The sequence below is a fragment of the Bos grunniens genome, chromosome 19 (assembly GCF_055505025.1).
Source record: "Bos grunniens cultivar Pamir isolate PY7600 chromosome 19, Bosgru_T2T1.0, whole genome shotgun sequence".
Classification (NCBI taxonomy): Eukaryota; Metazoa; Chordata; class Mammalia; order Artiodactyla; family Bovidae; genus Bos; species Bos grunniens.
The window spans coordinates 42,683,679-42,827,857 of record NC_141183.1 but is presented as its reverse complement, the minus strand read 5'-3'; the positions used below and the strand labels follow the sequence as shown (position 1 = coordinate 42,827,857).

Here is a 144,179-nt window from a genome sequence, read left to right as displayed (position 1 = left end):
CAGTAGCTAAGACTCTGAGCTCCCAGTGCAGGAAACCCAGGTTCAGTCCCTGGTCAGGGAACTAGATCCCACATGCCCAACTAAGAAAAACAAATTGCAGTTTTACTTAAGAATAAATGATGAAGCAGGGAAAATTATCAATTTTATGAAATCTTGACCCCTCGGTACATGTCTCTTTATTTTGTAGGACAAAATGGAAAGTGTGAAAGTGTGCATGAAGCCTTTTGTGTTGCATGTGTAAGAAGGATCGATGGCTGTTTTGAGGAAAGACATTTATGTAATTCTTTGAGTTGTGATCCAAGTTAGCTGCTTTTCTCATTGATTAGCATTTTTACTCGGAAGACTGAGTAACAGACAAACTATGGCTATTTAGACTTGTGTATTGGGCTCAAATTTTCTCAAAAATGAGCAAAATGACCTTGTGTGTAGAGAAAACCAATTGATAGGGTTTCCTGCCATTGATAAAATTTGAGTTTTCAAACAAAAATTAGAATTTTGGGCCACTTGTTTTTATCACCATGAGCTCAACAGCTTCCCAATACTTGAAAGATTTTTCTGATGATGATACACGTGTCTTTAAAAAGATGGTACAATAAAGGATGTCAACATTTGGAAGATCTTCTTAACTTAATGAACCAATATTTTCAAATGACCAATGCATATTTAATCATGCATAGGTAAAAGATCCATTCAAATAAAAAAACAAGGTCTACTGTATAACACAGAGAACTATATTCAATATCCTATGGTAGCAGAATTCCATGGTGGTCCAGTGGTTGCTGCTGCTGCTGCTAAGTTGCTTCAGTTGTGTCCGACTCTGTGCGACCCCATAGACAGGGCTCCCCTGTCCCTGGGATTCTCCAGGCAAGAACACTGGAGTAGGTTGCCATTTCCTTCTCCAGTGCATAAAAGTGAAAGGTGAAAGTGAAGTCGCTCAGTCGTGTCCAACTCTTCTCGACCCCATGGACTGAAGCCCACCAGGCTCCCCTGTCCCTAGGATTCTCCAAGCAAGAACATGGGAGCGGGTTGCCATTTCCTTCTCCAATGCATGAAAGTGAAAAGTAAAAGTGAAGTCGCTCAGTCGTGTCTGACTCTTAGCGACCCCATGGATTGCAGCCCACCAAGCTCCTCCATCCATGGAATTTTCCAGGCAAGAGAACTGGAGTGGGTTGCCATTGCCTTCTCCAGGTCCAGTGGTTAGGACTCTACACTTCAACTGCATGGGGCATGGGTTCGATCCCTGGTCAGGGAACTAAGACCCTGCATGCTGCATGGCAAGGCCAAAAAATTTTTTAAATCCTATGCTAAACCATAATGGAAAAGAATATTTAAAAAAGAGAATATTATATATGTGTGTGTGTGTATAACTGAATCACTTTGCTGTACAGCAGAAATTAACATGACATTGTAAATCAACTATACTTCAATTAAAAATATTGATTAAAAAATTCAAAATAATAAAACTCAAAAAAGATCCATTCAAAGAGCAAGAAAGACCAATGGATTTTAATGAAACAGAGAATAAAAGGTTCACTGATACGGTTTCAAATTCTACACTGCAGCTAAGCTTTAAAAAATTATTACGTGTTTAGTTTCCATGTAATATCAAAGAATAACCACAATTACCTGAGAAGGCTATTAAAGGACATCTCCTTTTTCCATCTACACAGCAGTGTGAGGTCCAATATTCTTTTTATTTGTTTCTGTGTCCCATGATCCAATATTCTTCATATACTACACCTAAAACAATGTATTGTAACAGTCACTGTGTATGTAGACGGAAATCTAGCTAAAGAAAACATTAATGATAATTGTAGAAATGTAAAACATTAACACTTTTATTACATTTTTTGGAAAATATAATTACTTGTCACAAAGATACATTATTTATCTTAACATGTACCAATAAGTTTACCACTATTTTAAAAATTAAATAATTATTTCTTCATTTTAATTTCTAATACAGTAATTATTGGTAGATATAGCCTACACATGCACATAAATTAAAGCTCATTAATTAAAAAAAATTTTTGGTTTGAGAACTGCTGCTCTACTTTTATTAAACTACGAAGAGCTCCAAGACCTCAAAGTGATTAAGAAGCTCAGACATTTAAAAAGGAATGAATGGGTTTCTCTGGTGGTCTAGTGGTTAAGAATCTGCCTGCCAGTGCAGGGGATGGAGTTCCATCCCTGGTCTGGGAAGATCCCACATGCTAAAGCTGGTACGTGGTGAAGCCCACGCACCGCAGAGTAGCCCTGGCTCTCCACAACTAGAGAAAGCCCACACATGCAGCAAGGAAGACCTAGCGCAGCCAAAAATAAAAGTAACTGAATAAATCTTTAAAAAAAGAAAAAGGGATAGATGAACTGATTGCATATTCTCCACAAAGATGATTTTTCTCAGTTAAGCTTTCGAAAAGTATGGAGTTGCAGTGAATTCTAGAATATATTTCTGATAAGCACTTGGAGTACAACAGTTCTAAGCTGCCAGTTATCCACTCAGTCTTAATATTAAAGGGTTGAAAACAGCTCTTGAAGCGCAAATCCAGTTCCATTTCCTAGTATGGTATACAAAGCACCTTTTTGAACTGTGCTTTACAAGAAATAACCAGTTTAATTCATGACCACTCTGTTTGGTAAAAACTTGTTATCTCTGATTTGTACATGCGTGAGTGACAACACAAGTAAATAAAACTAAATTTTTCACCTCTATGCAAGTCTAATTTAGTAAAGGTTCTCTATATAGCTCTACTCAATCAGTAGTGATCACTTCCTATCTTTTTTTTTCTCTTCATTTGCCTATCTGAAGTTTCCTTCTGTGTTTTGATTACCACTTGTCTCTTTTTAAAGTTGTATTCATTTTTTATTGATGTATAGTTGTTTTACAATGTTGCGCCAGTCTCTGCTATACAGCAAAGTGACTCAGTTATACATATATAGACATTCTTTTTTTATATTTGTATATTTTTTATATCCTTTTCCATTATGGTTTATCCCAGGATATGGAATATAGTTCCCTGTACTATGAAGTAGGATCTTGTCATTTATCATTACTACTTGCCTCTTTGTTTTATCTCCACAGTTAATCTCTTTCCTTCTCAGCTTGGTATCTCTTGTCTCAATATCTCCATGCACCTTTTAAAAATACATACATTTATACATGTATATATTTATTCTTAGTTGAAGAATAATTGCTTTACAATATTGTGTTGGTTTCTGCCATACATCAACATGAATCAATCATAGGTATATATACATCCCCTCCCCCTTGTTGTTATGGAGCCCCGGTTGGATAAAGAAACTGGTATATACATACAATGGAATATTACTAAGCCATAAAAAGGAAAACATTTGAGTCGGTTCTAATTGGGTGGATGAACCTAGAGCTTACTATACAGGCTGAAGTAAGCCAGAAAGAGAAAAATAAGTATCATATGTTAATGCATATATATGGAATCTAGAAAGATGGTACTGATGAACATATTTGCAAGGCCCCAGTGGAGACACAGGCATAGAGCACCTTTTGAAAATAAGTACCAATATCATCGTCTCAACACCCTCTTCCAACAACACAAGAGAAGACTCTATACATGGACATCACCAGATGGTCAACACCAAAATCAGATTGATTATATTCTTTGCAGCCAAAGATGGAGAAGCTCTATAAAGTCAGCAAAAACAAGACCAGGAGCTGACTGTGGCTCAGACCATGAACTCCTTATTGCCAAATTCAGACTGAAATTGAAGAAAGTAGGGAAAACCACTAGACCATTCAGGCATGACCTAAATCAAATCCCTTATGATTATACAGTGGAAGTGAGAAATAGATTTAAGGGCCTAGATCTGATAGAGTGCCTGATGAACTATGGAATGAGGTTCGTGACATTGTACAGGAGACAGGGATCAAGACCATCCGCATGGAAAAGAAATGCAAAAAACAAAATGGCTGTCTGGGGAGGCCTTACAAATAGCTGTGAAAAGAAGAGAAGTGAAAAGCAAAGGAGAAAAGGAAAGATATAAGCATCTGAATGCAGAGTTCCAAAGAATAGCAAGAAGAGATAAGAAAGCCTTCTTCAGCGTTCAATGCAAAGAAATAGAGGAAAACAACAGAATGGGAAAGACTAGAGATCTCTTCAAGAAAATCAGAGATACCAAAGGAACATTTCATGCAAAGATGGGCTCGATAAAGGACAGAAACGGTATGGACCTAACAGAAGCAGAAGATATTAAGAAGAGATGGCAAGAATACACAGAAGAACGGTACAAAGAAGAGCTTCATGACCCAGATAATCACAATGGTGTGATCACTGACCTAGAGCCAGACATCCTGGAATGTGAAGTCAAGTGGGCCTTTGAAAGCATCACTATGAACAAAGCTAGTGGAGGTGATAGAATTCCAGTTGAGCTATTCCAAATCCTGAAAGATGATGCTGTGAAAGTGCTGCACTCAATATGCCAGCAAATTTGGAAAACTCAGCAGTGGCCACAGGACTGGAAAAGGTCAGTTTTCATTCCAATCCCAAAGAAAGGCAATGCCAAAGAATGCTCAAACTACCGCACAACTGCACACATCTCACACGCTAGTAAAGTAATGCTCAAAATTCTCCAAGCCAGGCTTCAGCAATATGTGAACCATGAACTTCCAGATGTTCAAGCTGGTTTTAGAAAAGGCAGAGGAACCAGAGATCAAATTGCCAACATCTGCTGGATCATGGAAAAAGCAAGAGAGTTCCAGAAAAACATCTATTTCTGCTTTATTGACTATGCCAAAGCCTTTGACTGTGTGGATCACAATCAACTGTGGAAAATTCTGAAAGAGATGGGCATACCAGACCACCTGATCTGCCTCTTGAGAAATTTGTATGCAGGTCAGGAAGCAACAGTTAGAACTGGACATGGAACACAGACTGGTTCCAAATAGGAAAAGGAGTACGTCAAGGCTGTATATTGTCACCCTGTTTATTTTATTTATATGCAGAGTACATCATGAGAAACGCTGGACTGGAAGAAGCACAAGCTGGAATCAAGATTGCCGGGAGAAATATCAATAACCTCAGATATTCAGATGACACCACCCTTATGGCAGAAAGTGAAGAGCAACTCAAAAGCCTCTTGATGAAAGTGAAAGTGGAGAGTGAAAAAGTTGGCTTAAAGCTCAACATTCAGAAAACTAAGATCATGGCATCTGGTCCCATCACTTCATGGGAAATAGATGGGGAAACAGTGTCAGACTTTATTTTTCTGGACTCCAAAATCACTGCAGATGGTGATTGCAGCCATGAAATTAAAAGGCGCTTACTCCTTGGAAGGAAAGCTATGACCAACCTAGATAGCATATTCAAAAGCAGAGACATTACTTTGCCAACAAAGGTCCGTCTAGTCAAGGCTATGGTTTTTCCTGTGGTCATGTATGAATGTGAGAGTTGGACTGCGAAGAGGGCTGAGCGCTGAAGAATTGATGCTTTTGAACTGTGGTGTTGGAGAAGACTCTTGAGAGTCCCTTGGACTGCAAGGAGACCCAACCAGTCCATTCTGAAGGAGATCAGCCCTGGGATTTCTTTGGAAGGAATGATGCTAAAGCTGAAACTGTAGTACTTTGGCCACCTCATGCAAAGAGTTGACTCATTGGAAAAGACTCTGATGCTGGGAGGGATTGGGGGCAGGAGGAGAAGGGGACAACAGAGGATGAGATGGCTGGATGGCATCACTGACTCGATGGACGTGAGTCTGAGTGAACTCCGGGAGTTGGTGATGGACAGGGAGGCCTGGCGTGCTGCGATTCATGGGGTCTCAAAGAGTCAGACACGACTGAGCAACTGATCTGATCTGATCATCTTCTCCATCAACTAGTCCTGCCTGACTTACTGCACCCCAGTACTCATGCGCCCTCTATGGGCCATGTGCTCATCCTATCAAGTGGAGTTCCTCACCATCTTCTGATAACACTAATAATAACAAACACTGATATTCACTGAATAATTACTGTGTGCTATGTGCTTTACTGAATGACCTTAGTCTTCATTGGGTAGCTACAGTACTATTTTTATCATTCCTATTTTACAGATTAAAAAATACAGGTGCAAGGAGTAAAATAACTTATCCAAGTCTCATAGCTAGCTAGGATTTGATTTAAACCTTTTTCTTTTCACAGCTCTATTGAGGTATAATTTATGTATTATAAAACTAACCTATTGTAAATGTGCAATTCAATGATTTTTAGTTTATTTGTGACCATCACCACAATCTAGTTTTGGTATATTTCCCTCACCCCCAAAAGTTCCTTTGAGGTCATTTGCAGTCAATTCCTGCTCCCACTCCTAGCTCCAGAAAATTACTTATCAGCTTTCTCTCTATAAAGTTACATTTTACGGAATTCATATAGGTGGAATCCTACATTGCATTTAAGTGGACTCTTTTGTGTCTGGCTTTTTTCACTTAGCATGATGTTTTTGAAGTTCATCCATGCTGGATAGTTTATCGGTAATGCATTCCTTCTGCTTATCTATTTGGCTGCGCTGGGTCTTAGTTGCAGCCTATGGGATCTCGTTCTCTGACCAGTGATCGAACCCCAGCCCCTGGCACTGGGAGCATGAATCTTAGTCACTGCATCACCAGGGAAGTCCCATTTCATTCCTTCTTATTGCTGAACAGTATCTGTCAGATGGATAAACCATGTTTTGTTTTGTATCCATTCACCAGCTGATGTACATTTAGGTGATTTCCATTTTGGGCCTACTATGAATAATGCTGTTATGAACATTCATGTACAAATTTCTGAGTGGACATATATATGGGTGGTTCTTCAGAATGAAATTTCTGACTCATAGACTAAGTTTACATTGAACATTTTAGGAAACTCAAACTATTTTCCAAAGTGACCACTTTATATTCATTTTATATTCCCACCAATGACATATGAGGGTTCCAATTTCTCCACATCCTCATCAACACTTGACATTGTCAGTCTTTTTGATTATCACCATCCTAGTGGATGTGACGGAGAAGGCAATGGCACCCTACTCCAGTACTCTTGCCTGGAAAATCCCATGGACGCAGGAGCCATGGGGTGCATTCATGCAGCTAAAGCTGCAGTCCATGGGGTTGCTAAGAGTCGGACACGACTGAGCGACTTCACTTCCCCTTTTCACTTTTATGCATTGGAGAAGGAAATGGCACCCCACTCCAGTACTCTTGCCTGGAAAATCCAATGGACGCAGGAGCCATGGGTGCATTCATGCAGCTAGGGGTGCATTCATGCAGCTAAGGCTGCAGTCCATGGGGTCGCTAAGAGTCGGACACGACTGAGCGACTTCACTTTCCCTTTTCACTTTTATGCATTGGAGAAGGAAATGGCAACCCACTCCAGTGTTCTTGCCTGGAGAATCCCAGGGATGGGGGAGCCTGGTGGGCTGCCGTCTATGGGGTCGCACAGAGTCGGACACGACTGAAGAGACTTAGCAGCAGCAGCAGCAGCAGTGGATGTGAAGTGGTATCTCATTGTGATTTTAATTGGCATTTCCTTAGTGACTAATAATATTGAATATCTTTGCCTGCACTTTTCAGCCATTTACATATCTTCTTTGGTGAGAACCCATGACTACAAAGTTAATGCCTCTCAAATAGACCATATTCATTTTTGCCTCTCTGCTTTTGATAGTCTTCCTATAACCTAAAAGGCCCTGGTATTTTATGATCTCAAATTTACAGTTTATTTTATTTATTTATTTATTCTTTGGCTGTATAGCACAGCTCTCAGGATTTTAGTTCCCCAACTGGGGATCAAACCAAGGCTGCCTGCAGTGGGAGCATGGAACCCTAACCATTTGACCACCAGGGAATTTCCTGCAATTTTAAAAAATCTAGTTCCAAATTTGCATCCTCTATGAGACTAATCCTGGCCCAAACTTCTATACATCCTATCTCCTATCATATTTTGCATATAGCAAGAATCCAATAAATGTTTAAGTTTACAGATGGACTTTGTCCCATTAAAACATATGAATTCTATTCAATTTCTGAGCAGAACAATCAATATATAGTTCCTGAGAACTGATACTGTAGAAGATACCAAGATGAATATAGCAAAATAAAATTTATCATCTAGTTAGTCAACTCTCATGAGGCACAGATACAGGCCCAAATAATGCAAAAAGTACATCGTCTGCAATTGTGACATCACCTCAGGCATAAATGAGACCCCCAAAGCCTATTATCTATTCGTGCATCAGTTTGTTTGACTATATCATTTACTGAGTATCTCCAATGTATCCGCTACTGTGTAATTGCTATTGTTAGATAAAAGAAATAAATAAGATCCTTCTATTTGTTCATAGCAAGATAAAGAGAAGTGATAGGTAATTAATCCTAATACAATGATAAGTGCTATAAAGGTATCAGTAGTTCCAGCGGGGACCACAGAGGAAACTGTGATCATGCTGTCACAAAACAGATGACTTTGATTTGGTTCTTTAGCAAAGAGTATTAGCCAAGTAAAATATGGGCTTCCTGGTAGGAATCTGGCCCATCTCTGGGTTTTTCTCTCACCTCAAGGAAGTCAGACTGTTGAAAACCATATCCAATTTTGGATTCAGTGAAATAATCAGGGCACAAAATTGTCCTGGATTGACCTGAGTTCCTAGGGATATTGGGATAATGTCAACAACATCACTTCTCTTCACCTTTTACCTCTCTGGGCTCATTTCCGGGCACTATCCTCTGAGCTTTTAGGAAATGAACAATTGTAGAAATCAACAAGGGACAAGGGCATGGATACTAAATAAGAAATGAACCTCTAGAAAAAGGCCATCTTTAGCAATCTGATCTCTTCAAGCCTGGAGGATAGCCTAAGAGCTGGAGCCCCTGAATTGTAAATAAAGTTAAATGTTCCAAAGTGAAACTGTTAGGTTTTTAGGTTCAAAAATTGTGTCCACTTGTGTTGGGTTTTAGCTCATACTGAGTATTATTTAAACCTTTCTTGGAGGACTTAATCTGGAAAACAAAAGTGGATGATGGCCAAGAAAACAGAGGAAGTATAAATAGTGATATCAGTCTTGGGAATTGTTATTCTGAGTAAATCTAAACAAGAAGGTGTTTCTCCAGCCATTAATCTTGTGTAATTAAAGACATAATTTCAGTCCTGACTCTGAAACCTTGTTCAAACCACTTAAATCTCCTAAGTCATAATCTCTTTATCAGAAAAATACTCTACCTTTCACTCATTATTGAAAGTTAAAGGAAGTATTTCTGTAAAAACCCTACTGGTTACCTACTTGATGATGGTGATGACGATTCTGATACAAATAGCGAACATTTATTGAGGATTTTCTAAGTGCCAGTGTTCCAAAGTGCTTTGTATGATAATAATTATTTGTTGAATCACTGCTCAGGACTATACCTATATGAAAGACCAGTGAATTATCAATTGTCTTAGCCAGGTTGGGCTGTTATAAGTATGTATACTGGGTGGCTTAAACAACAGATACTGATTTCTCATAGTTCTGGGGGGTGGGAAGTCCAAGGTCAGCATGGTTAGGTTCTTGGTGAGGGCTCTCTTCCTGGCTTGCAGATAACACCTTTCTTACTGTATCCTTACACAGACGTTAAGGGGAAAACTCAGGTCCCTTTCTCTTCTTACAAAGACACTAATCCCACCATGTGGGCTGTACCCTCACAACTTTATCTAACGTAATTATTTCCCAAAGATCACACTTTCAAATATTATCACTTTCGAGGTTAGGGCTTCAACACGTGAATTTTGAGGGGGATATACATTAAGCCATAACACCATTCTAGGAATTGGTTCTGCATCCTGGCTGCACACCTAATGTGTGTGTGTGTTCAGTTGCTAAGTCGTGTTTGACTCTCTGTGACCCCATGGATGGTAGCCCGCCAGGCTCCTCTGTCCATGGCATTCTCCAGGCAAGAATATTGCAGTGGGTAACCATTCCCTTCTCCAGCAGATCTTCCTGACCAGGGATTGAACCTGCATCTCCTGTATTGGCAAGTGGATACTTTACCTCTGAACTACTGGGAAGCCCTTGATCATCTAGGGAGCTTTCAAAAAATTTTAATGTCTATATGCTAGACAAATTAAGTCAGAATATTAGGGGAGAGGCATATTCTTTATTAAGGACAGTTAGAAAGAGGCAGAATTCACGTTTTTCCCAAGTAATGAGTACCGAATTTCATAAAGCCCTAGTGGTCAGCCCAAGGAACTCTGATTTCACCCAATTTTCATTTTATTTATGGATTTTTTGTTTATCCATATAGGAAGAAAATCCAAAGAGAGATTTCTTTAAGGATTTCTGTGGCTTCTGAAGAAAAGACATATTTGAGGCTTGATTAACACACCTATCAGGTCTGTTACTAGTTTTGGGGACAAGCTTTGAATTTCTTGTAAAGATGTTCTGTTATAGATTTATTTATTCATTTATTTTTTTGGCCACGCTGCGTATGGAATCTTAGTTCCCTGATCAGGGATCGAACTTAGATGTGTGCAGTGAAAGTACAGATTCTTAACCACTGGACAGCCAGGGATGTCCCTGGATTTATTAATTTGATTACTATATATTGACTGCATACTATGCATCAAGAGTTGTGCTCAAAAAAGAAGAAAACAAATACTTCCTCCCTAAAGAATTTGCCTTCCAGGGTAGGAGACCCACACAGATAACACAGATAAAAAGCAGAAACTTTCATGTAAACATATTGTGAAACATTTTGAGAATACTTAAAAGGGAGCAGTTCATTGTAGGTTATTAGGAAAAACTGGAGAAGGAATATGCCATTTGCATTGGGTTTTAAGGACAAGATGATAACAAGGGATGTGAGTGGGTTGAGAGGGTATTTCTGGCAGAGAGGCAATGTGAGCAATGGGCTGGAATGTGATAGAATGTTGAGTGGTCCAGTGTCACTCAAACGTAGGACATTTAAAGAAATCACAGAAAATGAGAATAGGATGGCAATTTCTATTTAGTGGCTCAGCGGTTAAAGCTTCTGCCTGGAATGCAGGAGACCCGGGTTCGATCCCTGGGTCGGGAAGATCCCATGGAGAAGGAAATGGCAACGCACTCCAGTATTCTTGCCTGGAGAATCCCATGGAGGGAGGAGCCTGGTAGGCTACAGTCCATGGGGTCACAAAGAGTCAGACACGACTGAGCGACTTCACTTTCAAGGACTTTCTTTCAAAAGGTTAGAAGACATAGTTCAAAGAGAGTGGGAAAGCTTTGAAATGGTCATTTTACAGAATGGGAAAGGGAGTTCACTAAGAATAAAGATTGCTGTTGTTCAGTCGCTCAGTTGTGTCTGATTCTTTGCAACCCCATGGACTGCAGTGCACCAGGCTTCCCTGCCCTTCACAATCTCCCAGAGTTTGCTCAAATTCATGTCCATTGAGTCAGTGATGCCATCCAACCATCTCATCCTCTGTCACCCCCTCTCTTCCTGCTCTCAATCTTTCTCAGCATCAAGGTCTTTTCCAATGAGTTGGCTTTTCCATTGGGTGGCCAAAGTATTGGAGCTTCAGCTTCAGTCCTTCCAACGAATATTCAGGGTTGGTTTCCTTTAGGATTGAGTGGTTTGCTCTTGCTGTCCAAGGGAGTCTCAAGAATCATCTCCAACACCACAGTTCAAAAACAACAATTCTTCGTCACTCAGCCTTCTTCATGGTTCAACTCTCACATCTGTACATGACTACTAGAAAAACCATAGCTTGACTATACAGACCTTTGTTGGCCAAGTGATATCTCTGGTTTTTAATATGCTGTTTAGGTTTATCATAGCTTTTATTCGAAGGAGCGAGTGTCTTTTAATTTTATAAATAAAGATAGTAGCCACCATTTATGAGCACTTACTATGTGCCAGGCAATATGCTAAGTGCAGCATATGCATTGAAGAAGTAAGTGGACTTGACCCCTGCCCTCATGGAGCCTCCAATCTAGAAGGGGAGGCAGACAACAAATAGGTGTATTCTAAAAATATGTAACATTTGAAATAAATGTTATGAAGAAATAAATGATATCATGAAAAGGAATGGTTAGGGATGAAGGCCAGTTTGGACCAGGGTAAGAGCCTTGGACCAAGACTCAAAGGCTGAGAAACAGACCATGACAAGAGCAGACAGAAGAGAGCTTTTTGCTAAAGCCTAGGCCCAGAGAGAGTTTTGCCTGTTCCAGGAATTGAAAGAAGGCCAGTGTGGCTGGAGCACAGTAGGAGAGAGTGGCAAGAAGTGAGAGGAGATAGGTGGGTAGAGGCCAGATCATTCAGAGTTTCTTCTAGGCCCTAGTAAGGAATCTGAATTATACTCTTAGTGCATGGGAATTTGTAGACTAGTTTTAAGCAGGGGAATAATATGACTGGATTTGTGTTTTAACATTAGTTACTAAAGGGACTTCCCTGGTGGTCCAGTGGCTAAGACTTCAACACTCCCAAGGCAAGGGCCCAGGTTCAATCCCTGGTCAGGGAACTAGATCCCACATGCCACAACCAAAGATCCAGCATGCTGTAATGAAGAACAAAGACCCTGAATGCTGCAGCTAAGACCCAGCGGAGCCAAATAAATAAATAAAATAAATATCTTTTAAAAATTAGTTACTATACTAAAGGGGAGTGGTTTGTGTCAGAGCAATCAGGAGGCCTCGAGAAACTTTTGGAGGACTAATGCCTCTATCAGATGAAATCCTGAAGGAAATTAAGAGCACAGAGTGGTTTGGTGGAAAAGGTGATGATGTAGGTCTTATTGACTTCGGGTTGATATATATTAGTTATTTTTAGCAGAGCTCCAAGTGGAACTGAGATAAGAAGATTTGTAGAGTCAGCATGGACAGCTAATGTAAAGATAAGAAGGGTGGGAGAAGTGATGCCAAGATTGGAATCCAGAGAAGTCAAGGCATTTTCTTACCCAGAGCTACTTTTACATGGTTGTCAAATACCTCACATTATCCTGTTGAAGATGTTCCACAAACAACTGGACTGGACCAGTGAGATTCAGGTTGTAGCACATAGCAAGAAGTTAATTAATATTTATTGAATGAATAAGGTTGATGTGGTAGTTCTCCATCTAGCAGGAATAGTTGAAGGTAGAGGAATGGACAAAACCACTGAGGGATAAAAGAGAGAGAAAGAAAAGGGAACAGCCGAGAACAACTAAGCTCTGATTGGAATTGATCTGATAGAAACTGAATGATGTGACCACAAGAGAAATTTGAGTTACACTCTGGAAGATCCTAAAACTGATATTTTTAATAAGAATAGGAGAATATCTATTAAAGAAAGATGTTTAATTTCTATCTCTTACGCCCAAAGAGATCTTTAAGAATAGACAGCCTACTACATAAGTAGGATCTCAAGCATTTGGGGACACGATTTCAATTAGATTGGTATTTTTTACATAGGTCTTACCAGGACAAACTAGGAGTTTTTAAAACATTAGAATATTGAATAAAATGGCATTCAGTCATGGAGAAATTGTCTCACACAAAATGGCTAAGTAGGGTCTCTTAAAGAGCTGTAATTAAAGGGGAGTGAAAACAAATTCTTTGCTTACAGTTTCAGTGGGTTTAATTAAAATGTATTTATATGGATGAGGCAGCCCATTCCACATGTAATTATGTATCTACTGTATCTAGATTTAGAGTTCTAGGAAACAAAGTCAAAGACACTAGAATAGACCAGTTGATTTTCTGCTTTTGTGTAGGAGATGTGGTGGTGGTATAGTCGCTAAGCGGAGTCCAACTCTTTTGTAACCCTGTAGGCTGAAGTCCACAGGCTCCTCTGTCCACGGGATTCTCCAGGCAAGAATACAGGAATGGGTTGCCATTTCCTTCTCCAGGGGATCTTCCCGACCCGGGGATCAAACCTGGGTCTCCTGTGTTGCAGGCAGATTCCTTACCGACTAAGCCACTAGGGAAGACAGTAGAATAATCTAATTACTAAGATTGAGGGCATTAATGTCAGACAGACCTGGTTTTGATTCTTACTCGGCCATTTCCTAGCCCTGTGACTGTTTGCAAGTTACTCAACCTCTCTAGGCCTAGTTTTTTCATCAGTGCTACATAGAAAATGGAACAACCTACTTCAAAGGGTTATTGTGAAAATTAAATGAAAAAAATTAAAGCATTTAACCCAGTGCCTTAAAGACAATCCCTGACATGTTCCATTATAGAAAGACATAATAGAAGCAATCTAATATCCAGTACTTAATCTATGCCAGCTACTGTGCTTAAGTACTTTAAATACCTAATCTCTTTTAATCCTTTGAGATAGGTACTATTTCTTTTCTGAATTTCACTCATGAGGAAACTGAGGTTTGAGGAATTCCAAGAATCAGAGAGCTCTACAGATACCTAGTTAGCTCAGTCACACACAGGTGTGCATATGTAATTCAATGCAGACATATGCAAGGGTATTTACACGTTCATCATTGCCATTCCTTTATTTCCTTGCACTTATATCTGAAATTGGTGGTGCTGGAATAGCACAGTGACAGTAGTGGAACTGGGTGGAGGAGCACCTACTCAACCAGCATGAGTGTCCTCATGAAAAGGGTGTTGTAATATTGCAAAGAGTCAGGACTTCCCTGATGGTCCAGTGGTTCAGACTTCACCTCCCAAAGAGGATGGGGAAGGTTTGATCCCTGGTTGGGGAACTGGGATCCCACATGCCTTGCAGTAAAAAAACAAACAAAACAAAACAGAAGCAATATTGTAACAAATGCAGTGAAAGTGAAAGTCCTGCCAACTCTTCGCAACCCTATGGTCCATGGAATTCTCCAGGCCAGAATACTGGAGTGGGTAGCCTTTCCCTTCTCCAGGGGATCTTCCCAACCCAGGGATCAAACCCAGGTCTCCCGCATTGCAGGCAGATTCTTTACCAGCTGAGCCACCAGGGAAGCCCAAGAATATTGGAGTGATAGTCATCTCTTCTCCAGCCGATCTTCTTGACCCAGGAATTGAACCGGGGTCTCCTGCATTGCAGGCGAATTCTTTACCAGCTGAGCTATGAGGGAAGCCCACAAATGCAGTAAAGAATTTTAAAAAACAGTCCACATAAAAAAAAAAAAAAACTTAAAAAAAAAAGTATTGCAAAGAGCACAACTCTATTTCTAACTTGCCCTAGGACCCTGAATGAATCATCGAACTGACTCTATGGGCCTCAATTTCCTCATCTGTAAACTGAGGGTGCTGGCTCAGTTCTAGAATCCTCCAAACCTAAGCAGCCCTCAAGCCTACCACCTTGTATAGACAGTTCTATACAAACACTCTCGCCCCCATGGCAACGGCCACTCAGCTCTGAGCAGCACTGGTATGCCTCACCACTCTAGCCAGCAGGACTATTTCCATCACAAATTCCTGGGTGAATAGAGGGTTTGAATGGGGGAGGGATCTGTCGGTCAGAAATCTTAAAGCCTCTGGCTTTAAAAGAAATTCTGGAATAAATTGCCTGTGGGTGGCATGTATGTGCTAAATTAGAAAAAACAGCATCCCTGTTTAATTCACAAAAATCACCCTCTTAGCAGGGAGAGGAGCTGTCTTCGCTGAGATGAGATTTGAAGGGTCACTTTGCCACTAAGTGCTGAGTCAAGGAGTGGAGGAGATTGCGGCCCAGGTTCATTAGCATTGGCAAGGAGGCCAAAGGAACGTTGCCAGAGGGTGTTTAAATCAATCTAAATTTTTGAGAAGTGATTCCAGTATTTACTTTCAAGATCCATACACTTGGATGTGACTCTTTTGTTATAATCAGAGCTCCGTTTTAGAAGCATGGAGATTCTGGGGCAAAAGGACACGGATTAAGTTTTGAGAAAAGAATAATTTTTCTCGAGGAAAATAAGGGATGTCTTTGAGGAGGCTATACTCTATCTGCCTTACTCTCTATTTTCAAACCTTTGAAAAGCTCTTTTCCCTGCTGGTAATGGTGATGATGAAAATGCTGAATTCATGGGGAGGAGGTCCTGCTTTTTCCTCCTCCACATTGCTTCCTTAAATCTGAGCCCGAGAGTGGAAAGGGGTACTGTCTGTTTATAACTCGGATGCAAAAAGAAAAGAAGGCTCAATAAGATACCAAGTTGTTAAAGATTTAACTTTCAGAGAGGGAGAGGTTCCAGGGAAAATGCAACATGCACTTCCCTAGGTTCCCACTTGAGGGCAGCAGTGCCAGCTTTTATGACCTCCTTAGGGCTGCCTACTGCCAGGTCTGCATTGCAAGGGCATTGAGGAGAGGAAGAGTGTAGGGTGAGGAGCAACTGCGAACCAGGCTGGGGAAGAGTTCTCAGAAGAGCGTTTTCTGTAATAGGAGACAGGGCTGTGTCTATGGAACTGGAGGAATTCTGGAATAAATGCGTGGTCTCTGCTGAAGACTGAGCAACACAACGTGCTCAGAGGTACCGGAGCTGTGACATTCAGGGCTAATCAAAGCTGGCGGCTCCTCGTAAACCTGTAGAGCTGGAACATGCTGATTTTCGTCTTGCCACTAGAGGGCAGAATACGAAAAGAAGACTTAAACTGGCTCCACACCCCTGGAGGAATTTTAGTTTCAGAAAGGATAAATCTTGATCTTGCTAACATATGTATCTGGTCAAGTCATTTCCCTGATTACACATTTTCACTGGCTCCCTAAAGTTTCCAGAGTAAAGTCTGAGCTGATGAGCTGCTGCTGCTAAGTCGCTTCAGTCGTGTCCGACTCTGTGCGACCCCATAGACGGCAGCCCACCATGCTCCCCAGTCCCTGGGATTCTCCAGGCAAGAACACTGGAGTGGGTTGCCATTTAAGTATACAAAACCGTTTCCTAATTGTCCTTGGTCCTCCTAACTACCTTACTTATCAGTTGGCCCCCTGCTCCCCACTGAACATACACAACCTTAGGGGGAGTAATGAGGTAGAAAGGGTGAGGGTTTGGAGCCAAGCACAAGCCAGGAAACCACCGCAGACTCCCTCTTCTCCTTCACTCTCACATTCAACTCCACTGCTGCTGCTGCTGCTGCTAAGTCGCTTCAGTCGTGTCCGACTCTGTGCGACCCCATAGACGGCAGTCCACCAGGCTCCCCCGTCCCTGGGAGTCTCCAGGCAAGAACACTGGCGTGGGTTGCCATTTCCTTCTCCAATGCATGAAAGTGAAAAGTGAAAGTGAAGTCGCTCAGTCGTGTCCGACTCTTCGCGACCCCATGGACTGCAGCCCACCAGGCTCCTCCGTCCGTGGGATTTTCCAGGCAAGAGTACTGGAGTGGGGTGCCACTGCCTTCTCCGCCAACTCCACTAACTCCTGTCTATTCTATCCCTTAGATGAACTCCATGAGGGCAAGACTCTCATTTGCCTTGTTTAACTTTATACCCTTGTTTAATTTTATATCCTCATACTAAGAGTAGGAGCTTATTAAATATGTATTGGACAGAGGAATGAATGAATGAATACATCCGTGGCATTTTTATCATCCTGGTCCACTTTACTACTGCCTTTTACCTGGTCTGCAATAAGAACCCAAAGTGTCTCCCATGTCCCCCTTTGTTCTCTGTAATCCACTGTATACTCTGCAACCAGAGTGATCTTTCTGAAACACAAATTTGCCTAAAACCCTTTGATGGCTTCCCGCAGCTCTTGCAATAAAGACAATAATCCATAGAGTAAGTATAATCTAGCAGTTTGGGCACTTGCTAGTTAAGTGATCATAAGAAAGTTACTAAACCTCACTGAGTCTTGATTTCCTCATCTTAAAAAAAAAATGTAAGGAATAATTATTCCCACCTGATAGGGTTGGTGGGAGAATTAAACAAGCCATACATACACATAAAAGGTTTAGCATAGTGTTCAGTTCTGTGTTCATTAAATGGTCATTACAATTGTTAGGTCCTGAATGAGGTAGTCCCAGCCTATCCCTTATTATTCCCTCTCATTTCTGGCAGCCTCATTAAGCTACTTTCAGATCTTGGAATACGCTATGCTCTTTTTTATTCCTATTCCTCTTTCTGGTCCAGATGTAAAGTTTACTTCCTCTAAGAAGGCTTTGTTGACACTCTCCTGTCTGGTTCAGGTGACGCTGCAATGGCTTCCCTTAACATCCTATATACCATTTATCATGGCATTTGTATCCACTCCCAGCACAGTGACTGATATTTAGTGATGAATTAGAAAAAGGAGAGAACGTGGCTATTAATAGCAGGAACAAGACCTAAAATCATATATAAAGAAAAGTCATGAGAGGGGACTTGCCTGGTGGTCCAGCGGCTGAGAATCCACGCTTCCAATACAGAGAGCATGAGTTCAGTCCCTAGTTGGGGAACTAGGCTCCCTTATGCCCCGTGGCATGGCCAAAAATAAAAGAGAGAGAAAGAAAGACCCCTCAGGGTCATGAGGGGTCAAGGCAGGCTCTAGCTGTGGAAATACAGAAATGACAGGGAAGAGAGCATAATACAAAGCAGAGACCAAGGAACCAGTTGGAAAGGAGGCCAGGAAAAACAGCTAAGTCATGCTAATGACTGAGCATCAGGATTAAAATACCCAAGATGCTCTCTCTCGCTCTTCTGGGCTGTTACTTTTCCTGGTTTTCTAGACTTCTATCTTTCAAATAACCTTGTTGAGCTAAATGAAGTGACCCAGAGTGCCTAATTGATAAGCTGTTTCTGTTTAGGAAAACCCAGGCATCCTTCAAGGCTGAATTTCTGGCTCTGTCTCTGTTCTCTCTCTCCATTCAGAGAAGTACTTGTCACATTACCTGGAATTACTGGGTTTTCTATTTCCACCATGTGGATATCAGCCTTTAAACTCTTTGAGGATAGGGCAACTTCTCTGTGTTTCTCAGCTACATACTCTGTCCAGAGGCATCCTTGATATATAAAACCGGGGTCTAATCAAAGTTCTTTACATGTTTCAATTTATGTAAGCCTCATGACGGAGAAGGCAATGGCACCCCACTCCAGTACTCTTGCCTGGAAAATCCCATGGACGGAGGAGCCTGGTGGGCTGCAGTCCATGGGGTCACAAAGAATTGGACACAACTGAAGCAACTTAGCACACATGCACACAAGCCTCATGAAAGCCCTCTAAGCAGGGTACTATTATCTTTCCCATTTTACAGATGGGGAAAATGAAGCACAGAGAAACCTTGCCAAAAGTACAAAGTAAAGGGTAGAGAAGGAATTCAAACCAGGACATTTGGCACTAGAGTCCTATGCAATATGACCTTGAACTAAAGGGGAAGAGTGGGCAGAGTAGTTCAAATGAATATTTGAATTTCACAAAATGTTATGCTAGTGTCTGTTATTTGTTTCCATAATTTATTCAAGATTCTACATTGTATTTAGTTGCATTGAGCAACTTCAGCCCTGTGCAAAAAGTTCTGGTAAATTCTCTTTTCATTTGCACTCTGTTACAAATACAGGGGTGTGTTAAAGTATCCTTGATATTATTTTTCTCATTTAAATATTTTCTTCTCTGTAATCACCCTCTGTGTTTTTTCAGTCTTCTAACTTTATTGAGGCTTTCAATGGCTAAGTCAAAGACCTCTCTTGATAAATGTCCCATTGCACTTGAAAATTTGTGGGTTATTTTCAAATATCACTGGATATGGATTTCTAACACAATTCTACAGTGACAAGAGGACAGACACTGTATGTTTTTAGTATCTTTAGATCAAGAAATTTTTTTTACCTTGTTTTATGTCCCTGGATATGTTCCAGTGTCTCCTAGTTTATAGTCTCTGGGCACTTATATATAATTTGTATCCTACTGTTGTGTAAAAATTGTCTAAATCTTAATTATGTTGATGTGGTTCATGGTGCTTTTCAGGTCTGCTTCTACTTTTCTGTATATCTGTTCTATTAATTTTTGAGAGTTAGACATTAAAACTCCAACTAAAAATCTTAATTTATCTACTTAAAAAATAATTGTAATATATAGTAGAGCTATATGTGACTTTGTTCTGTATTTTTCAAGGCTCCTGTCAATGTGTTATCGTACTTTCATAATTTAAAAAATAAAAAAGAAAGAGAAACAAACTGAATATTTGAACACTCTTCTACAGGGTATGAAGCACTTTCATATGTATTTTATGAGGACTTCAGGAGTCCCCTCCCCCTCTGTGGGAAACCAACTAGCACTTCTAGCCCTGAAATGCCAACTACCTGGATTCTTTCTACCAGCACAGAAAAAAAAAATGAAGTATAAGTAAAGGATACATACAGATGTATTTTTTAAATTCCATGGAGTCCTAGAGATGTTGATACTTTGTAGATTGGTCAGATTTCTAGGCTAGTGTCTAAGGAAAGAATTGTATTTTTTTTTGGATGTGAACCATTTTAAAAGTCTTTATCAAATTTGTTACAGTATTGTTTCTGTTGTTTATGTTCTGTTTCTCTTGCCTAGGAGGCATATGGATCTTAGCTCCCTGACCAGGGATCCAGCCCTCGCATTCTTAACCACTGGACCACCACAGAAGTCCCTGGAATTTAGAAACCTTTCATCTGGGGCAAAACAGCCAGTTTCTCAGCTGTTCCAAGAACTGAGTCTCTCCATAAAATCAGCAATTGAAAGTATGTGTTCGGTGTGGTGGAGAAGGTGGATGGAGGGGTGATTCCACATTATGCTATTGTTTTTAAAGGAGTCTGAGTTTGGGGACTGATGCCTGTATTGGCAGCTTCAATCATTGTGTTTGAGTTACCATGACAACAAGCCAAACTTCAGGGGCTATTTATTGGTGAGTGGTAAGGAGCCAACTGAAAGGGAAGCTCTTTGAGGAAGCCTGGGGTTGTTTGGGGGTGGTAGTGGAACAGGGTAAGTGGTTCAGGGTAAATCCAGATACTTGCTGGCCAGGTATACCAGTAACCTCCTCCCGATTGCCTGTATCTCAGAGATCTGAGTGAGTAACCAGAGGAGAGGTCTGACAGTAGCCACTGTTCAGCATGAGAATGTTCTTAAATATTAATGGTGTTGTGGAAGAACAGGAAGAGTCTTTGGGTTCCTCAGAAAGTGAGGGAGTGCACAGGGAGCTTTATTCAGTGCTCTGTGGTGACCTAAATGGGAAGGAAATCCAAAAAAGAGGGGATGTATGTATACAGATAGCTGATTCACTTAGTTGTACAGCAGAAAATATCACAACATTGTAAAGCAACTATATTCTGATAAAAATATTTTTAAATAATAAAAATAAAAGACAATTAACATTTTTTACAAAAGCGAGGGAACAGCAGGAGATGCCTATACCTGAGTAAAATTTACCCAGGAAGTGAATGCAATTTGTGTTGGGGCTGAATTCCTGGTGACACAGCCATATGGCTTTTGCTGACTGCTATCCTCCAGACAGTATATTCCTTTTGCAGAGTGGCTAACGTGTACATACCATGGTGCTTTCCTCATGGTCACCTTTACCCCTTCCCCCAGCATCAGCTGGTACTCTTAAATGAGGGTGCTCCTACCTGTCCTTCCAGCCTGAATTCCTACCCAAGATGAAGGGTCTGGATCTTTTCCCCAAGCCACTTCCCCACATCTCTGATTTCCTCCTGAGAGTAGGAGGCTCCAGGGGACCACAGCTGACTCTGCCAGGCACAGAGGGTTGAGTCATCCCGCAGGCGTCAGAGCTGTTAGCAAAAGCTCTGCTGATCTGTATGCAGCTCCAACTCCCTCTCCGGTTCAGAGTTTTGGAGCCGTCTTGTTCAAAAGTAAAGAACGGAACACAGATGGCTGGTAACAGGATCCCACAGGAGCCTCCTCTCCCACTGAGCCCATCCTGCTAATCCTTTTATAGGAGAAGAGAAAATAAATGGTGAATGAAGAAAGAAAAAAAAAAAAAGGAGTGTCAGTTTTGCTCTGTTCTTTGGGTTTTGGTGGAAGGCCTCTGAGAACAACCTCCTGCCCCTCATTACATTTCCCAAACATTTCCCCTTCCTGGTCCTCGTTTCTTCTCCTCCGCTTCTTTCCCCTCCCAGTTCTCTATTCTCTGTAGCATCTTTGAATTTGATGGAGTATTTTGCTGAATGTCTGCTATTTAACCAGGCAATTGTAATCCATACAAACAAAAGAAAATCAAATGCACTAGAAGTGCATGTATCAGGTTTATCTCTTGGCAGTTTCTTTAGTTTCTCCTCTTCTACTGAAGCAGCATAATGCATTACAAAGAGTACGGGCTTTGGAGCCAGAAAGAAGTGGGTTCTAAGCCCTGTCCCAGGAAATATATAAATATGTTAAAAAAAATCTGCTCTGTCACTTACTAGCTGGGTCATTTTGAGCAATTTACCTAACCTCTCTGAGCTCCAGATATGGCATTGGAATATGTATATCAGTTCACTTCATTCGCTCAGTCATGTCTGACTCTTTGCAACCCCACAGACTGCAGCACGCCAAGCTTCCCTGTTTATCACAAACTCCCAGAACTTGCTCAAACTCATGTCCATCGAGTCGGTGATGCCATCCAACCATCTCATCCTCTGTCATCCCGTTCTCCTCCTGCCTTTTATATGTGTATAATAGTATCTATGTTGTCAGTTGAGTCATAGATTAAATTAGATAGAGGTAAAATACAGTACCCAGGGACTGTCCTGGTGATCCAGGGGTGAATAATCCACCTTGCGGTGCAGGAGACACGGGTTTGATCCTTGGTCAGGGAACTAAGATTCGATATGCTGTGGACCTACTACGCCCACACACCACACTTAGAGAGCCCACGTGCCACAACCAGACAGTCCCTGTGCTGCAACAAATGATCTTGCATGACGCAAGGAAGATCCCTTATGCAACAACTATGCAGCCAATTAAATTAATTAATTTAAAAAGCATAGTATCTGGAACATCATAGATATATGCCCAGTAAATATTAACTTTCTCTTTCTTCTCATCTCCTGTTGCAATAAATACCAGGCCCCTGATTTTCAAGTATCTGAAATTTTTTTTTTCCATTTTTTTTCTTCCATTGAGAAAGTTAGCATCCATGATCAGGTGCTACTGATGCAACTAAAGAAAGAAAGGCGAATGGGAAGTGTGTGTGAGTGTTTTTGCAAGACCAGAAGACCAGGACTTTGTAAAAACTAGCGTGCGAATATGATAAGGTTGCTTTCCCTCAGTTTAGAGATTCTTGGCCAAGACTGCTGGTTTCCTCATGTTGCTGCTGTAGCATGGTTGATACTAATTTATTTTCCTTGGAAGATAAGATGCTAGGTTGCTGATTAGGTAAGTTATTACCTGTCTCTACGCTTCTCTGGAACAAAGGATCACTGCTCCTCTTCAGTTCAGGAAAGGAGGAGGATTGGTTGAACTCTGTGTAAATTCCAGGAGGAAAGTTAAGTATGGTTTGGTATTATCCTTGGCACTAAGAATACCGGAAGTGTTTGTACAGTCAGGTCAAATGCCACTGTTCAATTTATGTGATTATCAAAGACTCAGCTGACACAGGGCTGTGGTTTGACATGGTTCCTTTGTTCCAGATAACAAACACGTGTGATGTCAGTTGTATTAATGTGCCGTGCTCTAGGGAAGCAAGAAGGAGGCTGATGACGGGGCCAGGATACTGTACCTCATTCTCTCTGACAACACGTTTTTCCTGTCTCTCTTTGTAACTGGTAATTAGGTTCTCAGCTGAGCTGCCAGGAATCTTGACAAGTTTCACAGGCAATCACCATTAGACAATTTACAACTGTAGGCTTTTCATAACTGGCATAGTCCCTCCCCAGGAAGCAAAGTTTCTCAATCCTAATCTCCTCCTATCATTCCAAGAGTCTGATCTGAGTGGAAGGCTAGCTCAGTGCATTATCCAATTCCAAAGCAGACTATTGCTTCCAGTGGAGGTGATGGGCAAACCTCTGTATTCACGTATGCCCTCAATAATAAGGGGATATGGTTGGGTAATAGAGTGGAAGTTTTCCAAGCCAGAGGTGGCATGCGCCTATGAGAATTTAACAGAGCCTATCAAAAAGAGAAAAAAATCAGTTAATAAAGTGGCTTTTTCTTTTGTTCTTAGAAAGCTCAACCCCTGTACATTCAAAAAATTGAAAGCAAGGACTCAGATATTTGTGCATCATGTTCATAGCAGCGTTATTCCCACTAGCCAAAAGCTGGAAACAACCCAAATGTCCATCGACAGATGAATGCCCAAATGAAATGTGATACCTACATCATACATGGAATATTATTTAGCCTTCAAAAGGAATGAAATTCTTTTTTTTAGCCACCTATGAGGTTTTGGGGATCTTAGTTCCCTGACCAGGGATAGAACCCATGTCTCCTGCACTGACAGGTGGATTCTTTACCACTGAGCCACCAGGGAAGCCCTGAATTGCCTATTTTTAAATGGTTAAAGTGGTAAATTTTTTAATGTATATTTTACCACAATCCTTTTGGATTAGGGAACTTAGGTAGTGGATAAAAAGAAATCAGTTCTTGGGGAGTTCCCTGGTGGTCTAGTGGTTAGGATTCTGGACTTTCACTGCATAGACTGGATTCAAATCACTAACTGGGGAGCAGAGGTTCCACAAGCTGTGCCAAAATAAAACAAAACCAAAAAAAACACACCAAAAACTCAGTTCTTCCCAGAAACTCCTCAGATGAGCTTGAATACTTACCTTGATCGCAGCATTGGCTGGACTGTACCACCAAGACTACGATGCTGCTCATCTCTTGCTTTTTGCATCCATCCTTTCTCTTTCTCTTGCTGGGAACGAGCCTGTCCTCTAATCATAGTCTATGTGGTTCCTGTGACATTGCCTCTACTCTGCACTCCAGGGATGGAGCAGGTTTACCAGGCCTAAACCCCCAGTGTGTGCAGCGTGTGACACTCCCTTGGCTCTGGGTCAGGGATGGGCACACGATCCAATTAGAGCCAATGAGAGGCAAGAAGATTTTCTCTGGCATTTGGGGGAAAGAAATTCTCTTCTTTTTTCCCCCCAAATTGGATGACAGTAATGATAACAAGAATAATGAAAATAAGTTATTGTATTAATAACTTAATGATTATTAATTAATAATAATTTGTTAATAAGATAAGCACTTATTGAGTGCTTATCCTATGCCAGGGAGAGTTCTGAACACAAGTTACCTTCTTTAGCCCTCATGATAACTCTACTCAGTAGGGGACTTACTTCCCTGGTGCTCCAAAGGCTGAGACTCCCAATGCAGGAGGCCTGGGTTCGATCCTTGATCAGGGAACTAGATCCCATATGCTGCAACAAAGACTGAACATCTTATGTGCCACAACTAAGACCCAATACAGTCAAATAAATAAATAAAAAGAAATATAAAAAGAAAAGAAAAACGCCAATTATATATATATATATGTATGTATGTATGTATTTTGAACTATATTGGATAGGTACAATTATTATTCCCTTTTTACAAATGATAGAAATGAGGCACAGAGTGTTTCAATCAACCTTTGAAAGCTCTCATAGCCAGCATGTGGTGAGGCCCGATGTCAAACCAGCTTTCACTCTGAACCACTACACTCTGTTGCCTTGAAAGGATGTAAGAACTGGAATTGCTGATGCCTCTTTCTGTGAAGCTTCAGACCACACGCAGCATGGGAGGAGTACTAGAGATGAAACCAGAGTATTTAGCCTGGAACCAACTCTGCCTGAAGCCAGCCTGTGGACTTCTTAACATGTGTGAGCCAAAATATTCCCCCCCTTTTTTTTTTCCTTAAACTACTTTGGGTCCTGTTTCTATGTCAGCCAAAGGACTTTGGATTGTTTATTTGTTGACTTTTCCCATTAGGCTGTGACTTGAGAATAGGAATGGTATTCATCTCTATATTCATAGAGCCTAGCATAATTCACATAACTGACATTCAGTAATGATTGCTGTCTCTCAATGCATCATTCCATAAACACTTATTGTGGTTTATGTGTAAACTGGGTTAGATGTGGGAGACAGAAATAAAATGTGTGAATGAAAGTTGTTATCCTGGAGTATATGGAAGAATACCAACTATAAAGATTAATGTGATAGAGAACTCTAGGGATGCACATGTGTGCTAGAGTTTGAGGAAGTTGCAGTCATCTTGATAATATGTACCTGGATGCTGGGCAGGGCATTTTCTGGGTTCCTGCAGATGCCAGATACTTTCAGGACTGTCTAATGTCCTGAGAATGTCTGGAAGGCACCTGCCTCCCAAACTGATGTACAAACCAGATTTACAGCTGGCACTGTCATATGAACCGTGCGTTTTCCGCTGTGCTTCCCTGTGTTGCTTGACTTTCAAAAGCACGTTCTGTAAAATAAGCGTGTCCTGCCCAATTCCCATCATTATGGTGACAATCAGAAGAGGTAATAGATAAGAACATTCTACAATGTAACGTTCCAGATGACTGTTGCTTTCTTTTACCTGGCCACAGTGAACACTTACATACTGTACTCTAAGAAGCATCCCCACAAAACCGTGTCGTTTGGCCTCGCCAGCAGTTCTATTCTTCTTGTAGTGAACATCTGTTGTTTTCGTCTGTCCAGAATTTCTCCCTCATCTTCTGGCAAAAAGTACCCTACATTCTTTTAAGGAATTTCCTCTCCATCACTCCATGTAATTTTGTGGAGCTGTTACTCTGAGCCTCTTGCCACAGGGTGAACACACAGTCCCAGCTAGGGCCATCAGAATGTCTCACCCCTTGGAGAAGAGACTAGCCCACTGAGCAACATATGACACAGCGTCCAAGCTGGGCTACTCAGCGATGCTCCTTTGGATTTTTTTAAAAGATTTATTTATTTGTTCATTTATTTATATTTGGCTGCACTGGGTCCTCATTGCTGCATGAGGGCTTTCTTTAGTTGTGGTGAGCACAGGCTACTCTTCGTTGCAGCGCATAGGCTTCTGGCAGTGGCTTCTCTTGTTGCGAAGCACACACAGGTTCTAGGTGTGTGGGCTCAGTAGTTGTGGCATGGTGCACTGGCTCAATTGCTCCAAGGCATGTGGAATCTTCCCAGACAAGGGATCGAACTCATGTCCCCTGACATTGGCAGGCAGATTCTTATCCACTAGATCACCAGGGAAGCCCTCCTTTGGCTTTTATTACTGTTAAGTGAGAGGGAGAATCTTTCCTTTACCTTTAGGGTCACTAAACTGGGATGATGTCAGTCTGGACTTATGTGGTCAGTCCTTTCACTGCCCTCTGCTCCCTTGTCCCATCCCTCTGCCACATGAATCAACTACAAAGATGGAAGTTCATCTAATATGATCTATGTGAAGCCTGCTTACATGTCTCCTGGAAACACTATCTATGGTCCATATGCCCTAAATTCTGATCTGCTCATTCTCACAAAGTCCCAAATGACTTCAATTTCGTATATTTACAATATTGTAACATTTTTGTGTTGAGAACATTTGTGAAGAGGAGAAATAAAGGATGAGTTTCATGATAACCATTTGTATGGTACCATTTGATCACTTGGACTTCCCTGGTGGCTCAGACAGTAAAGCATCTGTCTACAATGCGGGAGACCTGGGTTCGGTCCCTGGGTTGGGAAGATCTGCTGGAGAAGGAAATGGCAATCCACTCCAGTAATATTGCCTGGAAAATGCCATGGACAGAGGAGCCCGGTAGGCTACAGTCCATGGGGTCGCAAAGAGTCGGACATGACTGAGCGACTTCACTCGCTCACTTCACTTATTTGATCACTAGACTAGACGTCTAGTGTTTTTGGACAACAGGTGAGAAAGAGCAGGTTATGCAAGAAAGACCACATAGCATGCGAGCTTAAGTGGTTGTATAAACCTCGATTTTGGAACAGGAACTCCTGTTACTAGTGATCACAATACAGTGTCATGTCAGCAAGGGAAGTATCTGGTTAAAATTGACTAGAAAACTCCTTGATGGACTTCCCTGGTGGTCCAGTGGCTAAGACTCCACTCTCCCAATGCAGGGGGCCTGGGTTCAATCCTTGGTTGGGGAACTAGATCTCACAGTCTGCACCTAAAGATCCCATGTCCTGCAACCAAGACTCAGTGTAGCCAAACTAAAGAGAAGAAAGAAAGAAAGAAGTCTCCTTGATTCATTTCCTGTGTATAGACAGTATTAACGGCAGTATTTAGTGCTGGGGTATACTAAATTAGATGATAGCAGTGGGAAGCACCTGGATCCCCTAGTTGCATTCCCCCCTCCCCAATACAACACAAACAAATTTATAACAAAAATCCAATCTATAGACAAAAATAGCCAAGCATTTGGAAGCTGGGTATGGCGTGTGGAGAGGAGGAAAGGAGAGACAAAAAGGGGCAGACATCTGACAAAATTCTTTAAATTCCTGAGGCACTGGACTTTTCAGTTACAGGGTTTAATGCATTTCCTCCCCCTCACCCCCTCCAAGCTAATTTGAATTGTCACTTTCAACCAAAGTCTTCTTGCTAGTATTGTACTACTGCCCAGCAAAGAGAAGGCTCAGAGGAAGCCCAAAGATAATCTTAGGCCAATAAAATGTCAACTTATTTGATATTTTGATTGCCAGCTGTTTGTTTCATATCTTATGTAGCACAACTCCCGTAGGACTTTGTGTTTTTGTTTTTAATCCTGGCAGATGTCAGCCAAAGACGAGGGCATGACAAAATCACCAGTTGATCCAGAAGTGCATTCCAAAAACCTCTCAGTCCGCAACCATGCAGCCCAACCCTTGCCACATTCACGGATGTCCCAGACAATTGTGATGTACTGATCACGGGCACCTGCCAGACAGTAGCATCAGAGAAGTGTGATGAATATTTACCTCCTGACACACACACACACACACACACACACACACACACACACATCTACCATTTGAAAACATTTCCCATGGGTTAGGCACTTTACATGTTACGTTAGTATTATTTTTTTTAATAATTTTTAAAATTTATATATTTTTGGCTGTCCTGGGTCTTTGTTGCTGCACAGGTTTTTCTCTGGTTGGAGTGAGCGGGGGCTGCTTGTCATTGCATTGCACAGGATTCTTATTGCAGTGGCTTGTTTTGTTGCATAGCACGGGCTCAAGGGCACCCAGCTTCAGTAGTTGTGGCACAACTCCCTGGCTCTAGAGTATAGGCTCAATAGTTGTGGCATATGGGCTTGGTGGCTCTAAGGCATGTGGGATTTTCCTGGATCAGGGATTGAACTCGAGTCTACTGTTTTGGTGGGTGGATTCCTTACCATTGAGCCACCAGGGAAGCCCCATGTTACCTTATTTAAATCCTCACACAACCCTGTGAGGGGGGTAATGTCAACCCCGTTTTATAGAAAAGGAAAGCAAAACTCAGCCTGGTTATGAAGTCAGCACAAAGTAACATACTCACCGACAGGAGTAAGAGGGGGAGACGGAACTCCACAGTCAATTTTTTTTTTGTTAGACACTTTAATTTTCTTCGTTAATATACACGCATTGTTTTTGGTTGTTAAAAATAATTTTATTTTACATTTTTAGTTATATTAATATATACGGTTTATTGGCAACATTGATTATAACATATTGTATCAAGTGCACCACATGGAACATTTAACAAGATAGACAATATCCTAATTATATTCTCACAATACAATGAAAAGGATTCAACTCAAGCCAGGGCCTGTAAGAAATTATTTGCACATCATGTACATCTGATAAAGGACCTCTACAGTCCATGTTTTTCACTCTGGCCGTACTGCCTTCACATCCACTGCCTGATATCTTCAGGGCTGGCTTTCTTTAAGACTCCGGTGCAGCTGCTTTAATTTATTCATGGCTTCTGCTACAGATGCGTATCTGATAGATACCCGAGACTGAAAGTTTTCTAGGGCAGGACTTTCTTGAACTAAATTGTATTCTACCATCCTTAGGGACCTTGGCCCAGCGTTTATTTCTGTGTGTTAAAATGGGACAATCTGGGACTTCCCTGGTGGTCCAGTGGCTGAGACTCTACAACCCCAGTACAGGGGGACCTCAAGTACCTCAAGTGAGAAACAGGTATGAACCATCACAGCAGAGGCCATGGGGAAGAGGAACCAGGCCAATTCAAGAACTGTTCAGGAGTTAAATCCACAGAAAGCACAGTCCCTGCAACCATTCTAAGCACTGACTACCACTGATGAGTGTAAATTTCTTTTCTTTCTTGGATAAATTCTAAGAATTGAATAGCTTATATGTTTTACAGTATCTACTAAAAATACCTTCATGTTGAACAAATCTGACTTTGGGATATGCCCCTGTAGGTGTGTGTGTGTGTGAAATTTGAAGAATTTGAGGAAAGAGGCCTATTAGCACAAGATCATAGGCACAGATCTGGGATAATAATAATAATATTAAGACAGCCAGAGTCTCTTAAGATGCCCTATGTGTTGAGGAAACAGAGTGGGGTGTGGGGGAGCTGTAATTTAGACAGAGGTAAGTGTGAGAACAAGGTCATGGCTGATACAAAATACTATAAAAACACTCCCTATACAACAACAAACCTTTATTAGTCTTAAAAAATTTTTTTAGGCTATGCCATAGGTCATGCAGGATCTTAGCTCCCCAACCAGGCACAGTCATATCCACTGGACTGCCAGGAAAGTTCCCAACATCAAACCTTTAGATTTCACTCCCAGTTTACAAGAAAAATAGTGATTGAAGCAAATGTGAAACGACATCATAAGGATGCAACTGGCCAAGTCCAGAATGTGGAAAGTTCTTAAGATATATAATCTGGTTTCTTCAACAAATAATCTGTGTATGAAAAAGGAAGAAAAAAGGAAAGGAGAAGAAAAAAAGGAAGGGAAAATGTTATACATGAAAAGAAACTTGAGAGACATATTTATCAATCAAGTGCAAAGTGCAGATCCCGATTCAGATAAATGGGGTATGAAATAATATTTTGGAAACTATTGGGGAAAAAACTGAACATGAGCTGTGTATTAAATCATATTAAGGACATATTTTAAAGGTGTGATAAAGAAATCATGGTTATGTTAAAAGTATTTATTAGAGATACATATTCAGTTCAGTTGCTCAGTTGTGTCCGACTCTCTGTGACCCCATGGACTGCAGCATGCTAGGCTTCCCTGTCCATCACCAACTCCCAGAGCCTGCTCAAACTCATGTCCTTTGAGTGAGTGATGCCATCCAGCCATCTCCTCCTCTGTCATCCCCTTTTCCTCCTGCCTTCAATCTTTCCCAGCACCAGGGTCTTTTCCAATGAGTTCGTTCTTCTCATCAGGTGCCCAAAGTATTAGAAGTTCAGCTTTGTTACCAGTCCTTCCAATGAATATTCAGGACTGATTTCCTTTAGGATTGACCGGTTTGATCTCCTTGCAGTCCAAGGGACTCTCAAGAGTCTTCTCCAACACCACAGTTCAAAAGCATCAATTCTTTGGCACTCAGATACCAGAGATATCAGAAATCAGAGATACATATTAAAGTAAATATTTACAGGTGAAATGTTATCATGGTTTGTTGGAGATTTACTTAAAAGTGCGTGAGGGTGGACTTCCCTAGTGGTACTGGATAAGAATCGGCCTGCCAATGCAGGGGACAGGAGTTCCATCCCTGGTCCAGGAAGATTCACGTGCCACAGAGTAACTGAGTCCATGCGCCACAACTATCGAGCCCGCATGCTACAACTACTGAAACCTGTGCCCCTAGAGCCTGAGCTCTGCAACAAGAGAGACACCACTGCAATGAGAAGCCCATGCACAAGAAGAGTAGCCCCTGCTCACCTCAACTAGAGAAAGCCTGTATGCAGCAAGGAAAACCCAGCACAGGCAAACAAACAAACCCCCATGGGGTGAGGGAAAAGGTTGTGGGAGAATAGGTGAAACAAGAATGATGAAGTGTGATAACCAGTGAAGTTGGGATAACGGTCATGAGGTTTACTATTCTGACTCCTTTTTTGTTTGTTTGAAATTTTCTATAAAAAATTAAGAACAAATACTACAGGAAAGCATGAATCTCTTTCCATTCCCAAATGTATAAAGTAACCAGAAGAGAACATTCTTGCTGTAACACTCTCAGAAAATGGGATCAGGATTGGACGGGCATTATTTAAGGAGTATGTGGCGGGAGAGGGGCTCCAGGGACAGGACGGTACAAGAAAAACTGTTTCTGAGCAGAGCTGAAAAAGCCATAGAGGAACACAAATTTCAAGATGAAAGGAGTATCAACTATGCCAACTATTGTAGATGTCAAGAAGGAAAGGATTAAAATGAATACTCCACTAGATATAACTAGGAAGTCACTCTTGACCTTGGCAGGATCAGTTTTCATTTTCAGTGGAGGTGGGATGATACACAACTTTTCCAAGAACTTGTCTATGAAGGAGAGGTACGGTGAAGATTGTAATCTCTCCTTCAACTTCAAAGAAGAAGAAGTTAGGGCATTTTTTGGTTTTTCATGCTGAGGGGAAGTTGCCCCTTTGAGAATGATTGATGACATAGATGAAAAGAGTAATGACCGACTGATTTGCAAAGCAAGGACTCTTACTAGGAGAGGGAACATTGAGAACAAATTATACATTCATTCCGCTGAAGCAGAGAGCTAGTTTTTTTCTGATCACAGCCAACGTACTTGCCTAGTTTATTTTAACTTCCAATTATTGTTCTGGTGTACATATTCACTCACAAGTCCCACACGACACATCTATTTATCTCAGTTTTATACACTGAAGAAAAAAGATTTTTTTATGACTGCACTTTAGGCATACCTTTTGGTTCTTGAATAAAATTGCTCTCTTTGTGGCCCACTGAAGAGGTTTTCCCCTTTAAAAGGTTTTCATTACAAAAAATGAGAAGCACTACCTCTTCTCTTAGAACTCTTCAGTTTGTTTACTGCTCTTATTACTCAGCCTACTCACTCCACAAAAACTTTTCAAGACTTTGTCCTTTTTCTACCATCGCTAACATATAGGATGGTGTAGATCTGTATTTCTCTTATTACCGTTCCAAAAATTACTATAAACTTTTCGAATCTGAAAAACTCAATTATATACTGATTACGCTGACCAGCTTATCTCTGAATTCCAAGGAGGGATTGAAATAAAGTGTGTAAGAAGGGGATTATTCAACACGTCAGGGAAAACTTCATTCTCAGGGTTATGGGTGGGGGGTGCAGATACTTTGGGAATGGGAAAAGCAGAGGCGGAGGACAGCAGATAAGCTCTTCTTTCTTAGGTTTCAGGGTGAAATAAATGCACCTGACGCCCGCGTGGCAGAAGAGCTCCGCCAGCTGAGCGAGCCGGGGCTGGACAGAGGCTGTAAACTCCGGGACACTCGTGAGACTCCGCCCAGTGTTAGCACTCGCGCGTTCCCGTGAGGGCGTGCACGCGTACGCAGTCTTGTCTCGCGCAGGGTCGAGCCTGTCAGGCGGGAAATCTCGCGAGATCGGAGACTGGGATGACTGTCGGGAGGAGGGGAGTGGTGTCGGGGAAGGGGGGGAATCTGGGCAGCGGCCGGGCTCTGTGGCTTCAGGGCTCGGAGAGAGAGAGGGAGGGTGGCAAAGAGAGTGAGTCGGTGCCTCCGCCTGCCTAAGGAGAGAGAAGGGGTCCCGCTTGCCTGCGCCCTTCGCGGGGCGAGAGCGCGAGGCACCCGCAACCTCTGAGGCCTCCGGCCCCTGGGGACCCCGCCCCGCCGCCGGCCGGCCGGCCCGGGGCCTCTCTTCCCTTTGTGAGCGCCCCCTTCCCAGGGGTGGTGGTGGTGGCGGAGGGCTGTGCGTGGGCCCGCCCGCCGAGGGGCCGCGGCGGGGGACCGAGAGGGCCTCGGCTGTGTGAGGACAGGAGGCGGCCGAGGCCCGGGCCGGTTCCCCCGAGGCGGCGGCGGCGGCGGCGGCGGCTCCCGGCACTTCCCCGCGCCATCTTAGCTGAGCCCAAGCGCTGAGGGCGCCTCCTCGACCCCGGTCGTCCCCTCGCCCCCCCCCCCCCCCCCGCCCCTTGTCGCAGAGCTTGGGCTGGGCGGCTTGCTGGGGCTCCGGGGGGGGGGGCGGCGGTCTGTCGCCTGGCCCCCTCCTCCTCACTCCTCGCCCTCCAGCATAGCGGCTCCCTCGGCGCTGCAGGGGGCTGCGCCTGCCTACTCCGCCCCAGACCTGTCGGCGAAAGGGTAAGGGCACCTCTGCTTTGGGAAAGGGAGACATGGAGGGGGCGGGGAAATTCGGCCCACTCTGGCCGCTGCGCGGAAGCTGGGATGTGGGGGTGGGGTGGGGGAGGGAGACAAGGAGGGTCTGTGATTCTGTGGGTGGGGTGAGGAAGCTGGTGAGCTAGGCGCCCTCCTGTTTTGAGGGGCAAGAGCAATTGCATTCCTCTTTCCTGAGGGTCACCGGAAGGGGTGGTGGAAGGGGATGTCTCGAGGAAGGTGTGGCCCTCCTAGGGAGACAGGGTTGATGTGCACCCCGACTTAAAGGCGCGAGGTCCCCTTCCCTTCTGATCCCTCTGCTCCTCCCTCTTCTCCTTTGTAGTGTCTGTGTATTCTTGAGAAGGGAGACTGCTCTGGGTAGTCTACTGGGTAGATTCCTCCCGCTCCCCAGGAAGTCTGTACCCCACTTCTGTAGGGGTGATGGAAGCGTTTCTTTCCCCCTACCCTTCCCCATCCTTTAGTCTGCTGCAGTGCTGCAGAAGTCCAAGGCAGTTTCTTCATACACAGGCCCGTGTATACACTGAAGGGAGGGGGAGCGGGAGAGGGAAGTAATGGCGATTCCCTTAGAAAGGTTACCCCTTTTCCTTTGGTTTTAAATCGATAACAGTACCGGTTTAATACTCTTCCTCTTGAGATCTGTCCGTGGGAAGTATATCTGTTCCTGTTGTTATTGCGGGGATATGGCCACTCAAGAGGGACCCTGCCATGTTAGGAACAGTTTTGATGGTCTCTCTTGCTCTCTCATTTGAACACTAGATTGACTTTGTGTGAGCATATTGGGTTTTCGTTAAGATTCAAGTAAAATAATTTTGTTTTCTCTGGTTTCCCACTTTTTTTTTTCCCTCTTCCTATGACTTTTACTTGAAGAATTATTCAAGATTATTCTGTACAGACAGGATGTCTGATGGACATTGCTTCTCCCTGAGCTGTGAATTTTTAGGGTTAATACTATTTTGTATACATCGAAATGGAATTTTCCCAAAATGATTAGGCCACACACCTTTCTATTGCAAATGCTTTGTTTCTTAGTGTAAGGGAAAAATAAACGTTAATTTGCCTGATTATGCTGTAATAGAATATTCTGTAGTCAAAAAGTCATTTTCCACTTTTGCTTCATGTCATATTTGTTTAAGACAAATCATCTTATCTGGTTTGCGGTAGTACTTATTGGTTTTGTTTAGTAGAATAGAAATAAATTAAAAAAATACATTCTAGAAGTATGTTGCCAAGTTCTTCTTGTGACCAAAGAGTAGTCTTGAAGTCTATAGTTGATACTTTTCTCTTTACTGATGGAGTGAGTTCAAAACGTTCCATACTTGAATATTCATATAATTAAATAACTGTTACACAGAGTGATGAAGATGACTAAATACAGAAATCATGTCTTGACATTTTACTAGCAAGTTGTATTTATTGTTTAAGCTTTACTTAGTGGCTGACTTGTTTTTAAATACTTCCCTGCCATCTACATTTTACATTGTTCATCAGAGCTCTTTTGGTGTTTGTTGCATTTTGAAACCCATTTTAAGACAAGGATTTAAAGATGTTAGAGGCAGTAGTAGTGTTAAGCATTAATTTAGTTTCTGTCTTATTTCATGATTTTAATATAGGAGGACACGTTAATGGTATGTTAAGTCAGTTTTTATTGTTTTTACTTGGCAAATCTACTTGCTTTCTTTATTCTCCTGATTTTTTATCTGAATTCATTTAAATTTAAACAGCACTTCTCATTTGAATCTTTATTTCATGGCACAATGCTGCATGTTGTGGTGGGCAGTTTTTCCCTGTATGGCAAACTGTGACGTAAAGTTTAATTCTCTGTATTATGGCTTGTTGTTGATAATTAATTCATATATATTAGCATGTGTAAACCCCAGCATACTGCTTATTAAAGAGTGTCTGTTTTGTCTTTCAAAGATGTAGAGAGAGGGGATTTGTCAATAAGGGTTATAAAACTTAAGGATGTAGACAGAATATAGGTAAACTACTTGCTATACATCAGAATGCTGGAACTAAGAAGTACTCTTTAGAAAAATTATAAAGAGACCCTTGTCAATAGTTGGTAGGAATTCTGCTAAAAGTGGTAAAATTATGTTCATGACCAATTAGGTAAATTCATTATTGGGGGAAAAACTGAGGGTTATGGCAACTGAGTTCTGATGCTGCTGTCAGAAAGAGAATACTGAGAACTGTTAGTCTGAGTTGGTTGATTGCAGATTAGTATGGTACCTCTTGTGTTTCTAAATAGTTCATCTACAAAATGGCAGTGGACATCACTTCCTGTTCTTTCACAACTGACTCTCTGAATTCCCTTTTAATGACTTAATTTTTGGCATTCTCGTATCTGATTTGCTAATTTTGTTATAATTCTCATGCTTTATAGATGGAAGAATTTGTTAGAATCAATTTAGTTTTAAAAGGTTTTATATAGAATTATCTTGACAGTAACTAAGTATCCTTCAAATTAAAGGATATTTTCTCAAACATTTAAACTCTGAAAGGTTTTAAAGAAACATAGCAATATACAGGACCAAAAGTATGAGTGAACTAAATAGAAAGTAGTTACTGTATTTTCTGTAATATATATATTGGGAGAACAGTAGATATGCAGTTAATTGACCATGTTAGTATACACCATGCTTTCTGCATATCAAAGTATAGGCATGATACTTGATCCCATGTTATGATGCCATCCCACTAGTATGAAAGAAACTAATTATTTGCAAAATACTAGAAGAACCAAATACTCTTAACCATAAAAAGTGTAATTTAAGAATTTTCTAGTACTTGTAAATATGGAGCTGGAGGAGGGCACAGCATCCCATTCTAGTATTTTTGCCAGGAGAATTCCGTGGACAGAGGAGTCTGGTGGGTGACGGTCCATAGGGTCACAGAGAGTCTGACATGACTGAAATGACTTAGCATGCACGCAGTGGATATGAATACTTAGTAAATCCAGAAGTTATCTAGAGGGCCAATTCTTGGCATTGAATTTACATTTGAGATTGATCTGTTATTCAGATTACCTGGAAATAAATTCTGTTTTTCTTTGACCACTTCAAATATTAAAAGCATTTTCTCTCTCCTGTGTATATCTTTTTGGTTATCAGTAGTCTGTTGTAACAATTGCACTCATACTATTAACTTTTTAGAAATTAGGAGCTTTTTTATATGTATTAGTTAAGGGCTGCTGTTCAGTTCCGGATTATATATGAATGAATCTCTTCTAAAGTTTCAATTCTGTAGTCAAAAATAAAAGTGAGATTGTTGTATCAGAGTGCCAATGTATGTTCATCCACCTTTAGGTTTCTGTACTTGTTCATGGCTGGATTATTTTTTTTATTGTTCAGGGTTTCAAATTTTAAAATGTGAGTGTAGGAGAAAGAAATGGCAACCCACTCCAGTATTCTTGCCTGGAAAAGTCCATGGACAGAGGAGCCTGGCAGGCTGCAGCCCATGGGGTTAGATGACTGAGCATGCATGCATGAGGGTGGAGGGAGATGGGTTGGTAGCAATAAACTGGTAGAACTAAAAAATAAATCAATGTAAGTGTAAAAAACACAAATCCATTATATTGGATTAAAATTTTTAATTTTTAATGATAAAAATTAATATTTAGTATCATTAAAGTGTCTCATACCTTCTTAAAAAATCCACATGAATTTAAAAATTGTTTGGAGGGACTAGAAACAGTTTCAATTGGGATGTTCTGTCAACATTTGGTAACAATTATTTCTATATCAGTCTCTTGTTTGTGCTAGAAGACTTTTTGTTCTGAAATAGAGTTTAAGGCTGCATCCTCTTACCTAGTGACAGAATTGAGTGGCCCATAAAAGGTGGAAAGGCTTTTCACAATATAAAGTACTTGGCATGTAAATAGAGTTAATGAAAGTACAGGTTACTAAATACTTTATATAATAAATATATAGCCTGTTAAAAATATCAATGACACTGGAATTGTTATGTAAACATAACTACATTTAATGTACCCTAACTTATCTTTGGAGAAGGCAATGGCGACCCACTCCAGTACTCTTGCCTGGAAAATCCCATAGATGGAGGAGCCTGGTAGGCTGTAGTCCATGGGGTCGCTAAGAGTCGGACACGACTGAGCGACTTCACTTTCACTTTTCACTTTCATGGATTGGAGAAGGAAATGGCAACCCACTTCAGTGTTCTTGCCTGGAGAATCCCAGGGACGGCGGAGCCTGATGGGCTGCCGTCTATGGGGTCGTACAGAGTTGGACACAACTGAAGCGAATTAGCAGCAACTTATCTTTAAAGTTAAGAAGGGGATGATTTTTCCTTTTGATAAAGTTATTCAATATGATAGTGTTGTGCAGATTCAGAAATAAATGAATTACTTCATGTAAGGAGCACACATGCAAAGTTCAGTTTCTGAGAAAAGCTGCTGCTGCTGCTGCTAAGTAGCTTCAGTCATGTCTGACTCTGTGCAACCCCATAGACGGCAGCCCACCAGGCTCCCCTGTCCCTAGGATTCTCCAAGCAAGAACACTGGAGCGGGTTGCCATTTCCTTCTCCAATGCATGAAATTGAAAAATGAAAGTGAAGTCGCTCAGTCGTGTCTGACTCTTCGCGACCCCATGGACTGCAGCCTACCAGGCTCCTCCATCCATGGGATTTTCCAGGCAAGAGTACTGGAGTGGGTCGCCATTGCCTTCTCCTCTGAGAAAAGCATCAACAGATAATGGTATGGAGCACAATATTTGGATCTGTAGTCACCAATAATAAACTGGCGCTTCAGTTCAGTTCTGTTGCTCAGTTGTGTCTGACTCTTTGCGACCCCATGAATTGCAGCACTCCAGGCCTCCCTGTCCATCACCAACTCCCGGAGTTCACTCAGACTCACGTCCATCGAGTCAGTGATGCCATCCAACCATCTCATTCTCTGTCGTCCCCTTCTCCTCCTGCCCCCAATCCCTCCCAGCATCAGAGTCTTTTCCAATGAGTCAACTCTTTGCATGAGGTGGCCAAAGTACTGGAGTTTCAGCTTTAGCATCATTCCTTCCAAAGAAATCCCAGGGCTGATCTTCAGAATGGACTGGTTGGATCTCCTTGCAGACCAAGGGACTCTCAAGAGTCTTCTCCAACACCACAGTTCAAAAGCATCAGTTCTTCAGCACTCAGCTTTCTTCACAGTCCAACTCTCACATCCATACATGACCACTGGAAAAACCATAGCCTTGACTAGACGGACCTTTGTTGGCAAAGTAATGTCTCTGCTTTTCAATATGCTGTCTAAGTTGGTCACAACTTTCCTTCCAAGCGTTTAATGTATCTTAATTTCACCATTTATTAGCTGTGTGACTTCTTTATGTCACTTTTTAAGCCTCACTTTCCCTGGTGGCTCAGAGAAGGAAATGGCAACCCACTCCAGTATTCTTGCCTGGAAAATCACATAGACAGAGAGGCCTGGTGGGCTACAGTCCATGGGGTCTCAAAGAGTCGGACACAGCTGAGTGACTAACAAACTTCCCTAGTGGCTCAGATGGTAAAGAATACGCCTGCAATGCAGGAGACCTGGGTTCAATCCCTGGGTTGAGAAGATCCCCTGGAGAAGGGAATGGCAACCCACTCTAGTATTCTTGCCTGGAGAATTCCATGGACAGAGGAGCATGGCAGGCTGCAGTCCCTGGTTGCAAAGAGTCGTCTTGAGTGACTGAACACTTTTTCCTGGTCTATAAAATGAAAATAATGTCTACTTTATAAGGTTGTTAGGTTTAAATGGGATAATACTTGTTAAGTACTTAACATATTGCTTGATATGTAGTAAGCACTCAGTAAGATGTTGGCTTTCACATACTGGCCACTTAATAAATGTTTACAAATGAAGATAGGGAGTCTTAATTTTTAAGAATGAATTATATTCCATAATTTTTATTTGAAGTTAGATTTATACATTTGGACCTCTCTTTCTCTGTGTATGTGTGAGTGTGTGTATGTGTATATATATATATATATGCATATAACATATTTTTGAAAGAAATGGTTAGAATTTCTTTTTTAAAATAATATTTATTTATTTGGCTGACTGAGTCCTACTTACCATGTGGGATCTTCAATCTTCATTGCTGCATGGGGGATCTTTAGTTGCGGCATGTGGAATTTAGTTTCCTGACCAGGGATCAAACCCCAGTGCCCTCCATTGGGAGCTCAGAGTCTTAGCCACTGGACTGTCACAGAAGTCCCAGAAAAGGTTACACTTTCTAACCAAGGGTAGCTTGCAAACTTTTTGTACCTATAATGAACTACTATGTGGTTCTGTAAGAGATTTTCTTTTTCCTTTGCTGGATGTAAACCTGTCTTGAAGACAAAATTTCCTTTCCCTTTAGTTGTTGTTGGTGTTCAGTCACTGAGTTTGTGTCCAACTTTTTGCAGCCCCATGGACTGTAGCCCGCCAGGCTCCTCTGTCCTCCACCATCTCCCGGAGTTTGCTCAAATTCATGTCCATTGAGTCAGTGATGCTATTAATATCTAACCATCTCATCCTCTGCCACCCGCTTCTCCTTTTGCCTTGTTTCCCCCTGCATCAGGGTCTTTTACAATGAGTTGGCTCTTCGAATCAGGTGGCCAGAGTTTTGGAGTTTCAGCGTCATCAGCAGTCCTTCCGATGAATATTGAGGGTTGATTTTCTTTAGGATTGACTGGTTTGATCTTCTTGCAGTCCAAGGAGACTTCTAAGTCTCATACTTCTACTTCCTGGAACTCTTTTCAGTGTCCCTGGCTTTGAAGGAATTCAAAGTAGTCATGTTCTCCTAAGGCTTTTTCTAGGTATGTTTTGTAGGTATGTCCCACCTTGAACATGCTTTATATTCCACAGTATATTAATTCAGCAAATGTTAAGTGATGATCATGTGCCAATAAGACTTGGTCCCTGCCGTGGAGGAATTCTGTCTTTTCATTTTTTCCACTTAAATAGTTTTCTCAAACTAGATATTCAGAGGAAAGCAGGGACCTTCCCATGGTTGTCAGTTCCTCTAAACCAGTTCTTTTCAAATTTTAGGTTGTGACCCATTAGTGACTTGTCAATTCAATTTAGTGGATCACAGCACCAGGTTTTTTTAATGAAAAATAATGAGGAAATGTCAGAGTGTGATGTGTAAGTAAAGGTGAGCGTTGTAATGGGAAACTTCTTTTGGCTTTATTTTTATGAGTTCTGGGTACACAGTTAAATTGTTTTGAAATTTCTTTTTGAACCCTCATATCTGAATATGCTTATTTTTTCTTTTTCTTTCAACAACTCTCCTTTCAGTCTCTCCTGATTCTAGTCTCTCATCTATTTGTTAGTTATGTTGCACATATTTACCTTTCCTAGGTCTTAAATCTTGTAGGGTACTGAAGACTTTGTCTAGTAAGTCCTGGGCAGGATGCCAGCAGTTTGGGGTATGATGATAACTTCTGAGGTTTTTATTTTGGGGAATATATTATCACATATCTAATGTCACATCTTACGTGAGGGCAGTTTCTCACGAATTGCAGAATTTATTTAAAAAAAAAAACTTTATTTGGAGCATAATAAAATATATTTTTGAGGCATATGTAGATTTAAACTATTAGTTGTAACATGTAATTCAATAAAGTTTATTATTATTACTAAATGTATTGAGTATATTTGAAAAATTTCAGTGTACTTCTGTGCATTGTCTAAAGATACCCTTATGTTTTGATGTTTTTAATTGACTTAATGATAGTAGTTACAAGTCTCTATAGTTTGTATTTTGGACTGATTTCTTCCAATTTATTCCCATGAAAACTGAGAGAAGTTTCAGAAAAAAGTTGATGAAGCATTATTAAACAAGGTCAAGGTTTTTTTCCTTTTTTACACTTGGGAATTTAGTGTCACTCAAAATTGGAAAAGCTTTGTCTCTTTGCCAAAAGCATCCGTAATCCTTGATTGTTTTAATAACTTATTAATGTGTAATTGTACTTGATAAGGAAACTTGAGTCTTCAACGTTGCACGAAAAACTCTGTATGGTATATATTATAATATTTAATATGTAGACTTTAAGTTAACTCTTGCTGTGTAAATGATAGGTGATGACTGTGATGTTTTATAGAGACCATCACTTCGTAGGAGTACACTGTTTCAGTTAGTTGTTTCTTAAAATTCAAGGGTTCTGAGTCCTGGGGTGCAGTGTAGTGTGCTCACTTTCACATTCTTTACTTTATGTGATTGTTAGTGATGGTAATTTTTCCATTACCTGGAAAAGCACAAATAATTTAAACAGAGTAATGAAAAGATCCTTTTATCTTTAATTTAGATACTGACAAAATCGTTTTGTGTATTATGTATGAAAGTTCAGTTCTGTGAAGTAATGCCATAAAACTTAAGGCTAAAAGGATTTTAGAAGGAAAAGATGTGTAAAATTTCTACTTAGGAAAGAAATGCTCTGTAGTAGAAAAACTTGAATGCTAACTGTAGAAAGTATAGAATATGGATATTTGTTTATGTGATACTTTGAGCTCATTGTGGATATGCATGCAAATGTAAACTGGAGAAATCACTGTGTTCAAAAATAGCATGGTTTTAGGGGAAAACAACAATAGTGATACATGAATTTTGTTTTGTAATGTATATTAGATACTTTGATAAGTATCTAATATATCTGATATATCTGATTCTTAGAAGAATAAGCTTTACAAAAGAGTTTGTTCCTGTAGTAAAAGAAGTTTTACTAAATCCCTAAATAATGGATTGTTACCAAATGAGTTTTTCTTTGGTTGAATACATAAGAAATAGATATTGTTTATTATTTAATCATCAAATCAATGATAAGGGTGGTGGGTTTTTAAATTTATTTTTTGTTTTGCTTTTGCATTTAGTATTAATAGTTTCAGTTCATTTCAGTCGCTCAGTGGTGTCCAGCTCTTTGCGACCCCATGGACTGCAGCACACCAGGCCTCCCTGTCCATCACCAACTCCCGTTTACCCAAACTCATTTCCATTGAGTCGGTGATGCCATCCAACCATCTCATCCTCTGTCATCCTCTTCTCCTCCCGCCTTCAATCTTTCCCAGCACCAGGGTCTTTTCCAGTGAGTCAGTTCTTCGCATCAGGGGGCCAGAGTATTGGAGTTTCAGCCTCAGCATTAGTCCTTCTGATTTCCTTCGGGATGGACTGGTTGGATCTCCTTGCAGTCCAAGGGATTCTCAAGAGTGTTCTCCAACACGAGAGTCCAAAAGCATCAATTCTTTGACGCTTTCTTTATAGTCCAACTCTCACATCCATACATGACTACTGGAAAGACCATAGCTTTGACTAGACGGACCTTTGTTGGCAAAAATAGTTTCAGTATCAGAAGGGAATTGGGTTTTGTGTCTTTAAGAAGGACGGAATGTGATTTTTTTTTTTTTTTGCATTTTTTTTTTTTCAATCAACCAGAATGGACCCACGTTGGCAGTTAAATGTTTTGAAAACTTTAGATAGTAATCAAATTAAGAACTTTTCATTTTTATTTATCAGATTTGGAATGCAGATATTTTAATAATAAATCATTCTCTCAAAAATTTTCCTTCAATTGAATACTTAGGCTACTAACATTTTACAGTCTGCATACTCTAAACAACTAAATTTAATAAGGCATCTGGTTAATTTAAAAGCCTTGTAAATACACATTTTCGTTCAACCTTCCAGGAGATGGCAAGGAGTATATTAGGGGAGGAATAGTGAAATAGATACAGTAAGCAAACATCTAAAATGTATTTTATGGTTATCTTAGAGGTGATAAATCCAGTCATCACCAATAAAATGGTTCTGTTGTTGAGATACAAAATGTTTATTAAGTAATACAAAAACTAATTGTTTTTGACAATACATTAAGGTATACTGCCATTATGGTTTTTTTTTAATATAAATTATATTGGATTAATATTAAGTGAAATGGTATCCCAAATTTCAGTTTTCTGTTATTCTGCTTTATCTTATTCAGGTGGCATTGTGATATGTGATTAAAACATTTTTTTTTAAAGTTTTATTCTTTTAATCCTTTTCAAACATAGTCATTAAGCTATTTGGTTTACTCTTATTTGGTCTAAGCTTAATATAGATATCAATTTCAATTTAACTACTTGAAATACATAGATTATAGTTTATAATCTGTTGATTTTTACTATGAATGCATCCAATCAGAATGGTAATTGATGGAATTTAAATTTAAAGACTACCAGTGGGCTTTCTTCATAGCTCAGTTGGTAAAGCATCTGTCTGCAATGCAGGAGACCTGGCTTCAATTCCTGGGTCGGGAAGATCCCCTGGAGAAGGAAATGGCAACCCACTCCAGTATTCTTGCTTGGAGAATCCCGTGGACAAAGGAGCCTGGCGGGCTGCAGTCCATGGGGTCACAAGAGTCGGACATGACTTAGTGACTAAATCACCACCAGTGTAGCTAGTATACTATATAGCTTTAGTATCAAAATAAGATTCTGTAATAACACATGTACTTGTTATGTATCTTTTGAGTGCTACATTCCAGGCACTGTGATTATCAAAATAGGTTCAGTGATGACATCTCTTATTATACATTTTTAAATGCTATTTGCTAGGTACTAAGCTGAGATACTGAAATGAGTACAATTTAATCTCTCCTGTTTTTTCAGTTTAGCAGGGAAACAGACTTGGAGACAAATTATATCATATAAAAACGCAGTGCGAAATTTCTCAATCATGGCAGTATTGACATTTTAGGTAGGATAATTCATTGTTGTGGGGGTCTGTGTTGTAGAAGACCATTTGCAGTATCCCTGGCCTTTACCTTTAGATACCAGAAGCACTCCCTCTCCCCAGTTGTGACAATTAAAAATGTTTCCAGACATTGTCAAATGCCCCCTGGGGAGTAAAATCACCTCTTATTGAGACTCACTGGCGTAGTGAAAAGTTACAAAGAGCTGTTATTGTACAAGTGAAGGAAAGTCAAGGAATGTTTAGGTGGAGTGACCCCTTATGGGAGTGAAATATTGTATGAATCTTGAAGAAAAGTAGAACATGAAAGATCAGTGTCTAATAAGAGTGTAATTACTTATAGTTTGTGGCTGTAGGCTATGTTGTTTGGAAGGGAAATTCAGTAAAATGAAGCTGAAAAACTACTTTGGGGCCATGTATCTTTTAAACTATTTAATTGAGTTATAATTAGTGCAGCAAAATGCATAAATATTAAGTGTAAGCTTGTTGAATTTTTGCAAATTTATATACACTGTAACTCCCATGCACAACAACATATGGAACATTTGCAGCATCTCTCACAGTTATTTCTTTTTTCCTTTTTTTAAAAAAAATTAATCCGTGTTGTTTTTTTAAATTAATTTAGAAAAATACTTGTCTGCACTGGGTCTTAGTTGCGGCATGCAGGATCTTTTAGTTGTGACATCTGGAATCTAGTTCCTTGACCAGGGATCAAACCCAGGGCCCCCTGCATTGGGAGTGTAGAGTCTTAGTCACTGGACCACCAGGCAAGTGCCTCTTACAGTTATTTCTTGAAGGCCCTTTTTTGCTGTGCTCCTATTTGATATGAAAACCATATAAAAGCAAGGGTATGGTATGATAAGATTTATGTTTTGAAAAGATTACTCTGGAATTATTGCAGAGAATAGATGGGCAAAAATTATACATAGAGAGGTTGGTTAGAAGGTCATTACAGAAGCCTATAAATAAGGAGTAGCACTCATATGATGGATTTGAGAGAGATTACAAATAGCTGTGAAAAGAAGGGAAGCGAAAAACAAAGGAGAAAAGGAAAGATATTCCCATTTGAATGCAGAGTTCCAAAGAATAGCAAGGAGAGATAAGAAAGCCTTCCTCAGTGATCAATGCAAAGAAATAGAGGAAAACAACAGAATGGGAAAGACTAGAGATCTCTTCAAGAAAATTAGAGATACCAAGGGAACATTTCATGCAAAAATGGGCTTGATAAAGGACAGAAATGGTATGGACCTAACAGAAGCAGAAGATATTAATAAGAGGTGGCAAGAATACACAGAAGAACTGTACAAAAAAGATCTTCACGACCCAGATAATCTCGATGGTGTGATCACTGACCTAGAGCCAGACATCCTGGAATGTGAAGTCAAGTGGGCCTTAGAAAGCATCACTACGAACAAAGTTAGTGGAGGTGATGGAATTCCAGTGGAGCTATTTCAAATCCTGAAAGATGATGCTGTGAAAGTGCTGCACTCAGTATGCCAGCAAATTTGGAAAACTCAGCAGTGGCCACAGGGCTGGAAAAGGTCAGTTTTCATTCTAATCCCAAAGAAAGGCAGTGCCAAAGAATGCTCAGACTACCGCACAATTGCACTCATCTCACATGCTAGTAAAGTAATGCTTAAAATTCTCCAAGCCAGGCTTCAGCAATACGTGAACCGTGACCTTCCAGATGTTCAAGCTGGTTTTAGAAAAGGCAGAGGAACCAGGGATAGAATTGCTGACATCCTCTAGATCATGGAGAAAGCAAGAGAGTTCCAGAAAAACATCTATTTCTGCTTTATTGACTATGCCAAAGCCTTTGACTGTGTGGATCACAATCAACTGTGGAAAATTCTGAAAGAGATGGGCATACCAGACCACCTGACCTGCCTCTTGAGAAACCTGTATGCAGGTCAGGAAGCAACGGTTAGAACTGGACATGGAACAACAGACTGGTTCCAAATAGGAAAAGGAGTACGTCAAGGCTGTATATTGTCACCCTGCTTATTTAACTTCTATGCAGAGTACGTCATGAGAAAGGCTGGGCTGGAGGAAGCACAAGCTGGAATCAAGATTGCCGGGAGAAATATCAATAACTTAAGATATGCAGATGACACCACCCTTATGGCAGAAAGTGAAGAATAACTAAAGAACCTCTTGATGAAAGTGAAAGAGGAGAGGGAAGAAGTTGGCTTAAAGCTCAACATTCAGAAAACTAAGATCATGGCATCTGGTGCCATCACTTCATGGCAAATAGATGGGGAAACAGTGGCTGACTTTATTTTTCTGGGCTCCAAAATCACTGCAGATGGTGATTGCAGCAATGAAATTAAAAGACACTTATTCTTTAGAAGGAAAGTTATAATCAACCTAGATAGCATATTAAAAAGCAGAGACATTTCTTTGCCAACAAAGTTCCCTCTAGTCAAGGCTGTGGTTTTTCCAGTAGTCATGTATGGATATGAGAGATGAACTGTGAAGAAAGCTGCTGTTGCTGCTGCTAAGTCACTTCAGTTGTGTCCGACTCTGTGCGACCCCATAGACGGCAGCCTACCAGGCTCCCCCGTCCCTAGGATTCTCCAGGCAAGAACACTGGAGTGGGATGCCATTTCCTTCTCCAGTGCATGAAAGTGAAAAGTGAAAGTGAAGTCTCTCAGTCGTGTCCAACCCTCAGTGACCCCATGGACTGCAGCCTTCCAGGCTCCAAAGCTGAGCGTTGAAGAATTGATGCTTTTGAACTGTGGTATTGGTTGGAGAAGACTCTTGTGAGTTCCTTGGACTGCAAGGAGATCCAACCAGTCCATCCTTAAGGAGACCAGTCCTAGGTGTTCATTGGAAGGACTGATGCTGAAGCTGAAACTCCAATACTTTGGCCACCTCATGGGAAGAGTTGACTCATAGGAAAAGACCCTGATGCTGAGAGGGATTGGGGGCAGGAGGAGAAGGGGACGACAGAGAATGAGATGGCTGGATGGCATCACCGACTCGATGCACATGAGTCTGAGTGAACTCCGGGAGTTGGTGATGGACAGGGAGGCCTGGCGTGCTGCAATTCATGGGGTTTCAAAGAGTTGGACACAACTGAGCGACTGAACTGAACTGAAGGTAGAAATATTGATGGAGATCAGTTCACTAGAGGTAGGGGAAAGGATATGTTAAGAATGACTCTAATTTTTCAAAAAAAGGGAAAGATAGTGATTTTGGCTTTGGTTGTGTATCAGTCAGGAGAGACCAGGTTATGTAGTGGTAACAGTTCAAACATTTCAGAGACTTAACAGGACAAATGTTTTTTGCTTGACATGATGTGTATATAGTGTGGGCTGGTGGGGCATTCTGTTGTTCTTACTATGTAGGATCTCAGATTAATGGAGATTACATCACATGGTTCCATGATTTCTTGCCATGGGAAGGAGACTGTTGCTAATAACTCACTGGTTCTTAAAGTGTCTTTCTAGAAGAGGGTCATATCATTTTGGCTTATCATTTATTGGCCAAAACAAGTTATATGGCCTAAAGAGATTTCACAGAGAAGGTAAAAAAGTGCAGTATGTCCTGAAAAGGAGAACTGAAATATTTCAGCTATGATAAATATATGTTGATTTACAGCTTATTTAGTCATTTCAAAAATGAATTATGTGACATTTATGATTAGAATTTTAGTAGTAAGAAGACCCACTGTTTATTGATTCAGGTACTACTTTATATGTATGTGTATACACACACACACACACACACACACACACACATATTAATACATGTTTTATTTAAGTTTTTCATAACATCCCTGAAAGGTGAATAGCAAGTTGCATTTTGTAGGGGGTAACTGATGCTCTTGAAGTTAAATAACTTACTGGCTAAAGTGCTGGAGCCAGGAGTGTCTGTAAAGCCTGGGTTGTACTCTTATTTGGTTGGGTAAAAACTATTTGGCAGTAGGGTAGAGGGAGGGGAAAAAACTGATTGGATAATCAATCAAATATTGTTGATTCGACTTAATATTGTTAATTAGACTTAAATGAACTAGCAGTGGTATTCTTGTAAATAACATTTTTTGTCTAAGATTTTTGGGAAATGTTACAAGTATAGACTAATTTCACTGCGTTTTAAAGTTTCACAGATTAATATCTGCTGAGTCTTATTTATTTATTTTGTTTTTTACTGCCTTCTCTCTGGGTTTCTGCCTGTATCACTCTACTGAACCTTTTCTCTAATTTTTTTCATTCTTTTAGATTTTTTAATTTTTTAATTTTTAATTGAAGGATAATTACAGTATTGTGTTGGTTTCTGCTGTACATCAACATGGATCAGCTATAGGTATACATATGTCCCCTCGCTTTTAAGCCTCCCTCCCACCCCATCTCACCCCTCTAGATTGTCACAGAGCCCTGGTTTGAGTTCCCTGAGTCATCCAGCAAATTCCCACATAGGTTAGTGTGTATGTGTTCATGCTGCTCTCCATCTGTCCCACTCTCTCCTTCCCACTCACTGCCCCCCACCATGCCCATAAGCTTGTTCTGTCAGTCTTCATCTCCATTGCTGCCCTGCACATAGGTTCATCAGTACCATCTTTCTGCATTCCACTGTTGTTGTTTAGTCTCTCAGTCGTGGCTGACTCTGCAACCCCGTGGACTGCAGGATGCCAGGCCTCCCTGTCCTTCACTATCTCCCGCAGTTCGCTCAAACTGTCTGCCGCCTCTTCTCCTGTCCTTAATCTTTCCCTGCATCAGGGTCTTTTTCAGTCAATCAGCTCTTTGCACCAGGTAGCCAAAATTTTGGAGCTTTTGCTTCAGTCCTTTCAGTGAATATTCAGGATTAATTTCCTTTGGGATTGACTGGATTGATCTCCTTGCTGTCTGTATGTATTAATATATGATTTTTGTTTTTCTCTTTCTGACTTACTTCACTCTGTATAGAAGGCTCTAGGTTCATCCACCTCATTTTCTGTAATTTTTTGAGTGTGAGAATCTTTCATCAGTTCTTTGTACATGAAATGCTAGTGTATGTGATATGCCTTTCTATTACTGTTAGTGAGCATTTCTTTTTAGGTATGTGAATTGCTAGTCATAGGGGTGTTGGTAATAGAATAAGAGGGAGTCTAGCTGTTGAGAACAGAAAATTCAAGTTGAAAGCTGAGTCAGGAGTAGGAATTTTTATAAGAAAACCTTAGAAAAGATTAAAGGAAACAAGTAACTCTGATCTGTAAAACTGTCTTCTTACCTTGGTTGGAAGAAAAGGGCTTATTTTTAGATTATCTCCTTCTTAAGAATTTGTTTTACTGGTTCTTTCTGACTTCCCTTAACTGTAGATGTCTCTTGGCACTTGATATTTTTCTTTCTCTCTCTGGTCATCTTTTTCTGCCTGTTCTTTCCAGTGCCTCTCCCAACCCCATCCTGTGTATCCAACTGCCTAAGAAGTTTTGTACTTCTTGGTTATCTATAGGCACATCGGGTTCAACATATCTAAAAAGAACTCATCTTTTTCATCTCTTCTTGCAAAACATTTTTTTAAAAAGTTAACTTTACCAAGGGCACAACTTAGTGACTAAACAAACAACAATTTACTTGGCAGTAAAATTCACATTTTTAACGTACAGATCAGTGACTGTAACCATCAACCTAGTGAAATATAGAACATTTTTATTTCATCTAAAAATTCCTGAACAGTCTCATTCTACTCTTATTCTTAGACAGCCACTGATGTGATTTCTGTTATTGTGAATTAGATTTGTCTTTTCTAGAGTTACGTAGAAATGGAATCACACAGTATGTGTTTTTGTGCTTGGCTTCTTTCTCTTGGCATAATGTCTGTGCTATTTATCCATGTTGTGTGTATCAGCAGTTCTTTTTTATGTTCCTTAGTAATATCCCTGTGTTGTGATATACCATTAATTCACTTATTGATTGATAGTTGCATCATTTCCAGTTTTTGACTATTGCAAGTAAAGCTGTTTTGAAAATTTGTGTGCAAGTTTTTTATGGACATCTATTTTTATTTCTTTTTACAACCTTTCTAAAGTCTTGTAACTAGAAACTGGGATATTTTTTTTTTCTTTTAATCTCTTTCCTCACTTACATTCATCCAATAGATCATGAAGTCATGGAGTTTCTTTTTAAATGGTTTTACCCTTATGTTCTCTTTTTCAAAGATCTTTAGCATTCTTGAAAAGTATTTTAATTTTGTGAAGCCTTATTTTAGGAATAGGGCATGTAAGGCTGATTAGGCAGAAGGTGTCCTTGCTAAGTGAGGTTATAGCCAGGTGGGAATGCTGACTGAAACTGGGGAGAGGATGGTGCTGACATTGAAGTTACAGGATGGGGAAAGGGGATGTTGCTGCTGAATGTGCTCCCTCCCTGCCTGGTAAAGCACTGTTTTAGTCCCTATTCTTGTTGGTAGGTTGAGATTGCCATTTTTAGGTTTTTGTTTTGTTGTCTGTTTATAGGTATATTTGTAATGTGTCTGACGAAAAGAAAGTTCTTTTTTCATGGATATGCTCATTGCTAAGAAATCTTCAGCCAGTTACTTAACATGGGCCTTGGCTTCCTTATCGGTAAAATGGGGATAATAATAATAGGCTTGTCACATAGGGTTATTAAGAAGATTAGAAGCATTATTATATGTAAAGTTCTTAGAACAGTACCTGGCATATTGTGTTCTTTAAGTGTTTGCTAGTATGATTACCTTAATTCTGAGTTACTTAAAAGGCTGACTTTTCCTCTCCCATTTCAGTTCCTCTTCCATATTACTGTAAGATTGATCTCCCAGCACACCACTCTTCTGTTACCTATTCACACCTATAGAACTGCTGTATTATTTGGCAACTATTTATGTGTCTTTTTCTTTTTTTCAGTTGTGGTAAAGTATACAGACAGTAAAGTGCACAAATTAAATTTTACAAATTTATCAACCACTCAGACTAAGCTATAAAAGTTTCTAACATTCCAGAAGCTTCCCATTTGTCCCTTTCTGTTCTCACATCTGTTTTGACTTCTTTGCTGTTGTTGAGTTGCTAAGTTGTGTCCGACTCTTTGCAACCCCATGGAATATAGCCTGCCAGGTTCCTCTGTCCATGGGATTTCCCAGGCAAGAATACTGGAGTGGGTTGCCATTTCCTTCTCCAGAGGATATTCCCGATGCAGGGATCGAACCTGCATCTCCTGCATTGACAGGTGGATTGTTTACCACTGAGCCATCAGAGAAGCCCTTTTGATTTCTTTACCATAGGTTATCTTTGCAAATATGTCCTTTTTTAAATTGACGTATAATTGACATACGAGTTTCTGGTGTACAACATGATTTGATAGCTGTATATATTGTAAAATGATCACTATAATAAGTCAGGTTAACATTCGTCACCATACATAGTTACAGATTTTTTGTGTGTGTGTGATGAAAACGTCTAGGATCTCTACTCTTAGCAACTTTCAAGTGTGCAATACAATATTATTAATTACAGCCACGCGGCTATACATTACATCCCTGTGACATTTGTTTTATAACTAGACGTTTGTACCTTTTGATCCACTTCACCTGTTTAGTTCACCCCCAGTCCCTGCCTCTGGCAACAGCCAATCTATTCTCTGTATCTCGACCTTGTTCCTGACCCCTCCCCCGCAAGATTCCACATATAAGTGAGATCACATGGTGTTCTTTCTCTGTCTATTTCACTGAAGGTCCATCCATGTTGTCCCAGATGGCAAGATTCTCTTCTCTTTTTTGGCTAAATAGTACTTCATTGTGTGTTTATTTATGTATATGTGTGTATGTCAGATTTTCTCTGTCCAATCATTTGGTGATGGACATTTAGGTTGTTTCTCTATTTTGGTTGTTGTAAATAATGTTGCAGTGAGCATGGAGATGCATATATCTTTTAAAATTTTCATTTTCTTCAGATAAATACTCAGAAGTAGAATTGTTGGATCATATGGTAGGTTTTTTTTTTTTTTAGACCCTCTAATGTTCATAGTGGCTGCTTCAATTTATATTCCTGCTAACAGTATGGAAGGGTTCCCTTTTCTCCACATCTTTGCCAACACTTCTCTTCTTTTTGATAATAGCCATTTTAACAGATGTGAGGTGATATCTCACTGTGGTTTTGATTTCCATTTCCCTGATGATTAGTGATATTGAGCAGCTTTTGATGTACCTCTTGGCCTTCTGTATGTTTTCTTTGGAAAAATACCTACTCGCATCCTCTGCCCATTTTTAACTTGGATTGTATGGTTTTTTGCTCTTGAGTTGTATGAGTTTTTAAAGCTTTAAAGTTTTTAAAGTTTTCAAATATAAAGGTTATATTTGAATATTAACCCCTTGTCAGATATATGACTCACAGATAGTTTTTTGTGTTCTATAGATTGTCTTTATTTTGTTGGTGCTGCAAATAATTATTATGTTTAATTTTAACCTTATCTGTGATTGGCCCCTCCATACCTATGAGGTCTTATTTCTCATTACTGCCCAGCATACAGATTTTATTATACCTGCTCTGCCTATGTTCATGATGTCCTGTTAGTACCCTTTTGATCTCATCTGTTCTTCCTGTCCATTCCAGTGTTCTTTCCTGAGATTGCCCCCAACTGGTCCAAACTATTATTGTCTTTGTCCCCTCAGGCCCCCCGGGATATTCGTCATGTGGGATTTTAGTTCCTTGACCCCGGATTTAACCCATGCGCCCTGCGGTGGAAGAGCGGTGTCCTAACCACTAGACCGCCAGGGAATTCCTCCTGTCCTTGTTCTTATCTAGATTCTTTTTGGCTCATTTTCACTGTCCCAGGTTAGTACTTAATGAGGTGTTTTCTTTTTTTGTAATTACTTAATTGTCTTAACTTTAGTGGTACTGTGGTTATTTTCTCTTCCTCCCTTATGATGCCTAGCATAGGATACATAGTACTAACTGTTGAATAGAATCTGAATTTTTATGTTTAAGTTCTCTTAAGTATTGGATAGCAACTAGCAGTCATAATAAACAGCTTGTCAGTGAACTAAGATAACTATAAAACTACACAAAGTATAAAAATCACATTTTCATGAACCTGTGGAAATCTTGAGGCTATTCCAGTATTAGACTACAGTAGAATGGGAAATTTAAAACTGAAAGGATCATAGAGATAATCTAACTACGTATCCTTCAGTCAGTTCCGTTGCTCAGTCGTGTCTGACTCTTCGCGAACCCATGAATCACAGCACGCCAGGCCTCCCTCTCCATCACCAACTCCCGGAGTTTACCCGGACTCATGTCCATCGAGTCGGTGATGCCATCCAGCCGTCTCATCCTCTGTCGTCCCCTTCTCCTCCTGCCCCCAATCCCTCCCAGCATCAGAGTCTTTTCCAGTGGGTCAACTCTTCACATGAGGTGGCCAAAGTACTGGAGTTTCAGCTTCAGCATCAGTCCTTCCAATGAACACCTAGGACTGATCTCCTTTAGGATGGACTGCTTGGATCTCCTTACAGTCCAAGGGACTCTCAAGAGTCTTCTCCAACACCACAGTTCAAAAGCATCAATTCTTTGGCGCTCAGCTTTCTTCACAGTCCAACTCTCACATCCATACATGACTACTGGAAAAATCATAGCCTTGACTAGACGGACCTTTGTTGGCAAAGTAATGTCTCTGCTTTTTAATATGCTATAGGTGTCCTTACCCCATCTTAATGCTGAACCCATGAGAATTGCTTGCATGAGTTACAGTAGGTCTGTGAACTTCTTCAGTTTGTATGTAATTTGCTATGTATATGTGTGCATACACACATTTTTCTAGGGTAGGTAATCTGTAGCTTAATTAGACTTTCAAAGGTGTCTGTGGCTCTAAAACTTAAATATCCTGTATTGAACCAAAATATGACATTTCACTGATAAGATAACTGAGGCTCAGAGATAATTAAAACAGAATGGGGTGACTTACTCATATATTCATTGTTGTTCACAATGATGATCCTGAGTCAGCGGGAAAATATTAATTATGTTCAGTGTGCTTTTCTTTATAAAAAGGGAAACAAGACTATAGGAAAGAGTCTAATGCAACTAGTAAATATTTCTATCCCAGATGGTTAGAATGGACTTTTAAAAATTTGAAGTGAAATTCATATAACATTGAATTAATACTTTTAAAATGAGCAATTCAGTGGCATTTAGTATATTCATTTTGCTGCATAATTACCACTTCTTTCTAAGTTCCAGAGCATTTTACTTACCCCAGAAGCAAACCCTTTACACATTAAGTAGTTACTACCTCTTCCCCCTTTTCCCTGCTGCTGATAACCACCAGTCTGTGTTCATCTCTGTAGATTTACCTCTTCTCAATATTTTATATAAATTGAATCGTAAAATGTATGTATCTGACTTTTTTCACTAATGTAATGTTTTAGAGGTTCCTCATTTCAAGACCATCCCCAAGAAAAAGAAATGCAAAAAAGCAAACTAGCTGTCTGAGGAGGCCTTACAAATAGCTGTGAAAAGAAGGGAAGCGAAAAGCAAAGGAAAAAAGGAAACATATACCCATTTGAATGCAGAGTTCCAAAGAATAGCAAGGAGAGATATGAAAGCCTTCCTCAGCTATCAATGCAAAGAAATAGAGGAAAACAAGAGAATGCGAAAGACTAGAGATCTCTTCAAGAAAATTAGAGATACCAAGGGAGCATTTCATGCAAAGATGGGTTCGATAAAGGACAGAAATGGTATGGACCTAACAGAAGCAGAAGATATTAAGAAGAGATGGCAAGAATACACAGAAGAACGGTACAAAGAAGAGCTTCATGACCCAGATAATCACGATGGTGTGATCACTGACCTAGAGCCAGACATCCTGGAATGTGAAGTTAAGTGGGCCTTAGAAAGCATCACTATGAACAAAGCTAGTGGAGATGATGGAATTCCAGTTGAGCTATTCCAAATCCTGAAAGATGATGCTGTGAAAGTGCTGCACTCAGTATGCCAGCAAATTTGGAAAACTCAGCAGTGGCCACAGGACCGGAAAAGGTCAGTTTTCATTCCAATCCCAAAGAAAGGCAGTGCCAAAGAATGCTCAGACTACCGCACAGTTGCACTCATCTCACACGCTAGTAAAGTAATGCTCAAAATTCTCCAAGCCAGGCTTCAGCAGTTGTGAACCGTGAACTTCCTGATGTTCAAGCTGGTTTTAGAAAAGGCAGAGGAACCACGGATCAAATTGCCAACATCCTCTGGATCATGGAAAAAGCAAGAGAGTTCCAGAAAAACATCTATTTCTGCTTTATTGACTATGCCAAAGCCTTTGACTGTGTGGATCACAATCAGCTGTGGAAAATTCTGAAAGAGATGGGCATACCAGACCACCTGACCTGCCTCTTGAGAAACCTGTATGCAGGTCAGGAAGCAATGGTTAGAACTGGACATGGAACAACAGACTGGTTCCAAATAGGAAAAGGAGTACGTCAAGGCTGTATATTGTCACCCTGCTTATTTAACTTCTATGCAGAATACATCATGAGAAAGGCTGGGCTGGAGGAAGCACAAGCTGGAATCAAGATTGCTGGGAGAAATATCAATAACCTCAGATATGCAGATGACACCACCTTTATGGCAGAAAGTGAAGAATAACTAAAGAACCTCTTGATGAAAGTGAAAGAGGAGAGTGAAAAAGTTGGCTTAAAGCTCAACATTCAGAAAACTAAGATCATGGCATCTGGTGCCATCACTTCATGGCAAATAGATGGGGAAACAGTGGAAACAGTGGCTGACTTTATTTTTCTGGGCTCCAAAATCACTGCAGATGGTGATTGCAGCAATGAAATTAAAAGACGCTTACTCCTTGGAAGGAAAGTTATGACCAACCTAGACAGCGTATTAAAAAGCAGAGATATTACTTTGCCAACAAAGTTCCCTCTAGTCAAGGCTATGGTTTTTCCAGTAGTTATGCATGGATATTTCCCCATCTATTTCCCATGAAGTGGTGGGACTGGATGCCATGATCTTTGTTTTCTGAATGTTGGGCTTTAAGCCAACTTTTTCACTCTCCAGAGTTGACTCATTGGAAAAGACTCTGATGCTGGGAGGGATTGGGGGCAGGAGGAGAAGGGGACGACAGAGAATGAGATGGCTGGATGGCATCACTGACTCGATGGACATGAGTCTCAGTTAACTCCAGGAATTGGTGATGGACAGGGAGGCCTGGCGTGCTGCGATTCATGGGGTCGCAGAGTCGGACACGACTGAGCGACTGATCTGATCTGATCTGATGTATGGATGTGAGAGTTGGGCTATAAAGAAAGCTGAATGGCGGAGAATTGATGCTTTTGAACTGTGGTGTTGGAGAAGACTCTTGAGAGTCCCTTGAACTGCAAGGAGATCCAACCAGTCCATCCTGAAGGAGATCAGTCCTGGGTGTTCTTTGGAAGGACTGATGTTGAGGCTGAAACTCCAGTACTTTGGCCACCTGATGCGAAGAGCTGATTCAGTTGAGAAGACCCTGATGCTGGGAAAGATTGAGGGCAGGAGGAGAAGGGGACGATAGAGGATGAAATGGCTGGATGTCATCACCGACTCGATGGACATGGGTTTGGGTGGACTTCGGGAGTTGGTGATGGAGAGGGAGGCCTGGCGTGCTGCGATTCATGGGGTCGCAAAGAGTTGGACGTGACTGAGTGACTGAACTGAACTGAACATTTAGTAGTTCATTCCTTTTTATGGGTGAGTAATATCCTGTTGTGTATATAACACATTTATTTATCCTTTCATCTGTTAATGGACATTTAGGCTGTTTTTACTTTTTGGCTGTTGTGAATAGCGCTGTTGTGACCATGTGTATACATGTACTTCTTGAAGAACCTGTTTTTAGTTCTCATGGGTATATACCAAGAAGTGAAATTGCTGGGTCATATGGTAATTCTCTGTTTAGCTTTGAGGAACTGCTAAGTGTTTTCTACAGTGCCCGAATGCACAGAGGTTCCATTTTCACCACATCAATTCCAGTTTTGCCCCATCAATTCCAATAGTTGTTATTTTTCATTAAAAAGTTTTTAAAAATAATAAGCCATCCTCATGGATATGAAAGGCTACCTCTTTTGGTTTTATTTTGTATTTCCCTAGTGACTAATGACGGAGGGTCCATGGGGTCCTTAAGAGTCAGACATGACTGAGCAATGTCACTTTCACTTTTTGCTTTCATGCATTGGAGAAAGAAATGGCACCCCACTCCAGTACTCTTGCCTGGAAAATCCCATGGATGGAGGAGCCTGGTAGGCTGCAGTCCATGGGGTCGCTAAGAGTCAAGACACGACTGAGCGACTTCACTTTCACTTTCATGCATTGGAGAAGGAAATGGCAACCCACTCTAGTGTTCTTGCCTGAAGAATCCCAGGGACGGGGGAGCCTGGTGGGCTGTTGTCTGTGGGGTCACACACAGTCGGACACGACTGAAGTGACTTAGCAGCAGCAGTAGCAGTGACTAATGATGTTGATTGAACGTCTTTTCATTTGTGTGTTGGCCTTTTCCATATCTTCTTTGGACAAACATAAAATAAACTTTTGGTTCTCAAAGAGGAATGCTTTGGTTATGAAGACAAATCTTTGAAGATATAAAATATTTGGTGTTAATATATAATTAAGTGCCAAACTGGTGTAAATACAACATACTATGGGTAATTAAAAGGAGGAGATGTGGTAAGACTAGTATAAACTTTAAGACCCCTTCTAACATTATGTACAGTGATAAATTTTAATGCAGATAAAATAACTTTGGGACTTTTCTTGCTTCAGATATTTGATTATTGTTCTCTGACTTGTCATGGAAAGATGCTGGTTTGATTTTGTGCCTGAAAACATAAAATTTGCAGTTAGACATACCAAAGTACTTGATTTCAGGTGACTAACATAAAAACATATAATACATTAAATGGACAATAAAAATAAGCAGGTGAAAATAAAGGTAGGATACTAAGAGGCTTATAGTAAAACACTCTGAAAGTATCCATGATAGTTTTAGCTTTATTGAGGTACAATTGATATACAAATAATTGCACATATTTAGTGTATACATTTTGATGGATGTGGACATAAGCGTACACCTGTGATACCATTACCACAATCAAGGTATCCATCACCTCCCCAAATTTTCTTGTGTTTTGTGATACTTTTGTTTGTTTGCTTTGTAATAAGAGCAGTTAACATGAGAACTATCCTCTTAACATATTTTAATGGTATTCACAGTTGAAAGAACTGGATTGAGAATTCATTCTTCCTTGCTTCTTTTTCAACGGATGGAGAGAATCACATATAAGATTCACAGTGCCTATTAGACTTAAGAGGGAAAAAGCCTGTTATTCCATGAGAAGTCGTAGAGAAAATAATTGGATCATTAGAAAAGGGGTTATATTTTGGAAATTATTACAATAAATCAAATAGAATATATTGAATAGCTTCTTGCATTAACGCAAACTGAAGGGAGTATATTTGCTATCCTTTAGCCTTGTTTAATTAAAAACTATTTGTAAAAAAAGAGGCAGACTCACAGATAAAGAGAACAAATCAAGAGGGCAAAAAGGAGAAGGAAATTAGGAAGTACAAACTATAAAGTATAAAATATGTTATAAGGATAATACTGTAAAACATGGGGAATATAGCCAATATTTTATAATAACAATAAATGAAATATAATTTTTAAAAATTGAGTCATTATGTTGTATACTTGTAACTTACATAATACTGTACATCATGTGAACTTCAGTTTAAAGAAAAGCAGAAAAAAATACTTTTAATGTGTTGAGTAAAAAAATGATTCAAGACTTTCCCTCTTTGCGGTTAAATTTGGTACCTTGTTTGGTACTTCATAAAGGCAGATTTTGAACTCATTGATTTTTTAAAAGCGGCACACTTTTCAAGGTAGGGTTATCTTTTACTCATCTTCTACTATTAATATTTAATAAATATTTGTTAAGTCAAATTCTCCTATATTTGCCTTCCCACTTAATCATTTCTGAATCCCTAGCATCTAGGATGATGTGTAGACTTGGTAAAGACCAAGTAAATCCTGAATGAATTATGCTTATTCTGGTTTACTGGTTGGTTTTGCTATTGTCTTGTTATGTCAGATGAAGGCAAATTGGTTCAAGCTTGATAGAAATAAGAATGCTTTATTTACATGTAGTTCCTCTTCCTGTATGAATTATTGTATATATTTGGATATTAGAACATGGAGCATTATTATACCTCAGTGTTAATGATTTGCTAAGATAATTATATCTTTTAACGTATGGTCAAAACTGATATTTCTCCCCTTAAAATTTTATATATTTTAAAGGATATTTTGCCCCTCATTTTAGGTAATCATCCTTTTACTTGAATTACTTCAGTAATTACTTAGAATAAAATGTATCTCTCAATTTGCTAATATTTTGGCATACCATAAAAATTCATTAACTGCAGAGGAATCAGTATTAATTATTTTAATATTTCGTCCATAGGATTAAGTTTGAATTATAGAAATCAAAGTAAATGCTAGAATACCATTTTAATACATAATTATTGGAAAGGGTTTTAAGTTTGGCAGTTTCACTAAAGAGTCGGGAGGTTTTAAAATTTTTTATTGCAGTATAATTGATTTAGAATGTTTTGTTAGTTTCAGGTGTACAGCAGAGTGAATGGGTTATACATATACATATATCCTCTCTTTTTAAGATTCTTTTCCCATATGGATCATTACAGAGTCTTGAGTAGAGTTCCCTGTGCTGTACCATAGGTACTTTTTAGTTATCTATCTTATATATAGTAGTGTATATATGTCAATCCCAATCTCCCAATTTATCCCTCCCTCTTTTCCCCCTAAGCATAAGTTTGTTTTCTACATTTGTGACTCTGTTTCTGTTTTTTAAAGAAGTCCATTGGTACAATTTTTTAGATTCCACATACAACCAAAATCATATGATATTTGTCTTTCTCTATCAGACTTACTTTACTCAGTATGCCAGTCTCTAGGTCCATTCATGTTACTGCAAACGGCATTATTTTGCGTTTTTTTATGGCCGAGTAATATTCCATTGTATATATGTATCACATCTTCTTTATCCACTCCTTTGTCAGTGGACATTAGGTTGCTTTCATGTCATGGCTGTTGTAAATAGTGCAGCAGTGAACATTGAGATGTGTGTATCTTTTCAAATTGTAGTTTTTTCTAGATATATGCCCAGGAGTGGGATTGTTGGTTCTTAAGGTAGTTCTATATTTAGTTTTCTTTTCCAGTTTTAAAAAAACTTATTTATTTTTGCTTTTTTTTTTTGGTTGCTGTGGGTCTTCGTTGCTGTGCATGGGCTTTCTCTAGTTGCAGGAAGCAGGGGCTACTCCTCATTGTGGTGTGCAGGCTGCTCGTGGCAGTGACTTCTGTTTTTGAGCACAGGCTTTATGCACACGGGCTTCATTTGTTCTAGCCTGTGGCTCTCAGGCGTGCAGGCTTCAGTAGTTGCAGCACGCGGGCTCAGCAGTTGTGGCACGTGGGCTCTAGAGTGTGGGGTCAGAAGTGTTGGCACCTGGCCTTAGTCGCTCCGTGGCATGTGGAATCTTGGGATCAAGCCTCTGTCCCCTGCATTTGCAGGTGGATTCTTATCCACTGCACCACCAGGGAGGGCCTGTGTTTAGTTTTTTAAGTAACTTCCATACCGTTCTCCGTAATGGTTGTACCAGTTTGCATTTCCCTAATCTTCCATAACTAAAAAATAATTGCCAAGACAAGAAAATTAACGTTGGTATAATACTGTGAACTTAACCTCAGGCCTTATTTGAATTTTATATTTTTTTTTTAGTAATAACCCTTTTCTGTTTCAGGACTTCACTCTGCAGTTCGTCATGAGTCGTCGTTCTCCTCCAGTCTATTGGTGGTTCCTCAGTCTTTGTCACTTTTTTTATCCATCTCATGTTTAATGAGTACTGATCAGTTATTTTTAAAATGTCTCTTGATTTGGGCTTCTCTGGTGTTTTCTCATGATTAGACTGATGATATATTTTTAAGAATATTGCGGAGTATATTGTGGCCTTCTCAGTGCATCATCATATCAGGGATCTTATATGGGATGTTGATATGTTTTACTGTTGATGTTAATCTGGTTTGTTAAGGTGGTATTTGTTCCATTTCTGTACTGTAATTTTCCCCTTTGTAAATAGTAAATATCCTGAGACTAAGTGTTTAAACGTACTTTTGTCAAACACTAAGAAACTGACATGAAACAACATGGTCTTACCTGTATAGCACAGGGAACTAAATATATACAGTATCCTGTAATAAACCATAATGGAAAAGAATATGAAAAAGAATATGTATGTATAACTGAATATTTGTTGTACATCATGAAATAACACAGCATTGTAAATCAGCTATGCCTCAATTATAAGAAAAGAAAGAAACTGACATGAGTATATTACTTATTTAACTCACAGACTTTATTTGGATTTCACCAGGTTTTTTTTCCCCACCAGTTTTTCCATTAGTGTTCTGTTTCTGTCACAGTCTCCTCTGAAATATGATAGTTTCTGTCCTTTATGTCCTTGGTTTTCATGACCTCGATACTACTGATTAGGTATCTTGAAGAATGTCACCAATCTAGGTTTTTTTTTCCTTATAATTAGCCTGAAATGATGGGTTTGGGGGAAGAATACCATAGTGCCTGTCTTATCAAATCATGGGGTGTAAGATAGGCCACATGACGCACTGATAACGTTAGCATTCTTCCCTTGGTTAATGTAGTGTTGGCCAGGTTTTACTGTAAAGTGACTGTTTTTCCCTTTCCCTACTCTGTTCTTGGGAAGTTAGTTGCTGAGTCTGTGTGTGTGCTCAGTTGCTCAGTCACGTCCGACTGTTTGCGACCCTATGGACTGTAGCCTGCCGGGTTCCTCTGTCCATGGACTTTTTCAGGCAAGAATACTGGAGCGGGTTGTCATTTCCTTTCCCCGGGGATCTTCTGGGCCCAGGAATCAAACCCATGTCTCTTGTGTCTCCTGCATTGGCAGGCGGATTCTTTACTACTGTGCCACGTGGGAAGCCCCACCAAGTCTAGGTCACCCCTTAAAAGGGGGGCGATTCATATTTTGGTTTCCACTTCATGTGCTTAATTGCCGTCTATACTCTTCATAGGCTAAGTGTCTTCAAATTATTTTCCCATATCCTCCATTTTAAAAGGGGGCTGTTTGTTATTTAATTAGAAATTCTTTGTTTATTCTTTTATAAGCCCTTTATGAGATATATACAGGTTTTGTCAGTATTATCTCTCAGTCGTGTCTTGATTTTTATTTTCTTAACAGTATCCTTTAAAGAGCAGTTTTCAGTTTTGATGAAGTCTAGTTTGTCAATTTCTTTTAAGAAAGTTTTGTGTAAACCAAGGTCACAAAAAATTTTTGTCCTTTACTTCCTTTTAGAAGTTTTAAAGTTTTAGGTTTTACATTTAGGTCCATTATTCGTTTTGACTGAGTTTTTGTTTAAGGATGAGGTAAGGGTTTTAAAACATACATATTTCATTACATTTATTTAAAAGACTGTCCTTTCCCCTTTTGATTATCTTTGTACTTTTGTCCTAAAACAATTGACCATATATTTATGGGTTTGCTTCTGGTCTCTATCCATTCAATTTGTTTCTAACACCAGTGTCACACTGTCTTGATTACTGTAGTTTTCTGGTGTCTTGAGTTCAGTCAGAGTGAGATTTCCAGCTGTATTTTATTCAACGTTGTTTTGGTTATCCCAGGTGCTTTGCTTTTTAATGCAAGTTTCAGAATCAGTTTCTCCAGAAAAGACTACTGGTCTTTTGAGATTGTGTTGAATCTTTGTCTCATTTTGGAGAGTATTGACAACTTAACAATATTGAGTCTCTATTTTCATTTTTTTTTTTTTGTCATGAATGGATTGAACCTCAATTTTTTGGTTTTTTGCATCTACTGAAATCATATGGTTATGCTTTTTTAGTCAAATAGAGTGAATTACATTGATGGATTTTCATTCCTGGGATGAACTGTACTTGGTCATGTCATGATATATTATTTTCATAATTTGCAGGATTCTATTTTTTATTTTTTCAGAATTTTTGCATTTTATGTCAATATGGGATACTGGTCTGTAGTTGTTCATCTCTGTTTTGATATCATGGTATTGTTGACTTTATAAGATAAGTTAGTAAGTGTTTAAATGCTGGAAGAACTTATGTATAACTTGTGTTATTTCTTAAGTATTTGGTAAAATATGCCAGTGAAACCATCTGGGCTTCATATATTCTTTGTTGCAAAGCTTTTAACTGTAAAGTTAGTTTACTTAATAGAAACAGAGCTATTGAAGTTAGGTTTTCTATTTATTCTTGAGTGAACTTTGATAGTTTGAGGTTATTAAACACTTTGTCTATTTCATCTGAGTTATCAAATTAACTGGTAAAAGTTATTCATAATATTCTCTTATTGTTTTAATGTCTTTAGGGTCTATAGTGATATCCTCTCTTTAATTGCTGATACTGGTAATTGGTATCATTTCTTTTTTTTTTTTTTCCTGTATCAGTCTGCTAGAGATTTCACTGTTTTTTATCTTTTCAAAGAACTGGAAATTGATTTTTCTTTTAGTTTCTTCAGTTTTTAATTTCATTGACTTTTTACTGTTATTATTACCTTCTTTCTGCTTGTGTTGTGTTGAATTTGCTCTTTGTTTGTTTCTTAAGCTGGAATCTTATGTTAGTGATTTCACATGTTTCTTGTTTTCTAATAATAGGATTCAGTGTTATAAAATTTCCTAAGTACTTCTTCACCTGTGAACTATAGAGTCTGATATACCATGTTTTCATTGTTACTCAGTTTAGAGTATTTTCTGGTTTCTCTTATGTCCTGCTGTTTGACCAACCATGTGTCACTTAGAAGTATGTTGTTTAATATCCAAATATTTAGGAATGTTCCTAATTTAATTTTTAGTTATGTGTGGTCAGACAACACACTTTGTATGAATTTAATTCTTTTATATTTACTAGACTTGTTTTCTGGCCCAGTGTATAGTCTAGATTGGTTCCATAAAGCTTAAGAAGAAAGTATATTCTGCATTTAGTCATGGAGTATTTTTTAACTGTGAATTAAGTCAGATTATTTGATTGTTAAGTTTCTGTACACCTGTTAGTTTTCTATACTTGTTCTCTCAATTATAGAGAGGAATATTGAAATGTTAGCTATTAATTTGTTTTCATGACTGATTCATGGTATAGCATGTCTCAGAATTTCCTTCCTTTTTTAAAAAAAGGCTGAATGATATTTCCTTGTATGTATATGTTTATCCATTCATCTGTTAATAGATACTTGGTTTGTTGTTGGTGGCTCAGATGGTATAGAATCTGCCTGCAGTGCAGGAGACCTGGGTTCGATCCCTGGGTCAGAAAGATCCCCTGAAGAAGGGAATGGCTACTCACTCCAGTATTCTTGCCTGGAGAATTCCACGGACAGAGGAGCTAAAGTCCATGGGGTCACAAAGAGTTGGACACAGCTGAGTGACTAACACTTTGCACTTATTCTTTTTTTTTACTTTCACGTTTGGCTATTGTAAATAACGCTGTTTCAAACCTTGATGTGTGTATTCTTTGAGCCTCTGCTTTCATTTCTTTTGGGTGTGTACCTAAGGCTATCCTGGTATTCTTAACAGTGTGTGCATGGTGTATCTTTTTATATCCTTCTATTTTTAAGATATTTTTGTCTTTGTGAGTTTCCTGTTGAGAGCTTTTTTTTAATTGCCTTTTTGAAAAGGGCTTTGCTTTGTAATTCATTCTGTCTCTGCTTTTTATTTGGAGTGTTCTTAGACCATTTACATTTAATGAAAATAATATGGTTGGGTTTCAGTGTTCCTTCTTGCTGTCTGCTTTCTGTTTGTCTCATGTTTTGGTTATTTCTTTTGTCATTTTTCCCCCTCCTTTGTTTGGATTAAGTATATTTATTTATTTAATTTTATCTCCACTATTGTCTTAACAAGCCATATGTATTTTAAAGTGGTTATACTAAGATTACAATAGGCCTTTTAACGTAACACATTTCACTTTCAAATATTATAACACTTCACATGTAAGAGCCTTACAATGGCATTCTTATATTTTTCCCTCTAATCTTGTGTGCTGTTGTTTTCATACATTTTTCTTATGTGTTAAAAACTCAGGTTACATTGTTGTTATTTTCATGTAAACAGCCTTTTGTATTTTAAACGATAATTTGAAATTATTTTTAAAAATCTTTTGTGGTTATACCGTATATTTGCCATTTCTTTTGCTCTCCATTTCTTTGTGTAGATTTGAGTTTCTGTTCAGTATCATTTTCTTTGTGCTTGAAGAACTTGCATTGAAGTGAAGTCGCTCAGTTGTGACCCCATGGACTGTATGTAGCCCACGAGGCTCCTCCATCCATGGAATTTTCTAGGCAAGAGTACTGGAGTGGTTTACCATTTCCTTCTCCAGGGGATCTTCCCGACCCAGGGATTGAACCCCAGTGTCCCGCATTGCAGGCAGACGCTTTACCGTCTGAGCCACCAGGGAATCCAGGGAACTTGCATTAGGATCGGTTTAAATTTTATCGTAGTAGTATGGCCAATGTTATGGCATCAGTATTGATTGAATTTTGACAGCACATACTTGACATTTTTCTACTCCGTCTTCTGCATTATGGAAAGTTAGTGGGGGCAGTGGAAGAATGTAACTCATATAGAAATAAGTGAATGCAGATATGTAATAAAACAGATAAGAGTGGCATGAGTCTTTCCTACAATATCCTAGTGCGTTATTGGAATCAATAAGAATTTACATACAGGGGAGCAATTGAAGTAGTTTTAGAAGGGTAGATAAGATTTTTAGGCAGAGAAGGTATTTGATAGCATTGCAGGGGGAGAGAATAGCACTAATAAATAAATGTCATGCCATTGGTGAGAAATAAGTTTAAAAACTTAGATTGGACTCAGATATGGAGAACCTGGAAAGGTCTGTCTAGTGAAGATTGCAATGGTGAGAAGTTGTGGGCCATTTAAAGTTTTTGAGTAGGAGGATTGAGTGGTGCTTGTAGAGGTGCTTAAATGAGTCAGGGGGTGCCCTATTCATTAAGATCTTAGTTTGAAAATAGACTGCTTAAGGAGAAAAGAAATTTATTATAAGAGTATTAAATTACTCATAAACTCAAAAGGAAAGCTGGAGAGCTTGTCTCGGGCAGTTCCTGGGGTCTTACTATCAGGAATGAATTGATAGTCTAATCAGGATGCCACCTAAATGAAAGCATGTCATCCATTTTTTCCCCATAACTTTGGTCATTTTTTTCAAAATTCAGAATCCCTGGAAATAGTTTATTGGCTTATCTTGGTTGATGTCCATTCATCTGTGAGGTGATAATTTGGCATTTTTATAGATAGTACTGCCTAAGCAGAGGAGAGGTAATTTCCCAAAAGGAAATCAGTGCCGTTACTGAAAAGTGGGGATAGATGTTTGGGAGGCCAGCAAACAACTACTAAATAGTACATCATAATGAATTAAGGAGGAAAGCCTAGAGATTGGAATTCTCATTTGGGAGGCTTTCTTCTGAAGAACTTCTGAAGGGTAACAGAGATCTTAATAAAAGGTAGTGGCTGTGTGATTGGCTAGTAATGGTTTTGATATGAAATACTCTGGAAGTGGAATCTAAAATTTAGTTTCAAATGCTTCTTACTCCTGTAAATATATAGATAACTAAAGTTAACAAAAGTTAAAGAAGGTTGATGACGTATAGTGGAAACCTGGCTTTGTTACTAAGCTATGTGATATAATGAGCAAATTAAATTACTTAACTTTTCTGAGCCTCGAGTATAATTTGGGTTGATAATTATTTTAGGATAGTTGTGATAATTCAATAAACTAAGAAAAATGGTGTAATATAAGAATAATTCAGTGAATTTTAATTCTCTTCATTATTAAACAGAAAAACAGGATTTCTTTTGATTTTTCTTTTTTTTGTTAGGAGATGCTTTAGGGAAGTGCTGTGCTTTGTTACTTGATATTATATACTCTGTACACTTAGTATTAAAACTTAATTCCTTTATGTTTTGAGATTTTTATGGAAACAGAAGGGAAACATTCTGGATTAGAAATTAGCTTGAGTTAGATTTTTTAAAATAGGCCTTTTATTTTTATAATTTTAGACTTAGAGAAAAGTACAAAGATAATACAGAGAGTTCTCACATACCTTTCACTCAGCTTCCTCTAATGTTAATATTTTAAATAACCATGGTATATTTGTTGAAATGACAAAGTTAACATTGGTATGACTATTAATTAAATTACACATTCTCTTCAGATTTACCTGATTGTCCACTGTTGTACTTTTTTTCAGTTCCAGGATCCAATTCAGGATACTACCTTAGATTTAGTAAATTCAGATTTTTAAATTCCACTTCTGCAAACCACTTAACCCGTCAGACCCTCATGCATAAATTTTGACTTAAAGGATATCTATCTGAACCACCATTTATAGTGCTGATGTTCTGAGTCTGTTTATATCTGTCACACAGTGTGCCCTGTTTTTATTTTTGAAAGAGATTCTAAGATCTAATCCATATACCAGATCTTTTGACAGTAAAAAAAAAAAAAAATTCCATTTATATCTTATAATTTTGCTTTACTATTAAAGGAAAACTATAAATTTATTGAGATTTGGGAAAACTTCAAGAACTTTTTCTTCCATTTGAACAAAAATGACGGAAAAGCAGGGTTTGTGTCTATTCAGTTGTATAATAATTGAAAGGAAAGTTATAAAATATGAGTATTGTTAAACTGCCTGTTTTGAGGGGCAATACTAGGGAGGGCATAAAGCTTAGAAATGTAACTTGAAAGTGAATCTTCATGTAGTGGAATTTAAAATGGAAATAATTGAGAGCAGATATATCTTTTCTCAAATAATCCAAAGTATTTCACATAGCTGCTTGTTAGTTCTTCTCAGGTTTGGGCACGGTTTGGTATAGGTTAAATTGTTTATATATTTTAAGTTGTCCCTTTTTCCTTCCAAGCTATGTCTGTGTTAGGGAAAATATCATATTGGAAATAATTTCAAGACAGTTGTATTTTATCCTACAGATTCTCCTGTTCAGAAGTTGTTGAACCTACCAACAATCTTGCCTTATGAATAATCAACTTTAATTTTATAATAGGTTCAGTTAAATAACTTCATTATTTTTAGGGCCATTGCAGTAGTATTTTGATTAATTTTCTTATTTAAATTTACTTTTAATAATTGGGTTAGCTTTTGTTATTCTAATCCAGTGACTCTTAACATGCTACACAATTTTCACGCAGGTGGCTAAGGATTACACTTTGACAAAATATGAATGTACAGCAAAATTTTGTATATAGTGTCTCAATTTCTGCTTGTTAAAACCATATTTTTCATTGTTTACCTGTGTAATTTATATATTCACTCTGACACTTTTTTTTACTCTGACACTTCTTGAATGCCAACTCTCTATGAGAGATATTGTTAGGTATATAAGATTCAAAGATAAATAAGGTAGCCTCTGCCTTTAAGGAACTCAGTGATAGGTGAGATAAGTAGATGCTTAAATAATTCAGTACGATGAGATGTATTAGTTGAGCATAAGCAAATTTTAAGAAAGTATCACACAGAAAACCAATTAATTGTGCCCAGAAGAACTGGATTGGGAAAAGTTGCTCTGTGGAGATGACAACCAGAAATCAAAAAGCAGAGGAGTTTGACTTAATAATTTTGAGCACTATGTTTTATCTGCATATTTCATTTAATCCTCACAAACCTCACATGACTTAGAGGCTTCCGTGGGGGCTCTGTGGTTAAGAGTGTCTGCCAACGCAGGAGATGTAGGTTCGATTCCTGGGTTGGAAAGGTCCTTGGAGAAGAAAATGGCAACCCACTCCAGTATTCTTGCCTGGGAAATCCCATGGACAGAGGAGCCTGGCTGGCTACAGTCCATGGGCTCACAAGAGTTGGACACAACTTAGCAACTATAACAACAACAATTTTAGAGTTGGGAAAACTGAGGTTGGAGAGATTAAGTTACTTGTCCAACAAGTTAACTGCCAACCGTAAGTATGTTGGCAGATCCAGTTTGGGGACTTAGATAATATGATTTCAGGACCTGTGTTTTTAGTCACCGTGTGTTCACCACTCTGTAGAAAGAGGAGCACAAGTGATAAACTGGGAAGCCCCTGTCATCAGAGCACAGGAAGTTGGAAGGAGATGAAGATAAAAAGTAGGTTGTGTCAGACCATACAGTTTCTTAAAAGTCACTGTAAGGATTTTTGTTTCAACCCTAGTAAAGTGTAAAGGCATTGAGCACTTAAATCAGATTTGCATTTTGAAAGGTCATTGGTTATAGGAGACTAAATGAGTTGGAGGGGGGCCAAAAGTGGATGCAGTGGCACCCTGTTGAAGTTCATGATAATAAGTAGCCCAGGTAACATAAATAGCCTGGATGGAGCAAATAAGTGATTGTTGGGATGGAGGAAAGTGGGCTGGTTTAAAGAAAGATACAAAAGGGTAAGACTACAAGACGTGGTTATGGCTACATATTACTTATACATTCTATATCTTTATCAATGCTCAAAATTAAACAATATTTATAACTGCCCCATGAAGGCTCTCCTACCCAATGACCCAGTGACATCTCATTTATTTGGCTACATTGGGTTTCGGTTGCTACATGTGGTATCTTTCGTTGTGGTGTGCAGGCTTCTCTCTGGTTGTAGCACCTGGGCTACAGAGCTTGTGTGCTCAGTAGTTGTGGCTCTCTGCAGCTCGTGGGATCTTAGATCCCTGACCAGGAATTGAACCCACGTCCCCTGCATTGGAAGATGGATTCTTTTTTTTTTTTTGGAAGATGGATTCTTAACCACTGGACCACCAGGGAAGTCCCTCCAGTGACTTCTTTAACAATATTATTTTTGCTTTTTACCTTTTTCCTTCTTTTCAATTTGACATACTTAACAGTGGTTCAGAGGATTGATTCTGTATTTTCCACCATTAATTTACCATGTGGTTTTGAGAAAGGCATGTGACCTTTTGAAACCAAATACTCTTAATTTCTTCCAATCCTAAAATTTTGTAATTATATATAATATTTATAAGTAGGTTGAAGCACCAGACATCAAATGAGTTCTCTGTCAGTTAAGCCTGATGGCAGTTCCTGTAACATCAAATTTATCTCATTGGTGGCATTTCTCAGTTGTATTTATCATTTCTAGTTATTGGTATAGTAACTGGTATACATGTGTGTTTCTTTTGAGGGAAGACATAGTAGACAGTATAATGTGTCTGCCCATTCTCTGTAAAGAGACAGTTTTTCTTTCTCTAAAGTGATTGAACATTTGACTAAGTTGGCTCGTTTCTAAGCTTGAGCCCTCTGAGTAACAGATGTAGGGAAAAGGGCGTTATGGTATTGAAGCAGTTGCTTAAAGCCAACAATGTCCTTTTTGTGAAAATCTGAAGGTTCTTTAAAGATGGAATACCATGACATCATCACTGTTCATCTAAGGAGCATTCCTCAAGTAATACTGAATATGCTGTGATTATCAGTACCCTTCCCCCTTCTTTCTATTGCTTGACTGATGTTATTGTCAATTATTTGACTTTTTGCAAATGTGGAGCAGTTACTTAATTCTGAAAATCCTAAGAGCCTGAGATTTTAAAGTATATTGGGTTTTAATTCTAGTTTCATCAACTTTCTTAGAGATTTGCGTTTTAGGATTGAATAAAATGATTTCATCCACAGAAACTGTGTTATCTTTTACATTCAGCCCTCAGTAGCCTAATAAATGATAAGCTTCTCTGGTCTATTTTAATGGAACAGAAACAAATTAGATCTCATTTGCTGTTTATAGGATTCTTAATATCTTTTACTATTCTCTTTTAGTAGGAAAGATATGGTGAGTTATAATAATGATATTTTCCCTGAAGAACAGATTAGATATCTTTAAAATATAATCTAATAGTCTGGTTTTTTCTTTTGTAAGGAAGATTATTGCAGTCTCATAGAACTTTTTACACATGCTTATATCTTTTAAGCCTGATCACCAGTCCATCCTAAAGGAGATCAGTCCTGGGTGTTCACTGGAAGGACTGATGCTGAAGCTGAAACTCCAATACTTTGGCCACCTCGTGTGAAGAGTTGACTCATTGGAAAAGACCCTGATGCTAGGAAGGATTGGGGGCAGGAGGCGAAGGGGATGACAGAGGATGAGATGGATGGATGGCATCACCGACTCGATGCACGAGTTTGGGTAAACTCCGGGAGTTATGGACAGGGAGGCCTGGCGTGCTGCAATTTATGGGGTCGCAGAGTCGGACACGACTGAGTGACTAAACTGAACTGATAGTTTAGCAAGCTGTATTAGTACTGTACTTTGGGTATTTATGTACTTAATATTTATGTTCGGCAGAAATTAAGGAGTTTATGGTTAGGGTTGCTGTGAAAGTTCCTCTCTGCTGTTTTCTTTTCCCTTAGTTTTTCATGACAGCTTTTGAAGATGAACAAGATTCAAATCAAGTACCTTTGTCAGTTTTACACTGATGACTCTATGTTAACTCTAGCTTAACAGTGTAAAGTGTAATCTTTGCAGAGACTACAGTTGAGTCTCAAACAGCATGGATTTGATCTGCATGGGTCCACTTATATGCAGGCTTTTTTCAGTAAATACATGTAGGTACTGTCAGTGTATTCTCTCTTCCTCATGATTGTCTTAACATTTCTTTTTCTCTAACTTACTTTATTGTAAGAATACAGTATATAATATATATAGCATACAAAGTGTGTTTAATTGACTTTGTATTATCAATAAGGCTTCTGTTCAACAGTAGGCTATCAGTAGCTAAGTTTTTGGGGTTGTTGTTCAGCTGTGTCTGACTCTTTGGGACCCTATAGACTGCAGCATGCTAGGCTCCCCTGTTCTTCACTGTCTCCTGGAGTTTGCTCAGATTCATGACCATTGAGTCAGTGATGCTCTCTAACCATCTCATCCTCTGCCACCCTCTCACATTCATTGATAGTGGTGTTCTATAGTGTTCTGTATATTTTCAGATTACTTTTAAAGTTCTGAAAGGAGTGTTGGAGGCTCTCAGTATAATTATAGGCTTGTCCTATTTCTCTTTATCAGTTGTATCAGTTTTGCTTCATTTTATTTGAAGTTCTTTTGTTATTCAGGTGAATACAAATTTAGGGTTTGATAATGGCATACCAATATTATGTAAGTCCCTCCTTATCCCTTGTGGCTAACCCAGTTCAGAAATCTGTTGTCTGATATAATGTAGCCACTCCAAATTTCTTTTGTTTAGTATTTTGTATTTCTTTTAGATCTACTGGGAACAGAGTCACCTTTTAAATATATTATTCTACTTTCTGGGACCTCCAGTGTTTCTTGGCAAAATCTGTGGTCATTCAAATTCTTGTTTACTTTTGTTTTTTAGCATTTTGATTATGATGTGGACAGCCCTGATTTTCTTTGAATTTTTCCTGTTTGGAATTTACTGAGCTCCTTGAATCTCTAAATTTATATCTCTTGTCAAATCTAGGAAGTTTTCTGCCATTACCAAAACAATTTTTTTCTCTACCAATTTATTTTTCCTTTCTTTATGTGAATGTCAGTGATGTAAAACTTAGTTTGATATTGTCCTATGAGTCATTAAGGCTCCATTCATTTCTTTCAATCATTTTTTTCCTTTTCTTATTTCATTTTAGATAATTTCATTTGCTCTCCTTTCAAGTTTACTCTTTCTTCTATCATCTCTGTTCTCTGGTTGAGACCATGCAATGAATTTTTAAAAAATTTTCTGATACTGTATTTTTCAGTTCCAAATTTTCCATGTGGTTCTTTTTTTTAAAAAATAGTTTTTCTGCTAAGAACTTTGTTTTTTCAGTTGTTTCAAGAGTGTTAACCATTATCTCATTTGATTATAATAGCTGCTTTAATTTCTTTATGTGATAATTCCAACATGAGTCATCTTAAAATAGGCATCTGTTGGCCCCCTTTTCACTTGATAATTTGTCACACTTTCCAGTTATGTATATTATTTATTTGCTTTTACGTGAAAAGTAATTTTGGATTTTTTCCTGGACATTTTGAATATTGTCATTTCTGATCCTGGTCATATCCTCTGGAGAGTGTTGATTTGTTCATTTCAGACAGCTACCGGTTAGATGGCAAGTTCTGTCTTACTTTCTGTGGAAACTAGTTCTACCGTCAATTCTGTTTTCAAAACCTTTGCTGTGCTCTTTGGATTTGCCCTTCAGTGTACCTCTCAGTGATAATCTGAGACTTGGGCAGTGGTGTATATCATTGATTAGGTCCTCTTTAGCATAGTCTTTGCTGCACCTCTTTGAGTCTATTTACACAGACATAAATCATAATTGTACTGGTTTGTATAGAGAATTGCTAAGTCACTTCAGTCGTGTCCGACTCTGTGTGACCCCATGGATTGCAGCCTAACAGGCTCCCCCGTCCCTGGGATTATCCAGGCAAGAACACTGGAGTGGGTTGTCATTTCCTTCTCCAATGCATGAAAGTGAAAAGTGAAAGTGAAGTCGCTCAGGTGTCCGACTCTTAGCAACCCCATGGATTGCAGCCTACCAGGCTCCTCCGTCCATGGGATTTTCCAAGCAAGAGTACTGGAGTGGGGTGCCATTGCCTTCTCTGTGTACAGAGAATTAGGGGATCTCTTTTCCAGCTCTCTCCTCTCCATGATTTCCCCCATGCTCTTCAGTTTCCAGGGCCTTATTCCCAGTTCCAGAAAGACATGTTTCTGTCAGAGCTTTTAGACCTCTGCATTGTACAGCTCCCTATATCTGGGGTTGCCCTTAAGTGAAGTGGGGAAAGGAGAGAGATGAGGGGAAAAAAATAATGGGAATTCCCTCTCATACTTTCTGGATGACAAAGGCCCTGTTTTCCCAATTTTTCTGACCAGAGAGATTGGTTTTCTCATTGCGGTTTTTTTCTCTTGCTGGGACAGTGCTATTCTATGGCTGAGGAGAGAAAAAAGACCAAAAAGAAGACATTCCCTCCTGCCAATCTCCAGATCACAGGATTCCCTTTTCCTGGCCCTTTGGACACGGGGAGAATTTCTTTAAGTGTTTTTTGTCAGCACCCTAAACATAGTTTCGTAACTTAGATCACATTCTTAGGTCAAAACTGGGAGATAAAGGGATAAAGGAGAAAAATGGAATGAGAAGACTCATGGCTATACTTTCAAGTTTTGACTCCTCTCCACAGTCATTTACATTACCTGTTTTTGGAATGTTTATATATATCCTTTGGTCATTTATATTTTGGTGGATTCGTTATTTCTTCAGTGATTTGGATGATGCCACCATATTTAAGGAATAATAACCCTTAGTTTTGTGTGCTCTGGATATTTCAGTTTTTGTGTTCAACTCAATTTTTTATATACAGATTTTTTTTTAATGAATTAGTCTTTTGTAAGTTAAAGTGCTAATAACCTTTTAGATGTTCTCTCTAGTTGGAGTGTGTGTGCTTCTAGTTGAAAAAATATATTCTATTTTTCTCAAAAATTTTTTTAATTTTTAGAAGTGGTTGGTATAAAAATTCAGATAATATAGATGTCTAGGTTAACAAGTAATGCTGTTCATAGCCTTACTTTATCAAAGAAAATGTTACCATTTTAATACACATCCTTCTATACCTTGTTCATAAATTTGTTGTATATACTTATATATTTTAGATTTTAAACCTTTTTATTTTTTAAAGTTATTACTTTGAGGTATTATATACATAAATGCATCCATTTTAATATAGTTTGAATTTGACAGGAGTGATTCTGTACTGAAATCAAAATAGAGAACATTCTAGAACCCTAGACAGTTCCTGTGAGCCCTTCTGTGGTCAGTTCCTCTTTTCTTCCCGAAGCTGATCCAAGCAACCATGAATCTTTCACTGTATACTAGTTTTGCCTATTTGAAAATTTATCAGGGATATCATATAGTTTTTACTGTTTGATTTCTGGCTTTTTTTTTTTTTCCCTTGAGAATAATGCCCTTTTTTTTTCTTTTTTGGCTGTTCCACCCCTCCTCCACCTCCTGACCACATGTGGAATCTTAGTTCCCTGACCAGGGATCAAACCCACTCCCTGAGGTGGAAGCTTGGATTCCTAACTTCTGGACTGCCAGGGAGTTATGGAGCATAATGCTTTTGATAGTCTTCTGGGTTGCTGCATAGATCAGTAGTTTATTCCTTTTTATTACTTTTAAAAGAATTTCATTGTGTGAATATATCACAGTTTTATTTTACATATATATATATATATATATATTTGTTGATAGATGTTTGTATTATTTGCAGTTTGGGACTATTATTAATAAAGCTGCTATGTACAAGTCTTTGTGTGTGCCTTTGTTTTTATAACTTTTGAATAAGTGATAACTAGTTAAGGAACTGTTACATCACATAATAAATGTTTATTTAATTTGATAAGCGTCTGTTAAATGGTTTTCTAGAATGGTTGTACCTTTTCAAATTGCCATCAGCAGTGTAATGAGTTCCAGTTCTTCACTTTGTTTTGATCTTTTTATTTAATTTGGGGGTGGGGGGAAGTGTGCGCAATGCTTATGGGATCTTAGTTCCCCCACTGTGGATCAGCCCAGGCCCCCAGCAGTGGAAGCGTGGAGTCCTAAGCACTGTACCAGCAGGGACTTCCCCCAGTTCCTCACTTTATGCACTTATCATTGCTTATATTTTATGTAAGTGTTTTTGATATGGGTTCCTTAGAGTTGGATTTTTGTGTGAAATGTTAAGGGTACATTTGATTTTTGTAGGTTTTTCTCCATAGGTTTTGTACTGTTTTTGCAATACCACTGCCACTGTATAAAAGTGCATATTTCTCTTCCACCACATGTCAGTGTGTGGTGGATTTTTGCTGTTCTGATAGGTATAAAATTAAATCTTAGGATAGTTTTAACTTGTATTTCTTATACTTTGAGTGATGTTGAACATATTTTCACATATTTAATGACTGTTTCTTTTCTTTGTATTTTTTTCTTTCTTCTGTGAACTACCCATGTCTCTGCTGAGCTGTTGGGATAGTGTTTTCTTTGTGTGTGTCTGTGTGTGCGTGCGTGCATGCTGTTTTTAGAAACTGTATATTAAAAAAAAAAAACAAACTGTATATTAAGAATGTAAGATTGTCAGATTATTGTCTTGTTTGTTGAAACTTTTTACATATTAGAAATACTAACCCTTTGTAAGTGTAAGTTTCAAACATTTTTTTCCCCAAGTTTATTATTTGTCCCTTTTATTTGAAGTCTTTCCATGGCCCCTCCTTCCAAGTTTAATATTTGCTTTTCTAACTCGTATGTAATTCTGATGTTTAGTTTGAGAAACAGGTGTTTTATTTTTTTTTCCAAATAGCTATTGGTGTCTCTCAACAACACTTATTTTTCTCAAATACTTTTCTTCATTCATTGATTTGAGAGGCCTGGTTACGCCATTTAGCAGTAGTGTTTATATAAGGTATGTGATAGGGATATAATTTCTCTAATTTTTTCCAAATGGGTTCTTAGTTCTCTCGACAAAATTTGTTTCTTCTTTAATTGTATGCTAAATTCCTAGGTACACATACATGGGTTTGTTTCTGGACCTTTTTAGATACCTGCTTAAAAGCTTTATGAAGTGGAGGAGAGTTAGAATCTAATGACATTAATTAGGAGGCAAGTGAAATAGCTTTGGGAGATTTTTTTTTAATTGGTGAATTTATTTAGTTAAGTGGCTAACATTTAATGTAGTGCTTACTATGCCTGAATACTAATCTATGCTTATATTTATTCATTTAACCTTCACCAACCACTGTATTAGGTAGGCTATTGTTTTCATTCTACAGTTTAGGAAAATAAGGCTGCTCAGTTCACAGCTTGTAATTAGTGTTGCCAGGACATATTCAGGTAGTGTCATTCCAGAACCTAGATTCTGAAGCTTCTCAATTATGACAGCCATTTTTTAAATTAGGTAGTCTGATATAGAGGAACTGATAACCAACAAATTCCCTGGTAATTCTGCTGTTTGTAATATCTACTTACTAATGAAGCAGATTTGATAAAGGCTATATTTTAATGTGAGTCATGTTTATAGAGAAAGCAGTTAGTTGTCTGTTAAATTCATTACTTTCTCCCATTGCATTTTTCTTTGGAATGTCTGTATAAAGAGTTGATTAAACACTGGCATAAGAAAGGAAAAGAAAGACAACTTACTGAGTTAAATTCTTTGTGTATTTTCTTACATTTGAAAATCATTAATAGATGGGAATCTAACCTTTCTGTTGTTAGAAACTTCCTATGGGTACACATTAAGTTGGCATGCATACTTTTTTAATAGCCTGTGTCTTCTGCCAGTGGGCTCACTACCTGAGAATTAGGTAAGGATTAGATAAACCTTCTAAGATGTAAACATTTATTTAATTTTTAAATTGTGTGTCTGGTAATGCTTACCCTATGTGTGGTTCAGTTCAGTCGCTCAGTCGTGTCCGACTCTTTGCGACCCCATGAGTTGCAGCACGCCAGGCCTCCTTCTCCATCACCAACTCCCGGGGTTCACTCAGACTCACGTCCATCTAGTCAGTGATGCCATCCAGCCATCTCATTCTCTGTCGTCCTCTTCTCCTCCTGCCCTCAACCCTTCAGCATCAGAGTCTTTTCCAATGAGTCAACTCTTCGCATGAGGTGGCCAAAGTACTGGAGTTTCAGCTTTAGCATCAGTCCTTCCAGTGAACACCCAGGACTGATCTCCTTTAGAACGGACTGGTTGGATCTCCTTGCAGTCCAAGGGACTCTCAAGGGTCTTCTCCAACACCACAGTTCAAAAGCATCCATTCTTCGGCACTCAGCTTTCTTCATAGTCCAACTCTCACGTCCATACACGACTACTGGAAAAACCATAGCCTTGACTAGACGGACCTTTGTTGGCAAAGTAATGTCTCTGCTTTTGAGTATGCTGTCTAGGTTGGTCATAACTTTCCTTCCAAGGAGTAAGCGTCTTTTAATTTCATGGCTGCAGTCACCATCTGCAGTGATTTTGGACCCCCCAAAAATAAAGTCTGACACTGTTTGCACTGTCTCCCCATCTATTTCCCATGAAGTAATGGGACCGGATGCCATGATCTTCGTTTTCTGAATGTTGAGCTTTAAGCCAACTTTTTCACTCTCCTCTTTCACTTTCATCAAGAGGCTTTTTAGTTCCTCTTCACTGTCTGCCATAAGGGTGGTGTCATCTGCATATCTGAGGTTATTGATATTTCTCCTAGCAATCTTGATTCCAGCTGTGTTTCTTCCAGTCCAGCGTTTCTCATGATGTACGCGTATAAGTTAAATAAGCAGGGTGACAATATACAGCCTTGATGTACTCCTCTTCCTATTTGGAACCAGTCTGTTGTTCCATGTCCAGTTCTAACTGTTGCTTCCTGACCTGCATATCGGAATCCTTTATTTTTTTAAGCCCCACAGGTGATTGTGATGATGAGCCAGATTTAGGAACTCCTGCACCAGCAGATTGGAGGAGGCAATGGCACCACCCCACTCTGGTACTCTTGCTTGGCAAATCCCATGGACGGAAGAGCCTGGTAGGCTGCAGTCCATGGGGTCGCTAAGAGTCGGACACGACTGAGTGACTTCCCTTTCACTTTTCACTTTCATGCATTGGAGAAGGAAATGGCAACCCACTCCAGTGTTCTTTCCTGGAGAATCCCAGGGACGGGGGAGCCTGGTGGGCTGCCGTCTATGGGGTCACACAGAGTCGGACACGACGGAAGTCGGACATGACTTAGCAGCAGAACTAGCAGATCACACTTCTTTCTCAGTGAAATTCTCGGCCTGAAGTAACTTTATATATGCTATCAGAAAATGATCTTATACAAATTATTCTTAGCAGCTTTTCCTGACTTTTTTCTTCTCTTATTTCTCTACAATAGCTTATGCCAGCGTGGCTTCATTCATACAGATGAACCAAGGATTGGGATAGCAGTATAAAATTAGAATCAGACAGCTGATTGCCCAGCAGGATGCCATCAACCAACCGTGCGGGCAGCCTGAAGGACCCTGAAATTGCAGAGCTCTTCTTCAAAGAAGATCCAGAGAAGCTCTTCACAGATCTCAGAGAAATTGGCCATGGAAGCTTTGGAGCAGTCTATTTTGTAAGTGTTAAAGGCTGAAGTCAGTGACCAGACTACTTAAAATTCAGTCATGGAAAAATAAAAAATAATAATATAAAGAGACAGAGGCCATAGTTCATTTTATAGTCACTTGTATTGCTGTGTGTATATAATATGACAGTAGTTTTAGTTATTGAGTTTCTTGGCTTATTAAAAAATGGGAATGAATGTATATCCTCCTGAGCACTTCATTCACTTGGTTCCATAAGTTTTGATGTGTTGTATTTTTTTATTCATTTAACTCTCAGTATTTCTACCATGCCTTATGACTTCTTTGGTACATTGGTTTAAAAGTATGCTGTTTAATTTTTACAGTCTTGTGAATTTTCCTTTTTTTCCTTTTTTTGTTATTGATTTCTGACTTAATCCCGTTGAGGTCAGAGAAGATACTTTGGATGATACCTATCTTTTAAAATCAGTTGAGACTTGGTTTTTGGCACAACATGGTCTATCCTGGAAAATATCCCATGTGCACTTGAGAAGAATGTGCATTCTGTAAATCTGGTTGGTTTATTAAGTCCTCTATTTCCTTACTTATTTTCTGTTTGGTTGTCCTCTCCTTTCGAGTATTGAAGTCTTCAGGGCTTCCCAGGTGGCTGAGTGGTAAAGAATCTGCCTGCCAACGCAGGAGATGTGGGTTTGATCCCTGAGTTGGGAAGATCTTTTAGAGAAGGAAATGGCAACCCACTCCAGTATGCTTGCCTGAAAAATCCCATGGACAGAGGAACCTGGATGGGCTACAGTTCATGGGGTAGCAAAAGAGTTGGACATGACTTAGTGACTAAATAACAGTTGAAGTTTCCAACTGTTATTGTAGAACTGTCTATACATAATGATCTGTCCATAGGTATGTGAATGTTTACAATTATATCTTCTGGATGTATTGAACCTTTATTAATACATGATGTCCTTTGTTTTTAATAACATTTTTGAATTTAAAGATTTTTTTATTTACAAAAGTCCACAAAAGTCTTTTTGTGGACCCAATTTTTCATTTCTTCTAAGTAATTACCCAAGATTTGTTGAAGGTGTATATTTAGTTTTATGGCCAATTGCCAGACTTTTTTCACTAAGTAGAAAGTTTACACTCCCATTTGCAGTGTATGAGAATTCAGTGTATGTATCCTTGCCAGCATTAGATGTTGATGGTCATTTGGAGTTAATTTGATGGGTGTATAATGGTATTTTAGTTAGGTTTTAATGTGTAATTTCCCTAATGATTGGTGATGTTGAGCTCTCTTTCATAGGCTTAATGGCCATTCACATGTCTTTGGAAGTATCTGTTCAAATATTACATCCAGTTTTTTAAAATTGGGTATTCTTTTTTAATTGAGTTTTCAGGATTTCCTTGTGTATCTGGGTTACTTGATCAGTCAATGTATCTTTTGTGATTATTTTCTTCTAGTGTGTACACTGGAAAATTTTGTTGGTGTGATGATCTATGTATGTCAAATAGCTAATATTTGTAGGTTATAGTCTTCAGATCTTTTGAGTCTTTTGATTTTGCTAGTTTGTTTTTGTCTGTGTGTTGTGTCAGTAACTGAAAGAGGTGTTTCAAAATCTCCACTGATATCTATTTTGCCTTTTAGCTCTATCTTGTTTTATTTTTTACATTTCTAATCTGTTACTAGAAATATACAAATTTAGACATACTGTATCTTGTTGAATTGTCCCATTACCATTAAGATTTCACTCTTTACCTTTTACAGTATTTCTTGCTTTAAAAATCTACTTTTGATATTATTGATAGGTTTCCTTGGCTAATGCTCACATAGTATTTCTTTTTCCTTTTCATTATGTGAGAGCATCCTTATGTAGCCTTTGTGAGTCTGATATTTTTGGCCCAGGGACTGTTTTTAATACAGATGCCTGCCACGTCTTTCTTCGGTGTATGGTGACTTTTATCCTCTTGATAGTGCACTGGATGTTGAGCAGGGCCTCCTGTTTGCTCTGTAATTGTCACAGCCCTGTTGGAGATAAGGTCTGCTTCCCAGTTATTGCAGTGGAAGCCCCCAAATTGGTTTCTGAGCTGTGGTATGAGGTAGGTAGGAATGGGGTGCTTCTGCTGGGAGTGCAGCCACTGTGTATTCCTCCACAGAAGCTGTCCACCAGGAAGTGGGCTCTGTGGTACAGCCTGCTGTGTGCACTCACAAAGTACACTGTAGTTGGCACTACCCTTGGCCCCACCTCAGTTGAGGAATACAGGCCGTCACCCTGGATATCCCTCAGGTTCTGTGCTCACAAAACCAACTGGGGAGATCCACCACAATCAGGCACCTGGACCTGCCATGGGGGCTACAGAATCAGTCCAGACCCAGGCTCTGCCTCTGTGTGCCTGTGCCCTCAAATCCTTCAGTTGCCAATACTGGACCTCCCCATCTTTGGAAGCACCAGTAATCCCCCGTAACGCCCCTCAGACACTGAGCTTGCAAAGCTGCCAGTAGCAGTGTGAATCCACCAGTGTTGAGCTCATAGAGGTGGGGCCACATCTACTGTGAGCTCCTAGAAAATGAGGCTGCTGTGGTAGGGCCCTGCCTGTCCCTTTACATGTGTGTTAACTTGTGTTTGGTCCCTCACTTGTGTCCGACTCTTTGCGACCCTGTGGATTTCAGCACGCCAGACTTCCCTGTCCTTCACTATCTCCTGGAATTTGCTCAAACTCATGTCCATTGAGTCAGTGATGTCATCCAACCATCTCTTCCTCTGTCACCCCCTTCTCCTCCTGCCCTCAGTCTTTGCCAGTATCAGGGTCTTTATGAAAGAGTCAGCTCTTTGCATCAGGTGGCCAAAGTGCTTCAGCATCAGCATCAGTCCTTCCAATGAATATTCAAGGTTGATTTCCTTTAGGATTGACTGGTTTGATTTCCTTGCGGTCGAAGGGACTCTCAAGAGTCTTCTCCAACACCACAGTCCAAAAACATCAATTCTTTGGCGCTCAGCTTTCTTTATGGTTCAACTCTCACATCCATAAATAACTACTGGAAAAACCATAGCTTTGACTAGACAGACCTTTGTGATTTCTGTTGCGGCCCAGATGTGCATTTTGGGGTGTGGAGTAAAGGGAGGTGGCCAGGACCATCTGTGCTGGTCTCTGCCTGCCCTGTCTCCTGCAGGCTGGTTGCTGGACTCTCTCTCTGAGCCTGTGAAGCTCACTGTCTGTCCCAGCCCATCTCCCAAGAAGTGAAGGGGATTCCCAGACTGAGGGAACTTTGTTCTTTCATAGCTCACCCTCAGGGGCACAAGTCCTGTCCCAGTTCCTTTTTTTTTTAAATTCACCCTACCCTGTTACATGGTGATCATTCTTGCAACTTTGGTTGTATGAGATCTTTTTTTGTTTGTTTTGTATGAAGTCTTCTGCCAGTGTTCAGTAGATATTCTGTGAGACTTCTTCCAAATGTAGGTTATTTTTTTTAACGTTTCATTTTATATTGGAGTATAGCCAATTAATATTGTGATAGTTTTAGCTGCACAGCAGAGCGATTCAGCCAAATATACACATGCATCCATTTTCCCCCAAACTCACCTCCCATCTAGGCTTTCTGGAGAAATGTATCATTTTCTTGCAGGGGCAGGGAACATAAAAGATAAGCCTTATAAGACCCTGTATCAGAAAGCTAAAAAGTGCTTTAAAAAAAAAGAAAAAGAAAATGGGGCCTGTCAGAAAGAAAATGGAGCCAGCTTGGAGGGCCAAATCTGAAAGAATTTGAACATCAGTATAAAGATAGTAGTGAATTATACCCATTTAATAAAAAGGGAATTCATAATTTCCATGATAGAGAAGGATGGATGGATGAAAAGGGAGACCTTTTCCTTAAAATAGAATGCCTGACTGATACATGTGAAGGGAATGGCATAGGTGTTTATGGGGGGGAATCAGCATTTTGTTATCATCATAGTGAACTGTCATTTTGTTTGGGGCTTTAGTGTTTGCTAAATCTAAGGGAAATTTTTGATGAGCAAGATATTTACATGGTTTTAAAGTATCTCTCCACAGATTGCTTGTTAGATACAAGGTAGGAAATGGTAACTTTAACTATACACTTTGGAAAACCAGAGACAATGCCTTTAGTAGGTGAGTAAAATTGGTAACACCAGTGAGGAATGGACACATTGTATACCTCCAGATAAGATACCCTGGGAAGGGCACAATATTCTTCTAGTGTTCTGGCCAGGGGTGTATAATCAGAATCTAATCTTGAAAAACTGTCAGACAAGCACAAGTTTAGTTACATTCTCTAAAAATACCATTGTATATTCTTCAAAAATGCCAGTATCATGAAAGACAAAGAAGGGTTGTGAAATTGTTCTAGATTAGAGGAACTAGTAAGACATGATAAGTAAGCAAGATATGTGATCCTGAAGGGAAGGAAAACATGTTAACGAACATTTAATATTTTTATATTTTGCTTTTTTAAAACACGAATAAATAAAAGTCCTGTCTCGTTTTAACTTGGTCATTTAATTTGAATTCTGTCATTACTATGTTTGGATTTTATTAATAGTCATGTTTTAATTTAACATGTATTTATTAATAATGTATATTATTTATATCAATAAAATGAATGTAATTATTTTATAATGTGTTATTTTATGTATTCTTTATTATGTGGGGTTTTATTTTTATTATTTAAATAATTTTTTTTACTTTTGGCTGCAGTAGGTGTTTGTTGTAGCCTGTGGGATCTTCTGTTGCACAGTGCGGTCTTCTCTCTAGTTGTGGCATGTGGGCTCAGTTGCCCCATGGCGTGTGAGATCTTACTTACCCAACCAGGGATCGAACTGGTGTCCCGAGTTTTTCTACATTTCCTGGTTTGTCTCTTCTCTGTCCTAGAATCCAGTCCAGAATACTACATGGCGTTTAGTGTACCCACTTTTAAATTAAGCTTTGGCCAGTTAAAAGTGTAGCAGTTTATGGCTTCCCTGGTGGTCTGGTGGTTAAGAGTCCACCTTGCAATGCAGGGGGACACCAGTTTCATCCCTGGTCCCGGAAGATCCCACATTCCACCAAGCAACTAGGCCGGTGAGCTGCAGTTACTCAGCCCACATGCAGCAACTGCTGTAGCCCGTGTGCCTAGAGCCTGTGCTCCACAACACAGGAGAAGCCATCACAATGAGAAGCCTGTGCACCGCAACTGGAGAGTAGCCTGGGCTTCCCCGGAGGCGCTAGTGGTAAAGAACCTGCCTGCCAGTGCAGGAGACCCAGAGATGATTCAGTCTCTGGGTCAGGAAGATCCCCTGGAGAAGGAAATGGCAGTGCACTTCAGTATTCTTGCTTGGGGAATCTCATGGACAGAGGAGCCTGGTGGGCTACAGTCCATGGGATCACAAAGAGTTGGGCACAACTGAAGCAACTGAGCATAAACATGCACACACCTCACACATACCTCGTAGCATAGAAAAATTAGCTCAAAATGGATCAAAGACCTGAATGTCACGGTTAGAACTGTAAAGTTCTTAGAAGAAAATACAGGGGTATATCTGCATGTCCTTAGTTTAGGCAAAGGATTCTTAAATGTGGCACCAGAATCATGAGCAACAAAAGAAAAAAATAAATTGACTATAATCAAAAATAAAAAAGTTTTATGCTTCAAAGTCGTGAAAAGACAGCCTACAGAATAGGAGCAGAAAAATTGTAAATCATATATCCATAATCTGATAAGGGACTTGTGTCTAGAATATGTAAAGAACTCTCTTAAATCAATCAAAAAACAATCTAATTTAAAAATGGGCAAAAGTCTGAATTGACATTTCTCCAAGAAAGATGTGTTAATAGCTAAGAAGCACATGAAAAGATGCTCAGTATCATTAGTCATGAATCTTGAAAAGAGTCAGTCACAAAAGACCACATATTACCTGGTTTCATTTATATGAAATGTCCAGAAAGGGCAAAATCTCTAGAGAGACAGAAAAGTAGATTAGTTGTTGCTTGGCGTTGCATGGGCAGAGAAAAGAACAGGAGGGTGTTAGCTAAAGGGTATGGAGTTTCTATCTTTTTTTGTTAATGGAGAAGATTTTTATTGTATAATACACACAAAATTTACCATTTTAACTATTTCTAAATGAACAATTTGGACTTTGTTTTTGAGGTGATGAAAGTTCTAAAATTGACTGTAGTGTTGGTTGCATGTAGTGAATATTCTAAATGCCAAAATTGTATGGTATGTAAAGTATATCTCACCTGTTACAAAAGAAAGGAATATAGCTGTTTAGAAATGTTGATTAAAATAAAGGGGTTCTTAGATAGCAGAGAATATTTTGAAAAAATAAATTTATTATATATTCAAGCCAGAGCTTCTGCGGATAGATCTGATTCACCCATTACAATAAGTAGTGCCAGTTTCCTAACCAATTCACTGGTAATTGAAATTGGAATGTGAGTAAGTTTCCCAAGGCCCACTTAACAGAGTCTTTTTTTTTCAGGCCACTCTTGAGAAATAATTTACAGATGTGCTGTCTTTTTTTAAGTATAAATTATATACCATAAGTTCACCGATTTTGTGTGTGCATTTCAATCATTATCAGTAAATATGAGTTTAGCAGCCATCACCGTAAAATAATTTAGAAGTTTTATCTTTGGAAACTCCTTAAAATTTGAATTGAAGATGAGTTCTTCCAAAAGATGTTTTGAGATGGTTCTGATGCTTTTAGTGAATCCACTTTAATTATTTCGCAGCTATTCTCATGTACCTTCTTAATGTATAGTATAATTTTTTAACACATAGGAGTTTGGGTTTTTCTTTTCTAGTTAAATAGAAACTGGAACTTCTAGTTCTTTCCTGTTATATTTTGTTACTTTTTTTCAGACTGACTTCAGCACTATTAAATAATAATTGTGATAGCATTTTAGCAGTCTTGTCTTAAGCCTGATTAATAGTTGTTTACAATAGAGGTGATTTATCATGTTAAGAAAGGGCTTCCCTGATAGCTTAGTTGGTAAAGAATCTGCCTGTGATGCAAGAGACCGTGGTTCAATTCCTAGGTGGGGAAGATCCCCTGGTGAAGGAATAGGCTACCCACTCCAGTATTCTTGGGCTTCCTTTGTGGCTCAGCTGGTAAAAAATCTGCCTGCAATATGGGAGACCTGGGTTTGGTCCCTGAGTTGGGAAGATCCCCTGGAGAAGGGAAAGGCTACCTACTCCAGTATTCTGGCTTAGAGAATTCCATGGACTGTGTATAGTCCATGGGGTCGAAAAGAGTTGGACAGTACTGGGTGACTTTCATTTTCATCATGTTAAGAATCTACATTTCTAATTTGTGTTTTCTAAGAATGTGGCCTTTTTTGCATTTGAATGTATTTAGAGTGGGGCCCTTTCTACATTTTCAGCATTTATGAAGTGCTTATATATTTATTTCCCCCTTTACAAAAGTGTGGTAAATTATGAAATTTTTTCTAGTAAAAATCTTTTGTATTTCTGTAATTATAGTGTATTTTATCCAAATGAAAAATTCTTCTAATGCTCTATAATATTTAAAAAATTTCTAGAGTTTTCTGGTCTTTATTTGGGCTTCCCTGATAGCTCAGTTGGTAAAGAATCCATCTGCAATGCAGGAGACCCTGGTTCAATTCCAGGGTTGGGAAGATATGCTGGAGAAGGGATAGACTAGCCACTCCAGGATTCTTGGGCTTCCTTTGTAGATGAGCTGGTAGAGAATCTGCCTGCAATGTGGGAGACCTGGGTTCTATCCCTGGGCTGGGAAGATCCCCTGGAGAAGGGAAAGGCTACCCACTACAGTATTCTGGCCTGGAGAATTCCATGGACTTCAGGGATCAAACCCACACCTTCCACAGTGAAAGTACAGAGTCCTAACCACTGGACTGCCAAGGAATTCCCCACTCAAGAGTACTTTAAAGATAGTTCATTGATGTTCTTTTCAGTCTGCCACCATTGTTTCTTTTACTCATATTTTCTTCTTAAGATCAGTTGTAGTAATTTATTCCTTCCTAGAAAACTGTCCATTTCATTGCAATTTCAAAATTGATTAGCATAGGCTTATATGTATATATACTAGTCTCATGTTGTCTCTTTGTTATAGTGCTGTTCAAATTTCTGTTTTTTCCTTTAATAGATCTCTGAAAGTTAAACCCTGCTTTATATTTCTTTCCAAAGTACCAGCTCCTGGATGATTTGATAAGTTTCACTATATGGTTATTGGTGGTGTTTTTTAATGTTCTTCAAAGTCAGTTTTGATGTCCTTTTTGACAGGTAGCTTATGAATGCTTTTATTCTCAAAGAAATTATTGCCCAGATTGTTAATTTTTACAATAATCCTTTCTTTGTTTTTTTTTTAAGGCCCGAGATGTACGCACCAATGAAGTGGTGGCTATTAAGAAAATGTCTTACAGTGGAAAGCAGTCCACTGAGGTAAGTGAGATATTTACATTCTTATTCACATGCTAGAAAAAGACATGCTATTTTTAATTGAGGGTATTTTGAACTTTTTTCTAAAAGTATAACGTACCTGAAAGTACATACAAATACAACATATATCTCAGTCTGTTTTTTTTTTTTTTTTTTCCACAAACTGAGTGTACCCATTTAACTTGTCCCTAGAGCCCATTATCAGCACATTACTGGCATCTTAGAAGCTTCCCAACTTGGCCCCAGTTTCTAATTTTTTTAAACTGTGGTATAATATATTATTCGATTATCAGTTTCTAAAGGAGTAAACTAGGATAAGATGCATTTAATAGTAAATTATATGTATGTAATTTTTTTAATGATTTGGAAATTAAGGGCTGATTATAAAAAACTAGTATGAAAAAATTTTTTAATACAATTATTAATACTACGATGAGTATACTTTAGTTCATTAATATTATGATTAGTGCTTTTCAGTATATTTAATTGCATGAATTTATTTTGTGGAATATAGTCTATTTTTAAAAACTGGGATCTGTAAATCTTTAATTTTTCAACATAATTATTTTTAATTGTGGTAAAATACATATAACATATTTACCATTGTAATCATTTTCAAGTATTCAGTTCACTGGCATTAAGGACATTCATATTGTTTTGTATCCATCAGCACCATTCATCTCCAGAGCTCTTTTTCATCTTAAAAACCTAAAATTCTTTGCCCATTAAACAGCAACTCCCCATTCCCTCCTTCCCTCAGCCCCTGGAAATCACTATTCTACTTTCTGTCTGTATGAATTTGACTAAGTATCTCATGTAAGTGATATCATGCATTTGTCCTTTTGTGACTGGCTTATTTTACTTAACATAATGTTCTCAGAGTTTATCCATGTTGTGGTATGTGTCAAAATTTCCATCCTTTTTAAGGCTGAGTGATATTCCTGTGAGTGTGTGTGTGTGTGTGTTTATCCATCCATTCATCTGTCAGTGAATGCTTAGGTTTCTGTTGCTGCCTTGTTATTGTGAATAATGCCACTATAAACATAGGTTCGGAGAAGGCAGTGGCACCCCACTCCAGTACTCTTGCCTGGAAAAGCCCATGGATGGAGGAGCCTGATAGGCTGCAGTCCATGGGGTCGCTAAGAGTCGGACAGGACTGAGCGACTTCACTTTGATGTTTCACTTTCATGCATTGGAGAAGGAAATGGCAACCCACTCCCGTGTTCTTGCCTGGATAATCCCAGGGATGGGGGAGCCTGATGGGCTGCCGTCTATGGGGTCGCACAGAGTTGGACACGACTGAAGTGACTTAGCAGCAGCAGCAGCAGCAGCAAACATGCAAATACTTTTTTTGAGTCCTTAGTTTCTGTACAGACTTTTAGGTGTTTGATCAGAGTTGGAATTGCTGGATCAGTCTTTAACTTTTAAAGATTTTGGTTTTCTACGTTTTTGGAATTTCATTATTTTATGGTAAATCTTGTTTTCGTGGTGATCATACAGTGAGTACAACAACACTATTATATTACTGTTCCATCATTTTGATACCTAAAAAACTCAATTTCTTATACGGTTACTGTCTCTTATTTTCCATTCTGTAGCACAACTTTAGAAATAGCTTTCATAGGTGCACTTGTACTGTATTGGAATCTGTTTGATTAGTCACACCTAGAATAAAAAGTTTCATTTAGAAGTCATCTATTCTCATCTAATACTAATGTCCTTCTTGACATTATTTTACACTGAAAAAATACTGGGTTTTGTTTTGTTTTAAAAGTGTCAACTATCTTTGAAATTTGAAAGCTGTGGAAACATTTTCTGAGTTTAGAATTTATATCTTACACATTTTATATAAAAATTGTGAACATATTTTGCTTTATTTTGTTGAGGGCTTATGAAATAACATTGGAATTATGTGGTCTTACATTCTAGTACAAAATATTTTCTAAAGTTTTCTATTATGCTAGTTTCCCTGGCTTTGAAAATATGGCCCGAGTCAACGATAAAGATTGAAAACTAAAACAAGGATAAAAAATAGACTTCCTAGTTCCTATCCCACACCTGCCAAACCTCTGGAGTCTCTGGATATGGACCTAGTATCCTGTATTCTTAGAGTTCTCTGGTTGCTTCTTAAGAGTAACTATGTTTAGGACATGGCCTAAGTGTCTAAGGTTGTCATGGAGTAGCTTATAACTGAAGGTTTATGTGTATTTCTTGGTATGTGTCATTGAGGAATGCTGTTAGTAAAATATGTAGGAAAATGTTTTTATACTGTTTCCCCCCCACCCCCCTCTGAACTTTCCCATATCAGTTGAGTTGAGTTCAGTCGCTCAGTCGTGTCTGACTCTTTGTGACCCCATAAATTGCAGCACGCCAGGCCTCCCTGTCCATCACCAACTCCTGGAGTTCACCCAAATTCATGTCCATTGAGTCAATGATGCCGTCCAGCCATCTCATCCTCTGTCGTCCCCTTCTCTTCCTGCCCCCAGTCCCTCCCAGCATCAGGGTCTTTTCCAGTGAGTCAACTCTTCGCATGAGGTAGCCAAAGTATTGGAGTTTCAGCTTTAGCATCAGTCCTTCCATTGAACACCCAGGACTGATCTCCTTTAGGATGGACTGGTTGGATCTCCTTGCAGTCCAAGGGACTCTGAAGAGTCTTCTCCAACACCACAGTTCAAAAGCATCAATTCTTCGGCGCTCAGCTTTCTTCACAGTCCAACTCTCACATCCATACATGACCACTGGAAAAACCATAGCCTTGACTAGGACGGACCTTTGTTGGCAGAGTTATGTCTGTGCTTTTCAATATGCTATCTAGGTTGGTTATAACTTTCCTTCCAAGGAGTAAGCATCTTTTAATTTCATGGCTGCAATCACCATCTGCAGTGATTTTGGAACCCCAAAAAATAAAGTCTGACACTGTTTCCACTTTCCCATATAGTAATGAATTATTCTCTAACATTTTATTTTAGAAGGTGTGCACTTAGGGGTTTAAAATCTTCATTTGAATTTAAAAAGCAAACTAAACCTTAATGTTTGGCAGACAATATAAGCCAAAAACACAATAGATTAACTTTGTGCTATGTAAATTATACACCAAAAAGCTACAATTAAGAAAGGGAAGTTGAACTTTTGAAGAAAAATCACTAAATATGGTATATAGTTTTCATCAATATATCTGATGTGTGATTGTAAAATTTTAATAAGACCCATTGATGGTACATTTTACAAAACTAAAATTTGTCCTACCCTGAATGGAATAATTTTGTAAGTTGTGTAAATTGAGTTATATACTGTATAAACGTAAGTTTCTAATTTATTATTTTGGTATTTAAATATTACAAATAAAGTTGTATGTCCTTGATAACCCATCTTAGTCTAATAATTATTTTTTTCTTATACAACTTGCTAAGGAAAAGCAGCTGTTCATAATTTTTTCCTTTATTTGTTTTTTTTTCTCCCCACAGAAATGGCAGGATATTATTAAGGAAGTCAAGTTTCTACAAAGAATAAAACATCCCAACAGTATAGAATACAAAGGCTGCTATTTACGTGAGCACACAGCATGGGTAGGTATATTCTTTCCCCTTGCTATAATTTTAGTTGGCTGAAATGTTAGTTCTTATTGAGAGGAAGAGCAGCTTTTCCTAGAATCCTAGGCAAAGAAGATAATACAGGTTTTGCAAATTTATTGCAGAGATTTAGCTAACTTTTTATGTACCTGGTAAAATGTTCTCAGACATTTTTAGTAGTATCATTCTTCAAATGGTTTATCAAACATTGGTGAAAGCAGTTCTGTTATTTGAAGATGAAATCTAGCATATCTTTGACATAAATGTAATCTGTTTAACCACAAAGATCTTGTTGAAGTCCTGATGAGTCCTGGTGAAATTTGAACTGGTTATGATTCCTTGGCTGAATAATACTAATGTTAGAGAGTTGAGACACTTTGTTAGAAGAAGTGGGAATTAATTTTGCCCCATTGTTGCCATTCAGGTGATAATGGTAGTAATATTGTAGCAGTGTGGGCATAATAACTGTATCTTTTAAGAGAAAGGCAAATTTTCTTTAAATAAGAATGATTCCTTATTTTGAGTAATTAGTAATTCACAATTAATTTTCATTTTAGTATACTGAACTTAGATTTGTAATCTTGGGTGCATTTTCATCCAGTTTAATTTTGATGGTGGTCGTGGTGGTACTCAAATAAAAGGCTGTGGTTAAAGAAAAACTTTGACCTTTTTTTTTTTTTTAAAGTGACTTTGGGGAGATTACCTCTCTGTCTCTCAAGTTTCTCCATTTGTACAATAAGCATAGTGATAGGGTCTACCTCATAAGGTATTTGTGAGGATTTACCTGGCACATAGAAGAGATGCTCTTCTATGTGCCAGGTCAAGATGCTCAAGATGCTCAACACAGAGCATCGCTCAAGATGCTCTGTGTTTGCGTTAACTGTAACCTAAGCTTTGTTCAGAGAACAGTTTTTTGCTTCCTAGCAATTTTCAGTATCGCTGCATACTATATACTATAGATTAATAGTAACAGCGTATGTATATTCCTTTATAATTTTAGTAGTAGTTATATCTGAAATACACATCTTGTACAAGTAATTGTATGTTGGTAAATGTACCATTAACACTACTTACACATTTGACAAATTACTAAATACATAAATATTCATTTTTTTAAGGTAAATGGTGACTAGGATTTGTTTTGCTTTAAGCTGTCTTCTTGAACTCTTTGGTAAATTTATTTAATCTCAAATAGAATCTTTTTAATAATATATTTTAATGCTTTCATAACTTTTTTTCCCATGTAGCTTGTAATGGAATATTGTTTAGGATCTGCTTCAGATTTACTAGAAGGTAGGTTTCCTTTAATTATTAAGAAAAAATAATATTAGCACAATAAAATGAGAATTCAATGAGAAATTTCTAAAAAATAACGTACAAATTTTTCAGAAAGAATAAAAATCTTAAACTTTTCTATGTTCTCAGCATAATATGCACTGTGGTCATTAAATATTATATAGTAGCATAAAAGTGATTTTTTTCTCTCATTATGACTTTTTTTTTTTTATTCTTTCATTCACCTTAATCTGTTCTTCTATTCACAGTGAAGGTATATGAGAATAAAGGGAGAACATTTATTATTCTTGTTTTTGTAGTCACCAAATAATTGCTTATTTGTTGTCAGGTTAGACAGAATTGGCTGTGAACTATACTTACACAGCTAGGTACAGCTATATACAAGTTGTAAAGTTCAGTAGGCTTATTTTATTATCTTGAGGAGAATATCCCTTCTTGCACACTGTTAGTTTGTAAAAATTGCCCTATATATTAGGTATCTATATTTATTTTTAAAGAAAAATAAAAAGTATTTTCAAATAACTTTTTTTAAGTTCACAAAAAGCCATTACAAGAAGTGGAAATAGCAGCAATTACACATGGTGCTCTCCAGGGATTAGCCTACTTACATTCTCATACCATGATCCATAGGTAAGTAGTTTGAAAATTGTTATATACTAATAAGCAATGACTTGTTGTATTTACCAACCCTGAAACTTACTAACCCTGAAATTTTGTTGGTTATAGCCAAATAAAAGCATTTCTTCTTGTCCATGTTAAGAACAACATACTGGTACACTTGATCTCTCTGTTTAAGATAAGTTTTATCTTTGTCTATACATGATGCCAGACTTTCTGAAGTACAGGCATACATTTTATTGTGCTTTGCTTTATTTCACTTCACAGATATTTTGTTTTTACAAATTGAAAGTCTGTAGCAATCTTGTGTCAAGCAAGTCTTTCAGTGCCATTTTTCTAGCAGCATTTGCTCACTTTATATTTCACATTTTGATAATTCTCACAGTATTTCAAACTTTTTCATCCTTTTTGTTATGGTGATCTGTGATCAGTGATCATTGATGTTACCATTATGATTGTTTTGGCATTGTTTAGCAGTAAAATATTTTTGAATTAAGTTGTGTACATTGTTTTTTAAAGTAAGGCTATTGCACACTAAGTAGCCTACACTGTAGTGTAAACATAACTGTTATATGCACTGAGAGGCCAGAAAATTCATATGACTTGCTTTATTGCATACTCACTTTGTACGGATAGTCTGGAATCAAACCTTAATATCTCTTAGATATTGCCTGTATTGTACGCTTTATAGATTTGTGGTAGAAATTTAATTGTGGAGTCATTTAATTTGGGGAATGGAAAGGACAATAAGGGTTACATAGTCTTATAAGAAACTGCTCTCCCATTTTGTGACTAATTTCTCAAAGTTTACAAAGCCAGATAGATTTAGACTAGAACTAAACCTAGATCTTCTGAATTCCTGGTAAGTGATAATGCCAGATTTATTCCATTCATTCCATGCTCTGGATAAATAAAAGATACTTAATACTTTTTATGCTTTTGAGTATTAATCCTCGATGATCCTTTATAATAAATAGTAACTTTAAGCAATTCTATAATGCATTTTTAGTGTTGATATTAGTTTTGCCTATTTTAGAAGAAAATTAGCATGTTTTGATTATATATGTGAATCAGGGAATGCATATTAAACTTTATAGTAGCATCAGGTCCTAGAGTAAGGTCCAGGAGAAATTTCCATACTAGTAAATAAGTGAATAGAAGATTTGGAATTATAACCTAACTTCTTTGCACTTAGCGGCTTGTGGGATCTTAGTTCCCCTCCAGGAGTAGAACCTGGGCTCACAGCAGTGAAAGCACCAAGTTCTACCCACTGGACCACCAGAGAATTCCCTAAAGTACCCCTTCATTTAAAAAAAGAAATGAATGGAAGGAACATAGATTAATTTATGTTCGCTACAGTACTGTGGTAAGAACTGTACTATAGTAAGTACTTAAGAACTTAGTTTTTCTGTTTTTGAAAGGATAATTGTATGTTATGGTGCTCATTGGACTTACAGTCCCATTTTATAAATATCCGTAATTCTCTACAGTCATGGATATTACATTATCCAAATGTTTGTTTTCATTTCATATTTAGTTAGGAAAACTATCCTAAGGTTTCAAAATGATTGGGGACATGAAATGCTTTTCTTTTTTTTTTTTTCTTTGACATTAAGTAGACTGCTCAGAAATCTTACGGTTGTAAAGGAGTGGTCAGCTATTTAAATTTAATTTTTAAAGCCATTTAAAACCATGTTTGTACCAATAAATAGGACCTCAAATATAGACTTTACACTTTAATCACCTGAATTTCTGTCTTTTATTGCTGTTTTGCCTCCTCTTTTACAAAATTGTTACTTAGTATGAATTTTGTATTTTTTGTGTTCTATTTTAGATCTTAATTAATTCTACCCCAATTGAGAGATTATCCTTGGACTTAATTATCTTGATTTCTCCTTTTCTATTTTATGAATTTTTATTTTATTTTTATCACGCTTTTACACAATCCAGTGAAGGAAAGAGAAATAATTTTTTGTGTTCCTTAAACTCAGAGATATCAAAGCAGGAAATATCCTTCTGACAGAGCCAGGCCAGGTGAAACTTGCTGACTTTGGATCTGCTTCCATGGCATCTCCTGCCAATTCTTTTGTGGGAACGCCATATTGGTAAGAATAATCTTATCTGGATTTAATCCTCATAATTGAAATTGTGTGTGGTTGTATATGGTTGTGCATTTTTTAAAGTGTCTTATCTTTTTCCTGAAAACAAAATGTTATTTTGGACATTTTAAGTTTAAATATTATAGTTAGTTTCAAATACAGATTTGGAGTGCTCCCTTTACATCCCCCAATTTTTAAAATTTGCCTCTTTCTACATTCTTTTCTATTATTTGCATCATGTTGGGTGTGGGGACTTTAATAAAAATTCAAGTGGGGAGAAGCTAGAAATGCTAAGTAGAAATTTTTGTATTTTCTTTTTTTTTTTTTTTTTTTTTGTATTTTCTTTAGATTTATGTTTACTGTATATCATTGATGTTCATACTAAGAATACCTGAAGACTGGTAGTGGACTTGGAGTTCTCTGGAGTTTTTTTGTTTTTATTTTTATTGTGGAGAATTTTAAAGATACATAATACTTGGCGGAAGTATAACAAACCCTTACATACCAGTCACTCAGCCCAACAATATTATCACATGGTCTGTCCTGCCCTATGCATTCACCTCTCCCTCTCTTCCTCTCCCCCCTAAATTTGAAAGAAATTCTAGACATCATCTAAGTGTGTTACTCAGTTTCTACATCGTGTCTGACTCTTTGCAACCCCATGGACTGCAGCACACTGGGCTCCCCTGTCCCCCATTATCTCCTGGAGTTTGCTCACATTCATGTCCATTGAGTTGGTGACGCTATCTAACCATCTCATGCTGTTGCTCCCTCTCCTTCGTCTTTCCCAGCCTCAGGGTCTAATGAGTTGGATCTTCACGTAAGGTGGCCAAAGCATTGGAGCTTCAGCATCAGTCCTTCCAATGAATATTCAGGGTTGATTTCCTTTAGGATTGACTGATTTGATCTCCTTGCGGTCCAGGGGACTCTCAAGAGTCTTTTCCAGTACCACGATCCAAAAGTATCAATTCTTTGGTGCTCAGCCTTCTTTATGGTCCACCTCTCACATCTGTACATGACTTCTGGAAAAACCATGGTTTTGACAGTACGGACCTTTGTTGGCAAAGTGATGTCTCTGCTTTTTAATAAGCTGTCAGGTTTGTCATAACTTTCCTTTCAAGAAGCAAGCATCTTTTAATCTCATGGTCGCAGTCACCATTCACAGTGATTTTGGAGCCCAAGAAAATAGAATCATCTAATTTTACCCATAAGTAATTTATTATTAATGTCAGCGAATTTGAAGGGAATAATTTTCCAGATCTTCAACTTTCAAATGTATCCTCTTTCTCTGTGTATACTGAAAGTGATGTCTTAGGCCCACTATGTCATCTTTTCACCTGCCTTTCAAATCTCCCTTCTGCTTTATAAAAGAAAGGCTTCTAACCCAACCTGAATATTGCAATGATTCACTGCTCTGGACTGTCAAAGCCTCAAAGCAACACCAGAGGAACATTTTGAGAACATATAGGATCGAGTCAGGACACAAACTCTTGGCAAGTCCTTGTACCTTTCCAGTCATCTGTCTTCTGTTCCTTTTATCCCTTGCTTTTACTTTCTCCCCAGTCATTCCCCTTCCCTTCTTTTGTTCCAGTGTAGAATTTATAACTGTGACATGGTTGTCATGGGGATGCATTAACATGTTATTTGCATTGAATTCAGACTTTCTGGCACAAAGTGATTCTGGTTTAACTGATTGATATGACCATGAAGACTGCCTTTGCTAATTATATTACACAGCAGTGTTTTTAACAAATTGCGTGAACTAATTCTGCAACCCCAAGTTTTGAGTATCTTTAAAGCACATATACTCTGTGTGTATGTGTGGACATATACTGTGCATTATATCCTTTGCAACTGTTTATAAAATTTATATATCAATTCAAAAATGTGCAAGGGATACATAGGTTTTATAAATTCATTGAAGGTAAATAATGAATAAAAAAATTTGAAGACCGCTACTCTAGATGACCAAGAATTTCTTATGTAAAACCCTAGTTTAGATAGAGTGTCCTCTTCTCTAAAAAAAGGGTTCTGTGAGTGAATGATATTTCTTAGTGCTTCCCCTCTTTAGACATCAGTGTATTAAATATTAAAAAGGCCCTCAAACGTTCTGCAATAAAGAACAAATTACTCATTTAATTTTTCCTAACTATAATTTCTCAAACTTACTTCAACATCCTAAAGAACACATTGGAAATACCCTGCTATTGACAATAGAAAGTTTACAATAAAGTGAATATATTTTAAAATTTGTGTATAGTACATTTGGAACACAGGAACTAAGCTCATATTTATATGTCTTTCCACAAATGCACATGGGTACCTGCTACCCACATACACAAGTGTACCTGGTAATAATCTTATTGACACAGTCAGCAACTGTACTTAATACCAAATTACATACGAAGTAAAAGGTAAAGTATCATAGGAACATTAGATCCTAGTTAAAGACAGGAGAAAAGGAAAGCTATCCCCTTTGAATACAGAGTTCCAAGGAATAGCAAGGAGAGATTAAAAAAGCCTTCTTCAGTGATCAGTGCAAAGAAATAGAGGAAAACAATAGAATGGGAAAGACTAGAGATGTCTTCAAGAAAATTAGAGATCCTAAGGGAACATTTCATGCAAAGATGGACAAATAAAGGACAGAAATGGTATGGACCTTACAGAAGCAGAAGATATTAAGAAGAGGTGGCAAGAATACACAGAAGAACTGTACAAAAAAGATCTTCATGACCCAGATAACCATGATGGTGTTATCATTCACCTAGAACCAGACATCTTGGAATGCAAAGTCAAGTGGGCCTTAGGAAGCATTACTACTATCAAAGCTAGTGGAGGTGATGGAATTCCAGTTGAACTATTCCAAATTCTAAAAGATGATGCTGTGAAAGTGCTGCACTCAATATACCAGCAAATTTGGAAAACTCAGCAGTGGCCACAGGACTGGAAAAGGTCAGTTTTCATTCCAGTCCCTAAGAAAGGCAATGCCAAAGAATGTGCCAACTACCGCACAATTGCACTCATCTCACATGCTAGTAAAGTAGTGCTCAAAATTCTCCAGGCCAGGCTTCAACAGTATGTGAACTGTGAACTTCCAGATGTTCAAGCTGTATTTAGAAAAGGCAGAGGAACCAGAGATCAAATTGCCAACATCTGTTGGATCATTGGAAAAGCAAGAGAGTTCCAGAAAAACATCTGCTTTATTGGTTATGCCAAAGCCTTTGACTCTGTGGATCACAACAAACTGTGAAACAAAAGAGATGGGAATACCAGACTACCTGACCCACCTCCTGAGAAATCTGTATGCAGGTTAAGAAGCAACAGTTAGAATTGGACCTGGAACAAAAGACTGGTTCCAAATGGGGAAAGGAATACGTCAAGTCTGTATATTGTCACCCTACTTATTTCACTTATATGCAGAGTACATCATGAGAAATGCTGGGCTGGATGTAGCACAAGCTGGAATCAAGATTGCCGGGAGAAATATCAGTAACCTCGGATATGCAGATGACACCACCCTTATGGCAGAAAGTTAAGAACTGAAGAGCCTCTTGATGAAAGTGAAAGAGGAGAGTGAAAAAGCTGACTTAAAACAGCACTGAAAAAATGAAGATCATGACATCCAGTCCCATCACTCCATGGCAAATCGATGGAGAAACGATGGAAACGGTGAGAGACTTTATTTTCTTGGACTCCAAAATCACTGCAGATGGTGATGGCAGCCATGAAATTAAAAGACACTTGTTCCTTGGAAGCAAAGCTATGACCAACCTAGGCAGCATGTTTAAGAGCAGAGACATTACTTTGCGAACAAAGGTCTGTCTAGTCAAAGCTATGGTTTTTCCAGTAGTCATGTATGGATGTGAGAGTTGGACTGTGAAGAAAGCTGAGTGCCGAAGAATTGATGCTTTTGAACTGTGGTGTTGGAGAAGACTCTTGAGAGTCCCATGGACTGCAAGGAGATCAAACCAGTTAGTCCTAAAGGAAATCAGTCCTGAATATTCATTGGAAGGACTGATGCTGAAGCTGAAGTTCCTATACTTTGGCCACCTGATGCAAAGAACTGACTCATTGGAAAATACCCTGATGCTGTGAAAGATTGAAGGCTGGAGAAGAGGATGACAGAGGATGAGATGGTTGGATGGCATCACCAACTTGATGGACATGAGTTTGAGCAAGCTCTGGGAGTTGGTGATGGACAGGAAAACCTGGCATGCTGCAGTCCAGGGGGTCGCAAAGAGTTGGACAGGATTGAGTGAGTGAACTGAAAGACAGGAATTAGCTTTTTTTTGGCCATGTTGCTCTCTCTGGTCTGGGAGCATGGAGTTTGAACTGAACTGCCAGGGAAGTCCTGTGTTTCATTTTATAACCAAGACACATGTTGGTTGGTTATAAAGTTAATAACTTTGTGATGATTTTAGTTATCAGCTGCCCTAGCCACTTTTATTATGGAACACTATTCTAATCTGAAAGAAGACTGACAAGCTATGGTTAGTCATTGTTGGATAGTGTGACAGATACTTTCTGAAATACATGGAGTGAGCTTGTCATTTCAAGGGAAACAACTGATGGTATTCAGTGCCAGTGATAAAATTCCCTCTTTCAAGCAAAAATCAGATGGAATCTTGAGACCAAAATGTTTGAGAATCACTGGGCTAAAGGATATACAATATTCGAACCCGCAAACTTGAACAGATACGGAATACAACCTTGCTCTCAGGCATCCTTCCTTTAGGATGCTGTTACATGATCATGATAGATGGTGAGAATGAGTCTCACACTATACAAGCAAAGTTAAATATTTACCTCACAACCTGTAATGCATTTATTTCTCTTTTTCAAAATTATGTCCAGATGTCTTGCCAGGAATCCACACAAGTGTTCTCCATATAGATAGTCATTACATTTTAAAAGACTAGCATACATTTTTTTTTAACTTTAATTTAAATGACATTTTGTTTTTTTAGGATGGCCCCAGAAGTAATTTTAGCCATGGATGAAGGACAGTATGATGGAAAAGTAGATGTATGGTCTCTCGGTATAACTTGTATTGAATTAGGTAAGCATGTTCTTTATTACTATGTAGTAAGTTTTGATCTGTGTTTTACCTCCATTTCTATACCAAACTACAGCTTTTTATTTTTTATGTTGGTCACTAAAGGGAGCAATATTTTAAAGGTTTCATTTTGGTTATCTGATACATATAAGGTTATGTATATAAGTTGTATATAATATATACATTAGGTTATATATATATTCTATATATAGTGTATATTATATTTGCTCTGTTAAATTAGATCTTAAATAATTTTCCACTGTATAATTGTCTTAATATTAACGAATACTTGTTAAACACTTGATTATATATGTGATTGCTAGATTTGCCATCTACAGATGGTCTCTAAAGCATTTATGAGTTACTTACCTTTACCTGAGGTCCTTACTACTTTGAGTTAAATATGTGAATCTATGTGTCTGCCCACATATTGTAGCAGTTTGATTTTATGCACACATTTTGTTCTGTTGCATATAAATGGAACTATGTTTAAAGCAGTGGACCATCTCATAGCTTATGTCTTATGACCAAGAAATAAATCTTAAAGTGCAAGATTTTCCATAGATGGGTTTATATGTTTGATTACAGTTAATCTGATGAAAAAGACCCCTGGTTTGTTGTTTTGAGGCATGATTATACAATGGTGTTTATAAAAATAAATGTACCACTTTTTCTGATTATAAAAGTATATATTGAGGGTATAAAAGGATTAGAAGGAAAATAAAAGAACTATTAACTACAGTAATTTGTTAATGGAGACACAAGATAGAAAGATGTAAACTGCGACGTGAAAGATACAGAGAAAGTCCAAACCGAACACTAAAGACAGTCATCAGATCACAAAGGGAGGAGAGCAAGAGAAAAGAAAGGAGCAGAGGAATTACAAAACAGCCAGAAACCAGTTAACAAAATGTAATGGGTATATATGCTTATCAGTAATTAATTGTAAGTGAGCTAAATTCTCCAATCAAAAGAAATGACTGAATGGATGAAAAAACAAAACCTGTCTATATATTGCCTACATGAGACTCACTCCAGATGTGAGGGACACATGGAGACTGAAAGTGAGGAATGGAAGAAGATATTCCATGTCAGTAGAAACCAAAAGAATACTGGGGTTCTTGTTCAGTCTCTTAGCTGTGTCCAATTCTTTGCAACCCCATAGACTCCAGCTCGCCAGGCTTCGCTGTCCTTCACCATCTCTCGGAGCTTGCCCAGACTTATCGTCCATTGAGTCAGGGATGCCATCCAACTCTCTTGTCCTCTGTCATCCGCTTTTCCTCCTGCCTTCAATCTTTCCCAGTATCAGGGTTTTTCCTAATGAGTTGGCTCTCACATCAGGTGGCCAAAATATTGGAGCTTTAGCTTCAGCATCAGTCCTTCCAATGAATATTCAGGGTTGATTTCCTTTAGGATTGACTGGTTTGATCTCCATGCAGTCCAAGAGCCTCTCAAGAGTCTTCTCCAACACCATAGTTCAAAAGCCTCGAACAAAATAGACTTTATAAGTATCAGACAAAATAGACTTTAAAACAAAGACTATCAAAGTAGACTTTAAAACAGAGACTGTGGAGGAGGAAATGGCAACCCACTCCAGTATTCTTGCCTGGAAAATTCCATGGACAGGGAAGCTTGGTGGGCTTCAGGCTCTCAAAGATTGTAGGATCTTAGTTCCCTAAACTTCATCCCACAGCTATGAAAGCACCAAGTATTACCACTAGACAGCCAGGGAATTCTTGTCACATCTTAAGATGTCAGTTACCGGAGTGTAAATCTCATCACAGCACCACATTATATACTTGAAAGTTGCAAGAGACTGGTCCTTAAATGTTCTCATCACCAAAAAAGAAATAAGAATTGTGTGATGGGATGGAAGTGTTAGCTAATGCTATGGTGGAAATTGTTTTGCCATATATAAATGTATCCAATCAGCGCATTGCACTCCTTAAATTTATACAATGTTATATATTAATTATGTCTCAATAAAGCTGGAGAAAAAATTTTTTAATTAAAAAAGAGGCTGCAGTAAGAGACAAGAATATTACATAATGACAAAGAGGTCAGTTCAGCAGAGGTTATAACATTTGTAAATATTTATGTACCCATCATAGGATCACCTAAATACATAAAACAATATAAACAGACCAAAAGGGAGAAATCAACAGCCACACAATAATAGTAGCATAGATGCACAAATCCTCAACAAAATATTAGCTAACTGGATGCAACGATACAGTAAAGGATCATACACCATGATCAAGTGGGATTTATTCCAAGGATGAAGGATGGTTCAAAATCCACAAATCAATCAGTATGAGACATCACAATAACAAAATGAAAGATAAAAATCATACAGTGATCTCAATAGATGCAGAAAAAATCTTTAGACAAAATTCAACATCAATTTTGATTACCTTAAGGTAATTATTTAAGTGGTCAGTGAATACCATCAATAATGGAACCATTTGAAATTATATATCATCTCATATCATCTCATAGTATAAATTTGAAAAATATATTATTTACTTTTGTGATATTTCTATCAAAGTTGTATGACCCAAATTTAATCTTTAGAACCAACCAGAATTGAGGGGTATTGAAAAGTCTTCTATACTTCAAAATAATCAAGGTAATGACTTCAGCTGTCACCTTGAGTCTGGATAAAGAAAGGGAAATTCAACCCAAAATAAGCATAACAAAGAATAAAAATATCAAAGCAGAAATCAGCTAAATAGAAGCAGAGAAGCAGTAGAGAACATCGGTGAAACTAAAAACTACTTCTTTGAGAAAATTAATAAAATTGATAAACCTCTAGTCAAACTGATCAGGAAAAGAAGAGAGAAGACACAAAGCACTATCAGAAATAAGATATGACATCACTACAGGTATTAAAAGAATCATAAGGAAATACTGTGAACAACTTTATGTTAATAAATGTAACAACTTAGATAAAATAGTTTCCTTGAAGGATACAAATGACCAAAGGACACTTTTGCTACTGAGGACATTATTGGGATACTTGATTGAAACTTGAATGGGATTTGAGGATGAGATGATAGTCATGTATCAGTGTTAATGGTCTAATTTAGTGGATGTGTTAGTTTTTTTTAGTAGAGTATGTTTCAGAAAATAAACACTAAAGTATTTAGGAATGGTGGAGCATCTGGCCAGCAATTTACTGCACATTGATTGACTTTAAAAAATTCTTTGAACTCTACTTGAAGTTTAAAATTATTTAAAAAATAACAAAAAATAGTACTTGTGTGTCCCTGTTTAACAGGCATATATTTTAACAGGAAAGTTTTTTTTCTTTTACAGCGGAAAGGAAACCTCCTTTATTTAATATGAATGCAATGAGTGCCTTATATCACATAGCCCAAAATGAATCCCCTACACTACAGTCTAACGAATGGTAAGTATTGCTAAGAGATATATTACTCAACATTGTATAAATTAAATGCTTTTTCATAATGTTATCAAAGTGATTTCATTTCAATTAGGTAAAATGTATTACTGAAAAATTATTAAAATAGGTTCTATCATGTTAATCCTTTATTATGTGTGCTTTTCTTAGCAGATATATGACTCAGTTCAGAAATAAAGGCTAGATTGATACCACATATAAGCAAAAAGTATTTGCTTTTTACAAAAAAATATTTAGTTTTTTGAACTTCAGAAACACATATAACCCTGATTATATAATAAATAGCATGATTTAAACATAGTATTTTACAACTGAAATATAGATTGCCACAACCTGTAGTGATGTTCAATTGGGGAATGGCTTATAATTTATATAGCATATGAAATAGGTAAAACAGTTTGATTTATCAGAATTACCAGATAAATTCATAACTTTGAAATCATTCTAATTGTCATTATGACATTTATTATTCAAATTGCTTAATGTTTTTCTCTCCTATTGCTTCCTTGATTTGAAAAATTAAGTTCATTAGTGTAAAAAGCTTATAGAGACCTGATTTACAGTTTTTAAAAACCAGGATTTCATCAGTGATAGAAAATTTTAGTGGGAAATTAATTCCTCATGGGTATCAAACATTTGAAAAATTCTAAGGAAATAAACAGCATATTTAATAAATATTGTAAAGTTCAAAATAGATGCATTAGTTGCCAATAATTTAATAATTAAATAATTTAATTATTGGAATTTAATAAATTATTAAATAATAAATTGATAATAAATAATTTAATGGGCCAATGATAAGGCTTAACTAACATATTCATAGGTCTTAAGTAAATACACATAAAAGGAATCTTTTGGGACCGAGTTTAGTATTATGATACATATAAATAATGAATTGAACACAGATTGTCTACACGCTGTGTTTGATACTTCAGGGATTCGAAAGAGAATTTCTTTTTTGCCTATAAGGAATTTAAAATCTTACTTAGATATTGAAGACGAACACCAGTGGACTAGTAATTACTTAATATTCTTTGAACTCTCATCAGTAACATTATACATTAATAATGGGTTACAGACTTCCAGTGTTTTAAATGTTTAAAAAAGAAATCTCAGCTGGTTTTCTGGATTTAATGGAAGTTATATCCATTTGCTCAGGGATACCAAATACTTAGCTGTATGGAGTACTGCTTCCAAAGCAAATGGAGTAATACTCTGAATCCCACTATACAGAAGATGATCCAAGGGGCAAAGAAGAGAGAGAGGTGGTTTATAGGGAGAAAAATAATAAGAAAGTTATCCTAGATTTGAATGCAAAAAAGAAAATATTGGCTTTTCTAACTTTTCCTCTATATAGAATGCGCTGTGATATTTTAATTGTGGGAGCAGAAATTTAAAATAATCTGTGCAAATTTATCTTTGGAAAATGGTGAAGACTCATTGGCTGCTTTAGATAACTTTTCATAGACATATATGAAATGTATCTATATCTGCTTTTTTTTATCGTTTCATTTCCATCCCCGCTCCCAGCAGTAGGCACATGCTTTGTTTTGCTGGTGTGTTTTTAAAGGAAATAGCAATATGTTCACTTGATACTTTCCTTTACAATAGGTCTGATTATTTTCGCAACTTTGTAGATTCTTGCCTCCAGAAAATCCCTCAAGATCGCCCTACATCAGAGGAACTTTTAAAGGTCAGTTCAATTATACTGTTTTCTACCCCTAAGAAATTTTTTTAATGTGTCATTTTTCTTTGATTTGGAATCAATATTAGGTATGCGCTACTGGTTGTTAACTAAAATACTATGTATTCTATTAAAGTAATATGAAGGAAATAGAAATGATATGTGATATATTTACATAAATATTGTGAGAGAAAAGAGATTTTAAAAGAAATTGTTAAAATGAATATCATATTTTTGTTTCCATTTTGAAAATAAAATTTTCTAACTTAGCAATGAAAAGATTTTTTAAATCGTGTGTACTCTTCAGATTTCACAAAGTTTCATTGCCTCGTTTAAATATGAGATTTATATGCTTCCTGTTCTCAAAAATTTATTATTTCACTTGGCAGTTGACTATTGTATCAATAGCAGTAATAGTGTGTTGAGCTTAATATAGTTCTTAAAACATCTAGATAAAGCAGTGGTAAAATGGGATTTGATTTTCTTTGTGACCCTAAGAAGTCTTACTGGTTTTTCACTATAAAATTTAAATAGCCTATTTTTGCATGAATGTTTTACAGTTTCAAATGGATTAAGTTTATTTTCATCAATGCACCTCAGTTAAAGATACAAAGAAATTGAAAGGTTCTTACATGTATTCAGTAGTATTACTTGAAACTTTAGTGTGTAGAAGAGCAATACTGATTTTCAATAATGCTTGAGGAATTTTAGGCAGTAAGCTCACTCATACTCTAAGAAATGAAAACTTGACTAAATTGGTACTCACAATAGCAACAAAATGTTTGGTATACTTGGGAATTATATTAGTGAAAAATAAGCAAGATCTGTATGTAGAAAACTGGCAGACTTAGAAATATAAGATATGAAGTTGGGATAAGAATATGGAATATTGTATTGATAAATAGTGATACATACCAAGCTAAGGCTCAGGAAAAAGGAAGAATGTGACTTGTTTCTCATACTTGCCCAATAGAGGTGAAAGAAACTCTTTGGGTATAACCCAACCTACCAAGCCCAGGTATTTGGTATTTGGTGATTAGGTTCCAAGTCTGAATATAGTGTTCATTCACCTAGTTGATAGCATATATTGGCACAGCCTTATTGGAAATGATAGGAAGTATCTAGCAAGTGTTTCTTTCCCTTTGGCCTGACATTTCTTTCATGATTCATCATAAAGAAAAAAATAGAAAAAAATTCTAATGAATTTAAAAATTTTTTTAAGAATTCTATGAAGCTATTTATCTCTGAATTAAAAGTTGGAAATAACTGTCCAGAATTAGGGTAATGGAACTTTGGCATAAACCTTTGATGAAATATTCTGTAGGCATTATGTTTACAAATTTGAAATAACAGTCTTATGATAGTGAAGCAGAACCAAATATGGTATAGTTAGAACTCTTTACATAGAGAAGAAGTAAGTTTGGCTAACAAAAAAGGTAAGTGTTACAGAAATTCAGGGGCATCTCATGAAGTCAAGGGCGGAAAGTGTCTTTCTGCAATCTATATATTTATGATCTATAAAACAAAAATCTGTATATAGAAAATTTCTGAAAAGAAACATCAAAATGTAGCAGTGATACTCTAAAGGTGAAATTATTCTTTCAACTTTTCCTTATTTGATAAGGTTAAGTTTTATTCAATGTTAGTAAAAATCACTAATAATATGCCTTTTAATCAACTACTAGTGTTTTATGAAGAGTATTGTTTATGCAATATATAAAGGAACCCAAAATATCCAGGTTTATATTACATAATTCACCAGCAGTAAATACATTTCTCTTGAAACCTAATAAAACTCAGAACTGACATGCCTTTTCTGTGAAATCAACAGTTCTAAGAATATGTAAACCTTTTTTTAGCATTTGTTTAGGGCTGTAATTGGGCTTACTTCTTAGTATTTAATTAAACCCTTTTATCATTTCAACTCTACATTTTTAGTTGACCAAAGTTTATATAAAATGTAGGCACAGAGTAAATATATATAAATAATGATTTTATAAGAAGTCAGAAATATAATAGAATAGCTATAGATTATAGGCATTATCTATGATGATTATTTAGGATAGTAACTCTAGAGTCTAAGAAGGGGCACATGTGTGCATGCTCATTTGTGTCTGACTCTTTGCAACCCCATAGCCTGTAGCCCACTGGGCTCTTCTGTCTGTGGAATTTTCCAGGCGAGAATACTGGAATCGGTTGCCATTTCCTTCTGCAGCTAAGAGAGGTGTACATTTGTATTAATGGAAAAATAGGTTTCAACTTGACTTTTACATTCTTTTATCCAGCACATGTTTGTTCTTCGGGAGCGCCCTGAAACAGTGTTAATAGATCTTATTCAGAGGACAAAAGATGCAGTAAGAGAGCTGGACAATCTGCAGTATCGAAAGATGAAGAAACTCCTGTTCCAGGAGGCACATAATGGACCAGCAGTAGAAGCACAGGAAGAAGAAGAGGTAATTTAGAAATGAATCAATATTGAGCTCTCTTCATCAGCTTCTTTTCTTGTGGAGCTCGTCTTTTACATCATGAATCTCTTATATCAGTGGTTCCCATTTGTGTTTTCTTAACACTGGTCCTGTAAAATCCCATGTGGGAAAAACGGTGTTGTGTTCTTTAAATTCAGTCCCTTTGTTGTGCACATTGGCATATATAGTAAAGCTCAGCAACGTCTTTTATTAAATAAACAAATTCAACTTTGTTTAATTTTGTCCCTTTCAAATTTCTTAGCCACTGAACCCTTTTTTGCCTTATTGTCTCAATTGTGAGAGACATGCTTTTGAAAATATATAAAATTATAGACTCTGGAAGTTACTCACTGACAAGTCATTAGCAAGTTACTAAGCATTCTACTGTATTACCAAGGACATTTCTTTTCAGTTCTGCATAGTTTCATTCCATCTACACAGTTCTGAAATACTTATTTTCAGTTCAGTTCAGTCACTCAGTTGTGTCTGACTCTCTGCGACCCCATGGTCTGCAGCACACCAGGCTTCCCTGTCCTTCACCATCTCCCAGAGTTTGCTCAGACTCATGTCCATTGAGTCAGTGATGCCATCCAACCATCTTATCCTCTGTGGTCCCCTTCTCCTCCTGCCTTCAGTCTTTCCCCAGCATCAGGGTCTTTTCCAAAGAGTTGGCTCTTCTCATCAGGTAGCCAGAGTATTGAAGCTATGTGTAAAGCAAGGCTCAGTGGTTTACTCAGTGTAGGTAGAGGCATATGGGTTCAAATTCAGATAGCTCTCACTCTCAAGGTCAAGTTCTTTTTTTGTTGCTTTTTAGGGAGAATGGAAATACAAATGTGCAATGGATATGTTATAGAACTTTCTCATGTTGAAATATACATATAAAGCTTTTACTATAAGTATTTTCACTTTTCTTTGCTTCTGTCAGAATTCTAGAGCTTTGGTTTGTTTTTTACTGTTTTCCAGTGAGAAATATCATTTTACATTTGGAAACTAGGAGAAGCAGTTACTTTTTTAATAGTGCTGCACAATTACTGAACTGTAAAATGCAAGATTTTCTTAACCAACAGTTTTGGGTTTTTTCATTTTTTAGTTCTTATGATAATCTTTTGAAAATTGCTTTGGGTTACTTTATTGTGGGATATTTTAGATACATGAAATAAAATTTTGAATAAAATAAAGTTTTAAAATTAATAAATTTCTCATGTAGTTAAATCTATAACAGCATCTCTGTTGGGCTAGAGATATGAGAAAAGTTCCTTTGTATATACCATATGTCTATATTAAATTCTCCATATCTTAGAGAATTTTGGTATGGTAACACTACTAAAATGTTGGTCACTTCAGAAAAACATTCTTGTGATTTTATATGTATATGTGTGTGTGTATATATGTATATATAATACATAATTTTTAATTTAAGAAAAATAGGAATTCTTTGGTGGTAGAATTTTTAAGAAAGAAAGAAAAATATACTTACAAAAGACTTCAACAAAAAATAACTAAAAGGAGGTGTTTCTAGGATTTTTTTTTTTTTTTAAGTTGGGGCTTGTTTTTCTGATTTATTCTTTTCCTACGCCCTGTGGCTTGTGAGATCTTAGTTCCCTGACCAGAGATTGAACCCAGGCCCTCCCTCAGCAGTGAAAGTGCTGGACTCCTAAACCATACCACTAGGGAATTCTCATGGTTGGGGCTTATTTTAACCATGGGAATTATTGAGAAATGAGCAAAATCTCTCTCTATACCCAATGAGATGTGTGGTAAAAATGGATTTCAAAAAATGGCAGACAGTTTAGAGAAAATGCTTTACTTCGGAAGTATTTTGGAAGTATTCCCTCAGGGTGCTGCCTGCCTCCAGGGAGATGACGCCAGGCCAGGAGACCACACGCCTCAGACCTCAAAGCCCAGAGCTGGCGCCTCCTCTCACCCTGCTCAGGGGAGGGTGGTGCTCGTGGCTGGGGTTTTTTTTTAAAACCACTTTTACAAAAACCAGCCTGTGGCTGGTTTGGCTGATAAATTGACTTCACATAGTTGGTCAGGTTTTTATTTACTTGTTGGTCATTTTTATTTGTTTATTTTTCTGTTACGGATTAACTTCCTGGTTTCACCAAATAAAGGGAATATCTCATGATAGACCTCTGACTTTCTAAAGACTGTTGGCCAAGCAGTGTGCTTGATGCTTCTATTTAAGAAATCAAGAGAGATGGAGATATCTGAACCTATTGCTCTTTTTTTCCCTAGGAACAGGATCATGGTGTTGGACGGACAGGAACAGTGAATAGCGTTGGAAGTAATCAGTCTATTCCCAGTATGTCCATCAGTGCCAGTAGCCAAAGTAGTAGTGTTAACAGTCTTCCAGATGCCTCAGATGACAAGAGTGAGCTAGACATGATGGAGGGAGACCACACAGTGATGTCTAATAGTTCTGTCATCCACTTAAAACCTGTGAGTATTTGGATTTCAGTGAAAAAAAAATCAGCTTTGGTAAATAATTTAATTCATCTAGTTAGTTTAAGAGTTAATTTTTTTTTTTTTCCTGTTTCGGAAGTTGGGAACAGTTTTAGGTAACTTATTTGAAAATGGCAGTAGGCTTGTTAATTTCCAGTATAATATCTGCATTTGTAAAACTAATGTCTTGAGAATATGGAAAGAATATTTTAAAAATATCTCAGAAGATACTATATATAATGTATTATTTGAAGTCACTTAGATGGAAAATGAAGTACTTTAAAAATAGTAGGTATACTCATGAAATTCATTGTAATATTAATATAATATTTTTGAAGCATGGGAGAAAGGATTAGGATGGATGGTGACCAAAAGTGATTTTGGTCACTTTACATTATCCATATAATGTTTACAGCTTTAAAATAAAACTTAGAGTCTAATTATCAAATCAGATCAGATCAGTCGCTCAGTCGTGTCTGACTCTTTGCGACCCTATGAATTGCAGCACGCCAGGCCTCCCTGTCCAATACCAACTCCCAGAGTTCACTGAGACTCACGTCCATCAAGTCAGTGATGCCATCCAGCCATCTCATCCTCTGTCGTCCCCTTCTCCTCTTGCCCCCAATCCCTCCCAGCATCAGAATCTTTTCCAATGAGTCAACTCTTCACATGAGGTGGCCAAAGTACTGGAGTTTCAGCTGTAGCATCATTCCTTCCAAAGAAATCCCAGGGCAGATCTCCTTCAGAATGGACTGGTTGGATCTCCTTGCAGTCCAAGGGACTCTCAAGAGTCTTCTCCAACACCACAGTTCAAAAGCATCCATTCTTTGGCACTCAGCCTTCTTCACAGTCCAACTCTCACATCCATACATGACCACAGGAAAAACCATAGCCTTGACTAGACGGACCTTTGTTAACAAAGTAATGTCTCTGCTTTTTAATATGCTTCTAGGTTGGTCATAACTTTCCTTCCAAGGAGTAAGCGTCTTTTAATTTCATGGCTGCAGTCACCATCTGCAGTGATTTTGGAGCCCAGAAAAATAAAGTCTGACACTGTTTCCACTGTTTCCCCATCTATTTCCCATGAAGTGATGGGACCGGATGCCATGATCTTCGTTTTCTGAATGTTGAGCTTTAAGCCAACTTTTTCACTCTCCACTTTCACTTTCATCAAGAGGCTCTTGAGTTCCTCTTCACTTTCTGCCATAAGGGTGGTGTCATCTGCATATCTGAGGTTATTGATATTTCTCCTGGCAATCTTGATTCCAGTTTGTGTTTCTTCCAGTCCAGCGTTTCTCATGATGTACTCTGCATATAAGTTAAATAAGCAGGGTGACAATATACAGCCTTGACATACTCCTTTTCCTATTTGGAACCAGTCTGTTGTTCCATGTCCAGTTCTAACTGTTGCTTCCTTACCTACATATAGGTTTCTCAAAAGGCAGGTCAGGTGGTCTGGTATTCCCATCTCTTTCAGAATTTTCCACAGTTTCTTGTGATCCACACAGTCAAAGGCTTTGGCATAGTCAATAAAGCAGAAAAAGTTTTTCTGGAACTCTCTTGCTTTTTCCATGATCCAGCGGATGTTGGCAGTTTGATCTCTGGTTCCTCTGCCTTTTCTAAAACCAGCTTGAACATCAGGAAGTTCACGGTTCACATATTGCTGAAGCCTGGCTTGGAGAATTTTGAGCATTACTTTACTAGCATGTGAGATGAGTGCAATTGTGTGGTAGTTTGAGCATTCTTTGGCATTGCCTTTCTTTGGGATTGGAATGAAAACTGACCTTTTCCAGTCCTGTGGCCACTGCTGAGTGTTCCAAATTTGCTGGCATATTGAGTGCAGCACTTTCACAGCATCATCTTTCAGGATTTGAAATAGCTCAACTGGGATTCCATCACCTCCACTAGCTTTGTTCATAGTGATACTTTCTAAGGCCCACCTGACTTCACATTCCAGGATATCTGGCTCTAGGTGAGTGATCACACCATCGTGATTATCTGGGTCGTGAAGATCGTTTTTGTACAGTTCTTCTGTGTATTCTTGCCATCTCTTCTTAATATCTTCTGCTTCTGTTAGGTCCATACCATTTCTGTCCTTTATCGAGCCCATCTTTGCGTGAAATGTTCCCTTGGTATCTCTAATTTTCTTGAAGAGATCTCTAGTCTTTCCCATTCTGTTGTTTTCCTCTATTTCTTTGCATTGATTGCTGAAGAAGGCTTTCTTATCTCTTCTTGCTATTCTTTGGAACTCTGCATTCAGATGTTTATATCTTTCCTTTTCTCCTTTGCTTTTCGCTTCTCTTCTTTTCACAGCTAATGTAAGGCCTCCCCAGACGGCCATTTTGCTTTTCTGCATTTCTTTTCCATGGGGATGGTCTTGATCCCTGTCTCCTGTACAATGTCACGAACCTCATTCCATAGTTCATCAGGCACTCTATCTATCAGATCTAGGCCCTTAAATCTATTTCTCACTTCCACTGTATAATCATAAGGGATTTGATTTAGGTCATACCTGAATGGTCTAGTGGTTTTCCCTACTTTCTTCAATTTCAGTCTGAATTTGGCAATAAGGAGTTCATGGTCTGAGCCACAGTCAGCTCCTTGTCTTGTTTTTGCTGACTGTATAGAGCTTCTCCATCTAATTACGGAAAAATATAAATTCTGGGTTTAGGAAATAATGGATATTTACTACATTAGTCATTATACTTTTGAATGCAAAATTTTAAATGTTCTTCAAAATATTTTAAGATCGGATAGCTCCTTTAACAATTAATAGGAATGCTTCCTTTTTTAACTTCACAGCTTGCAGTGTTAACTAAAAAGTTATTAGGCACAAATAGATGAAAGGTGGAAAGAATGGATAAACAAAACCATGGTATATACATATGGTGAATATTACTCAGTTATACAAAGGAAGGAAATTCTAATAACATGATACAACATTAGTGAATTTTGAAAACATTATGCTAAGTGATGTAAGTTAGATGTAAAAGGACAAATATTCTATAATTCCTTTTATAAGAAATACCTAGAATAGGCGAATTCATAGAGATGGAAGATGGATTAGAGGTTACCAGGGGCTGAGTAGAGGATGAAATGGAGAGTTTATATTCTTAGACAAGAAGATCACCCATAAAAAAGATTATTCCTGTAACTGCTGCTGCAGCTGCTAAGTCGCTTCATTCGTGTCCGACTCTGTGCAACCCCATAGACAGCAGCCTATCAGGCTCCTCCGTCCCTGGGATTCTCCAGGCAAGAACACTGGAGTAGGTTGCCATTTCCTTCTCCAATGCATGAAAGTGAAAAGTGAAAATGAAGTCGCTCAGTTGTGTCCGACTCTTAGCAACCCCATGGACGACAGCCCACCAGGCTCCTCCATCCGTGGGATTTTCCAGGCGAGAGTACTGGAGTGGGATGCCATTGCCTTCATGTAACTAGTTGGTTGCTATTTGACTTCCTTTTCAGTAATTGAAGTAATGTATATATCAAGAAAGACATCGATTCTTAAAATTTTTACAATTATTTTTTGTTTACTTATTTTGGACCAGTGGCAGGAGTATTATAGTTTTTTTAAGCTACATTATTATTTCTTAAACCCAAGAGCCCTAAAGTAATTAATTGTATTACTGCTATTTAAAATACTAGCTGTATGTTTTATTATCTTTGTTTTTAAGTTATATTAAGGCTTTGTAATTTTGCACTTCATGAATATTAAATAAATCTAGCCATAATGTTTCATTATCCTCATTCTGTATACTGTTTCATACATTGAGGAAATAATGTCTCCTGATTCAAATTATGTTGAAAATGTCAGCATTCCCATTTTTTGTTTTTGCTTTTTAGGATTATGTCTTTGAGATTTATTGATCCATTTGTCTTTAAAATTTAATTTTCTCGAAAGTTTACCCAAACTGTGTTTGTTCACAACAGATTATAATGTTTGTTTCTTTGCCTAGGAGGAAGAAAATTACAGAGAAGAGGGAGATCCTAGAACAAGGGCATCGGATCCACAATCTCCACCTCAAGTATCTCGTCATAAATCACACTACCGTAATCGAGAACACTTTGCTACTATACGGACGGCATCACTGGTATGTACTACCCCAAATTAGAAATACGTTTTTCATGTTAGACCTTGGCATCTATATTCAAGTATAATTATATCTCTTTTTTTTTTGTATTTTGTATTTCTAACATTTATTCAACATTTAACTGCCTATTATAAGAAAGATCTTATAGAAAGCACTCTGAGAGATGTGTGTACAAATAACTAATATATTAGAATATATTAAATGCTTAAGAGGGCTGAAAGTGATAGTCGCTCAGTTGTGTCCAGCTCTTTTGATCTATGGACTGTAGCCTGCCGGGCTCCTCTGTCCATGAAATTCTCCAGGAAAGAAGTGGGTAGCAATCCCCTTCTCCAGGGTATCCTCCCAACCCACAGGGCTAAAAGGTACTAAATAGGAATTCAGATTACCTTTGATTTAGGGTGAGTATTTATAAATCATTTGAGCCTTTAATAATTGGTTGGTTTTAGGCACAGGGGGAGAGAAAAAATGTAGTTTCCACCTAAGAGTTGACAGGCTAACAAAAATGAGGGGAAGTGTTCATGAAATAGCAAGTAATCCAATTTGATATACTTAAAATATAGTTCTTCTGACTTCCCAAATAATGAAAATGGATTATTTGTTCATTACAAAGATGTTGTTATACTGGGGTACTTATAACCCTCATCAGTCAGATATTTAGGACCAAAACATGATAAAGGTGGGGATAGAAAGATGTTAAGATATCAAAGGGAAGTAGGTTATTAGTAAATATGACAGAAAAAAATATATGGAAATTGTCTGAATTATTAACTACAGATCTTGTAACAGATGTTGTAAATCTCATTCTGTGGCCCATGAATCTGAATGACATCTGGGGTCAAAAACACCATCCCCTGGACTTCCCTTGTGGTCCAGTGGTTAAGAATCCACCTGCCAGCACAGGGAACATGGGTTCAATCCCTGGTCTTGGAAGATCCCACAGGCCAAGGAGCAAGTAAACCCACGTGCTGCAGCTACTGAAGCCCAAGCGCCTAGAGCTCATGCTCCGCAACGAGAGAAGCCATCACAATGAGAAACCTGTGCTCCACAACTAGAGAGTAGCCCCCACTTGCCACAAGTAGAGAAGGCCTGCAGTCAGGAACTAGAGAAGACCCAGGCCAGCCAAAAATAAAAATAAATTAAAAAAACAAAAAGATAAACGCCATCCCCTATGATAAGTCAAGTTGTTCCTACTGTTCTTTAACATGTAAATAATTCTTTGAACAGAGCAAGTAGCAAAGATTGCTTAGTTTTTTCATGACCATTTTAACAAATACCTGGACAAGGCCAGCTTGTTGGGAAAATATCTTTGTGACTGGGCACATACTAATGTTTCCCAAGCAAGCCTTCTGTCTCAAATTTTAAGCTCCCTCAAATTAATTGAGGAAACATTTTTTTGGTCATTCCACTCAGCTTACAGGACCAGGGATTGAACCCACACCCTCAACATTGCAAGTACAGAGTCCTAACCACTGGACCACTAGGGAATTCTTGAGGAATTCTCTTAAATTATGGATTTAGACAACTTAAGATCCATATCCCTAAATCTATTAAGTCTATTTATTTCAGATAAAACATTCATACAGTAGGTAGATTTGTGTACAAAGATATGCATAGCTATATTTTTCAATAAAAGTACCATGTACTATAACTCAGTCTGACTGCTCTGCCTTGGGTTTTCTTCATACAATAAAATACATAGATCCTAGGTCTTCAATTTGAAGTATTTTTAGTGGTACTCATTACGCTAACCATCAACTAAGAAAATACATATACATACTGAATGCTAGTGTTGTTCACTTTAAAATAATTTATTTTATATTATGTGAATTTCACCTCAACTAAAAAAATCAGTTTACACATTTTTTTTCTTTATTGTCAGTGCTTTTTGTGTCCTGCCCAGGAAATACTTGTCTGCCCTACAGTCGTGAAGATAGTCTGTGATTTCTTCTGTTTTATGATTCTGGATTTTGTGTTTATGTCAAATGATTCTTTTCAAATTAATTTTGGTATAGAGTGATATAGAAGTCTGGTTTTTGTTTGTGTTTTATATACAAAGAACCAGTTATAATTTGATAATACATTTATTTCCTCTTTGACCTAACTTGACTTTTTGGTAGAAAAATCAGTTGACTAAATGTATATGATCTATTTCTAGATTTTATTCTGTTCTTTTGATCTGTTCAGCCTGTCCTTCCACCAGTGCCACACCATTTTGATTACTGAAATGTGTGTCTTCAGCTTTTTTTCCCTCAAGAATGTTTTGCTTCTTGTAGCTCCTTTACATTTCTGTATAAATTTTTGAACTAGCTTGTCTATTTCTTTAAAAGATCACCTGAAATTTTAATTGGAAACTGCTCATTGGAATCTCTTACAGTAATTGTCTACTTGGATAAATATAGAGTGGTCTAAAATGCTTCTGAAAGAAAAAATGTTTTGCTTTATTGTTTTCTCTCTATTGTTTGTGTGTCTAGGTTACAAGGCAAATGCAGGAACATGAGCAGGACTCTGAACTTAGAGAACAAATGTCTGGCTATAAGAGAATGAGGCGGCAACATCAAAAGCAGCTAATGACTCTGGAAAATAAGTTGAAGGCTGAGATGGATGAACATCGCCTCAGATTAGACAAAGATCTTGAAACACAGCGTAACAATTTTGCTGCAGAAATGGAGAAACTTATCAAGAAACATCAGGCTGCTATGGAAAAAGAGGTGGCTGATTCACTATTCTTAATTTCTTTACTGTAGATCATAAGCATCTCAGAATTAACCAAGATGGCATTTTGATGTTAGGATATTTTCCCTAGAACCAAGCCAGTTCAATTGGGAATAAGGGAGAAACATTTATGTAACATGTATAGTATCAGGTACTAAGTCTGGTAACCAATAGACGTAGGATTATTTCCTAATGCTCATAGTTTTATTGTATCACAGTGGGTAAATTATCCAACCATTCTAGGCCCTGATAGTACTCTGATAGTATGAGGAGTTTCTTAATCATCTATCAATGGGTGATTTAGGTCTCAAAAAATCATTTATGATTCTCTTTGTGTGTTTTTTGGAAACCTTCCTTCAATTTATAGTAGCATTTTAATATCAGAATAATTAAAGATTATTGTAATATAACATAGTGTTAGAGATAATAAGTTAAGAGAGATTCAAATTAAGATTTGGCCCATTTTGTTTATTTACAAATGTGTCAGTCTACTATATGATTTAAGTATATATATTTTAGGATTCTTCTTATGGGAAACCTAATGTTTTTGATGTCCCATCAATTAAATTTTATTTTGATAGTCACATTTGTCAAGTAAAATGTAAGCTTCTCAGTAAATTAACACAATATCTAGAAATATGTCTAGCTAGTCCACATTGAGGCATTATTTATTATGGTTACCCTGTTCACCTTCCTGCCCCACCCCAGCCCAAATTAAAAGACCCACTCTCATAATAATAGTTCAGTTCAGTCGCTCAGTTGTGTCCGACTCTTTGCGTCCCCATGAATCGCAGCACACCAGGCCTCTCTGTCACCCAACTCCCAGAGTTTACCCAAACTCATGTCCATCGAATCGGTGATGCCATCCAGCCATCTCATCCTCTGTCGTCCCCTTCTCCTCCTGACCCCAATCCCTCCCAGCATCAGGGTCTTTTCCAATGAGTCAACTCTTCGCATGAGTTGGCCAAAGTATTGGAGTTTCAGCTTCGGCATAAGTCCTTCCAGTGAACACCCAGGACTGATCTCCTTTAGGATAGACTGGTTGGATCTCCTTGCAGTCCAAGGGACTCTCAAGAGTCTTCTCCAACACCACAGTTCAAAAGCATCAATTCTTTGGTGCTCAGCTTTCTTCACAGTCCAACTCTCATATCCATACATGACCAAAAACCATAGCCTTGACTAGACGGACCTTTGTTGGCAAAGTAATGTCTCTGCTTTTTAATATGCTGTCTAGGTTGGTCATAACTTTGCTTCCAAGGAGTAAGCATCTTTTAATTTCATAGATGCAATGACAATAGTAGAGAATTGGCAAAATAATTTATTGAGTAAAGAATTATTTAATTTTGAATTAATTTGAGTAAAGAATGTATAGATATTTAGAATCCTGTTGGGCATTAGAAAGTATTTTTAATAACTTAGGAAGAGATAGATACTAACATATTTAGAAAAGCAGATCATGACGTAGGATGTGCAATGTGTTATTTAAAAATGTGTGCATGCATAGAAAAAATAGGGAAGGTATGTATCAAGTTGTTTTTCTTGTTTTTCTCTGAGTGCTAAAATCATACAAAGTTTTTTTTTCTTTGTGTTTTTCTGTATTTTCTAAATGATCCACAATGAATATACGTTGCATGTGTAATCAGAAATAAAACAGTATGATATATATGTATCTAATATTTAACATTTTTATTTAATATATAAGTTAAGGTCAGGGTTTACTTTGAAGAGGAGTATATTATTTAATATACAAGTCAATCTAGATAAAAGGTCATGATTTTATTATATTTTGAATAAATACTTATTTTTTTATTGGGCATATTGTTAAATTTTTAAAAAGGTGAAAGCTTTTTAATTCTGTAATAGGTCAGCATTTTAAAGATGAGTCCCATTTTACTGGTTCTCTGAAATTCAAATAAGATGCTAAGTAATACTTATTAGTAATTTGTTGGATGTTCTTATTTTGGTAATGCTTATACAGATTTTATCCTAAGTGGTATATATTAAACTGTTTCTTTGAATCTGTCTACTTAACTAATTTGATCCATTTTTTAAATTTCTCATAGGCTAAAGTGATGGCCAATGAAGAGAAAAAATTTCAGCAACATATTCAGGCCCAACAGAAGAAAGAACTAAACAGCTTTTTGGAGTCTCAGAAAAGAGAATATAAACTTCGAAAAGAGCAGCTTAAGGAGGTACTTTTATTTAATACCAAATACCACATGATATATTTATGCCTTTGATTTTCATGTATTTTGAACTGAGTTGTTTATGTTGCCAGGAGCTGAATGAAAATCAGAGCACCCCCAAAAAAGAAAAACAGGAGTGGCTTTCAAAGCAGAAGGAGAATATACAGCATTTCCAAGCAGAAGAAGAGGCTAATCTTCTACGGCGTCAGAGACAGTATCTAGAGTTGGAATGCCGTCGCTTCAAGAGAAGAATGTTACTTGGGCGTCATAACTTAGAGCAGGACCTTGTCAGGGAGGTACGTTTGAAACGCGAATCTTTTCTGAAACTATGTTAGTCCCTTGTCAGTCTCTGGGCCTTTGCACTTGTGCCTCCCTCAGCCTGAATTCTTCTTTCCTAGATTATCTACATGGTTTGCTAACCCCCATTCATGTCTGTCCTCAGAAATGCCTCCCCTAACATCCAAATCCTCCTCCTTATTTAAATATTCTTCTCTGCACTTCTCTCTCCTATACACACACACTTTTGGGGGAGAAGCTTCTCTTCTTGCCTAGAATGAAAATTTTATGAAGTCACCGGTTTTATTTTCTTCCAGTCTTTATGTCCCCTATGTGTTACCATTTAATACTTTCTTTATAATCATGTACTTAATTGAGCAAATGTAGAAACTCTTGTGTCAGGGAAAACAAATATCATCAGTATCAGGGATACCTCTGAGCACAGATTAGCTTATTTCCAAGAGTGGCTTAAAATAAACTTCAAGTATAGCATAATTGTTCAAATTTACTAATAATTAAAGAAATTCAAATTAAAGTAGTTGCATCAGTTAAATAAGAACAGTTTAACAGACTGGCAACATTGAATCCTAGTAACGGTGTTGGGAAATGTGCAGTGTTGATAAGAGTATAAATTGATACTGCCCTTTTGGAGCTCATATGCTTTTACCTACAAATCCACTTCTAGAACTCTATCCTAAAGAAATAATAACATGGTTATATGATGCATGATGCATCAACATTTAATGAAAAATTTTTTATAAAGCAAAAAATGGAAAATTATAGTATTTCAAAGCGGAAACCTATGGTGAAACTTAAAGATCTGTATATACTGATCAGATCTGAATATATGTCCATTATATTGTTAGCTGAAGAAAGCACATTACATGCCTATGTTGTATATTGTTACTCAGTTTTTTGAACTATATATTTTTGTATAATAGTTGTTTCACAGTAGCATGGGGAAGGTTGGGAAACATTTTCTTCAAACTGTTGTCCTTTGCAGAAGGGTTTGCAGGGGCAAAGGGAACAGGTTTGACGTGTGTGTGTTTTACACTTGTTCTTTTTAATCTGAAAGAAAAAAGGAATTAAAACATTTATCGAGCATCATGTGCTAGGTATTATTCTGAGAACTTTCCGTTTATGAATTCATTTCATCCTCACGTTAAATCTGTACAATAGTTATACTATTATTTCTTTGAAAAATGATGAAACTAAAGCACAGCAGGTTTAAACAACTAACCCAAGGACTTGGTGACTGTAGGTAGCAGAGCCAGGTCCATGTTCTTATCCATTACACTATACTGGGTATAGGACACTCTGAAGAAATTCAGAAAGTGGCTTCAGGGTTCTCTTCAAATATAAAATTGGAAAAGAAAAAAAGAAGGAAAGAAAGAAAGAAGGACATTAAGTCTACTGAGATTTGATATATTTTAAGCTTATGGCATAAAATAGTATTAATGAATAGTAAATACTAGAATAAGGAAATTTGTCTTTACTAATTGCCCATTTACTACTGTATAGGTCATAAAATCTGATATTTACTGTGTAGTCATTATTGAATCTGGGATTACATCTATTTCCTGGTTAATCTGTTTCTTAGGGTTTTTTCCCCTGGCATTGTACAGCGATAAATATACCCTTGTCTTTTGTGTTATGGATTAGGAGTTAAATAAAAGACAGACTCAGAAGGACTTAGAGCATGCCATGCTACTACGACAGCATGAATCCATGCAAGAACTGGAGTTCCGCCACCTCAACACAATTCAGAAGATGCGCTGTGAGTTGATCAGATTGCAGCATCAAACTGAGCTCACTAACCAGCTAGAATATAATAAACGAAGAGAACGAGAGCTAAGGCGAAAGCATGTCATGGAGGTTCGACAACAGCCTAAGAGTCTGAAGGTACCTTTAGCCTAAGCTAAAGTTATTTAAGTTAAATGTCTGTGAAATGAATGATGATTTTAAAGTTAGCAGCAGTAGGGCTTGGTATAGACTTGTTTGGTGTTGAACCTTTCCTTTCTCTTTCTTATTGATAACCTTTTCAGTTTGAAAGTTTATAAACACTATTGTGATCTTTGCAGATACTATACAAAAAGTGAGGCAAAAAACAATGTTTCACAATTATAGTCAGGCTTTGAATAGAATGTCTGCTTTTGATGACAAATGAGCTCAAGATTTTCCATAAAGGAGATTGTTGTTACTTTACTATGGAAGAAAATGACCATTTCCTCTTAGTTATGTATCTATATCTACTTATTCAATTTGAACAAAACTGACTTGATTTTAACATCAAGTTATCCCATTTTTGTTTCCCTAATAGTTGCAACTTCCGACTTTCTCCAGGAATTTAAAGGGGACATCAGTTTTAGCACTTACATAATTTAACTGGTCATCTGAGTTAAATTCACCCATTCCAGTCCTGATTAGTTCACTGATTGCTAGAATGTTGACATTCATTCTTGCCATCTCCTGTTTGACCACTTCCAATTTGCCTTGATTCCTGGACCTAACATTCCAGGTTCCTATGCAATATTGCTCTTAACAGAATTGGACCTTGCTTTTATCACCAGTCACATCCACAACTGGGTGTTGTTTTTGCTTTGGCTCCATCCCTTCATTCTTTCTGGAGTTATTTCTCCACTGATCTCCAGTAGCATATTGGGCACTTATCGACCTGGGGAGTTCCTCTTTCAGTATCCTATCATTTTGCCTTTTCATACTGTTCATGGGGTTCTCAAGGCAAGAATACTGAAGTGGTTTGCCATTGCCTTCTCCAGTGGACCACATTCTGTCAGACCTCTCCACCATGACCTGTCTGTCTTGGGTGGCCCCACATGGCATGGCTTAGTTTCATTGAGTTAGACAAGGCTGTGGTCTGTGTGATCAGATTGGCTAGTTTTCTGTGATTATGGTTTCAGTGTGTCTGCCCTCTGATGCCCTCTTGCAACACCTACCATCTTACTTGGGTTTCTCTTACCTTGGTTGTGGGGTATCTCTTCACAGCTGCTCCTTACCTTGGATGAAGGGTATCTCCTCAGGGTTGCCCCTCCTGACCTTGAACATGGGGTAACTCCTCTCAGCCACTCCTGCACCGTCGCAGCCTAGCGTTCTCGGTCGCCACCCCTGACCTTGGGTGAGGGGTACCTCCTCTTGGCCGCGCTTCTGCGCGGTCCATCGCAGCCAGAAGCCGGCGCGCTTTTGCACGATCTGTTGACCATTATATCTACTACTGTGGGCAGGAATCCCTTAGAAGAAATGGAATAGCCATCATGGTCAACAAAAGAGTCCAAAATGCAGTACTTGGATGCAATCTCAAAAACAACAGAATGATCTCTGTTCGCTTCCAAGGCAAACCATTCAGTATCACGGTAATCCAAGCCTATGCCCCAACCAGTAGTGCTGAAGAACGGTTCTATGAAGACCTACAAGACCTTTTAGAACTAACACCCAAAAAAGACGTCCTTTTCATTATAGGGGACTGGAATGCAAAAGTAGGAAGTCAAGAAACACCTGGAGTAACAAGCAGATTTGACCTTGGAGTACGGAATGAGCAGGGCAAAGGCTAATAGAGTTTTGCCAAGAGAACGCACTGGTCATAGCAAACACCCTCTTCCAACAACACAAGAGAAGACATCACCACACATGGACATCACCAGATGGTCAACACTGAAATCAAATTGATTATATTCTTTGCAGCCAAAGATGGAGAAGCTCTATACGGTCAGCAAAAACAAGACCAGGAGCTGACTGTGGCTCAGATCATGAACTCCTTATTGCCAAATTCAGACTTAAATTGAAGAAAGTAGGGAAAACCACTAGACCATTCAGGTATGACCTATTCAAATCCCTTATGATTATACAGTGGAAGTGAGAAATAGATTTAAGGGACTAGATCTGATAGAGTGCCTGATGAATTATGGAATGAGGTTCGTGACATTGTACAGGAGACAGGGATCAAGACCATCCCCAAGAAAAAGAAATGCAAAAAAGCAAAATGGCTGTCTGAGGAGGCCTTACAAATAGCTGTGAGAAGAAGAGATGCGAAAAGCAAAGGAAAAGCAATATATAAGCATCTGAATGCAGAGTTCCAAAGAATAGCAAGGAGAGATAAGAAAGCCTTCCTCAGCGTTCAATGCAAAGAAATAGAGGAAAACAACAGAATGGGAAAGACTAGAGATCTCTTCAAGAAAATTAGAGATACCAAGGGAACATTTCACGCAAAGATGGGCTCGATAAAGGACAGAAATGGTATGGACCTAACAGAAGCAGAAGATATTAAGAAGAGATGGCAAGAATACACAGAAGAACTGTACAAAAACGATCTTCACGACCCAGATAATCACGATGGTGTGATCACTCACCTAGAGCCAGATATCCTGGAATGTGAAGTCAGGTGGGCCTTAGAAAGTATCACTATGAACAAAGCTAGTGGAGGTGATGGAATCCCAGTTGAGCTATTTCAAATCCTGAAAGATGATGCTGTGAAAGTGCTGCACTCAGTATGCCAGCAAATTTGGAAAACTCAGCAGTGGCCACAGGACTAGAAAAGGTCAGTTTTCATTTCAATCCCAAAGAAAGGCAATGCCAAAGAATGCTCAAACTACTGCACAATTGCACTCATCTCACATGCTGGTAAAGTAATGCTCAAAATTCTCCAAGCCAGGCTTCAGCAATATGTGAACCATGAACTTCCAGATGTTCAAGCTGGTTTTAGAAAAGGCAGAGGAACCAGAGATCAAACTGCCAACATCCGCTGGATCATGGAAAAAGCAAGAGAGTTCCAGAAAAACATCTATTTCTGCTTTATTGACTATGCCAAAGCCTTTGATTGTGTGGATCACAATAAACTGTGGAAAATTCTGAAAGAGATGGGCATACCAGACCACCTGACCTGCCTCTTGAGAAACCTATATGCAGGTCAGGAAGCAACAGTTAGAACTGGACATGGAACAACAGACTGGTTCCAAATAAGAAAAGGAGTACATCAAGGCTGTATATTGTCACCCTGCTTATTTAAGTTATATGCAGAGTACATCATGAGAAATGCTGGGCTGGAAGAAGACCGTGGGCTGGAAGAAGCACAAGCTGGAATCAAGATTGCCAGGAGAAATATCAGTAACCTCAGATATGCAGATGACACCACCCTTATGGCAGAAAGTGAAGAGGAACTAAAGAGCCTCTTGATGAAAGTGAAAGAGGAGAGTGAAAAAGTTGGCCTAAAGCTCAGCATTCAGAAAAATAAGATCATGGCATCTGGTCCCATCACTTCATGGGAAATAGTTGGGGAAACAGTGGAAACAGTGTCAGACTTTATTTTTCTGGGCTCCAAAATCACTGCAGATGGTGATTGCAGCCATAAAATTAAAAGATGCTTACTCCTTGGAAGGAGAGTTATGAACAACCTAGACAGCATATTCAAAAGCAGAGACATTACTTTGTCAACAAAGGTCCGTCTAGTCAAGGCTATGGTTTTTCCAGTGGTCATGTATGGATGTGAGAGTTGGACTGTGAAGAAAGCTGAGTGCCAAAGAATTGATGCTTTTAAACTGTGGTGCTGGAGAAGACTCTTGAGAGTCCCTTGGACTGCAAGGAGATCCAACCAGTCCATTCTGAAAGAGATCAGTCCTGGGTGTTCACTGGAAGGACTGATGCTGAAGCTGAAACTCCAGTACTTTGGCCACCTCATGCGAAGAGTTGACTCACTGGAAAAGACTCTAATGCTGGGAGGGATTGGGGGCAGGAGGAGAAGGGGATGACAGAGGATGAGATGGCTGGATGGTATCACCGACTCAATGCACGTGAGTTTGGGTAAACTCCAGGAGTTGGTGATGGACAGGGAGGCCTGGCATGCTGTGATTCATGGGGTCACAAAGAGTCGGACATGACTGAGCAACTGAACTGGACTGAAGTGAATTTAACTGGGATTTGGGGAGTTCTGGGGTACCCATGTCAATGGAATAGGTGATTGACACCTGTTGCCTGCTCTGCTGTTTCTTCATCTGCCATCCAGATGATGATTTGTCAATGTTAGATGAGTAGAAACAACTGTAACTTAACATTCCTCTTGAATTCACTTGAGTCAAACATTAAGGGGTATAGTTTATTCTTGGTACAAGCATTACTCTTCTTAAAGAAAAAGCACATTTTTCAGGGTTTTTTTTTTTTCCCCCTCTCATTTGACTAGTGGTGTGGACACTAATTACAGTGCTTTCTTGACACAATATTTAAAAATAAAAACTTTTAAAAGACTGAAGGCTGTTATACAGAGGTAGAAAAGAATGGCTAAATGTCATTGTCCCATTCCTGGGTAACTTGAATATTCTTTCAATATTGTTAACCAAGAACAGTATTTAAGAGTGGCACCACTAAACATAGCTGAACTAAGAGTTTCTCTTTGTAGCTAGGCATTTTTTGACCTTTCACAGCATGGCTGTAACTTAATGACTTGGTTGGTACAAAATGTGGAAAGTGTGTATTTGATACTTTGGTATTTATTGGCAGAGGTGGTGGAGAGGATGAATAGTTACTTCCTTGAAAAGTATGTTACTTTGGTTTTATATGCATTTATTGCACACTGAATCAACCAGTCAGTATTTCAGCTATAGCTTCTGCCTTGTGAAATACATGAGTAAATTCTCACTTTTGGGCTTGAACAATATACCTTATAGAAATATATCTCATCTTCTCAAATTTTGTTCAGAACTGAGTTCATAGAAATAACTAACCTGCGATTAACCAAAAACTAAAGCCAAACCCCTTTGTCTATGAACTCAAATTGTTTTATCTCCCAAATGTTTATGTAGTTCAAGTCTTTTATCATCACCTCAAGAAGGGCTGTCCCCTCCCTTGCCCCACAGTTTATTCCCCTTATGGGAAAGATAATTATAATAATGTTGCTGCTGCTAAGTCACTCCCGTCTCCGACTCTGTGTGACCCCATAGACGGCAGCCACCAGACTCCCCCGTCCCTGGGATTCTCCAGGCAATAACACTGGAGTGGGTTGCCATTTCCTTCTCCAGTGCATGAAAGTGAAAAGTGAAAGTGAAGTCGCTCAGTCGTGTCTCATGGACTGCAGCCCACCAGGCTCCCCTGTCCATGGGATTTTCCAGGCAAGAGTCCTGGAGTTAGTCAGTTATAATAATGATAGCCTGCTTTTGTGGGGTCTGTCACAGACTATGTAGTTAGAGTTGAGATTGTCATTAAAAGAAATTGGAGCAACGTGTCTCAGGTAAGGAACAATAAATATGCTTATTTTCTGCCTTAGAAATCTGATAAGATATTGTCTGGCCAATAAAAAACTTTTGTGTCTACTATTGTTAATGCATGAGAAGAAATTTAATTTTCTGTCATCAATATACATAGCAATCTAAATTAATTTTAATATTTATTTGTAACTGTTACCAAAATAATGAGTACTACTTGAAGTCATATGAAAAATGAGGTACTTGGTATTCTAATGTTCTAAATTAGAGCTTTTGTAATACATAGAATCTAATGGTTTGACCTAATAGCCAAGTAGAAACATACTGTACCTGCAACCTTATGATCTAACTATTTTGTTTTTCCCTCTCCCTTTCTCCTAGTAGCCTTTTTTTTTTTCATATAAGCATAAGGTATACCAAATGCCATATGTTAAAAATTATATATATCTTTTTTTTTCCCTTCTCAGTCTAAAGAACTCCAAATAAAAAAGCAGTTTCAGGACACCTGTAAAATCCAAACCAGACAGTACAAAGCATTAAGAAATCACTTATTGGAGACTACACCAAAGAGCGAGCACAAAGCTGTTCTGAAACGGCTCAAGGAGGAGCAGACCCGGAAGTTAGCCATCTTGGCTGAACAATACGACCACAGCATTAATGAAATGCTCTCCACCCAAGCAGTGAGTTTGTGTTATTTAGGCAAAACAAATTCAGGGCCACTTTCCTTCCACCCCCTGAAAGAAGTCTCAGTAATTAAAACACTAATAGGAAGTGGTAGCTCTCCTACAGCCTGGGAAATAGTAGTGGTTATCTGTATTTTTCCTGTCTCTGCATTCTTTGGAAGTAGGCATGATTTATATAAAATTCTCATTGATACACTTAGACATGAGATTCTAAATAGGCTCCTTGCCAGTGCCTCTCAGGTGTTTAGCACATATCAATACCAAGAGTATAACTAGATTAGAGCAACAGCATTGTTAGGCATTGGGCAAAAAGTAGTACTGTATTAGAAATCTAAATGGTCACATTTTAATGGAGGCAAATACAAAGTATTTTCTATGTAAGTTTTGTGAACTTTTTCTTAAAGGGCCAGATAGTAAATATTTTAGAATTTGTGGGACAGAATACAAAATTGAGGATATTATGTGAGTACTTATAGCCATATAAAATATAAAAATCATTCTTAATTAGCATTCTTAATTATAAAATTAATTAATTAAAACAGGCAACTGTCCAGATTTGGTCTGGAGCTGTAGTTCGCTGGTCCCTGTTCTATAATTATTTTCATTGCAGAGAAGAGATTCAGGGTCTTATATCACTTAATCAGATTCTAGATTTTTCTTAAGAAAAATATGGTTATTCAGACATCCTCCAAATAGCGTATGATAGCTTTTATCTTCTCGTTATCATCATTGGTTACTGTGCCTTCCTTTTTCAGAGATGTTTACTCCAAGATATAAGAGAGAACAATTGTGTATCCTATAAAAGAGTAGTCTGCCTTTTCTCACACCTCCTTTCCATAGGTCTTGAATAAATAGTTCACAGTAGGATATATTTGTTTTTTTTCTCTTTCAGCTGCGTTTGGATGAAGCACAGGAAGCAGAGTGCCAGGTTTTGAAGATGCAGCTGCAGCAGGAACTGGAGCTGTTAAATGCATATCAGAGCAAAATCAAGATGCAAGCGGAGGCACAGCATGATCGAGAGCTTCGGGAGCTTGAACAGAGAGTCTCCCTCCGCAGGGCACTCTTAGAGCAAAAGGTATAGATGATAGAAGGAAGTTATTTGTGCTAACATTTGCTTTCATCAGAAGTATTTTATAAATACATTTTCATATTAAGAGAGGTGGCTTTTGGTTGTTTTCACCATAACATATTTCCTTAATTCTAATTTTGTAGTGTTTTTCTTTAAAATTATTGATTCAGTAATGAACCTTAATGAATTCTAAACATCAGGGGGATATAATTAAGTAGTTAATGCTGCTGCTGCTAAGTCGCTTCAGTCATGTCCAACTCTGTGCCACCCCATAGACTACAGCCCACCAGGCTCCCCCGTCCCTGGGATTCTCCAGGCAAGAACACTGGAGTGGGTTGCCATTTCCTTCTCCAATGCATGAAAGCGAAAGGTCAAAGTGAAGTCGCTCAGTCGTGTCTGACTCTTAGCGATCCCATGGACTGCAGCCTGCCAGGCTCCTCCGTCCATGGGAATTTCCAGGCAAGAGTACTGGAGTGGGGTGCCATTGCCTTCTTCGAGTTAATGCTAGAGGAAGGATATGGGGTTATGTGAAGAGAGTTGAATTGTGATTGAGTACCTCTGGTTCTGTGTTCCTCACTTTTTTTGTGTACCTAGCTCTACCTAAAGAGGTTGGTGAAAAACTTAGATAAAAAACTTCTTTTCTTAGAAGAAAAAGAACTTTAGTAGTTGCCTGAGAGAGGCAGAGGCAAAGGATTTGGAATATATACTTTACTGTTATATCCTGGGCCTGGAACTATACAGACTGGTGGAAGAGTGCTAGGGCACAGAAGGTAAAACTTGTTCTGCACAAGCTGAAAATGTTACTTCTAGATGTATCTTTTTTCCCCCTCTCTCTTCTCTCTTTTAACTTATTCTTTGTCATATATATTAGAGAATAGAACTAGAAGCCCCAAATTAATTTCCAGTCTTTAAGGTATTATAGCTGTGTTTTGTGTGCATATTTGGGGGAAAAGCTAATGGACAGAGATTTTTAAATTTTGAAAGATAAAGGAAAGTTTTGTCATGAGAAGTAATAGAATACAAGTTGTACCCAGGATTCAGAGCTATGTTCAGAATTCCTGAGCCATAAGTTCCCAGCAGGTGATTGATTAGTCTTAGGTCCAATGATCCTTTGTATGTTAGTACTTGCCTAATTTATTAAAAGTTGTCATGGTTTCTAGACCATTGGTCCATAGATTTTCCTCTACTTCCAGTAGTTCTTCTGATAAAAATAGAATGCCTTACTAAATTAAAAATATATTCTTAAAATATAAATAGGATATTACTAATAGAATACTTAAATAAAATATTCCTTTCTGTCACAACTCTTATCACTGGCTTCTCCGAGGCGTACTTGCCTCTAAAAATTATCTCACTTATGTTTCCCATTCATAACGGGAGAGCTAGAAATGCATATAAGTTTTGAGAAAAGTCTAGTTTGTCCCATGTACAGGTTTCATAAATCTGATTCCAACTTGCTTATTCAAATTCAGTCTAAAATATTGTCTCTTATGCTTCAAGAAGTTATCATTGGACTTTTGTGATGGTCCAGTGGTCAAGAATGCACCTGCCAATGCAGGGAACATGGGTTTATGCCCTGGTCCGAGAACACCCCGTATGCTGCGAGGCCAGTGAAGCCTGAGTGCTACAACTGCTGAAGCCCACACACTTAGAGCCGGTGCTCTGCGACAGTAGAAGCCAACACAGTGAGAAGCCCGCACACAACTGCTGGATTGCAGCCCCTACTTGCTGCAGCTAGAGAAAGCCCACGCAGTGAAGCCCAGCAATGAAGACCCAGTGCAGCCTAAAATAATAAATAAATGATTTATTAAAAAAATTATTACTAAAATGGAAACTCCCATGGTGTTGTAAGAGAAATATTGGCACTATTTATAGTCAGCTGCCCCACACCAGTGGGTTCTGCATTCATGAATTCAACTAACAGATTATGATAAAAGTATTCGGGGGAAAGAAAATTCCAGAAAGTTCCCAAAAGTTCCAGAAAGCAGAACTGCAGTGTGCTGCAAGCCCCAGGAACTATTTACATAGTATTTACATTGTATAGGGTATTATAAGTAGTTTAGATATGATTTGAAGTACTGGAATAGGGCTATGTATTTGTATTTTTAGCTCCACCTAGTGGTTCAGAGTTAGTGCTAAGCAGTATCTTCAGTTCAGTTCAGTCGCTCAGTCGTATCCGACTCTGTGCGATCCCATAGACGGCAGCCCACCAGGCTCCCCCATCCCTGGGATTCTCCAGGCAAGAACACTGGAGTGGGCTGCCATTTCCTTCTCCAATGCATGAAAGGGAAAAGCGAAAGTGAAGTCGCTCAGTTGTGTCCGACTCCTAGCGACCCCATGGACTGCAGCCTACCAGGCTCCTCCGTCCATGGGATTTTCCAGGCAAGAGTACTGGAGTGGGTGCCATTGCCTTCTCCGAAGCAGCATCTTACACAGTCTTATTTCAGTATATGAACCACGTGGATATATTCTGCAGAGCCTAGTGAAATGTGTGCATAAAACCGATGTGCACTGGTCACTCTCATACATAGATAATGCGTTTTGCAAAGCAGCTTGGAAGTATATATTGAGCTTTGGAAATGTTACGTATTGAAGACTTTGAAAATTTATTCTAAGGGAAAGAAATCCAAATATCGGAAAAATAAGATGCATAAATATGGTAATTGTGGCATACTTCATAATGTTTTAAAATACATAACCATCTAAAACAGAGCTATAATTAAGTAATTATAGCCAAGCCACTTAATAAAATCTTATTCAACCATTTAAATGATAGCTATAAAGATAGTATTAATATAGAAAAATGCTTATGATGTATTGAATAAAAGTGAATTGAAGTAATGCTAGTAATGGTTATATTAATATGGTAGAATTTTTTTTACTTTTTTTGTGGGGGGAGAAGGGCATCCATGCAGCATGTGGGATCTTAGTTCCCTGAATCAGGAATCAAACCTGTGCCCCCTGCAGTGGATGTGCAGTCCTAACCACTGGCCTGCCAAAGAATTCCCTCTATTTTACTTTTTTAATATGGCTTATATTAATTTGATAAGAGAAAATACATTCAATTAGTTAGTATTACAAATAATAAAGGAACAGTAGAGTGATAAATCTATAAATCTATTTTGAGTTGCTCCTTGATTTTTAGGGCTAATATTTATGTTTCAACTGAAGTGCATGACAGTAAAGCTGTTTGGGATCAGTTGGCAGCTACCAAGGCAAGGTACCCTCTGTACAAAAACCAAAAAATCTTAACAACTATATTTTCTGCACTTTGTACTTACGGCTATACAGATAAGAAACAGTCATCTGAAAATAGCGGTGGAACCAGAGTGAATATTAGTCGTTTCATGCTGGGTAATTCTCTTTGAAGATTAATTGTTCCTTAGGTTTGGCACTAACAGAGTAGGGTTAGGATTAGGGCTTCCCTTGTAGTTCAGTTGGTAAAAAATCTGCCTGCAATGCAGGAGACCTGGGTTCAATTCCTGGGTTGGGAAGATCCCCTGGAGAAGGAAATGGCAACCCACTCCAGTATTCTTGCCTGGAGAATCCCATGGACAGAGGAGCCTGGCAGGTACAATCCATGGGGTCGTAAGAGTCAGACACAACGACTAAACCACTACCACTAACAGAATACAACAAGTAAACCTCATTTGGCTCACGTGAAGCCCTTTGATGACTTTTCTCATTTCATTTACGTTAAAATTTCAACAAAATAGCAACATAACTATAAATGTTAAATTCCTTATTTGGTCCAAACAAGGTCCAGATACTGCTTTTGGTTAATTGTCTTTTAAGTCAATGAGTTTATCATAGGACCCTCTTCCGCCCATGTTTTTTTTTTCCCATTTGAATTGGATCATTTGCTCTGTAGGAATTCCGGTTTGGGCTTATTGTGTCCTCTAGTGTCTTTAAAAATGTATCCTTCTCTCTTTTACTTCGTATTTCCCATCAGCTGGTAATTAGATCCAGAGATATGATTAAATTTAAATTCTCTTCTCTTTTTAAAAGTTTTTTGCAAGGAATTTTCATGAGGGTTACTATGTACTTCCTTTTACATTACATCAGGAGATATATAATGTCTAGCTGTCCCCCTTTTAAGTGATATTAATATTGGTCAGTAGGTTTAGGCAATTATCAATTTGATCATTCATAAAAAAGTTCTCCATGAACTTTTTTCATTGCCTATTGACTTTATTATGAATTATTTTACATTAAAAAAAAAAGTATGTACAGTCAACTACACTTATTTGTAATACCTTCCAGTTTTCCAGAACTAATTATGATGGCTAGCCAACCACTAATTTCTAGGTATATAGAGTCTCCTAACTTTTTAATGGAAACTTTATGGTTTGTGTTTGTTTGCTTTTTACTTAAGGCTTTGGTGTATCTGGAATGTGGTGTAAGATGGAGTTCCATTTTTATTTCCTTCCAGATAGTTGGCCATTGTGCCTGTGTTATTTGTTAAAAATTCATCTTTTCCCCATTGAATTAATTAATGCTCTTGTCCTGCTTTAAAACTCTACAAACTGAGATCTTTATTTCTATTTCACTAATAATTTGTCCCTACACCAGTACCACATTTAATAGAGTGTTTTGGTGCATCTGATAAAGCTAGTTTCCCTTCACCCATTTACATTTTTATTCAGTGTTTTAGGCTTTCCTGGTGGCTCAGATGGCAAAAAATCTGCCTTCAGTGCAGGAGACCTATATTTGATCCCTGGGTTGGGAAGATCCCCTGGAGAAGGGAATGGCAACCCACTCCAGTATTCTTGCCTGGAGAATTCCATGGACAGAGGAGCTTGGCAGGCTCTGTAGTCTATGGGGTCGCAAAGAGTCGGACACGACTGAGTGACTGTCACTCACTCAAAAGTCATCCAGTTGACAATCTAGAGACAGAGATGGCTAAGGTATTGTTATTTACAAGATTTGCCAAGGAGAGTCCCAAGTGTCTTCAGTGTTTTACCTAATGATTCAGTGTTTTACGTAATGATTTAGTAGCCATTGATGATAATTGCCTTGATTTATTATTTCAATAGAGGTTATTTCCTTTGTTTTTAAGAATTTGGTTTTACACATCTTAAAAATATAAATTGTATATGATTTCTATAGTACATCTCTTTGATTTTTAAATATACATCCACAAAATAGCCATTGTGAACTTTTTTATGATTCACTTCAAAGTTGACTAATTATGACTTCCTTATTAGTTTATAGATTTTAAAAAATAGATCAGCTTTCTTTTTGCTTCCCTCTAACCCCCAACAGATTGAAGAAGAAATGTTGGCTTTGCAGAATGAACGCACAGAACGAATACGAAGCCTGCTGGAACGTCAAGCCAGAGAAATTGAAGCTTTTGACTCTGAAAGCATGAGACTAGGTTTTAGTAACATGGTCCTTTCTAATCTCTCCCCTGAGGCATTCAGCCACAGCTACCCGGGAGCTTCTGGTTGGTCTCACAATCCCACCGGGGGTCCAGGACCTCACTGGGGTCATCCCATGGGTGGCCCACCACAAGCTTGGGGCCATCCAATGCAAGGTGGACCCCAGCCGTGGGGTCACCCCTCGGGGCCAATGCAAGGGGTACCCCGAGGTAGCAGTATGGGAGTCCGCAATAGCCCTCAGGCTCTAAGGCGGACAGCTTCTGGGGGACGGACGGAGCAGGGCATGAGCAGAAGCACGAGTGTCACTTCTCAAATATCCAATGGGTCACACATGTCTTATACATAACTTAATAATTGAGAGTGGCGATTCCGCTGGAGCTGTCTGCCAAAAGAAACTGCCTACAGACATCGTCACAGCAGCCTCCTCACTTGGGTACTACAGTGTGGAAGCTAAGTGCATATGGTATATCTTACTCATTTTTGTAAAGCGTTCTGTTTTGTGTTTACTAATTGGGATGTCATAGTATTTGGCTGCCAGGTTTTTTGTTTTTTTTTTTTAACTTTTGAAGAAATTTTGAAAAGGGGAACTGTCATGTAGGTGTGTATACAAATACATACACACCCATATATATGTATCAAGCCTGTGGTTATAAGAAATTGGGTAGATAGGGGGTATTTTTGAAAACTGCAAAAATAGACTGCAGCAGTGTATCTTGAGTCATCACTTTGGGGCAATGACACATCCTAAGAAGGATGTGAAAAGATCTAAAGCCTTTCTACATATCCCAGATTCTTATAAGCCACTCACAGCAGGCAGCATATGCTGAAACAAGTTCTTACTGAAACACATCTGTATCCCCTTACCAACGTATTTTCTTTATTAAATTGGTCTGACTTCTCAGCCTCATTTGGAGTGAAAAAGAACATGGAAATCCATGAACACTAAAGGGTTGCATTGACTTTTTCAGAGAGTAGGAAACAATTTAGTTCTTTTTCTGAATGCTGCATAGATTTGTCAGTGATTTTTTTTTTTTTTTTTTTGGTGCATTCAATTGTGCCTTCTTTGTGGCATGGTGAGATGGAGGTGCTTAAGGAGATCACAAGTGGTGTGGGAATTGTATCAACAAACCCGTGAGCCTTTAAAGGGGAAGACTAGAAGGGTGAGAGAGGCCCCTGAAAGTTCATATGGTAGGTATGTTCAGCAGCAAGAGTGAGGAGATGAAGCCTCTGTATCCTGACGTTTCATTGCTTATACTGTGATATCTCATCCTAGCTAAGCTCTATAGCTTCCAAGACCCCAAACAGTACTTCTACTTTGTACAAAAACAAAGATATATAGCCAATACAAATCAAATGCCAGAGGTATTTGAATGATGCCATATTTGCAAACTGCCATCTATTGGAATTTTCACCACACTACATAGACATAATTTGATTACCCCCTTTTGGCTTATGGGATTTCCTGTTTACAAGTAGAATAGCCAATTATTTAAATGTTTAGTTGCCATAGTGAACCAGGAGTCACTGAGCCAATGGCTTTGCCAGCTGCTGACTAATCCTCATCACCACTGTAGATTTTGCTGCATGTGCAGGTCCTCTTTTTTTTTTTAATTGCTGTTTTTGTTGCTGCAGTAGTTTACAAACTTCTAGTTCCTTGAGCCTTAGTGACCATTTGGCATCATGTTAACATCACACAACAGGAAACACCACTTCCAGAAGTCTCTAGCCTCAGTGCTAAAGTACTACTGAAAAGGAACTAGCTAGTTTGGCAAAGTAGAAAAAAAAAGTAAAGTAAGTTATAGTGGTCAGGGAATCTCTTGACAAACGCTAACTTTTTTATTTTTTCCCACAGAGGGGCATGTTTTGTTTTGTTTTATTTTGTTTTGCAATGAAGGATCAACCCAATGCTGAAAGTTAGATGTTACTTGGTATTCCACTGTTAGTGTGGAAATTGAGTTGAAGGTGGGTAGGAAGCTGTGAGTATGACTTGAAGGAAAAAAAATGTTCTTTTCAGTGATAGAGTTTCTTACAAGTTACTGTTTTGCCCCTTCCCTTGTCTTGAAGAACCCTTGCTGCTAACTCTGGATCCTGCTTTTCATATAGTCAGAGGACCCCCAGGTAGAATTTTCTAAGGCCCTCTCAATGATACTCTTCACCTAGGTTCAGGCTAATGACCAACCAGTAATCTGTTTGTTGAAATCTTGGTTTTCTCAACCAAATTTAAGTCTTCCCCAGGTATGTCAGTCTAATCTCCATGAATCCTCCCCTTTAGGAATTTCTGGCATTCATTTAAAGGTAACTGGAAGAAAAATTAATGTAAGTCTTTTAAAAGCCAAGATCACAGTAGAACTCACACACAGTTTTAGGCAGTGTTTCAGGTAGCGCTCTGGTACATTGTCCTCTTGGCCAGGCTTGAAATCACCAGTTTTTAGGTGAACATGACATGTACTTGCTTGTCTGTCTAATGAAAGGGGCTTTTAATTTTCTGTCTTTTTGCATTCATGTTGTATACAGTATTTCAAGCAAACTGAGGTATCTACCTATTTGGAGGAAAATGATAGGAGAGAGCTTTAGAGTTAATAAAATGTATAAAAATATAATGAATTTGATACCTTTTATAAAAATTCTTACTAGATCTGGCCCCTCTGTACTGCTGGAGGGGTGGAATAGAAGTGCAGATCAATTTTACATATAAAACTCTTTAAAAAATACTACCAATAATACATGTTAAAGTCCACTTGTGGACTTGAATTAGTCAAATTGAGTTATTGAATTCATGCAGACCGTATGTACTTGTAAAATTGTGGTTGAATACTGACTCCAGATGTCTATCCAATAGGTTGTTGTATCTGATGTGTGTGGCAACCAGTTTTACATGTAGGTCATGACTATACCTGGATTATTCCATTAAGTTAATTTTAATTAAAGTATATATAGTTTGCAAAAATGGTTCAAATTAATTGATTTGTGTGTGTTTGTAAGATCTAACTTCTGAAGAATATCATACATAGTAGGAATCATCAGAGTAAAGCTTGTAGCAAGAAAATTTGAAAGGTTTTGAGAGATCCTAAAGAAAGAAGCAGGCACTTTCTGAATCAGTGTACAGACTTCAACATTTGATCAAAGTACTACTACCTCCTCCCCAGTGTTGGTGTTCACTATATATAAATGTGTTTGAGAAAATAAGTATGGGAGATTTTACACACGCATATCAGAAAGTCGTATACGCTATGTCTGGCATCCAGAGTCGGCAGTGTGAGTTTCTTACGTTCACTCTCTCCCCCTTTTTTAAGTTCGCATTTGAAAAATGCAAAACCTCATACCTTGATACATTGTTCCTAATGGGGTTCCCTTCCTTTTGCACTTATTTTTCCCTTATTAAAGTCAGCTCTAACCCCAAATTAAAGTATCTGGAAGTATTTTCATTATATAGATAACATTAGCTGGAAAATATGTTTATATTTTATTCAGAGCTGCCATTCTTTTCTAAGTCATTTCTGTGCCTAGAGATGAACAGTCCTGGAATTGAAGCCACACCCATGGATATGAGATGCTTGGTACTCTAGGCCAAGGGTTTATTGGTAAATTGAACTTTTTAGCATAGTCAATATGATTTTCAGCTGCCTAGACATCAAGTAAACACCATTTAGCACACTAAAGAAACTGTCCTTGACTGTCTCCCACTCCCACCTATTTTTCCTCTCCCCCTTTTCAAAAATCAAAAACACTTTGAGTATCTTTTTCAAACCATAAGGCAGACTTTAGTAACTTTCTACTTCTTTATGTCTGGCATTTTAAACTTTTATAGAATACATTGTGTTGGACACTGGAATAATACTGTTTATTTTCACCTGTGAAAAATGACTCTATTGTACTTGAAACACCTCCTTTGCATTTCTCCATTTGTGCCATTCACTAGTGGAAATAAATTGTATTATACCATAATCTACTGGCTTTTAAAAACTGTGTTAAATATGCACATTTTTGGTATAGCTATTATCATTTGTATGTATATATTGTATATACATATGAGTGTCTATATGTGTGTATAGATAGATGGATATAACTCATACTGTACATTTCCATCAGGGCACTTAAGGTTCTGTTATATTGTTTTGTTATTTCAGTCCTCAGTTAAGGCAAGAATGCATGTGTTTCTTAACAATTGAATACTCTGGGTTGATATTTATGGTCATTAGATGGAGTCTTTTCTTTTTTGATCCTTTCTTAGCACTTGAGTGGGTGGAAAGAAAGTTAAGTAAATTGTGGAACCATAAGTTGCAGTGCAGAAAAGTAGTGCTGGGGAAGGAACCAGTTAGTGTTCCTGTGAGTTTGTGTCGTGATGCAGTGAAAGATAGTGATGCAGAGAGAAATGAACCATGGAAACTAGAAACCACTGGTGGTGATTCCTCTGCAGAGATGAAGAGAACCGATAAGTCACATAATCTTCGTGTGCACTCCATCCATACATAGTGGTGCCATTGATCCTCTTACCCTTTTTGTTCCATTAATAATGATGATGATAATTATAAACTTTGCTAAGGACCAAAACATCCAAGAAAGAAATTACTGCTAAAGCATCTAAGGTTCTCCTAAACAATAAAGTCAACAGGAAATGGCCACTGGGAGAGAAGGATTTGGTGTTGGCAAGGGGCTTTCTCCTTTCGGCTGCCTCTTCTTGCTTGCTGATAGTGAGTTCTTCATGTACTGTCCACCCCTTCAGAGGCAAATCTTTGTAAGCACAGCTTTGGCCCCACACTGCAACCCTTTCCTAGGAAGTTTATATGGCCCTGCGTTTTGTTCCATGCTCGCAATGTGAAGTGTCTAGTGTGTATTCAAGTCAGAAAATAATATATTTAAGGTGTTTAAGTGTGAATCTCCTATAATGATGAAAGAGGAGGCTCTTATGTCTTAAAAAAAAAAACTGTCTTCTCTAAGGAACAGATCTAAAACTTGGGCTGTCATCTTGGAGTTGCTTACCAAAATACAGATCATTATTGTTAAAGAGAAACTGATTCTCTGTTTTCCTTCATCTGTCATGATAGTGCCCCCAACCAGGCTGTAGCATTACCTTTGAAAAGGCCCTCACTTACTCTTAGTTGTTAAGAACTGGAAATTTTCCATCCTCAGATTCCTTAAAGGATGAAGAGTATGCTGTACACTTAGCAGACTTGCCTCTTGTATGCAAGGACTACTGATTGAAGTCTATTTTGCTGTGTGTCTGGTTATGTTGTCTGCACTTTTATTAAATCACTACAATAAGTCTACATTGGAAATGACTTAATTTGTAAAGAAGTTTTATTAAACACTGTCTAGAAAAAGAAAGTGAAGCTGAGAACTCTTCCTTTGCTGTGTGTTTATATTTTCTACTGAATTCTGGTAGCCCCTTTTAAAGTCAGTTGACTAGTTCTTCCCTCACTTACATTCAGATTTCCAAAATTTCACTCATGCAAGGGAAGAGAATCCATTTGGCCTAATAGTAGTCCTCAGATCATAAATACGTAAATTAGTATGCACCTTATCTGCCTGTTGTGGGTTTCTTAAACTTGCACTTCCCTCTCACCCACCCCAAAATAGATATCCTTTAAAGAAAATAAAGGCAGAAAATAAAAACTGGGGAGCCATTTACTATGTCACCATCACTGTTAACTGTTACCCAACAATCAGAACTTTTTGAAGTTTCAGAGGATGTGTGCATGTGTGTGTGTGTGCGTGCGTGTGTATCTGTTTGATTGTGTTGGGTTTGTTTATTTTTAAATATACAAGAGATTCTTTTTTTAAATAGAGAAAAAGGTTAATCCTCTCTGAAACAGGATGCCCATTGGATATATTAATCTAGACATCTGTAGGTAGTTTGCCATGAAAAAGTGGAGAGAAGATGAGACTTGTGAATGAATGAAAAGGGTATCTTGATACCCCAGAATTCCCCCCAAAGTACGGGTAATTCAACCTGCACAGTTTCCTTTTCACTCATAGTTTTTAGCAATTGTGAGTGAAGAAATCGTGTAATTATCTGTAAATATGTAGCTAACAAATTGACCTAGTTTCTGTATTTTTTTCGTTTTTGTACTAAAGTTTATAAGTCTGTGCCAGCTAGAGAGGAGTGGCTGTCATTGCCAGTTGTGGTCCTAGCATCTAACCCTGAAACCATCCTAGGTGACATTTTTAGAATTAATGCTTCAGTGTTGTTAAACAGGGGGAAGTTAAGTTTAATCATTGGTCAGGTTTAAAATTGTTTGAAGCAGAGTCATTTTATTTAATGTGATTACATGTCCTCAGTCATGAATGAGGTAGGGAGCCTCCCTCCCCCAGTGGCCATGTTTACAGAAGTGCGTTTTGTCTATAAAGTGCAAGAGTTTTAATGTTTGTGTAAATTACGTAGGTGATAACATTATGGCTTGGAACTGTTTATTGGGCTCTCTCGCTGAATTTTCAAATGAACTATGCTTATTACTGGCACATTGATCCCATTTCTGGAGCATTTTTCCTATTTCCAGAACTACATATGTTCCTTTGTCATTATCCCTTGATATGCCTTGTAGCCTAAGGTATTAAAAGCTGGTAAACATAGATGAGGGAAATGCGTTTTTTTAAATCCATGAACCTTCACTTGTATGCTTTCATTACTCATGTTATGTTTCTATGGCAACTCTGAGGTCAGTGGAGTTTAGAAATGAGATACCAATATTAATGAAAAGTGTGTGCTCTTTGCTTTTGCATGGCTTGGCTTAGCATCAAAGGTATATTAGGCCACTTGAAAGCATGAAGACCAGTTGTATGGGAACAGGTTTCTCTCGGTGGCACATTTTGCTTTTTCTGAGCCCTCAAATACATTGCCTCAGCGTGAACATTATTGTTTCTATAATTACACATGGTCATGGAATGAATTATGTGACTTAAAAGGATGGAACTGCTTGATGTTTGCAGATTCTAACTGGCCATGTGACTGTTTGGCACATATCACACAAACCTGGGGGGAAATATTGGAAGCCTTCTAACCCCTGTTTAGTCATAGACAAGTGTATTCAGCTTATCAAGATACTGACTGCCCCTGTTGTGTCGCCAGAAAGCTCTTCTTTGGTGTCCATTCCAAATGTGCTTTCTTGCATTTCATAATATCAAAGAAACCACCACCTCTTCTCTCAAAAGCATTTTATATGTCATACCTTTTATTCTATATTAAATGGGAATTGTGCCTGTTTAGAGTGCCCCTCCAATTAATTACATCCATGTGTCTAAAATAATCCAAGCCGGAGGCACAGGTGGGAAAAACATTTTTTTTTTAAGTCCACTCAAGGCCAGTAATTTATCTGACAAGGTATTTTACCACATTATCTTGACATTTGATATATGAGCCTATTAGAAATTGCAGGTGGTTTCATAGGGCAAAATCCAAGTGGAGAGGGATATGTGGGGTTTCTATTAAGAGATAATTTTGTTATTGTTTTACCTCTCCTTTTATGATCCTCCCCTGCTAGGTTAGAATGGGTTAATTCTCCAAATTTGTTTTTTATCTTTTAGGGAAATTTTTACAAAAGCAATGGTCTGATGTAAATAACATTTTGAAGTATAGTGCACATAACTTCCCCAGACTATTCCAACCTGATAATTTGTAAATGCTTTAGAGTTTTTTAAATTAACACTTGTGTTGCTAAATCCTATTTATGTAAGTCTGCTAAAGATTTTAACCCATTTAAAACTTAAACATTTAAATAATGGATGGGTTGCTCTGAACAATTTAGCTTTCAGAAACCCCTTGTTTTAGTATATGAAAAGGATAGCCTAATGCGCATTAATGAGGTTGGAGAGACTATGAGAAATATGTATAGTGTATATTTTAAAACAGCTTTGCTTGTATTGTGAAGATTTAAAAACAAACTTGAGATTTTTAACGTAACTATTAACACAGTTTTAACATAAGTTATCCCACTGGGTTTAAGAGCATCTTGAATGTATAATCCTTTTTGTAACCCAGGTTGGTTTCTGCTTTTACCAGTCATCCAAACATATTATTTATGATTTTAGTTTTATATACTCATTTACTTTTGTTTTCCTCAACCAGCATGATTTTTTTGCACATGTATTGTAGAAATTTTTAAAAAGAAAAATCAATACATCATTTTCTCTGAATTTTCTTCACTTCTCTCTTCCTTTCTACTAACCCGTTACCTTAAAGGCCATATCGCTCCATTTGCATTATTTGTGCAAATGCCAGGGTTGGTTTTTATTTTTATTTTTGCTATTTACCGAAAAAAAGAAAAATGCTTCAGTCAATTGCTTTTTTATTTAAAAAAAAAATTAAAAAAAGAAAAAAAGCTGTAACCTTATCATTTCTGAGTAGACCATTGAAAGATGAATGCACACCTGTAATAGACCAGGACCAGCTTTGGTGGCTAAATGGAATATTTTAACTAAGCAAAAGGTTCTTTTCTAAAAATGGTGTATATAATCCACAATCTCTTTCAGTTATTCCCACAAGTCAGGGGTCCAGATAAAATGAGGGTTATCAGCTAACTGATACGTTATCATTGAGATTCATCAATGAATTTGTACATTTCTAGTTCCCTTTGGTGAAGGGGAAAAAAAAGATTTTGCAAAACCTAGATTTTGGCTTGGTTTATTGCCTCCTTTTTTGGCAGCCTTCATCTTCTCATCTCCCAAAGCCCTTGAGCCTGTCGGGTTTTCATGGTGGACAAAGGACCGTGGTCTTTTAAAGCTGGGACGTGATTTTTTTTTGGTGAGAGATTATCATGTTGAAAGTGATGTTCTGCCACTTTCCCGATGACTAATTTTAAATCTACACAGTCCTCTTAATTTTTGGACCAAACAGATGCCCACAGTGGAGGCTTCCCAAGGGTTCCAATGGAGAAGAAGCCTCTCCCCCACTGTCAGCACCAGCTGGTAAAAGTGACTGTACAGATGTGCATTTTCTTTTTGGTAGAAATGGTTTGCAGCACTAACTGGTAAGGCTTATTGTACAGTATATTGTCAGTATTCTTCTGGTTCAGCATACCTTATAGTTCATATATAACCTGTATTAATTGTATAGATTGTGCATTTAAAGCTGTTACCAAGTTGTCAGAACATAAGAGCGAAAACAAGGTCATATGTAATATTTTGTTTGTAAGTATCCTTTGTATCATAGCAAAGGAAATGTTTAAAAAAAATCAACTGTAATAAAGTAATTTTAGTACACGGAGTGTCTGCTCAGTTTTTTTTAAGTAATTGTATTTCCATAAAATATATTTCAGTTCAATGACTGTTTATTGGATAATCACTGAATCTCAGGCACTGTGCTGGATGAGTGAGATGCGGCTAAAGATGAGCTCCTTGATGTCGGCTCTAGTCTAATTGCCTCAAATTCTGTGTACCCAGGCAGTGACGTAGCCTATTGTGTTGTGGCTGTGAGATACGATTCTAGTTTAGGTTCTAACGGTTTGATGCATGTTCTTAAGTTTTATACAAACGTATGTTGTGGTCTGTATTACTGCAGTTCCTCCCGTACACATGGACGCCCAGCTGTCTGTAGTTCTCGGACCTTCTGCAAAGAAATCTTCTGAAGGTGGTTTCATCTGGGTTTATCTTCCCAGATTTTAAAATCACCACATTTTAGCCCTGAATGAGGCAGATCATCTAATCCAGTCCTGTTAAAATGACTTTTTTATCAGAAGGCTTGGAGGGATGGAGTTTCATGGACTGGGGCTTCTATGTTTTTTTAATTAGTAGTTTTAAGTGTCAT

The 144,179-nt window shown here is 38.1% G+C and overlaps 1 protein-coding gene across 4 annotated transcripts; it reads left to right on the top strand.

The window, feature by feature from the left end:
* Positions 1-33,270: 33,270 nt before the first annotated feature.
* TAOK1 (TAO kinase 1) lies at positions 33,271-143,635 on the top strand. 4 transcript variants are annotated; one of them, XM_086359942.1, is made up of 21 exons: positions 33,271-33,963; positions 53,298-53,460; positions 79,585-79,806; positions 88,116-88,187; positions 91,649-91,750; positions 93,001-93,046; positions 93,583-93,679; positions 95,659-95,772; positions 100,734-100,825; positions 104,141-104,234; positions 105,858-105,939; positions 108,216-108,383; positions 110,634-110,837; positions 114,797-114,931; positions 117,403-117,639; positions 119,707-119,835; positions 119,922-120,125; positions 121,768-122,007; positions 127,775-127,987; positions 128,883-129,065; positions 134,325-143,635. In XM_086359942.1, exons 3-21 carry the CDS (start codon positions 79,675-79,677, stop codon positions 134,784-134,786), a joined length of 3,006 nt encoding a protein of 1,001 aa, XP_086216068.1. In that variant the 5' UTR covers positions 33,271-33,963; positions 53,298-53,460; positions 79,585-79,674; the 3' UTR covers positions 134,787-143,635. The 4 variants fall into 4 exon arrangements, with proteins under 4 accessions (XP_086216068.1, XP_086216067.1, XP_086216070.1 ...); XM_086359945.1 differs by having other exon boundaries at positions 33,836-33,963; positions 105,884-105,939; positions 134,325-139,765; XM_086359941.1 differs by lacking the exon at positions 53,298-53,460.
* Positions 143,636-144,179: the final 544 nt, after the last annotated feature.

Coding starts and splice junctions, on each gene's coding strand:
- TAOK1 (XM_086359941.1), top strand. CDS start 79,675: ATGCCATCAACCAACCGTGCGGGCAGCCTGAAGGACCCTGAAATTGCA. Junction 79,807..88,115: donor GCTTTGGAGCAGTCTATTTT/GTAAGTGTTAAA, acceptor TTTTTTTTTAAG/GCCCGAGATGTACGCACCAA. Junction 110,838..114,796: donor CTGTCATCCACTTAAAACCT/GTGAGTATTTGG, acceptor TTCTTTGCCTAG/GAGGAAGAAAATTACAGAGA.